This window comes from Dendropsophus ebraccatus, chromosome 9, assembly GCF_027789765.1.
Source record: "Dendropsophus ebraccatus isolate aDenEbr1 chromosome 9, aDenEbr1.pat, whole genome shotgun sequence".
Taxonomy (NCBI): domain Eukaryota; kingdom Metazoa; phylum Chordata; class Amphibia; order Anura; family Hylidae; genus Dendropsophus; species Dendropsophus ebraccatus.
In genome coordinates this window covers 88,560,254-88,666,039 of record NC_091462.1, presented here as the reverse complement: position 1 = coordinate 88,666,039, position 105,786 = coordinate 88,560,254, and the positions used below count along the sequence as shown (strand labels likewise).

The 105,786-nt window shown below is 42.7% G+C and overlaps 1 protein-coding gene across 4 annotated transcripts; it reads left to right on the top strand.

Annotated features, from left to right (window-relative positions):
* The first annotated feature begins 23,892 nt into the window (after nt 1–23,892).
* On the top strand, nt 23,893–88,638 carry VWA3A (von Willebrand factor A domain containing 3A). Of its 4 annotated transcripts, none has more exons than XM_069981985.1 (34): nt 23,893–23,953; nt 27,465–27,539; nt 36,923–37,046; nt 38,371–38,495; nt 40,356–40,433; nt 47,120–47,174; nt 48,613–48,711; nt 49,739–49,845; nt 50,166–50,291; nt 52,067–52,166; nt 52,283–52,348; nt 52,460–52,591; nt 53,656–53,794; nt 55,281–55,384; nt 58,658–58,738; nt 59,366–59,460; nt 61,210–61,329; nt 62,782–62,856; nt 64,263–64,398; nt 65,690–65,861; nt 67,491–67,561; nt 67,770–67,925; nt 68,097–68,187; nt 72,914–73,021; nt 73,674–73,771; nt 74,638–74,790; nt 75,984–76,092; nt 77,109–77,253; nt 77,917–78,061; nt 79,522–79,667; nt 80,980–81,106; nt 82,120–82,217; nt 87,332–87,399; nt 88,292–88,638. In XM_069981985.1, exons 2-34 carry the CDS (start codon nt 27,475–27,477, stop codon nt 88,327–88,329), a joined length of 3,552 nt encoding a protein of 1,183 aa, XP_069838086.1. In that variant the 5' UTR covers nt 23,893–23,953; nt 27,465–27,474; the 3' UTR covers nt 88,330–88,638. The 4 variants fall into 4 exon arrangements, with proteins under 4 accessions (XP_069838086.1, XP_069838087.1, XP_069838088.1 ...); XM_069981986.1 differs by having other exon boundaries at nt 23,923–24,011; XM_069981987.1 differs by lacking the exon at nt 23,893–23,953 and adding an exon at nt 25,592–25,624.
* The last annotated feature ends 17,148 nt before the right edge of the window (nt 88,639–105,786 follow it).

Below are 105,786 nucleotides of genomic sequence, written 5' to 3'. Positions count from 1 at the left end.
TACACTGAGAATAGTTTATCCTGCCTTAAAGGAGTTGTCTTAGCAACAACACCAAAAAAAAGTCCTCCACAGCTGGGGATGTATTTTAAAAATAACAAACTATGGTTAGCAATGTCCCAGTGCTTTGCTGCTTTCCATGCTGTCCTGTTTTCACCAGACCTGCCAACTCAGCCAATTAGTCAATGAGGCAGGACACTGCTGTACTAGGTTATTGGCCAAGTTGGCAAAGCCTGTAGGGAGAGGGTGGCATAGAAACAAAGAGAACAGAACTGTAATAATGGCCATGTGGATAAGCCTGTAGGTTGGGACAGGGTGAATTTGCTGGCGATCCATGCACACATTAAAGTGTCAGTGTCGTATTATTTATTTATTTTGCAGAAATCAATAGTCCAGGCGATTGTAAGAAACTTTGTAATTGTCTTTATTAGGCAAATATGCAATTTTTCTGCATTTAAAAAGCCTTCCCCCCCCCCCCCCCTTCTCTCATTCACTGCTCATTGTTAGGAAATATCGACTTGTTTACATCAGTTGTGCCCTGTGTGTTCTATGGAGGGGGGAGGAGTTGCCAGCAGAGAACAAAGGATTACACAGCAGGCTGTGTGAAAGCCTATTCAGAGGTCAGAGAGGTCAGTGCTGACTTCAGAGGAGATAGCCCAGTGATGTAGCTGTAAAATAACTCTTTGTTGTCCAGTTTTGGTGCCTCATCTACCTTCACCCCTCTCTATAGAGAACAATGAAGACAGGGGGGAGAGCTTCAAACTTTTTTTTCTCATGATAAAAATGCATTTTTCGTCTAATAAACCCAATTACAAAGTTTCTTTAAATCGCCTGTACTATTGATTTCTGCAAAAAATAAATAAATAAACGACCAGTACTTCTTGGGGAGGGGAAAAAATGTTTTTCAGGATTTTTTTAATGGTTATAAAATTTTCCCAGCCTTTCTGTTCGGAAACATTTATTTTTGCAAATCACTCGTTACTCTAACACCATGGAGACCGGGCCCTAGTGTAAGCAATTCCGTGCCTCAAGGAGTCAACAGCAGGAAGTAAGTTGAATACTTTACAATTCCATACAGCATAAGGCCAGTTTTAGTCAAATGTAATAGAGATGGACCAGACCATTGGTTTTCTAACACAAACTGGCACTTAGTTCGGTTCACCAGCCCACGGTTGGGGTCAGGACTTTCAGTGTTAATGCAGGCACAAAAATGAGTCCTTGTCACGTCTGTGTGAAACAGGTCTAAGAGGTAAAGGCAGGAAGTAGAGATGAGCGAACCTCAAGCATGCTCGAGTCGATCCGAACCCTGCTGAACTTGGATAAAGCCCTAAGGCTATGTTGGAAAACATGGATATAGTCATTGGCTGTATCCATGTTTTCCAGACAACCTTAGAGCTTTATCCAAGTTCTGCAGCCCCAGCTAATCAAATACTGAACGTTCGGGTTCGGATCGACCCGAACCCGGTTCGCTCATCTCTAGCAGGAGGTGATGGCTTTGTGGTCTGCTATATGGTTGAAACGTTCCAGTTGTCACATGGGATGTGAACACACAATACACTAACATTTATGTTTGCAGCAGCAGCAGCTTACCTGTCAGCTTTACTGTGTGAGGGCCATTGCACACTGAGTAGAAGCGGCGGAATTTAGAAGCGGATTCCGCTTGTCATTCTGCCTGTCCTATTGCTTCAATGGGATTTCTCTTGAACATGTTAATTCTTTGAGCGAATAGCAGAGGCGCACAAGAAATCCCATGGAAGCAATAGGACAGGCAGAAAGACAAGCAGAATCAATTTGTAAATTCCGCCTCTTATTCACTATGCAAGGGTCCTAAAGTAGAACAGGACCAGGAAAGAGAAGAGGAAATAGCTCTGAGTGACTTTGAGAAAGGGTAAGGTGTCCTATATATGCAGTAATTAGAACCCACCAGAAGTGTGTCAAGAAAGGACAGCTAGTGAACCACCTACAGCCGGTGGGAATTGTAGCATTGTAACAGCTGGAGGGCCTGAGCTTTACACCTGTCACCTACAGGGTCCTTGGTACCCTTGTTGATGCGTCTAGGCTGTGATTGCTAGCCCATCTGCTCCAATTCTGTAGTTACACGGGGAATCCTTGCAGCACATGATATTGTTAAAGTGTCTGTTATGTAATTTTAAAATCTGAATCAACAGGGGATGTGAAATAAACCATGTTTGCGATTTACATTCAGTTTAGTTTTAGTTATCGGGGATTTATCAAGGATGCGCCCCTGGCATATGCCATCTGTAACCCTTGCTTGCCTGGACTCGGAGAGGAGGCCAGATTTATTATAATTTACACCTGCTCGTAGATGTAAATCATGATACAGGCACAGGGCTGTCTGAAGAAGAAACATATGCTGGGGAAAGGGTGCGGGGCTTTAATACTGGCGTAAAAAGGGATTAAACAAGTCATGGCTGGTACAAAATGTCCCAGCTTGATGTATCCGTCAATCAAATGACTGTCTTCTCTGTGAGAGCAGATGACCAGGAATTCCGGCATTTAGGGGTTTTTTTTGTTTTGTTTTTTTCCCCCGTTGAACCAGCACATAACTAAAAAGCTGCCTTCAGGAGACTGAACCTGGATACAAGTAAGTATAGCTTTGTTTTACAGCATGAGGAGTAATAAAAAAAAAAAAGCACGTTTGCAATTTACATTGTTTTTTTTTGTTTTGTTTTTTATTACTCTCCCTGTTGATTTAGATTTTGTAAGTTATTAGAATAGTGACACTTTAAGTAAAAAAGTTTCCTTTCTTTACCATGTCAAATAAGCCAAGTATTATATGCTTTTTCCCTACTACTTGCTGTCCCTTACATTTGAAGTATAGCCAACAGAGTAATAGAAGTGAACCATGGAACAATGTGCTCTAGTCTGATTAATTCTGTTATATACATTATCCGGATGGCCTGTGCATGTTTGACCCTTACCTGGAAAAAAGATGGCACCAGAATGCATTTTGGGAAAAAGGTTAGCCCATGGAAGCCTGGTATTAACATGGATATTTTGGCTATGTTCACAGTCCTGGGAACACCGTTGTCATAAGTGCTAATTAAGCATCTAAAACACACACACATTTTATCAGCCCCATTCAACTGACAAAAGCCAAAGGTGCCATAATTTTAGTCTAAAAAGGTCTCTGAATCACATGTAAGCCGCTGTCTCCCTCCTGAGACCCCATTGATCAGCTGTAATTTTGGGAGTAAGCTTTCAATTTCCCTGAAGTGAAACCACAGGTGAAAGTAACCATTAAACAGTGCCCATTCAAATCAATGGGTTATTTCCGAAACGGGAAATGCTTTCGAGCTACTCTACTCTCCAGCTTCAAGATAATTTCCTAAATTTTCTGAACCATACAGCCTCTTGAATAAGATTAACCTGCAGTACCAGACAGTGTCATAATGGGATGCCAAGGACTCACCTTGCAGTTACTGTACATGAAAATGCACCCAACATTAAAACTGCAACACCAAGAAGGAAAAGTTGTGGAATTATAGAAATCACAGGGTTAATAGACATGTTAATGGTGATGTTAGTAATGGTTGTCAGGAATGTTGGGACATGCTGAATGCACTTTGGCATGCAAATCATAAAGATACACTAGTAGAAGCTCCCTTTACAATTGCCAACCAATGCAGTCATAGATGTGCTTTATGGGATACAAGTCTGGAGGCACTGCAGGCCATGGTAACATGTTCAGGCCTCGTAGGCAGCTCACAGTAGCATGACCAACATGTGGCCTGGTATTGTCATATTGAAAAATGGCGTCTGGAACACGGAGATAAGGCTGTACCACTGCTTCCACAACTATATCAATGTAAGGGCCCGTTCACACAGAGGAAACCGACGGAAATTCTGAGAGGAACCTACGCCACAGACTCCGCTCGAAATCCCACCTGCCCCACTGTCTTCACATGATGTCTTTGGTGTCTCCGCTCAAAGAATTTACATGTCAATTTTTAAGCAGAGGTGTGCAAGAGATCAAATGGAGACAGTGGGGCAGGCGGAATTTCAAGTAGATAGGCATAGTGGTTAATGACCATGGTGTGCTTACTGTCTTAGTGTGTCGTTATATCAAAGTGGTAAAAAGTTGAATGGGTTGTCCAGGGAGAAGAAAAGATTTTACCTGTTCTGCTCCTCGGGACTCTTCTGGATGTGTTAGAATTATAACTTCCAAGGTGAGAAAGGGACAATGTAATGTCCAATAGCAGCAGCTATTTGATGTTATTTTCCTACATAAAGTACTGTGGTACACTTGGGTGAAGCTTTAGCAATGAGGGGGGGGGGGGGGGAGGGGGGCGAAAAACAGAAGATGGGCTCAGAGCTAACACGGGGCACAATTGGCAATATGGCTTGACAAGTTATCTTGCCACAGATACAATATGTGGCAGTGTCTCAAAACTAGACAAAAGAGGGGGCCGACTCTAGCGCAGAGGCCCACCAGGAGATTCACCTGCTCTCCTATGGGCCAGTCCAAGCCATGTACCAGAAATTACCGTTCTTATGAATTTTTCATGTTGCTCCAGGAAACAATGAAGAACCTCAATGATTAACATTGGGAAATATATTATGAAGCAAAAAAAAAAGTATTGAGGGAATTATTTTTTCTCAGCCAGCTCCTGCATTCATGAATAGTTAATAGTTGTAATAAAGAGAATTCTTTTTATACAATCAGCGTTGTGTTGTTAGTCTATTACAGAACATAATTACTAATGTGTATGAGTCCTGGTGGGCTATATAAATACAGCACAGCGGTCTCCAATGTCATCATCGGGATGGATGATTAGCTAGCAGTAAGGGCGAAATGTAATTCTCCAACTGGGAATCAAGGCAAAGTATCCACATCGAAATTTTCTCATCTCAGAGATTAGAAATGAATCCAGTAAAAGTGCCACTCTTGTCTATCAGCTGTGTCTGATATTGCATGCAAGCCCCATTGAAGTAAATGAAGTTATGCTTTGAAGCTCTATGGAGCCTATAAAACAGACATTTATTCTACTAATTACAGAAAACCCCTCTAATTATCTAATTTATATAAGTACAAGAAAAAGCCGGGAGAACAGCACAGTTCCCCCCCCCGTCTCTTTGTCATGTGAGTGGACGAACTTAAAATAGAAGTCTATGGGGCAAATTTTCTGTACTGACAGAGTAGAGAGATAATAGTGTGGTAGTCTCCCTACTCATTCCTCTAATTGGTCAGGGTCTGAACATTCAGTAATCAGGTACTTTTGTAAACTCTGTTTGTATCTTCTTCCTGGTGTAAAAATGCTTTTAAGTGGAGGTGTCATTGGGGTGACAGTGTCACCGATGTGGGGCTTCTTGCCATTAAGTCTCCTTTACCATGTAACATTGCCGCGTGGTGGAACACGATCCTAATAAAACGAGTGTCAGACAATAATTGGCAGAGGCTACTTAATAGCTGAGAAGCCCTGCATTGGTGACACTGTCATCCAGATGATGCCACCCATTAAAAGCATTTTTACTAGAGATGAGCCAATTTAAAGAAAAAACTAAGCAAATCGCTTTATTAGCTTGGAAGTTGGCTTATCAGCCGGCTGCCTTTGGACTCCATGCCATTCCTCCCCGGGTGCCGGGAAAAGCTGGAGCCAGTCCTGGGAAACTGGGAGAAGTACAGACTTCAGAGGCAGCAAGTTAATAAGCCGACTGCCTAGAAAACAAAGCGATTTGCTTAGTTTTAACAGCAAATTTTCTCATTTCAATTTTTACACCAAAAATATACAGACAGTGTTTACAAAGGTACCTTAAAGGGGTTGGCCACTTTATAGTAAAATAGGTCAGTACAAAATATTAGTAACTGTACTCACTGTATATACTGACAGCAGCTCCCTGTGTACCGCATAAAGCTAATATCAGACTCCCCTCCTCCAGGCTGGGCTGCCCTGCTCTGTTTTGTTTTTGTCCATAAAATGGCCAACATGGAGGAGCATGTGACCAGGCCCTGTCCACTATTTCCTCCATAGACATATACAGGCTCAGTGGTGGACACTGGGGGGAGGGACCTGGTCACATGCTCCTCCATGTCAGCCATCTTATGGACCAAAACACCACAGAGCAGGGCAGCCCAGCCTGGAGGAGGGGAGTCTGATATTAGCTCTATGGGGTACATAGGGAGCCCCTGTCAGTAAGTGCTGTGAGTACATTTACTAATACTGTACACTGAGCAAGTTTACTATAAAGTGGCCAACCCCTTTAAAAAGATGCAGCAGCCGATGTCCATGATGCTGCTGAGATCGTCACATCCGCCAGTGGAGGTGACAATATCACTAAAATACAAAAAAAAAAATCAGGTTTAGGTTAAGGTAGGGTGCAAACTGAATTGGTAATAATAGGAATAGCACTTACTATTTCTCTTGGATTTCCACATGGCCATGATTTCCTGAATAGAGATGAGCGAACCGGGTTCGGGTTCGAGTCCATCCGAACCCGAATGTTCGGTATTTAATTAGCGGATAAAGCGGATAAAGCTCTAAGGTTGTCTGGAAAACATGGATACAGCCAATGTCTATATCCATGATTTCCACATAGCCTTAGGGTTTTATCCAAGGTCAGCAGCCACCGCTAATCAAATGCCGAAAATGTCCGGGTTTGGATCGACTCAAGCATGCTCGAGGTTCGCTCATATCTATTCTTGAACCTTTGGAAACACGGATTTGGAACACAACACGGCTTCATCTCTGTGTGTGGCAGATTGATACACTTTAATGTTCCATCAATACATAAAGCGTTACTGGACGGTAAATAGATTAGCAACACATCTAACACAAATCTCATTAAGTGCTAATAGAAATACTGACCTTGTCTCCCAGAAAGTTGGATGTTTTTCAGATGCTAATTTAACATTAGATGGAATAAGCGTATTTCAATTCTGATAAGCAGAAATGGTCCCATGACAGCTATGTGGATAGGTTTCAAACTAAGTGGTGGAGGAGGGAAAAAAAAGCCCATGTATTACCGGGAGTTTGACGATCCAACATCAATTTATCTTCTCTGGGTAAATTACATTCACACCACTGTGGATTCAGGAACGTAATCACGTTATTCAGCACTCCTGAGGCCGCACACCATTGAGCTCTTTCATTAGTTACATGTGCTGGATATAGCTACAGGACACTTATGGGCAATGAAGCTTGACAAGAAAATGCAATTCTCCACTTCCAAATATTTTCTGCTTTCTGTCTGGTCACATTCTTCTCATGGTTCAGGCTCTTGGCTATAAGAAAGATGTATATATTGCTTTAAAGAGTTATTTTTTTTAATGTAAGCCCTTTTTTCAAAAGACGTATTCCAGGGAGTTGTTTTTTTTTATCATTGTAGTCGGGAAAAAAACAAATCTATACTTACCTTCCTTGCATCCCCATCACCACCATTTTTTAAGAAGCTCAGCGTTTTGGGGGCCAAGGCTTGACTTTGGAATTGCCAGCGCAGCCAATCCATGGCCACAGCACTGTCCAACCTTAATCAGTGATTGGCTGAGCAGACAGATCCAGCAGGGGGTTGTAGATGATGGGTATAACATGTTTATTATTTTTTACACCTTCCTCAACCATAGAGCACAATTTTCTTTTCCTGGACAACCCCTTTAACCTGTTCCTAAACATGAACATAAACATTTTTGTGGTGAGTTACTACAAATGGATGTACATTTACGTCGTGGATGAAACGGGCACAGAAGCTGTGCCTGTGTTATCTCTGGTGGGTCCTGGTGGTCAGTCATTAGCCGGGCACAAGTATTGAGACTGAAATTGTGTTCCACTCCCAATAGTTGATTCAGGGCAGTATTGCTGGTAGAGCTATAAGGGGCCTGGCCCAGGTGTCACACAAAGAGGGTATTGCTTGGTGAAAAGACTCTTAGAGACCCATTCTTTCCAAGCTACAGCTGTAACATACCTGGTTTCTAGACAGAAATGACATCTGGCGCAACTAAGGAACTGGGACGGGTGAGTTCAGCTTGGGACTTTTCCTTTAAGGCCATTTTTGGACCGATCCTGAACAAGGTAAATTCCCTTTTTGTATTATTTTGGTTACAATACACAGAAGTAATTGGCATCCGTACTAAGTATCTACTCATAAAAATGACTTCTGGATCTTGTGTAGGAAATCCATAAGTCCAGAAGTTATAAAATTGTTAAAGGGCTTGGCCCAAGATAGACTTATCAGACCTCCTCTAATGAAAAGAACAGGGGTCCCGTGTCACCTCTTTAAACAGAGCAGTAATTGAGCATTAGTGCTGCTGCTTTATTTAACCTCTATAGGACTAATGGAGATAGGTAAGTGCAGTGCTTAACCTAATTTTTTTTTTTTATAATTCTAAATTTTATTCATTTAAAAAAAAATGTATAAAAACGGGTAATACAACACGCATCCAAAAGATGCATAACAAAAGTCATCCATCACAATGCAACAGTAGTTGGGGAACACAGAAAATACATACTCATTACAGGTCTACTAGATAACAGAATGACAATAATTCATGGCTCCCCTGAATCTGAGGAAAAGAGCGCCAACAAAGGCAGGGAGTGAGCTAACGCTCAAACGAACACAAACCCGAAAGAAAAACAAAAGGTAAAAACCAGAAAGGAGGGAAGAGAAGGTAAAGAAGAAGCAAAGAGAAAAGAGGAGGGGGACTCCTCACTGAGCCATGAGGGTTTTAAATTCATCCGTGTCTGTAAATTTATCCCAATAAAACCAAGTCCGAAAGAAACGGGTGCCACGACCATGTAGTTGTGCAGTGAGGTTTTCCATGCGCTTATTATCTTCAACTTTCCGAATCCACATGGAGGTCGGTTCAGGTTGTCAGAAGGGGATCTAGCTTAAAAATATTGGTCCTTCCTTTCCATGTACTGTTTACCTTTTAATCCACTCCTGGCTTTCAATAGTAAAAACAGTATGTGTGATTCTAGCCTTGAAGCCAAAAACTTGGAGCTTATTTAAAAATAAAAAGAAGTAAAATCTGCAACATGCACAGAGCTGTGAATGCATTTTAACATCTAATAGGATAACCTACAAAAAGAACTATATCAGATTAAAGCGACTCTGTACCCACAATCTGCCCACCCCAAACCACGTGTACCTTCGTACATTATAAGGTTGTGTTTTAATGATGTGTTCTCCATGCCAATGGTTTATACATGGAGGACAGGTATAACAGTTAGACTGAGGTTTAGGCTAGGTTCATATTGAGTTTTTGGTTACACGCCAGGCTATACGTCAGGAATCTAAGAAAAAGCATGCTAAGGTTAGCTCAACGTGAAGCCCGGCGTGGGGCCGAATGCACGTTGTGAACCTAGCCTAAAGTGGATCTTCCAGAGAAAATGAATCCTCATCAGTCCCCTTTCCTAATACTACCCTTTCTCTTACACACTTGTTTCACCTTTCCTGCGCCGTTTCTTTGTATTTGTTGTTGCTCTAAACTTGTAAACTTCTCTTCCTCTCCGTTTTTGAGCAGTTCTCTCCCCCCCCCCCCTCCCCTGAAAGGTGAAGGACACGAGATCTCCGTCTCTGTGGGCCGCGTTAGCTCTACAGTGCACTCACTAACTTGGCCCACAGATGACTTTGCAGACATCACATGACCAGCTAATGTACAGAGGTAGGTACCCATCGTTAGCATAAGAGCCCTATTCCACGGGCCCGATCAATGATGTAAACGAGCGCCGATCTGCTAGATCGCCGCTCGTTTACTGGGCCTATTCCACGGCCCGATGATCGTTGAGCGGGGGCTGCAGGGACATGCAGCCCTTGCAGCATACATTACCTGCAGGGCTTCTCCTCTGCTCTGTCTTCCTCCCCGGGTCCCGCGCGCTCTGGCTTCAGAATGGCCTGTCAGCTGACAGGTCACTCAGCCAATCACAGGCCGCGGCGGTCCCAGCCTGTGATTTGCTGAGCGCTCCGTCAGCTGACAGGTCACTCTGAAGCTAGAGCGCACGGGACCCGGGGAGGAAGACAGAGCAGAGGAGAAGCCCTGCAGGTAATGTATGCTGCGCTTCTCAAATCATCGGTCGCCCGCCACGCACCGCTATTCCACCGTAGCAATGATTTTAGGTCTGGCCCTAAAGGAACGATCAGCCAATGACACTATCATCGGCTGAACGTTCTCTCTATTCCACCGATTATCGTTCCTGTGGAATAGGGCCCTAGGAGGTGCACTGCAGGTCGGGAGATGCAGTTTTCCAGCCAGGAGCCATCTTTACAATCAGACATCAAAAAGTTTGAAAAATGCAATTGGTGGGGCCTAGGAATGTGGGAAAGATGACCATTTGGAATAGGGGAGAGTGATGGGTGAACCCAGATGGGTTTAATGCTGTGTTTACACAGAACGATTATCGTGCAAATTTGCACTATAACGATCGAATTCGAACGATAATCGTACGTGTAAACGCTGCGAACGATCAAACGACGAGCGAGAAATCGTTCATTTTGATCTTTCAACAACTTCTCAAATCGTCGTTGATCGTTCGCAAAAAATTCGCAGATCGTTCCGTGTGAACAGTCGTTTGCCGGTTTAACCAATGTGTGAGATAGGCTTAAAGCGATCGCAAAATGAATTTTCCATACGATATAGCGTACTGTCTAAACGCTGATCGTTATGAAAAAAAATCGTTACTCCGACATCGTTAATCGTACGCAGTTTTATTTCAGAGCAAATCACCAGGATACCACTTAAAATAAATTCCTGGCTTTAACCCCTTAGTGACTGCCAATACGGCTTTTTACAGCGGTCACTAAGGGTCCTTATTCTGCTGCCATCAGCTTTTTACGGCGATGGGACGGCGGGGGGACGGCCCCCACCCCATCCCCCCAGCTACCGGAGGGGTTGGGGCAGTGTGTGGGGTCCGTCCCGGACCCCCCCCCCCCTTACCGACGATCGCCGCTATTAACGTTACAGCGGCGAACGTCGGAAAAGGGGATTACCGGTGCCGCCACCGTCTTTCATCTCCCCCCGCCGTGAATCTACGGCGGGGGGAGATGAAATAAGTGTATATCAGACCCCAGATCAGACCCTCCTAGTGCCCCGATAACTAACCCCCCTCCCCCGGCGGCCATCATTTCCAAGATGGCCGCCGCCATCGCTGTGAACAGACTAATGTCTGTTCACAGCGATGGACAAGTTAAAATGAATGAAAACCCCATGCTCTCCGCCACCGGAGGTAGCGGAGAGCATGGGGCAGTCATCGGGGACTCCCCTGTGGGGTCCCGGTACAAGCGATCAGCGGTATATACTATATACCGCTGATCGCTTGTGCCACGTGCATCCCGGCACTTTTTATCCCCTGTCACAATGAATGATTGGTGACAGGGGATAAAAAGTGATGTCCCCACACCCCCCAAGTCGCCCCCCACCCCCCCTGTCACCCCCGTCCCCCAGTCACCCCCCCTTCCCCATATATGTTACCTGATCCTGGAGCTCCTTCCTCCTTCGACGTCCAGGCTGATTCTGAAGTGCGCATGCGCTCCACAACCAGCCAACTCTGAAAATTTAAAGTGACAGAGACCAATTTGGTCTCTGTCACTGAACTATGATTACTGTCATAGAAAATATCACAGTAATCATAGTAATACAGTGAAAATGAATGTATAAAGTACAAAAAGTGACAAACATACAAAAAAATAAAAACACACTTTTTATTATAGTAATAATTGCAGTTTACTCCCAAATTACCCCTAACCCCCCCAGATTACCCGTAACCACTGCACGTTGCCTATAACAACCACACGTTGCCCGAAACCACCGCACGTTGCCCGTAACCACCACACGTTGCCCGTAACCACCGCACATTGCCCGTAACCACCCCAAATTGCCCGTGACCCCCTCCAGATTGCCCGTAACCACCCCAAATTACATGTACCCACCCCAGATTACCTATAAGCACTTCAGTTTATCAGTAACAATTCCAGATTGTCTGTAACCCTTCCAGGTTGCATATAACCCCCCCAGGTTCCCCGTAATCACGCCAGATTACATGTAACCCCCCCAGATTGCACGTGACCACCGCACGTTGCCTCTGACCACTGCACGTTGCCTCTGACCACCCCAAGTTGCCTCTGACCACGCCACGTCGCCTCTGACCACGCCACGTCGCCTCTGACCACCACACGTCGTCTCTGACCATCACACGTCGCCTCTGACCACGCCACGGTGCCTCTGACCACCCCAAATTGCCAATGACCCCCTCCAGATTGCGGTGCCCATGCCAGATTACAGGTACCCACCCCAGATTGCCTATAAGAACTTCAGTTTATCCGTAACCACCCCACGTTGCCCGTAACCACCCCAGATTGTCTGTAAGCACTGCAGGTTGCCCATAACCACCCCACGTTGCCCGTATCCACCCCAGATTGTCTGTAAGCACAGCAGGTTGCCCGTAACCAGCCCACATTGCCCGTAACCACCTCTTGTTGCCTGTGACCACCCCAGGTTGCCTGTAACCACCCCACGTTGCCTGTAACCACCCCACGTTGCCATAACCACAGCAGGTTGCCCGTGACCACCGAACTTCGCCTCTGACCACACCACGTCGCCTCTGACCACGCCACGTCGCCTCTGACCACCGCAGGTTGCCTCTGACCACCGCAGGTTGTCTCTGACCACCGCACGTTGCCTTTGACCACCCCAAATTGCCAATGACCCCCTCCAGATTGCGGTAACCATGCCAGATTACAGGTACCCACCCGAGATTACCTATAAGCACTTCAGTTTATCCGTAACCACCCCACATTGCCCGTAACCACCCCAGATTGTCTGTAAGCACTGCAGGTTGCCCGTAACCACCACAGGTTGCCCATAACCACCACACGTTGCCCGTAACCACCCCACGTTGCCTGTAACCACCCCAGGTTGCCGTAACCACAGCAGGTTGCCCGTGACCACCCCATGTTGTCTGTAACCACCCCAGATTACCTGTAACTACCTCAGGTTGCCCATAACCACCCCAGACTGTCCGTAACCACCCCACATTACCTGTAATCTCATTTTTTTAATTTTATTTTAGTAACTGCGCTATTCTAATAACCATTACTAGCTGCGGTTTTGCTCCAGTAAATTGGCGCTCCTTCCCTTCTGAGCCCTGCTGTGTGCCCATACAGTGGTTTATGCCCACATATGGGGTACCTTTTTACTCAGGAGAAACTGCGTTACAGATTTTGGGGTACGTTTTCTCTCCTGTTCCTCGTCAAATTGAGAAATTTCAAACTAAACCAACATATTATTGGAAAAATTCGAGTTTTTCATTTTTACTGGCCAATTCTGAATACTTTCCTCTAATACCTGTGGGGTAAAAATGGTCACCACACCCCAAGATGAATTCTTTGAGGGGTGCACTTTCCAAAATGGGGTGACTTATGGCGAGATTTTACTCCGCTGGCACTACAGGGGCTCTGCAAACACACCTGGTGCTCAGAAACTTCTGCAGCAAAATCTGCATTGAAAAAGCTAATTGGCGCTCCTTCCCTTCTGAGCCCTGCTGTGTGCCCATACAGTGGTTTACGCCCACATATGGGGTACCATTGTACTCAGGAGAACCTGCGTTACAAATTTTGGGGTACTTTTTTCCTCTTGTTCCTCGTGAAACGAACATATTATTGGAAGAATTCGGGTTTTTCATTTTTACTGTCTTCTTTTGAATACTTTCCTGTAATACCTGTGGGGTCAAAATGGTCACCACACACCAAGATGAATTCTTTGAGGGGTGCACTTTCCAAAATGGGGTGACTTATGGGGGTTTTCTCTCTGCTGACACTACAGGGGCTCTGCAAACGCACCTGGCGCTCAGAAACTTCTTCAGCAAAATCTGCATTGGAAAAGCTAATTGGCGCTCCCTTCCTTCTGAGCCCGGCTGTTTGCCCATACAGTGGTTTACGCCCACATATGGGGTACCGTTGTACTCAAGAGAACCTGCGTTACAAATTTTGGGGTGCTTTTTCTCTCATGTTGCTTTTGAAAATGAGAAACTTTAATCTAAACGTATATATTATTGGAAAATTTTAATTTTCAATTTTTTTACTGCCTAATTGTGAATACTTTCCTCCAGCCCCTGTAGGGTTAAAATGCTCATTATACCCCTAGATTAATTCTTTAAGGTGTGTAGTTTCCAAAATGGGGTCACTTATGGGGGTTTTCAGGATACCAGACTTCTAAGTCCATTTAAAAAAAGAACTGGTCCCTAAAAAAATCAATTTTGGAAACTTTCACGAAAATGTGATAATTTGCTGATAAATTTCTAAGCCCCATAACACCCTAAAAATGTAAAATATGTTTACCAAATTATGCCAGAATAAAGAAGACATATTGGTAATGTGACTTAGTAACTAATTTATGTGCTACGACATTCTTTTTTTAGAAGCAGAGAATTTCAAAGTTCATAAAATGCAATTTTTTAAAATTTTTCATGATATTTTGATGTTTTTCACAAAAAACACACAAAGTAGTGACCAAATTTTGAAACTAACATAAAGTGCCATATGTGACGAAAAAACAATCTCAGAATCGCTAGCATACGTTAAAGCATCACTGAGCTATGAGCGCATAAAGTGAGACAGGTCAGATTTTGAAAAATTAGCCTGGTCATTAAGGCCCAAACTAGCTGCAGCACAAAGGGGTTAAATTTTTTGTTTGTTTGTTTGTTTTAAAACTCTGGTGTCAGAAAGTCTTACAGTACTTATCAGCTGCTGTATGTTTTGCAGAAAGTGATGTATTCTTTCCAGTCTGACGCAGTGCTCTCACCTCTGCCACCTCTGTCCATGACAGGAACTGTCCAGAGCAGTAGCAAATCCCCATAGAAAACCTCTCCTACTCTGGACAGTTCCCCTAAAGAGTACCCCTTTAATTTAAAAAAATGCTTAAAATTTTGAGGTAAAACCTTATTTTTTTAATCTTTTACTATCCACTTCTGTTTTTGGCTTAATAAACTGCTAAAAGATTCCTGAACAAACCCGATCAAGACCTACATATCTGTGGCCAGCCGTATACGGCCAATAACCTTGTTGCATCCTGCAAAGAACACAAAATCATATCTGGCATGTCCTATTGCTCCATTCTGCAGCATATCATAGAATCCTAATAGCATAGGTTCAGGAAATGGCCAGAGGAGATATGATAAGGCTTGAGAGGAGTTGAATATAGTATTTCTTTCTCCAGGGTGTAATTGTGACTGCGGTAACTGACAGTGAGGGGGATTTCTGACATAAAAAAGATTAAAAACCTTGGATCATCTGAATTTTCATCATAATCCAAAGTACAGAGAAGACAGCTGTTCTTAAGGCTATGTATACTTTTACAGACAACGTTGTATTATTGCTGCAATGCAGAACTTTTATACTGGAAAAAAGAGTAATAATATGTGTAAAAAAAATATAGCTGTTTTTAGTCACTTTGGGGGAGATTTATCAAACATGGTGTAAAGTGAAACTGGCTCAGTTGCCCCTAGCAACCAATCAGATTCCACCTTTCATTCCTCACAGACTCTATGGAAAATGAAAGGTGGAATCTGATTGGTTGCTAGGGGCAACTGAGCCAGTTTCACTTTACACCATATCTGATACATCTCCCCGTTTGTGTCCAAAAATGGAATAAAAGGTGATCAAAAAGTCACAAGTATGCCAAAAGAAAAACTTTAGCTTGTTAAAAAAAAAAAAAAGATTGCGCACAATTCTATATTTATGGGAAAATATATAGGTTATAGCTATCAGTATATGGCAACATGTTTTAATGTGATTTTAGGATAACATAAAAGTAACATAAATACCAATAAAAAAAGTCTAAATTTCATGTTGTTGTTTTTTTCTATTGTCCCCCTCTCAAAAAATTTATAAAAGCTTTCTAATACATTATATGTACCTAAAATAGAATAGAAAAGAAATATGACTTGGCCCTCACAACGCCATCCCCCCCCCAAAAAAAAATTCTAAAGGTAGGGCCGTATACTTGGCCCAATACAGTATGTTAGATAAGCTGCCAGTGGCCGGTAATTTCTTTCCATGTTGAAAGACAGCAATCGATCCGAACCCGAACTTTCGGCATTTGATTAGCGGTGGCTGCTGAAGTTGGATAAAGCCCTAAGGCTATGTAGAAAACATGGATGTAGTCATTGGCTGTATCCATGTTTTCAGACAACCTTAGAGCTTTATCCAAGTTCTGCAGCCTCAGCTAATCAAATGCCGATCGTTCGGGTTCGGATCGCCTCGAACCCGAACCCGGTTCACTCATCTCTATTGGGGCCCTATTACACAGGACGATTATCGTGCAAAAAAATTGTTATATCGGTTAAATTTAAACAATAATCGTTCTGTGTAATTGCAGGCAACGATCAAAAAATCTTTTGTATGTCATTGATTGTTGATTTAGATCTGATCCTAAAATTATCGTTAATCGCTCGCTAATCGTTCACTGTAATTCAACATTCGTTCGCTCAAGTTCACTAATCGTTCAGTGTAATTGCACATTGTCCATTGTTTTGCTGGGATCAGAAGGAATAAACGATCATAGTAACGATCTTAATAACGATCGTAACTAACGATTATCGTTCTGTGTAATATGGTGAATGATTTCAGGTCAACAATAAACAATCTCGTTTGCGATCGTTAGTCGTTAAAAATCGCTCCGTGTAACAGGACCCTTACATTTATAGGGTGCTCAGCTAAACAATTGCTAGGATTTACCAAACCAATAAGCCCTTCCATGTTGGATCACATTCTGTGCAGTGAAGCGTAACCAGGACTGGAATTTTGTATTAATAAATTCTACAGACCAGTGACTCTTAATGATACTTCTCCAGATCATCCCCATCTCCGACCCCTGCAAACACAGCTCCAATACTCCATGGTGCTCAAGTAGGTTGAAGATTTACAGAAACATCTTTAGCAGAAAACTAAATTCCTGTGTCTAGGATCTACTGTATGTACTTTATGTAAGTGCCTATTTATATATTGGTGACTTGTGCTACAGCGTGTAGGTGAATATTATACCTTATTACTGGCAACCTGTAGATTGGAGGTTTAAAGTGTCACTGTCGCTACAACTTTCAAAATCTATATCACCAGTAGATGTGATATAAAACAAGTTTGCAATTTACATTCATTATTTATTTTTTTTTGTTATCATGAAAAACATAGCACTTCCTGTTTTCTGACTGTTTTTTTTCTTAAAAGTCCAGTGTATCCCAGGCCATCTGAGCTCTCACAGAGAGAAGGCAGTCATGTGATTGATGGACACATTGAGCTGTGACTCTGTACTGGCCGGAATTCTTGTGCCTTCACACACACCTGATCTGCAGTGGATCTCATGCTGCGAATTTGGAGCGAAATCCGCTGCGGATCCATTGCCAGTTCTTTCCTATGAGAATACACACTCACAGCAGGATTGACATCCCACATGTTAAACCCCCACGGGCAGAGCATACATCACCTGATCCCTGCTCCGGATTGCTTCTGGGGTTCCCGGCATCTGCTGGTCCCACTCAGCCAATCAGTGCACTGCCCCACCGCAGCCACTGATTGGCTGAGCGGGACGTCCTTCAGAAGACTGGACCTGGATTTCTGGTAAGTTCAGCTTTGTTTTACAGCATGATAACAACAAAAAAATAATGAATGTATATTGCAAACTTGCTTTATATCACATCTACTGTTGATTTTGAATATGGGGTCAATCAATAAATTATTTCTATTTAAAGATTAAGTCTTCTAGTACTTATCAGCTGCTGTATGTCTTGAGGAAAGTGGTGTATTCTTTCCAGTCTGACACAGTGCTCTATGCTGCCACCTCTGTCTATGACAGGAACTGTCCAGAGCAGGATAGGTTCTGTATTTTGTCCTCTGAACAATTCCAGACATATACAGTGGTGGCAGCAGAGAGCACTGTGTCAGACTGGAAAGAATACACCACTTCCTGCAGGACATACAGCAGTTGATAAGTACTGAAAGACTTGTGCCATTTAAAAAAAAAATGTATTATGGTATTTTTAGTTTTAGAAAAGAAAAAACACCACATACTAAAATGCACATGTAGTACGCTATTACATGCACAGAAAGTGAGCGAGGAGAAGCAGGAGGGGCCACCAGAATGATCCTTAGATTGTCTAGGTGGCCCATTGAAGTCAATGGTGGTCTGTTGCAACCGGTCCTATTACACAGAGCAACACACAGTGGACTGATCGTGATCTTTCAACATGCACTATTACACAGAATGACTAGCGGTCGGAGGTAAGGCGATAATCGTTTAGGGCTTTTAGATTGACCCTATTTAAAAGGATTGTCTGTGAGCAGAATGGCAAAGCACATGTAAGTAATGCTTTCTTTTTTTCTTAACTCTAAGTGACCCTTTAAAAGTTGATCCCACTGGACGACACCTTTAATTCTATCATGTAAAAAAGATTTGCTGGAATACCTCAATGTCCTTTTATAGAAGCCGGTAAATAACTGGAGCTTTCCAGGTCCAGATCTGTCACTTCCCCTGGTCTCCTGCCTTCAGTCATGCAGAATGAGTGTGTAAATTGTGCTACACAGCCGCCCGAGTAAATTTAATATAAGATCCTGATCCTGCTTCACCATCCCTTGGGATTTAAGCAAGACATTATAAAACCATTAGAGAATATGTTCCGGTAAAACTTTCTAAGTGATGTGATCTGAGAGCTCGGAGAAAATACATTAACTCTGCTACAGTCATGTCAGGGCACACATTACAATCCATACATCAAGGATACAGGAAAAGTCAGGAGTGGTGTGCATTTCATCATACACAATAAGTGTACCGAACCCCCTGGGATGCTGCACCACTTGTCAGGGACTTCACATTTTAACTACTGGAGTAGAATTTTTCCTTCTATCGGAACCCACAGACATTTCCCAAAATGTAAACATAACAAAGCAGGAGATGGTTGATGACTTGAACAGAATTATGAATGCAGCTGTGGAGGGAAATCGGACTATAAAGGCCGCCCTGAGGTGGCAATCATGGCACTGGAATAGGAATATCTACTCTCTTAGAACCTGGCTGCTCAATCTGCAATTATAGTCACAATTTGCTCTCATTTCCACAAGATTGTATGGATAATTGGCTTAGTATGAATGCGGAGAAGGTGGATGGTAAAACCATCATGGATTCTGATTGACGTCCAGGATTAGGAAAAAAAAAACAGTTGTTTTCTTCCAAAAACAGCGCCATTATGGCCTTCAGTTTGTATGTAGTATTACAGCTCAGTTCAATAAAAGTGAATGGAGCAGAACTGTATTACAAGACATACTCCTAAAATAAGACACCCCAACTAGTCTAACGTGTTTCCCAGAAAATAAGACGCCCTCCTAAAATAAGACACCCCAGCTACTCTACCCTCTAGTCTAGAGTAAGCCCCACTCCAAAATAAGGCACCCCCTACTTTAAACTAGGGCACCCCCCGAAAATAAGGTGTCCCCCCCCCCCCAGAAAAAAAAGGTAAGGCCTCCCCGGACTCACCCAATCCCCTCGTGGACCTCCAAGGCAGCCACAGCAGGCAACCAGATCCATGGCCCCCATGTCCTCCGCATGCCCAGACGCACACCGCACATCTCGCCACTGACCCGCTGCAGGACCCGCCACTGACCCATGTCACACTGCTGACCCCCCACTGACATGCCGCAGGACCCGCCGGGGAGTATTCCGCGGAGGTCGTCCTTTTCCTCTGGGGGCTTGGGGGGGGGGGGGAGAGAATTAAGACATTCCCCGAAAATAAGACGTAGTGCCTTTTTTTGAGAATATAAGGCGTCGGCTTATTTTCGGGGAACCATGGTATCGCCAACAACCTGAGGACAGATGTGATGCTGTTTTTGGAAGAAAGCAGCTATATATTTATGTTTGCAATCCTGGATTACCACTTTAAAAAAGGGTTGCCTCTCTATTCAAAGACTAAAGGTCTGACAAAGAGTTTAGCTCTTAAACAGTTTGCCAGCCCCATAGAGAACAAATAGAGCACAGACGACGGTGACTGCACAGGAATGGTAAGCGCTCCATTCATTCCGGGGACAACTTTGTCTCTGTATTTAAGAATGGTGGGGGTCTATGGATAGGGGATCACAAGCTGAGATGGGAATACACCTTATTCACACGTTCCGTAAATGCGGACAACTTTCTATTGGGCTATTCACACTTTCCGTAGTTTCCCGAATCCACAATCTGTTCCACATAAAAATAGAACAGCTTGGATTCACCCATAGAAGTCTATGGGATCGTCCACAAGTTTTGCGGAACTGTAAGAAACTGTAACATCCATAAAAAAATCACCTTTAATTTATCACTCTCCTATTTTTTTTCAGATTTACAAAAAAAAAAAAAAGAAGACTACAGATGCACTAGAGACAAATTTTTTTGCGGATTGCGGTCTGACGATTGGGGACATAATATAGGAGAAGAACTGCTGAACGTGTGATTGAGGCTTGAGGCTGATGCAGTTCTATAGACACATTAAGGGGCATATGTATAATTCTTTTTGCACCTTGGCGCACAGCGTATATTTTTTTAGCCGCATTTATCAAGCCATTTGCGCTATTTTTTAGCAGTTTACACCAGCTGCAGCTTTTTTCACATTGTTCGTTTGGAGTTGGAGTGGGTGGTTTTTCTTAGCTACTTTTTAAATTTATCATGTGCAATTTTTTATTTGGTGCCAAAAGTATTGCGCTGCGGTACTCCATTCAGACCCTGGCAGAGTTTGTTAGCCTTTTATTAGTTAAAAAGAAAAAGGGCAGAAATTGCTCAGTATTTATCAAGCCCTGTGCAGGTTTGGGTTTTTTTTGCGCTAAAGATACATACCCCCCTAAGGGCCCATTCACACTGAGTAAAACAGGCAAAATTCTGTGGCGGAGCTCCCCACCGTGCAATCTCGCCTGCCTCAGTGTCACACAGTGTCTCTATGGAATGACTTGCGCACCTCCGCTCCCGTCGCTCTTTGCTCAAAGAATTGACAGGTGCGAGAGCCCTCCCATAGAGACACTGAGGCAGGCGGTGGTGGTGGTGGTGGGAGGGTCTCTGTCTGTTTTGCTCAGTGTGAACATACCCTAAGGGTATGTGCACACTATGGAAATCATGCGGATAACTTGCCGCATATTCTGCAGCTCGTCTCAGCGCTCTCCTGCTTCACTCTCTGCCCATTCCATAGACTCCATGGTCAGGTGTATTCTGCTGTCCGCCCGAAGAATTAACCTGTCCATTCGTTGGGCGTACGATGGAATCTGCCTAACAATAGAATGGAGCCTATAGGACTTGCGGAAATTTAAGTGGGAGCATGGCAGGGGGCGACTTATCCGCGCGATTTCCGTAGTGTTTACATAGCCTGAGTGTGTATGTTGGGTGCATTCCCCGTGTACACGCTATCCATACATGAAAAACATAATGTAAACAGGCCTACAGTATATGATAAGTGTCTTTTCTGGGAATATTCCTCCAAGGAGTCCCACAAAACCAGAATATAGCTCACATTTGATTAAGCAATAAAAGTGCTGTATGGCTGTAGCTGTACGGATGTTATTGGCGCGCAGCTGGTAGGAGAGAGGTCAGAGCGGCCAGCTTATTCTAGTTAGCTAAATGGATCATTCTGGTTAATTACAGTGAATCAGGAGATGGATGGATATGCTATTCTCTAGGCATTACCCAGAGATGGAGCTACCCTTTAAATCTTCATACTTTGTGTGGTAAATGCAGCAAAACAAATGTCTATATAATTGATGAGCGCTCAGCCTAAACATGGCAATTTTCAGCTACGCTCGGCAGTCAGGCAGACTTGCTTGTCCCTGCAGTTTTAAGTCTAGAAATGCTACGTATAGCAGCTGAATTCATTAGCGTGCTGGGACAATGGCTTGTTGTTTAATGGATAGTATATTAATTTTCCGTAGGATGACAGCACATTGGGTCCTGTATGGAACAATAGCACAAATAAAAATCAGTAGCCAAGAAGGCAGGCAACATACAAGAAGAGCCTTAAAGTGTACCTGTCATTATAACTTTCAAAATCTAAACTAAAAGTAGATGTGATATAAAGCAGATGTGATGTAATTTACATAATTTTTTTTAGTTATTATGGAGAACACGGCACTTCCTGTTTTCTGACTCTTTTTTTTTCTATAATAGTCAGAAAACTGGAAGTCCTGTGTATCCCAGGCCATCTGAGCGCTCACAGAGAGAAGGCAGTCATGTGATTGATGGACGCATTGAGTCGCGACTCTCTGTACTAGCCGGATCTCCTGTGTTTAGTCTGTTGTTTTCAACCAGCACAAGTCAGAAAATCTGCCTTCAGGAGACTGGACCTGGATTTCTGGTAAGTACAGCTTTGTTTTACAGCATGATAACAACAAAAATAATAATAATGAATGTATATTGCAAACTTGTTTTTTATCTACTGTTGATTTACATTTTGAGCTGGGTTCACACTTCGTATATTTCAGTCAGTATTGTGGTCCTAATATTGCAACCAAAACCAGGAGTGGATTGAAAACACAGAAAGGATCTGTTCACACAATGTTGAAATTGAGTGAATGGCCATCATTTAATGGCAAATATTTACTGTTAAATGGCGGCCATCCACTCAATTTCAACATTGTGTGAACAGAGCCTTTCTGTGTTTTTAATCCACTCCTGGTTTTGGTTGCAATATGAGGACCACAATACTGACTGAAATATACGTAGTGTGAACCCAGCTGAAAGTTACGACAGGTACACTTTAAGGCATGGGTCTCCAAACTGCGGCCCTTCAGCTGTTGCAAAACTAAATTTTCCATCATGCCTGAACAGCTAAATCCAAAGCTTTAGCTTTCCAGGCATGATGGGAGTTGTAGTTTTGCAACAGCTGGAGGGCCGCAGTTTGGAGACCCATGCTTTAAGGGATACATAGTGTCATCAGGCAATGAATAAATACACAGCATCCAGATTATAAAGATTATATTTCGCAATGCCCACCTACCACATCCACCACCTCCTTGTCCCATCATATGAACCACAATGTGTATAATCTATGGAAGTAATTGAGGGTACTGTACTCCTTTGCCTCGATCCTCCTCTGTTTTTTAGAGGACATCCCAGGGGGTCATCCTAGTAGTCAGACGCCCCCCCCCCCCCCCCCCCCCCCCCCCCCCCCCCCCACCCCTAACGTGGTCATTCCATGTAGACACTGCACAGCATGGCCCCCTGATTCGGTTTATGGGGTGATATGGCATTGCTTATGAGGGATGAGGCATTAACTATAGTTTGGCACAGTGTATAGAAGTACTACAGAATTATGGGGGCACTAGAGCATGTTATATATGGGGTGCTATGTGGTGGGGAGGGGGCAGTGCGCCCCTTTAGAATAGAATGGCTGTCAATCATGTGCACGCCAGCTGCAGTCGATCTCTATAGGACTGATAGTAACAGCTTTGATCAGTGCCCATAGCAGGGGCTCATAAGACCCCCATAGAGATGACTGGTTGGGGTCCTCACACTCCATCCTGTGGATTGATGCTTTGTGTCTGCTATGAGAGCTGTCAGTGACAGCTATGTCCTATACTGTACAGAGCAGCATCAGGGATCAGTGTGGCATACAGTAGTAGTGTATGTTATATATCTCCCTTCTCAGTGGAAGCTGCTGGTGCTATGTATAAGCTGCTATAGAGCCGCACTGTGTGAGCTGTCACCAAGCACAGCCCTCCTCACTGCTCCATTCAGCTGTAGTGTATTCTGCCTAGAGACGGACTGTACCATCTCACCTCACAGCCCTGTCACCTTCCCGGGGCTATAACAGCGCTTTCTGAAATGAACTGCACATCACTCTATCACAGAGGTGATATAAATCAGGATCTTCCCTCATTATAACACGTACCTTCCGAATAAGTGTAACAGCCCCACCCCCCTGGGCCGGATGAGTGGGAGGGGCCGTCGCTATGGAGACGCAGTAACATCTCTGCTGCAGGAAGTTGGCTGAAACCGGGACCTTATACTGTAACTACAAATGAGAGGGGTGTATTGTATGAGGACTATGCTGGACTGAACTATACAGGTGTGAGGGGTGTACTGTATGAGGACTGTGCTGGACTGAACTATACAGGTGTGAGGGGTGTATTGTATGAGGACTATGCTGGGGTGAACTATACAGGTGTGTGTGTGTGTGTGGGGGGGGGACTGTATGAGGACTATGCTGGACTGAACTATACAGGTGTGTGGGGGGGGGGACTGTATGAGGACTGTGCTGGACTGAACTATACAGGTGTGTGGGGGGGGGACTGTATGAGGACTATGCTGGACTGAACTATACAGGTGTGAGGGGTGTACTGTATGAGCACTGTGCTGGGGTGGACTATACAGGTGTGAGGGGTGTACTGTATCAGGACTGTGCTGGACTGAACTATACAGGTGTGTGGGGGGGGGGGGACTGTATGAGGACTATGCTGGACTGAACTATACAGGTGTGAGGGGTGTACTGTATGAGCACTGTGCTGGGGTGGACTATACAGGTGTGAGGGGTGTACTGTATCAGGACTGTGCTGGACTGAACTATACAGGTGTGAGGGGGGGACTGTATGAGGACTGTGCTGGACTGAACTATACAGGTGTGGGGGGGGGACTGTATGAGGACTATGCTGGACTGAACTATACAGGTGTGAGGGGTGTATTGTATGAGCACTATGCTGGGGTGGACTATACAGGTGTGAGGGGTGTACTGTATGAGGACTGTGCTGGACTGAACTATACAGGTGTGAGGGGGGGACTGTATGAGGACTGTGCTGGACTGAACTATACAGGTGTGAGGGGGGGACTGTATGAGGACTGTGCTGGACTGAACTATACAGGTGTGTGTGTGGGGGGGGGACTGTATGAGGACTGTGCTGGACTGAACTATACAGGTGTGGGGGGGGGGGACTGTATGAGGACTATGCTGGACTGAACTATACAGGTGTGAGGGGGGGGCTGTATGAGGACTGTGCTGGAGTGACTGTACAGGTGTGAGGGGGGGACTGTATGAGGACTGTGCTGGACTGAACTATACAGGTGTGAGGGGGGGACTGTATGAGGACTGTGCTGGACTGAACTATACAGGTGTGAGGGGGGGACTGTATGAGGACTGTGCTGGAGTGACTGTACAGGTGTGAGGGGGGGACTGTATGAGGACTGTGCTGGACTGAACTATACAGGTGTGTGGGGGGGGACTGTATGAGGACTATGCTGGGGTGGACTATACAGGTGTGAGGGGTGTACTGTATGAGGACTGTGCTGTGGTGGACTATACAGGTGTGAGGGGTGTACTGTATGAGCACTGTGCTGGACTGAACTATACAGGTGTGAGGTGTGTACTCTATGAGGACTATGCTGGACTGAACTATACAGGTGTGAGGGGGGGACTGTATGAGGACTGTGCCGGAGTGAACTATACAGGTGTGAGGGGGGGACTGTATGAGGACTGTGCTGGACTGAACTATACAGGTGTGAGGGGGGGACTGTATGAGGACTGTGCTGGACTGAACTATACAGGTGTGAGGGGGGGACTGTATGAGGACTGTGCTGGACTGAACTATACAGGTGTGAGGGGGGGACTGTATGAGGACTGTGCTGGAGTGAACTATACAGGTGTGAGGGGGGGACTGTATGAGGACTATGCTGGACTGAACTATACAGGTGTGAGGGGGGGACTGTATGAGGACTGTGCTGGAGTGAACTATACAGGTGTGAGGGGTGTATTGTATGAGGACTGTGCTGGACTGAACTATACAGGTGTGACTGGTGTACTGTATGAGGACTATGCTGGAGTGACTGTACAGGTGTGAGGGGTGTACTGTATGAGGACTGTGCTGGGGTGGACTATACAGGTGTGAGGGGTGGACTGTATGAGGACTATGCTGGGGTGGACTATACAGGTGTGAGGGGTGTACTGTATGAGGACTGTGCTGGGGTGGACTATACAGGTGTGAGGGGTGTACTGTATGAGGACTGTGCTGGACTGAACTATACAGGTGTGAGGGGGGGGACTGTATGAGGACTGTGCTGGAGTGACTGTACAGGTGTGAGGGGTGTACTGTATGAGGACTGTGCTGGACTGAACTATACAGGTGTGAGGGGGGGGGGACTGTATGAGGACTGTGCTGGACTGAACTATACAGGTGTGAGGGGTGTACTGTATGAGGACTGTGCTGGACTGAACTATACAGGTGTGAGGGGGGACTGTGCTGGAGTGAACTATACAGGTGTGAGGGGTGTACTGTATGAGCCCTGTGCTGGGGTGGATTATACAGGTGTGAGGGGTGTACTGTATGAGCCCTGTGCTGGGGTGGATTATACAGGTGTGAGGGGTGTATTGTATGAGGACTGTGCTGGGGTGGATTATACAGGTGTGAGGGGTGGACTGTATGAGCACTGTGCTGGGGTGGATTATACAGGTGTGAGGGGTGTATTGTATGAGGACTGTGCTGGACTGAACTATACAGGTGTGAGGGGTGTACTGTATGAGGACTGTGCTGGGGTGGATTATACAGGTGTGAAGGGTGTACTGTATGAGGACTGTGCTGGAGTGAACTATACAGGTGTGAGGTGTGTACTCTATGAGGACTGTGCTGGGGTGACTATTTAGGTGTGAGGGGTGTACTGTATGAGGACTGTGCTGGGGTGAACTATACAGGTGTGAGGTGTGTACTCTATGAGGACTGTGCTGGGGTGACTATTTAGGTGTGAGGGGTGTACTGTATGAGGACTGTGCTGGGGTGAACTATACAGGTGTGAGGTGTGTACTCTATGAGGACTGTGCTGGGGTGACTATTCAGGTGTGAGGGGTGTACTGTATGAGGACTATGCTGGGGTGAACTATACAAGTGTGAGGGGTGTACTGTATGAGGACTGTGCTGGGGTGGATTATACAGGTGTGAGGGGTGTACTGTATGAGGACTGTGCTGGAGTGAACTATACAGGTGTGAGGGGGGGACTGTATGAGGACTGTGCTGGAGTGAACTATACAGGTGTGAGGTGTGTACTCTATGAGGACTGTGCTGGGGTGACTATTCAGGTGTGAGGGGGGGGGGACTGCATGAGGACTGTGCTGGAGGGAGCTGCTGGTATATGTCATTGAGATGGCTTATTCTTATGTGCACCTATAAGGTGTGATCACTCAGACCTCTTCTGTACTTCTATGGAAGTTACCCCTGGACTATTCATAGTGTGTACCGTGTATTCAGTCCAATCTACAATATATGATATTTGCACATCAGATAAGTGACCCATATGAGAGTGGATGTTGTGCAACCAAAGTCGCCATGTAGTAGTAGCCTACAAGAAAATACATTTAAAATTTAAAGGGAATCTGTCAGTGATATTGAGCGCACTAAAGAGAATGGGGAGAGACAATAAAACATAACGTAGAGTTCTGGTCATGCAGGTTTAATGACAGAAATAAACATTTATATTTCATGTGTAAAGTCGCAGTCCTGGAGGAGACGCTGACCTTCTTTCTGCTTTGTGTTTCCTGCAGGTATGACCAGATGGATTCCCATACACACAACATGGCTCTAATCCTGGACAATGAACAATTCTTTAAGACATCTTAGTAAGTTATCACTTGTTCTCTAAGGACCTGCACAATCTGCTCTGTGACTTATGTCATTCAGGTCCTATAGTGAACCTCTGTCTTGCTACATAGGGGTGCACAGCGGCGTCACATTATAATACTGCAGCACCTTAAAGGGGAACAGGTTCATGCAAACTAACCTGCTGCTATCCTCCTGCAGCTCCGTACCCCATCTTTGTGGCGCTGGTCCTCTTTTTTTCTCTAGGTCCCTCTGTTTTACAAAAGTAAAGCATGCACCTGTGCGCCTCACTCTCTGGCTCCCTGTGATCTCCTTATAATGGAGCTCATCTTGTGAAGCGAACACTTAGACCCTGACTGATCAAAACATTGTACATGTCTCTGCAAGATAGCACAAAAAGCAAAAAAAAAGGCCAGCACTCCAATACCACTGTTCACACTGTGCAGGTTGCATGCTGCTGTGGCTGATATTAGACAATGCGGCTTTGCTGTGTATAGAAGCAGCATCCGGGTAGATGCCAGTGAAAAGATAAATGTTACTAAGGGTACCATTACTGATAATAACTGCTAGATTGGCGCTTGTTTACTGGGCCTATTACACGGCCCAATAATTGTTTAACAAGGGCTGCATGAACATCGATACTGATGTCCTTGCAGCCCTTGCTTAAACTGCATACATTACCCATCCATGGTCCAGGGCTCCCCTTGCGGTCAGCTTCTCCCCGTTCCCGCACGCTGCATCTTCATAGCAGCCTTTTTTAGCTGACAGGCCGCTCAGCCAATCACTGGCCGCTCTGAAGCTGCAGTGCGCAGGATTCGGGGAGAAGCAGACTGCAAGAGGAGACCTGGACCATGGATGGGTAACGTATACACTTTTCAGGGCTCCTCTTGTGCTCTGCTTATCACCAGGTCCCGCGCGCTGCAGCTCCAGAGCGGCCTGTGATTGGCTGAGCGGCCTGTCAGCTGAGACAGGCCGCTCTGAAGCTGGAGTGCACGGCACCCGGTGAGAAGCAGAGCACAAGAGGAGCCCTGCAGCCTGGATAGGTATTGTATACAGTTTGGAAATGGTCAGCCGCCGGCCGTGCACCCCTATTACACGTAGCAGTGCGCAGTCGGGCCCTGACAGTTATAGGTCCAAACTTATATCAACGATCAGCTGATGATCATTGTCATCGGCTGATCGTTTTGTTTATTACAGGGAGCGATAATCGTCTGGATAGGGCCAATTTGGCCGATTATCATTTCATGTAATAGGGCCCTAAGGGTCCATTTACACAGAACGATTAACTGACAGATTATCTGCCAAAGATTAGAAGCCAAAGCCAGAAACAGACTATAAACAGAGATCAGGTCATAAACGAAAGCCTGAGATTTCTCCTCTTTTCAAATTCATTCCTGGCTTTGGCTTCAAATCTTTGGCAGATAATCTGACAGATAATCTTTCCGTGTAAATGGACCTGAAGCTGACAGTGACGCCGTTCTTTCTTCACGTATGGCAGAAACTTGCCTATAAGGAATGCACTTTCTTGTGCATATATACAAGTGTGCCTTCCCAGTCTAGAGACAAGGACATCCTGACCCTAGGATATTTTTACAGCATCAAAGTAAAGTGCAGTTGATATATTGATCAGAGATCGATAGGACCAGAGCACGTCCATGCTTGTGGGCTGAGCATTGAAGTCATCACATTTGTAATATTGAGCTGAACATTTCCGGTGTCTGTGATACTAATAGGTGTAATACTTTGTACTGGTCAGAGCTGTTACCATATCAGTTATCCAGTACAGAACCGCACTGCTCCATGGATTGTACAGCACTATAGTATTGACTAATGTTCTAGCAGACAAAAGTGTAAATGCATTGAGAGAAACTGAAATAGATACCTGAGCGGCAGCGGCACTGTTCAGTTTTTGAAACGCGGCTTATGTGTATTAAAGGCATATTTTTGCATTCTCTATACTACAGCACCTTAGGCTCTCCTAGTGCTGCCATATGGCGTCTCTTGTATTATGGAGGTAAATACCATAATATTATAGCTTTATGGATTCTGTATGAATCTGAATAAAAACATAGCTCAGATCATGATCACAGCAATCAAAAGTCCAATGTCTATTTAGAGATTTCTGCAGAATAGGTTCCCAGACATGTCAGGAGTGCCATTGATTTAAAGTTTCCCTGCCACTTAAGAAAAACCAACAACTTTTATATTAGCGAAATATCAAACATTATGATCAGGGTCTTGATGTTTAGCTCCCCACAGATCACTGTTTAGAACTGGGAGAAACGCCTGGCTTAGCACTTCACTTCCTGACTCGCTGTGATCTCTGCCTCACTTCTGGAAACAGTAGACTCAGTAGACTTAGGGCCCTATTCCATAGTAACGATAATCGGCCGAATCTGCCCGATTCGGCCGATTATCGCTCTGTAAAATAGAGAGAACGATCAGCCGATGATCGTGTCATCGGCTGATCGTTCATTTAGGGCCAGACCTAAAATCATCGTTCCCCCACCGTGCATCGCTACGGTGGAATAGGGGTGCACGGCGGGCGACCGACGATTTAAGAAGCAACAGCAGCAGCATACATTACCTGTCAGGTCTTCTGCTCCGCTCTGTCTTCCTCCCCGGGTCCGGCGCACTTTGGCTTCAGAATGGCCTGTCAGCTGACAGAGCTCTCAGCCAATCACAGGCCGGGACCCCCGCGGCCTGTGATTTGCTGAGTGGCCTGTCAGCTGACAGGCCATTCTGAATCTAGAGCGCGCCGGACACGGGAGGAGGACAGAGCGGAGCAGAAGACCTGACAGGTAATGTATGCTGCAAGGGCTGCAACGACATCGGTAACGATGTCCCTGCAGCCCTTGCTCAATGATCATCGGGCCGTGGAATAGGCCCAGTAAACGAGCGGCAATCTAGCAGATCGGCGCTCGTTTACATCGTTGATCGGGCCTTCCTCGACCCGTGAAATAGTACCCTTAGGGTCCATTTACACAGAAAGATTATCTGACAGATTATCTGCCAAAGATTTGAAGCCAAAACTAGGAATGGATTTGAAAAAAAGGAGAAATCTCAGGCTTTCCTTTATGACCTGATCTCTGTTTATAGTCTGTTTCTGGTTTTGGCTTCAAATCTTTGGCAGATAATCTGTCAGATAATCTGTCTGTGTAAATGGACAATAAAATGGGTACTACGGTAAAAATCTTTTTCTTTCAGATAGTGAAGCGGTTAAACTCGATAATATAGTGTATGGTTACTAATGCCAGAAGTCTAGCCAGCAAGATGGGGGAGCTGGAGGCCTTGGTTCTGGAGGAGTCCATTGATGTGGTTGGTGTGACTGAGACATGGCTGGACTCCTCACATGACTGGGCTGTCAATATTCAGGGATTTGCATTGTTCAGAAGGGACCGGGTGGGCAGAAGGGGAGGAGGAGTATGTCTGTATGTCAGAAATTATATTAAAGTGAGTGTAAAAGATGCAATATTGGGCGATGACTGTGATGATGTGGAAGCATTGTGGGTAGAACTACAGAAGGAGGTAAAGAGTGAAAACATTATTCTTGGTGTAATCTATAGACCCCCCAACATTACTGAGGGGGTAGATGGTCACTTGAATAGACAAATAGAGCGGGCTGCCCGGGAGGGGACAGTAGTGGTAATGGGGGACCTCAACTACCCAGAAATAGATTGGGGTCACGGTTCAGCTAAATCCAAAACCTACTGCAGGATAATTTTCTGGGCCAGTTTGTGGAGGAGCCAACTAGAAGTGATGCCTTGTTGGATCTGGTTATTTCTAACAACGCTGAGCTGGTTGGGGATGTCACTGTCCATTAACACCTGGGTAATAGTGACCACAATATAGTGACTTTTAGCTTAAAGTGTAGAAAAGAAAAACATGTTGGGAGGGCAAAAACTCTTAATTTTAAAAGGGCCAATTTTCCTGGGTTAAGGGCAGAACTTCAGGGCATAGACTGGGAGCGGCTGCTGTCACATACTGATACTGATAATAAATGGGAAATCTTCAAATCCACATTAAATAACTGTACTGCCAAATATATTCCTATGGGTAACAAATATAATGGTTAAAATCCAATCCCACATGGCTTACAACCGAGGTTAGAAGGGCTATAAATGAGAAAAAAGGGGCATTCAAAAAATACAAATCAGAGGGGTCAGCTGTAGCATTTAAACATTACAAAGAAGTCAACAAAACCTGTAAAAATGTAATAAAAGCAGCAAAAATTCACAATGAAAGACAGGTAGCTATAGATAGCAAAAGAAACCCCCAAAAAATCTTCAAATATATTAATGCAAAAAAACCAAGGTCAGAGCATGTAGGACCCCTAAATAATGGCGAAGGGGAATTAATAACGGGATCAGGAGAAAGCTGAGTTACTTAATGGGTTCTTCAGTTCTGTATATACAAAAGAAGAGGATGGAGCTGTGGTGGGTGGGGCCAGTACTGAGGTGGGTGGGGCCAGTGCTGCTAACACATGTAATGTACTGAACTGGTTTACTATAGATATGGTCCAAGATAAATTAAATAAACTCAATGTAACCAAAGCTCCAGGGCCTGATGGATTACACCCCAGAGTTCTTAGGGAACTCAGTTCTGTAATTTCTCTACCCTTGTATGAAATATTCAGTGATTCTTTGCTTACTGGTATTGTGCCGAGGGACTGGCGTAAGGCAATTGTAGTGCCGATCTTCAAAAAGGGCTCTCGAACTTCCCCAGGTAACTATAGACCTGTAGGCTTAACGTCCATTGTGGGGAAACTATTTGAGGGGCTTATAAGGGACTACATCCAGGAATATGGAGTGGCAAATAGTATTATAGGTGATAACCAGCATGGTTTTACTAAGGACAGAAGCTGTCAAACCAACCGGATATGTTTCTATGAAGAGGTGAGTAGAAGCCTGGATGGGGGCGCAGCTGTGGATATCGTGTACCTGGATTTTGCTAAAGCGTTTGACACAGTTCCTCATGGACGTCTGATGGGTAAGTTAAAGTCTATCGGTTTGGAAAATTTAATGTGTAACTGGATTGAAAACTGGCTTAATAATCGTACCCAGAGAGTGGTGGTCAATGATTCCTACTCCGAATGGTCCCCGGTAATAAGTGGTGTACCCCAAGGGTCAGTACTGGGCCCTCTTCTGTTTAACTTGTTTATTAATGATATTGAGAATGGGATTAACAGCAATGTTTCTATCTTTGCAGATGACACCAAGCTTTGTAGTACAGTACAGTCTATGGAGGATGTGCAGATGTTACAGGATGACTTAGACACACTGTGTGTTTGGGCGTCCACTTGGCAAATGAGGTTCAATGTGGATAAATGTAAAGTTATGCACCTGGGTACTAATAAACCACATGCATCATATGTCCTGGGGGGAGTTACACTGGGAGAGTCGCTGATGGAGAAGGATCTGGGTATACTTGTAGATAATAGACTACAGAACAGCACACAATGTCAGTCAGCTGCTTCTAAAGCCAGCAGGATATTGTCATGCATTAAAACAGGCATGGACTCACGGGACAGGTATATAATATTACCGCTTTATAAAGCCTTGGTGCGGCCTCATCTGGAGTATGCTGTCCAGTTTTGGAACCCGATTCATAAAAAGGATGTTCTAGAGCTGGAGAGGGTACAAAGACGGGCAACTAAACTAATAAGGGGAATGGAGCATCTTAGTTATGAGGAGAGATTAAAAGAATTACATTTGTTTAGTCTGGAGAAGAGACGTTTAAGGGGAGATATGATTAATTTATTTAAATATCTAAATGGCCCCTACAAGAAATATGGGGAAAAGATGTTCCAGGTAAAACCCCCTCAAAGGACAAGAGGGCACTGCCTCCGCCTGAAGAAAAAAAGGTTCAATCTCCGGAGGCGACAAGCCTTCTTTACCATGAGAACTGTGAATCTGTGGAACAGTCTACCACAGGATCTGGTCACAGCAACAACAGTAGAGGGCTTCAAAACCGGCCTAGACAAGTTCTTAGAGCAAAATAATGTAAATGCATATGTATAGAACCTATCACCCCTCCCCCTTCCCTGTATCCATCCCCTCCTTGGTTGAACTTGATGGATACAGGTTTTTCAACCGTATTAACTATGTTACTATGTAAGATCAACTGGTATCAGAAAATTATATAGATTTGTAATCTACTTCTATTTAAAATATCAAGTCTTCCGATGTACGTCATGCATCCACTCAGGGATTTCAGAGGGGGGCCGCACTGACTGCTATCTACAGCCTGGGACCGGGGCTATTAGCGGGAGCAGCCAATCGCTGTTCCCTCTAAACATGACAGCTGCATCTAACTGTCTTTTCTGCAGCCTTTCCTGGTGTCTAGTGGCACCGGGCCTCAGTGTCGGAATGACGCTGATCCTGGCTCGGTATTCTATTGCATTGGTCTGCAGCAGACCATAGCAATAGAGCACCGATCTCATGGATCTGTATAATACAAGTACACTGATCTCTATGGGATCTCTGGGGGACTTCTAATTACTGTGTAAGTAAAAAAAAAAAAAAAAAAAAAAAAGGTGTTTCTATCAACAGTGGCGGTCTTTGGCACCAAGCACACCAAGCGATCGCTTGGGGCCCCCAACATCCAGGGGGGCCCCCACGCCCCACTCTTATGCTCAAGACCACTGGACAGGGTCGCTGCCCCGCTCGCTGCTGCCATCTGAACTGTAACTATGAGCACTCGTAATGAGCGCTCATAGTTACATGCAGCAGCACTGACAGGGCGGGAGACATTGGCTCCCTTCCTGTCAGTCACTCTTGTGGCCGCAGGAAGGGTTTTCCCTGCGGTCACAAGTGGCAGCTTTGTCCTTGTGGTGCCGGCGCTCCATTGACATCACTGGAGCATCGGCGCCAGGACAAGGGGAGTGCGGCCTCTTGTGGTCCCAGGAAAAACCCTTGCGGCCACAAGAGTGAAGAGAAGAGGAGACGCCCGGACCCAGGTGAATATAAGTGTTTGTTTTATTGTGCTATATACTATATGGGAGGGGGAGCACACAGGGGTCTGTTTAACTGGGGGAGCGCACAGCGGGGGTCTATATAAATGGGGGAGCACACAGGGGGGCTATATAACAGGGGGAGCACACAGGGGAGCTATAGACTACTGGGGCTTTACAGAGGAGTCTATATACTACTGGGGGCAGCACACAGGGGGTCTATATACTACTTGGGGCAGCAGAATGGGGTCTATATACAACTTGGAGAGCACACAGGAGGTCTATATCCAAGTGGGAGAGCACACAGGGGGGCTATATACTACTGCGGGAGCATACAGGGGGTCTACATACTACTGGGGGAACATACAGGGGTCTATATACTACTTGTGAGGCACACAGGTGGTCTATATATAACTGGGGGAGCACACAGGGGTCTGTATACAACTGGGGCAGCACACAAGGGGTCTATATAATACTGGTGGGACACACAGGGGGTCTATATACTACTGGGAGAACCACACAGGGGGTTTATATACTACTGGAGGAGCACACAGGGGTCTATATCCAAGTGGGTGAGCACACAGGGGGGCTAAATACCCCTGAGGGAGACACAGGGGGCATATATACTAGTGGGGAGCACACAGGGGGTATACACAACTGGGGGCAGCACACAGGGGGTTTATATACAACTGGGGCAGCACACAGGGAGGTCTATATACTTCTGGTGGAGCACAAAGGGGGCTATATATAACTGGGGAACACACAGGGGTCTATATACTACTGGGGGGAAGCAAACAAGGGGTATATACTACTGGGGGCAGGACACAAGGAGTATATATTACTGGCGGTAGCGCACAAGGGGTATATACTACTGGGGGCAACACACAGCGGTCTATTGTTTTGGAACGCATGTCGAGGGGGGGCCCCAGACATAACTTCGCTTGGGGCCCCAGAAATGCCAAGACCGCCCCTGTCTATAAATACAAATACCCCCTCCCCTAATAAAAGTCTGAATCACCCCCCTTTTCCCATTTTATTAATAAAAAAAAAAAAAAACATGTTTGGTATCGCCACGTGTGTAACCGCGTGAGCTATCAATTTATCACATTCCTGATCTCGCACAGTAAACAGCGTAAGCGCAAAAACCCACCAAAGTGCAAAAATTGTGCATTTTTGGTTGCATCAAATCCAGAAAAAATGTAATAAAAAGTGATCAAAAAGTCGCATATACGCAATCAAGGTACCGATAGAAAGTACATATCATGGCGCAAATAATGACACCTTAATCAGCCCCATAGACCAAAGGATAAAAGCGCTATAAGCCTGGGAATAGAGCAATTTTAAGGAACATTTAATTTTTTGTAAAAGGTTTTATTTTTTTAAAAGCCATCAAATAATATAAAAGTTATGCAAGTTGCAAATCGTTTTAATCCGACTTGAGGATCTTATAAAACGTGTCAGTTTCTCCATAGGACGAACAGCGTAAAAACAATCCCCCCCGCAAAGAAAAAGAATTGCGTTATTCTTTTTCAATTTCACCGCGCAGATAATTTCTTCCTGGTTTCGCAGCATATTTTATGCAAAAATTAAGTCTGCCATTGCAATGTACAATTAGTTACGCAAAAAATAAGGGCTCATGTGGGTTTCTAGGTGAAAAAATGCAAGTGTTGTGGATTTATAAACACAAGGAGGAAAAAACGAAACCGCAAAAGCGAAAATTGGCTCTGTCCTTAAGAGGTTAAGGTCCCCATACACTTTCAGCCGACATAAGTCTAAGGTGTATCGGGACCTTTACAGTGTAGACCCTCTCCCACCATGAGATAGGTAGAACTGTTCAGGTTTGGAAACATTCTCTGAACCCCAACGCTCGGCATTTGACTCCTGGTGGCTGGAAAAGCCGGATGCCGCCCTAGGGAGTCCTGGAAATCCATGTTTTCCTGGCAGCCCTAGGGCGGCAATCAACTTCTCAGGCTGCCGGAAGTCACATGCCGAGTGATCGGGTTCAGTAAAAATGGCTGAACCCGAACAGTTCAGCAAGTCCTCACAACACTATACACCAGTGTTTCTCAACTCCAGTCCCCAAGACCCCCCAACGGGTCATGTTTTGAGGATTTCTTATACCAAGAATACCTGTGATAATACCTGGTGCACTGAGTATAATTATATCACCTGTGACATACTAAGGAAATCCTCAAAACATGACTTGTTGGTGGCCATGAGGACTGGAATTGAGAAACACTGCTATACACTACTGTATATTGCATTGCAGTCATTTCCAACCTGTTACATGGAATGCTGGGAATTGTAGTTTTGCTAGAACTGAAGTCACCAAAAATCACTGTTGCCATTACATGTTATACCAAGTGTTTGCAGTGTTACTTCTAGCATCCATTTTATATGTGTAGTTGTGTGGTTATAACAATAAACCTACAATGTGGTTTTCTTTTAAAGCCAAGAACCAGAAGATGGTTTCCTGCCTGTTCCTATTAGAGCGAGACCCTCCTGGCAAGATGAGAATGTCATAGAAGTGAAGAATGACGGCAGCTCACTGATGACTCAGGGACAAGATCTGCTGGTAACAATGATATTGTGGCAGCCGGGGCTTGGAGTCATTGGGAGATCCCAGAGACTTGATTGATAGAATGCTCCTTATTTGTGTAGGGAGCGATTTATCAATCAGAGCTTGTGGACCTCAGTTATATCTCTGAAACAGCAGTCAATCATATAGGTTTATGATTTATGGTCAGTGTTGTCTCATTCATGCAAATAGATGTAGCTTAGTTTGTTCTTGCCTGCAGATTTTATTCTCTCCCACTTGACACTTGCTTCTATTTATGCCCTGAAAACTAAGGCAATTACTTTTACATGTACCACAATGCAATCTGTTACCAAGAAGGTATCTAAATGTTTGCTTTCTATAAAAATTTTGGATGAAATTATCTCAAAGGCTTGGCTCGCTCCACCAACCACTATATAAAAAAACCCATACGAGCACTGACACAAATAATGAGTGTGGCGCCACCTAGTGATATAATTGTAGTATAGCTCAAATGTAGTTTAATAAGGGTATATATATTTATATATATTATTTTTTTATGAAAGTGATAGGTTATCTATAACAGCTTTTTGACGTCTGCCAGTATGTCCTCAGTGTTCTCATTACATTTTTATTGTTCCATCCTATATAAATCCTTTTTTTTTGTAGAATAACTTTTACTTTAGTACTCTTTAGTACATAAAATGTTTTGTTTACTTTTTATTCTTTCAATCAGTAGACGAGATTAGCAGAAAAAAAACCTAGAAAAAACCCTGTAGTTTTCGAAATTTTATTTATATTTTGTAAGTGGGTTTGTTTAGTCTCTTTTCACATCATGTTTTTGGGGTGTATGGTGGGGATATACATAGGGCGACTCCTCAAAACATACCGCCGTTGAATAGCTATGAGGGATGCAACTTTATAGCATCCATCATACATGAACATGTTAAACAAAATAAAGCATGAAGTGTGATGATGTATGAATTTGTCCGCAACCTGCAAGTGATGGTGTAGGCGCAGCTCCTGTGCCCCCTGCTTCACTACAATATAGCAATACAGCGGTTCATACTGTGCATAGCTGTAACAACATAATAGTGGGAAGTAATATGTAACATAAAAGAAATGTCATGAATACTCATTCCATACAGGGTAAAATATTACACAGACCAGTATCCACAAGTACATTGATTTATACGTGCGTGTGTGTGTGTGTGTGTGTGTGTGTGTGCTTCTCTCAGATTTACACAGACCAGTATCCACAAGTACATTGATTTATACATGTGTGTGTGTGTGCTTCTCTCAGATTTATGTAATGTTGGACATAACTTTCCTTTTTTTTTTGCTCATTAACTCGTATCTTCAGAGATTGGCAGCGACAGAGAATGGTCTGAATGATACACAGTGCTCTGAAGAATGGCTTCTTCACCATGGTATAGTCTCCCGACATCTCACCATACAGGATCTACTGAAACTGGGAAACATTGTCATGTGAGTCATTAATGTAGATCTCACGCTTGGCTTCTATGTATAGCTTTCCTTATCCCTGTAAGGTAGACATCTAAATAACCAGTTATTGAGAACAAACTAATTATTTCAGTCTTAGTAATATAATTATATATCTGTATATAACAATATGAGACCCTCATTACTTTTCATACTATATATATATATATATATATATATATATATATATATATATATATGTCAGATAATACCATTACATATATAACCATATACATACAGTGATTACTGATGCCATCCGCCTTCGAATAGTTGTATATAAACCTAGTACTAGGGCTTGTGCACATGGTCATATTACACAGGTCCTGAGTATGGAGCTAATACTTTTCATTGGGGAACATGGATACTGGACTATCTGAGGACTCCCTTTCAGAAATGATGGAGGTCTATGCCTGGAAGCAGTTTGTAAAGATTATGTAAACCCTGCAATAGTGTTTGGACTTCTGTGTAGTTTCTAAAAGCAATGGCCGACAATTCCATGTGTAGTACTGTAGGTGAACATGGAAAGCAATTTTGTAAAGGCAGAAATCATGACCAGCAGATTTCTGTCATTATGAGTAACAGGCTTAGGTGATCGGTGACAGGCAGAGGATTGGAATAGGTAGCAACAAGAGAAAGTCAGGAAAAGCCATGGCTGAGCATTGCAAAGTCTAATACAGGCTACAGTGCACACAGTGCATTGAGTAGAAATGAGCGAACCGGGTTCGAGTCCATCCGAACCCGAACGTTCGGCATTTGATTAGCGGGGGCTGCTGAACTTGGATAAAGCTCTAAGGTTGTCTGGAAAACATGGATACAGCCAATGACTATATCCATGTTTTTCACATAGCCTTAGGGCTTTATCCAAGTTAAGCAGCCACTGCTAATCAAATGCCTAAAGTTCAGGTTCGGATTGACTTGAGCATGCTCGAGGTTCGCTCATCTCTAGTCATGAGACATTTACTCTTGGACGGTAAAATCCTGACATCATAAAGTGTTTGGGTTTAAGTAAAAAAAAGTGTGAAGACTGTATGAAGATTGATCTCCATACTGTTGTCGTGTGGGCATTCACAGAGAGTAGTACCAACAAAGAAGTATAGATGCTGCCTATAACAACCACTGTTATGTTTCTTTTTACTCTCCATACTGCAGCATAGACTGTAAGATTCGATAGCACCTTAAGGGTCTGTTCACACGTACAGACTCGCTGCGTATTTATCGCTATGAGTTTCTCGCACATAAATCCACAGCGATACTGATTGCTGTCAATGTATGTGTATTTTCACTGCGTGTTTGGTGCGATTTTTACATGCAAATTTTGATTTTCACATGATTTTCACAGGCAAGTTCAACACCACAAAAAACGCAGCTACTTTCATGCGAGTTCTGTGCGAGTTTTACGCAGCGAGTCTGTACGTGTGAACAGACCCTTAATATGACTTTGAAACAATGCCTGTAATGTTAATACTGAATATCTTTAATGAAATATCTTCAGCAACACAACAACACATTTCACTGCATTTCATTAACATTGTCTTTTGTGTTATAGAGTGTTTGTTTTCCTAGAACTTAAATTTATAACCGATCCAGAGGATAGATGTGTGTGACCTCTGGGCGCTCCACCACTAAAATCCCCATTGATCACAAGAATGGGGGTCCCGTGTCCCCCTGTTCCCTCTGACTGCATGACTGCATGTGCTGTGCCATTTAATGGGACTGATAGTGATATTGCTTTGCCATCTATCTACCTCATAGCTAATTATGAGAATTTTTTTTTTATGACTAGATCAATGTTTTCAGTAATGTATACAATTACACTAATATGTCATTAATCTTTTTTATATAAAGGAAACCATCAAAGAATGCTGCCAAACAAATTGAACTAACTGCAGAGACTGTCCATGAATTTGAGCTGAAAATTCAGGAGTAAGTTGAAGATTTGGAACTTATAGAGGAGGAAGTATATATATATCCTGTCTATATATATCCTGTCTATCCTGTCTATGTTTCCCTGTCTATGTTCCAATACTCGCAACCGAGTGGGACTTAAGGGGTTATTTATCAGGGTGGTGTGGTGCTCTCCCCATCATGGAGGCACCCCGTTGGCAACAGGCTAGAGATATCTGTCTATCCCATGTTTTGAGACTCGTAACTGAGGCTCCACGGACTCTTGTTTTGCATATTTAAATTTTTGGGGGCATCAGTGGAGACTCTTGATTGAGTACTTCATTGGAATTTTTTTCGCTGTTCTCCTTGAGTTCAGTGATTACTGTGTTTTGTTGGTTGATTTTTCATTGCCCCAACTAGCCAGAATCCTACCCCACACTGACGAGGGGCAAAAACCCCGAAACAGCTGTCTGTGGGTGGAAGCCTGCCTTTGCAAGCCCTTGTCATGATCGCAATACTCGCACCTTGAGTTAGACATTGACAAAAGGGGCCACCCTGTTATTTCCCTGTCTATGTTCCAATACTCGCAACCGAGTGGGACTTAAGGGGTTATTTTTCAGGGTGGTGTGGTGCTCTCCCCATCATGGAGGCACCCCGTTGGCAACAGGCTAGAGATATCTGGCTATCCCGTGTTTTGAGACTCGTAACTGAGGCTCCACGGACTCTTGTTTTGTAATTTTTAAATTTTGGGGGGCTTCAGTGGAGACTCTTGATTGAGTACTTCATTGGAATTTTTTTCGCTGTTCTCCTTGAGTTCAGTGATTACTGTGTTTTGTTGGTGTATATATATATATATATAAACGACAGAACGGAGTGCACTCTCAGGAATAAGTGCTCGGAGTGCCAGCAACGGAGACTGGATCCACGTCTCCTCTTCAAATAATCGTAAGAAATTGCAGCACTTCCAAAATAGTGAAAACAACTGGTGGTTTATTTGGTGTAGCAAATAACAAAAATCAGCAACGTTTCTGTCTCATCACGAGACCTTTCTCAAGCATAAAAAATCAGTGACTCATATCCTTTTATATACTTAGTGAAATACAAAACAGGTGAGTAATCACAGTGTGATCATGTGACTCAAATACACAAGTGTAGTGAAAAAATTATTACATCGGGTTCCAATCAGGAACAATGTGTAGTTACAAAGTATGTATACAGTACAATTCATCCAGTGTTGTGTATACAAGGTGATACAAATGTTAAAATATGTTACATATAATAAATCGGCGGGGTTAGCTTCCACTCACCACTGCTCAGAGAAGAAAAAGGTAGGCTGTACTTGTCTCCATGCTTGTTCGCCCTCGTTGTGAATGGTTTGTAAACAACATCAACCCGCATGCGCGGGTCAGTGGGTGTCAACTGGCTTACGTCATTGTAAGAAAAACATAACAACGAGCCCCGTGTCACTACTGTCAGGTACGTACTAGATGTCCAGCCGCAGAAACTTCTGCAGCCTCTGGTGTAACTTCACACTGGTCATGGAGTCAATAAATGTTCAGTACGCTGTGGTCCTGCGAACCAAGGAAAACGCCAATGTTGACAAAATCACATGTGAACACTGGCTACATTGGAACACATAGGAAAGGAGCTGGAAAATGGGTCTAATAGACTTAAAGGGATAGGAACTCATTCCAATGAAGCAGGGTTATCCGGTGGAGTGGAGAGCATTCCCGCAAAGCGGAATCGCTCTCCAGTCAAAAAACCTGGGGGTCAAACCGGGACCCACAATGTGGACCACGGGACGCCCAGATAGTCACCCAAACCCCTGTGCAAACTTTTCCCACATCTAACCCAAAGCCCCAGGTAAATACTGCTATAACGCATTGCACATCACAGTGTGAACATGATCTTAGATAACTAGACAGTCATAAATCCGGGCAACATGTGGAGAACAGAAAAACAGCACTCATTCAGAGCAGTGGTGGGCAGCCTTCCTCGCCGTTCCCAAAAAGAAATCTACAAAAAGAAGAAAAGAGAAAGGATATAAGTAACAACAAATACAGAGCAAAACAAGAAAAAAACATCTAAATGAGTTTTCGGACAAACCACTTCCCTGCAAAATTCATTTGTACATTTTAGTTGTAATTACAAATTCCGCATTTAACCCTTTAGGTTGCAATGTGTCAAGCCTGTGGATCCACAGAAGTGGTTTGTCCGAAAACTCATCTAGATGTTTTTTTCTTGTTTTGCTCTGTATTTGTTGTTACTTATATCCTTTCTCTTTTCTTCTTTTTGTAGATTTCTTTTTGGGAACGGCGAGGAAGGCTGCCCACCACTGCTCTGAATGAGTGCTGTTTTTTTGTTCTCCACATGTTGCCCGGATTTATGACTGTCTAGTTATCTAAGATCATGTTCACACTGTGATGTGCAATGCGTTATAGCAGTATTTACCTGGGGCTTTGGGTTAGATGTGGGAAAAGTTTGCACAGGGGTTTGGGTGACTATCTGGGCGTCCCGTGGTCCACATTGTGGGTCCCGGTTTGACCCCCAGGTTTTTTGACTGGAGAGCGATTCCGCTTTGCGGGAATGCTCTCCACTCCACCGGATAACCCTGCTTCATTGGAATGAGTTCCTATCCCTTTAAGTCTATTAGACCCATTTTCCAGCTCCTTTCCTATGTGTTCCAACGTAGCCAGTGTGAACATGTGATTTTGTCAACATTGGCGTTTTCCTTGGTTCGCAGGACCACAGCGTACTGAACATTTATTGACTCCATGACCAGTGTGAAGTTACACCAGAGGCTGCAGAAGTTTCTGCGGCTGGACATCTAGTACGTACCTGACAGTAGTGACACGGGGCTTGTTGTTATGTTTTTCTTACAATGACGTAAGCCAGTTGACACCCACTGACCCGCGCATGCGGGTTGATGTTGTTTACAAACCATTCACAACGAGGGCGAACAAGCATGGAGACAAGTACAGCCTACCTTTTTCTTCTCTGAGCAGTGGTGAGTGGAAGCTAACCCCGCCGATTTATTATATGTAACATATTTTAACATTTGTATCACCTTGTATACACAACACTGGATGAATTGTACTGTATACATACTTTGTAACTACACATTGTTCCTGATTGGAACCCGATGTAATAATTTTTTCACTACACTTGTGTATTTGAGTCACATGATCACACTGTGATTACTCACCTGTTTTGTATTTCACTAAGTATATAAAAGGATATGAGTCACTGATTTTTTATGCTTGAGAAAGGTCTCGTGATGAGACAGAAACGTTGCTGATTTTTGTTATTTGCTACACCAAATAAACCACCAGTTGTTTTCACTATTTTGGAAGTGCTGCAATTTCTTACGATTATATATATATATATATATATACACACACTCACCGGCCACTTTATTAGGTACACCTGTCCAAGTGCACGTTACCACTTAATTTCTAATCAGCCAATCACATGGCGGCAACTTCTGTGGTTCTGTGGGCGGAAATGCCTTGTTGATGCCAGAGGTCAGAGGAGAATGGGCAGACTGGTTCGAGCTGATAGAAAGGCAACAGTGACTCAAATAGCCAACCGTTACAACCAAGGTAGGCAGAAGAGCATCTCTGAACGCACAGTACGTCGAACTTTGAGGCAGATGGGCTACAGCAGCAGAAGACCACACCGGGTGCCACTCCTTTCAGCTAAGAACAGGAAACTGAGGCTACAATTTGCACAAGCTCATCGAAATTGGACCTTAGAACATTGGAAAAACGTTGCCTGATCTGATGAGTCTCGATTTCTGCTGCGACATTCGGATGGTAGGGTCAGAATTTGGCGTCAACAACATGAAAGCATGGATCCATCCTGCCTTGTATCAACGGTTCAGGCTGGTGGTGGTGGTGTCATGGTGTGGGGAATATTTTCTTGGCACTCTTTGGGCCCCTTGGTACCAATTGAGCATCATTGCAACGCCACAACCTACCTGAGTATTGTTGCTGACCATGTCCATCCCTTTATGACCACAATGTACCCAACATCTGATGGCTACTTTCAGCAGGATAATGCGCCATGTCATAAAGCTAGAATCATCTCAGACTGGTTTCTTGAACATGACAATGAGTTCACTGTACTCAAATGGCCTCCACAGTCACCACCAGTGGCGGATTATAATGTGGGCGGTTTGGGCGGCCGCCCGGGGCCCGAGGCTCCGGGGGGGCCCATGCCGCGCCGCCCACATTATAATTCGCCCACGCCGCTGCGGCCCGGCCCGCCACTGCACTCTTGTGACCGCAAGCATTATTTCGCTTGCGGTCACAGGAGTCCCCGGCTGATGTGCGGCTGCCGGGGGTGTCCCGTCCTCTCCCCGGCAGCGTGCGCATCACACAGCTCACTTGACCACCTAAGCCCTGACTTCCGGTATTAAGAGCGCACGTTAGAGACGCTCTGTACCGGAAGTCAGGGCCCAGGCGGCACAGTGAGCTGTGTGATGCGCGCGCTGCCGGGGAGAGGACGAGACACCCCCGGCAGCCGCATCATCAGCCGGGGACAGACCAGGAGCCGAGAGGATCGACGGGGGAACGGATAGCAGGTGAGTTGTGTTTTTTTTTTATTTACTGACTGCTGTGCAAGGGGGGGGGGGCCATCTATAAAGAGGGGGACCATCTATAAAGGGGAAAAAAGAGGGGGACCATCTATAAAGGGGAAAAAAGAGGGGGACCATCTATAAAGGGGAAAAAAGGGGGACCATCTATAAAGGGGAAAAGAGGGGGACCATCTATAAAGGGGAAAAAAGGGGGACCATCTATAAAGGGGAAAAAAGGGGGACCATCTATAAAGGGAAAAAGAGGGGGACCATCTATAAAGGGGAAAAAAAGGGGGACCATCTATAAAGGGGAAAAGAGGGGGACCATCTATAAAGGGGAAAAGAGGGGGACCATCTATAAAGGGGAAAAGAGGGGGACCATCTATAGAGGGGTAAAGAGGGGGACCATCTATAAAGGGGGAAAGAGGGGGACCATCTATAAAGGGGGAAAGAGGGGGACCATCTATAAAGGGGGAAAGAGGGGGACCATCTATAAAGAGGGAAAGAGGGGGACCATCTATAAGGGGGGAAAAGGGGGACCATCTCCTATAGGATTAGCACCCTCCTCTCCTGACATCCTCTGTGCTGCTGTGACCTCCCCTATAGACCAGCCCCCTCCTCTCCTGACATCCTCTGTGCTGCTGTGACCTCCCCTATAGACCAGCACCCTCTTCTCCTGACATCCTCTGTGCTGCTTTGACCTCCCCTATAAGATCAGCACCCTCCTCTCCTGACATCCTCTGTGCTGCTGTGACCTCCCCTATAGATCAGCACCCTCCTCTCCTGACATCCTCTGTGCTGCTGTGACCTCCCCTATAAGATCAGCACCCTCCTCTCCTGACATTCTCTGTGCTGCTGTGACCTTGGGGGGGGCGGCAACATCAGGGTGAGTTGGCAATATGTTTATTGGGGGCAGTGGAAGTGGGATGGACAATGCTTACTGGGGGTAGCAGCAAGGGACCAAACATTATGTTTATTGGGGTCAGCAGGGAGGGGAGGCAGGCAGTGTTTTTTGGGGACAGCGTGTGGAGGGGGGGCAGTAGCGGATCATAATGTGGGCGGATTGACTGGGGGGGGCCCAGGTTGGGTGGACAGCCCGGGGCCCAGGGTACATTTAATCCGCCACTGGTCACCAGATCTCAATCCAATAGAGCATCTTTGGGATGTGGTGGATCGGGAGATTCGCATCATGGATGTGCAGCCGACAAATCTGCGGCAACTGTGTGATGCCATCATGTCAATATGGACCAAAATCTCTGAGGAATGCTTCCAGCACCTTGTTGTATCTATGCCACGAAGAATTGAGGCAGTTCTGAAGGCAAAACAGGGTACAACCCGTTACTAGCATGGTGTACCTAAAAGTGGACGGTGAGTGTATATATACATATATATATATATATATATATATATATACATATATATATATATATATATATATATATATATATATATATATATATATATTATTCCATTGACCATATTCCTTTCATTTACTTATTATCAATTATACAATTTTATAAAATGTATAAAATATTGACCAGCACTCATGCCTGTATTCCTGTACTATTAGTAGCTGCACTGCAAGTATTAGCAGTGCTTTTCTATTCAAGTAAATGGGACAATGCTGCATTTTCTTTTATCACCACTACTAGTATCATAGCACTGCAGGCACGAGTACAGGCAGTGTGGTTTCCTGCTTCACCAAATCCAAACCCACAGATTACAGTTGTGTATATATACCATTGTAAGCTAAGGTTTTATGTAACTTAATCCTCATGTCTGATATGATGGCTTCAAATGTTGTATAATCTCTTGTATTAAGTTACCTCACCTCATCCTTTAGCAGAGTAAAAGAGCTATGCTAACATTCAAATCCACTTTTGTTTGGTTGTTGTAAGCAATAAGATTTATTTACAGTCCTGTGCAATATATTGCTATATAGAGGAAATGTGTCTAATGCTTATTGTATTAGTTTCCAATGTGACATCTGCGCCATCTGAGCTTATGGGGCCAGACATGATCATCTTTTCTGCTGCATTTTCTGGAACAAACACCTTGTGTTAATCACCACTTTCGATATTTTTTAGTTTGGTTCTGCCATACCAATAGCATTTAATGATAATATTTTCTTGTCTGTCTGTTTTAGGGCAATTGATTACTTCCATAAAAGAATTCGCTGGTTAATGGAAGGAAGCAGGAAGGTGATCACTGTGCTGTGAGAGTGAAATCATTGTCAACCAACGTCCAATGGCAACTATGTACAATGGTTCTGTCATCAGACTATGATGTACGGGTAGCATGGTATGGGGACATGTCTGCTTACCCATGAGCATAGTCTGATGACAGACACACTTTAATACTTTGTACTCAGCAAAGCAATGCATTCTATGAACAAAATAAAGTGTGTCTTTAATTTCTTCTCATGAACACCCTCCACATTTTCATTCCCATAATTCACAGATCATTCTCTTGCCCACCATAGTTCTGTGAACCCCAGGCCTTTCCAGTCCTCTGCTACCATGGTCCCTTATCTTCTAGACTAGAGGGTTGTTGTTAGACATCTATCAGGTGTTTAGTTTGTAAATGGAATGAACCACCTAGGCTGAGTGTCATGTTGTTTTTTAGGGATTGGGGAAGTAAAATTTATTTTTGAGGACAGCACCTATATACATGTAGAGACATGTAGGCAATGCAGAGCTCCCGCTTAGTCCCACAAAGAACTTTCTGCTAGCCAGCCAGCATGCTAGTCTGTACTGATAAGGGACAAGGACCCTAACTCAGCTGTCTACATATGGGTAACTTCCTTTTTTGTGGAGAATCTGGCTTGGCTAATAATCCCCGGCCATAGGTGAAGCATTGACTTGCACTGATGCTACCTTCAGTACGTGGCACCAGAAAGTAATTTCTTTTTTATCTGGAGGAGAGCTATTTTGCATAAATAATTTTTTATTATGCATTAAAAAGTATCTGTCATTAAAAATAACTTTTGACATGTAGTCGGGTATGTAAAAAGGTATTGATTGCAGCGGTCAGGAGTAGAGATGAGCGAACCGGGTTCGGGTTCGAGTCCATCCAAACCCGAACAATCGACATTTGATTAGCAGGGGCTGCTGAGGTTGGATAAAGCTCTAAGGTTGTCTGGAAAACATGGATACAGCCAATGACTATATCCATGATTTCCACATAGCCTTAGGGCTTTATCCAACTTCAGCAGCCACCGCTAATCAAATGCCGAAAGTTCGGGTTCGGATGGACTTGAGCATGCTCCAGGTTTGCTCATCTCTAGTCAGGAGATATAGCCAGGGTGAGATCACAGCAGCAACACTTTAGCCACTTTATATAAAAGTGCAGCAGCAGTAGTTATGACATTTATATTCAGTGGTTCTGCTTGCTGGTTTTGCAGATTCCTTTGTCATCTCAAAAATGGGGGAACCGTGATGAGTTGGAGAGGAGATTGGTAGACAGACATTTTTGACTAGAGGTTGTTTTTATCATTTTGTTTGATTTTGATGATTAGTTAAAACTGAAGGATCAGTATTTTCATATTATTTTCTTCATACTGTGCTCCAGAGAACCATATCAGCCCAACTGGGCTGATTGTTTCATTTAATATTACTAAATCTTTGATGTATCTTGTAGATGTTCGGCCTTGTTCAAGGGAAAAATATAGGTCTGCTGATCGATTCATCTCATCTGAACTGCGGTCCAAGGAGAATGGATTTCTTAAGAGGCCTCTTGGTAATCAATTTTATTGAAATATTGGTTTCAATCATTCAGGGTTCACCAATCACTAGAACAAGCAGAGAGAAGTGCTCAGCTTAACTATTCTTTTTTCATTTTAATGCAGGAGATGGATTCTATAGAAGTCTATGGAGCTCATCTCCTGCAACATGAAGAGAGAAGTGCTTAGCCCTACTCATTCTAGCTATCAGTCTCAGCACCCAGACCCCAAACTATCAGAAATGTGCACGTTTATATGACATGCTAAATGTTTTTTTTAAATAATAGTTACAATTTCAGTTAATTTTAATATTGTCATGAATATTTATACATTACGTTAAATGGTATAGAAGACATAAAAATAGTAATGAAAATAATAGGAATTCCAAAACTATACAATGTAAAATGTATTATTTTGATAAGCGAATTACTTCCTTAGCTCGGCAGTCTGCTTTTCAGCCTGCTGCTTTTGAAGTCTATGCCGCTCTGTGCCACTCCACCCTGGGTGCCTGGAAAAGCTGGATCCATTCCTGGGAAACTTCTTTCAGGACTGGATTCAGCTTTTCCAGGCATCTGAAGCAAATCAGCATGGACTTCAAAGGCAGCAGGCTGATAAGCATATTGGCAAGCTAACAAAGCCATTTGCTTCATTTTTACTATAAATTTGCTCATCTCTAATTAATATTATGTGTTATTAATGTTTTATTTTGATACATTATTATATATTTTGTTGCATTTCCATACCAGTTGCAGGTATATATATATATATATATATATATATATATATATATATATATATATATATAGGGCACTGATTATTCTGCAGCGCTTTGCAGAGATTGTTTTCACTCACATTAGTAATATTAATATAATTGGATAGTTACGTTTCTTTCAGTGTTCTTTCAGATTTTAAAATGTCTGCATATAGAAATATATTCAGATTGTCTCATACTTTTAAGAACATTACATTTACCTGAGTTATCGCCCAGAATAATGAACTCTGATTTATGTTATTTTGGCGAGTAATATATTGTATATTATTTAGTGCCTTGTAGATGAGCAGCTGTGCTACAAAAAGAAGATTTTTCTGATGTCATTTGGAAGTGAGGTCTCATGTCCTTGGGAATATCCCCAAGATGTTAATGTTAGTGTGTAAGTATACTCCCACTCTGGATCTTTTTCTTGCCTGTCTGATAGGATCAATTTACTCAGGGAGTGTGTGCAGAATTAAACATTAATGTCATTTCAAGTAATTTTTGACATGTCAGAAGTTACTGGTTGCATCGAGTCTCACTCCTGAGACCTGCTGTGGGTTAGTGTGCGGCAGTGCACCACGCTTAACAGGACTTGAATGGAGTGAATAAGGCGCATTTAAATAGATTCCCCTTTCTGCACTCTCCATGGCCCCATCCTGGGATGAATTCTTCTTCAGAACATTTCATTAAACCAATTGTTTCCTCTTTTCTCTATAGATTACATGAAGCAAGACAGTGGATTCAAGAGATGCAGCCTCGAGGTGGTTGTAATGTACTTCTAGCATTGCGGAAAGCTTTGCAAATCCAGGACCTTGATACACTTATGGTTATTGTTAGCAACAGGTATGGGTTTAGCCTGTCCTCTGTTATATGTGTAGACACAGCAGGGAAGTTACCAAAATGTGTGTGTGTATATATATATATATATATATATATATATATATATATATATATATATATAATGTGTGAATAAGTAAAATATGGTTAATATTAATGGTTGATATAAACCACTTTGCTGTTTTGTTCTGTACAAACAGAAACCGCTTGCTCCGTGTTATTACTTTCTTTAATTACTTTATTAAAAGGATTTTCTGGGCTACATTTATTTTGGACCTATCCTCAGGATAAGTCATCAGTATTAGATTGGTGGGGTGCCAGGTGTCTGCAGCTGGTTGCCAGAGCTGCAGCACTGGCATACACAGAGAATAATGGTGGAAGCAGAAAGCTCCATTTCCTGTGTAGTGGCTTTGCTGGGTTACCGCACTTCAATGGGTGCTGAGCTATAGCAACCCTTCTCTGTGTATGCCAGTGCAGCACTGATCATTAAAAAACCCTTTCAGTACAGACAGCCTTGGTTTATGGCACCTGTTAGATTGAATAGCCCAGAGGAAATCTTGTACTGAATAGTGAAATTAGGGTTTTTTACATTAAACTAAATATCCAGAAACTAACAATAACATATACTGAAAGGGGTTAGGCCACTTTGTAGTAAAATAGTTCAGTGTACAGTATTAGTAAGTGTACTCGCAGTAAGTGTACAGCAGCTCCCTGTATACAACATAAAGCTAACATCAGACTCCGCTCCTCCAGGCTGTGCTGTCCTGTTCTGTGGTGAGCCTGTCCATAAGATGGCCGACATGGAGGAGCATGTGACCCCCCGTGTCCACCATAGGATTATATAGGCTCAGTGGTGGACACTTGGGCGCCGGCATGGTCACATGCTCCTCCATGTCTGCCATCTTATGGACAGACTTACCACAGAGCAGGGCAGCACAGTCTGGATGAGGGGAGTCTGATGTTACTAAGGCCATGTTCACACAGCGTATTGGACCGGCCGGGTCACGTAATGGACGGTCTCTAAAAAGATCATCCTTAGTTCTGATGCGGGCGTGCACGGATGCGCCCGCATCAGAACTTTGTGGCGTGAAAGATCATCCGGCTGGTACTGCAGTACCGTCCGGATGATCTTTCATGCTGCAAAGTTTTGATGCGGGCGCATCCGTGCACGCCCGCATCAGAACTCCCCACTGCACACAATGAAGCTTGCGGCCAGAGCCGCTTGCTTTATAGTGTGCACTGACAGGGCTTTCTGTGGCTGCTATTCACTGAATAGCGGCCACAGAAAACTGACATGTCAGTTGTTTGCGGCGTCGCGAGGGATCCCGGCCGGAGCGTATACTATGTGTATACGCTTCGGCCGGGATCCCATAGAAGATAAGGCAACGTATATTTCTGTAAAAAGTACGGCCGTTGTTGCCGATTTCAACAAGGGCTGTAATTTTATGAAAATATACGTTGTATGAACATAGCCTAATACTGTACACTAAACTATTTTACTATAAAGTGGCCACTCCTTTAAGAATTATCTGCTGAAAATTTTCTGATTTGTTCTACATTACATTTACATAGTCCCTATATCTTGTTCATAGATATGGGCTATAATTATCAAGATGTGTATTTTTGTACTTCCAGAACACAACATAAAATATATAAAATATTTGTATGTTCTTTTCTTTACTGTACATGCAATATTAAATGTATATCTTGCACGTTAAAGCATTTTGTTACAGTTTATGTTTACAATTACCAGCAAAATCTTGTTTTTTTTTTGTTTCTAGCCCTGACCAGACTTCAGATGTCCTTTCTGACTACCTTCTGCAGTGCACTCTGGGAAAAAATCTCAAGATGCACATAGTTGCAGTTGATAGCATCGGGCAGGTAATCTAGCTTCTAATTAGTCACATAATATTCACATATGAACTACATTGTAAATGTGTATTCATCTGGAAACTCTATTAAGACACTAAATTATTAATGTATTTATTCCCCTATAGGCTGATTTACAAGCACTAGCTGAAGCAGTAGCTGCACGTTTTCATTGCTTTTCTTCGTGGAAAGAGGTAATTCATATTTCTCATTGTAGTACCTTTCTATCCCAATGATCAAACACCAGCAAAATGTCATATTAAATAAAATTACAATTAAAATATTTGGTTTATATTGCTTAACAGGATGAGATTTATGCAAGCACTGATATTAAGTTAGTATTCAAAGAGGTGCAGAAAGCAATTGACATCTTGAACAAGATTAAGGAGCTGCGGCTAGGAAAACTGGATGACACATGTATCAGTATAATACAAGAGGTGAGTCGTCTCGCTAACACATTAATATTACATCCTGGAAATAAGAGGGACTTATTGTAGGATGTTAACGCTATGGAGGGAATTTATCAAGACCAGTGTTCAAGTACGCAGGTCTGACATAAAGCCTCACCCCCATGCCCTAAGCCCTAAGAGTCGCACACCCTTAAGTAAATCCAGCAAATCTGAGGCAGTCGCAAATATATACACCAGCTCTGACCTGGTATAGATTTGTGCCATGTTTTCCGCTTGGTGTAAATCATGATAATTCAGACGCCACCCCCTTCCCCTTGCCACACCACCCGTCCGCTAGATGAGGAAAAGTCCCAGATTTTTAAACAAACTGCTTGGTTTGTACAGAAATGTTTTTATTTTTTTTCCTTTTGTACGCCAGGCACACTTTTGTTAACATCCCCTTGTAAAGTGGTATTTGAAAAGTGGTCTTCTGAGGTGGTCTTCTCAGAGGAGTTGGCCATGCAACTAAAAATCGGTCACAGCAAATGATTGTTTGAAAAGCAGCCCAAACCTATTCACAAGTAGACTACATGTGGTTAAGCAAGTCAATGGGCCTGCAGCAAGTATGCTGTGGAATCAGAATACCTTTTTTGCCGGTTTCCTGACATATACCAGCTTTGTAGTGCACTTACTGTAATATGTGTGAATAAAGAAATTCAGAAAGCAACTGTGGTGGGGCGTCTAATCTGTGCGGGACCTGTGTGAGTCTTCTCCTGCACTCCTGCATCAGTGGTGCTTGGCCATAAAGATAAGGCAATAAAGAAACATAGAAAAGAGCAAAGGCAACTTACCGTTTAAGTGTTATATTTATTCAAATAGACACCGACACCGATTTACAGGCATACTGTATATAGCAAGTGCGCACATGATATATCTGCCTGTATACCGTTGTTAATGTCTATCTGAATGAATATCGCACTTAAACGGTGAGTTGCCACTGCTCTTCTCTACGTTTCTTTATTGCCTTTATATGTGTGAACTTAACCTTAGTAGAGGAATTGGTTGTCCAATTTAATTAGGAAAAATGTTAAATTCTAAATATATTTTTACAGATATCAACCGAGGTTGCCAAAATACCTACCTCTGCATTTCTTCCGAAACCTCCCAACCATAATGAACCACTGAATATTGACATCCCTAGTTTTTCACCCAGAACATCGGCTGAATGGCTTAAGAAAAATGGACTGAAAGGTAAAAGGTTATTTGACTTGATTTTTTGGGGAAAAAGACAGGTACCACCATCTTGTATCTATTTTTTTTTTAAATTACTTTCTTGGCGCCTGCACGGAGATCCTGGTGACATGGTCCATTTTTCAAAATGCCTAGTTCCTGCGATTATAACTGGGCGGCATTTTGAAAAATGGACCGTGGCAATGGACATTCGCTTTAAAGGAGAAGTCCAGTGAAAATTTTTATTTAAGTATTGTATTGCCCCCCCAAAGTTATACAAATCACCAATATACACTTATTACTGGAAATGCATATAAAGTGCTTTTTTCCCCTTCACTTGGTACTGCATCAAGGCTTCACTTCCTGGATAAAATGGTGATGTCACGACCCAACTCCCAGAGCTGTGCGGGCTGTGGCTGCTGGAGAGGGTGATAGCAGGTGGACACTGAGGGACACAGGGCACTGGAGGGACATCATCATGTTATCTAGGAAGTGAAGCCTTGATGCAGTAGTAAGTGCAGGGAAAAAAGCACTTTATAAGCATTTCTCGTAATTAGTGTATATTGGGGATTTGTATAACTTTTAGGGGGCAATACAATTCTTTAATAAAAAATTTTCACCTGACTTCTCTTTTAAAGCGACTCTGTACCCACAATCTGACCCCCCCAAACCACTTGTACCTTTTTGATAGCTGCTTTTAATCCAAGATCTGTCCTGTGGTCCGTTCAGCAGGTGATGCAGTTATTGTCCTAAAAAAATACTTTTAAATCAAGTTTAAAAGTATTTTTTAAGGACAATAACTGCATCACCTGCTGAACGCACAGCAGGACTGATCTTGGGTTTAAAGCAGCTATCCGAAGGTACAAGTGGTTTGGGGGGGGTCAGATTGTGGGTACAGAGTCACTTTAAGGGGGTCACTATCCTAAGTTTTCTGATTCGCACGCCAGTGATCCCAATAAATATATTACTTCCACTTTTCCTACAAAGATTAAAAGGAATTGCTTGAAAACACTGAGTAGTATTTGTTTCATAGCTTTCTTTTCTTTTTTTACATGAACCCAGAGCATAACGCCTTGTGACAGGTCACCGCACTTTGACTTCTCTTGTCATTTACACTACTCATCCCAAGCTCCTTTTTACTGCCATGTGGGTAAAAGGAAGTGACAGCCATCCTAAGCACATTTTTAGCTCTAAGCTGTAGTTTCACTCTTCTAATTCCCAAGGCTGACAAGTCTTGCACTTAAGTAATAACTGCTAGCTTTTATTTTTCGCAGTCTCAATCACCTTATGGTTGGTATCGTGCAGCATCAATTTTATAGCTGGGCACAGGGAGTTCTCAGTTTCCATTTCAATGAATTGTTAAATAGTGCAGTGACAAGAGATGTAGGTCAGGGAGCTGTCACCTTCTGTAACCCCCTCGATCAATATGTCTTTTTATATTAAGTGATCTCTGGATTCTTCACGTGTGCTATGTCAAACAGAAAGATAAGTATTATTTTGTTTGTAGCCAAGAAGATGACGCTCTATCAAATACTAGCTCCTAATGCCTATTCCACAGTGGAGGACTTTGTGCCCATACTTCAGAAAAATGTCTCCTCTACGCTCCTTGAGGTAAGCTACCTTTTTTTTTTGCACTAGTACTCTATCAAGCTTGAACGTAAATGATACGACACAGTAAAATCTATAGAAAGCATCTAAATATATTCATGCGGAAAGAAAGTGACCCTCTTTCCTTCCTGTATTTAACATCTACCTTTCTCTAATGTAATAGGATAAAGTCTTCTGAGCAAACAATAATAATAATAAGCTTATATATCTGTTATTGCCTCTACAAAGAGGTGCAGTTTAAAGGAAATGTATCATCAGAAAATTGTTTAATGAGTTTTTTTATTTTTTTTATTTCTTATATGATGTACCACTAAAAGAAAGTTAAAAAGTGACACTAGCCAGTTGAACAGGCACAATAAGCAGAATGCTCTTGTTCAGTGTAGCTCAGTACTGATATGCCCGGGACAAATATAGTCCCAGGGGCAGTGGGGAAAATAGCAAACCTCACCAACTAAACTCTCCCGTGCCTCTGCTGTGATGGATCGCCGCTCGGGGATCCCCACCGGGCTCCAGGATATCCACCTGAGCCGATGTTATGACCCTGTTCATGGGGTGCTACTCCAGTTATTGATTGGCTGAGGGGGCTGTCCATCAGCCAGGACAGGCATTTTCCCCCGAGTCATGACATCACACCTCGTGGGGTGCTACTCCAGTCAATGATTGGCTGAGGGGGGCTGTCCATCAGCCAGGACAGGCATTTTCCCCCGAGTCATGACATCACACCTCGTGGGGTGCTACTCCAGTCAATGATTGGCTGAGGGGGCTGTCCATCAGCCAGTACAGGCATTTTCCCCCGAGTCATGACATCATCACACCTCGTGGGGGGGGGGGCCTTCCAGTGGGGGTCCCGGGGCTGGTCACACTGCACAACACGGCACAGGGAGAGGTAAGTATAGACTGCTTGTTTTCCTCTCCCCTGCCACTGCTGTCTGTGGGATCTTTCATACAGCCAGACTTCTCCTTTAAAGGCCATCAATCATGTTAACTTGTCTAAACCTTTTAGGAGACTCTCCAGCAAATACATGTAGGCTGAGTTCATGGGGTGCTACACAAAAACGTAGTCGACCTAATTTTTGTCTCCGTTAAAAAAGACGGATCCGTTTTGATCCCTTTTTTTTAATAATGTAATTCAATGGAAAAACAGGTCAAAACGGTTAACGGATGCACACACATGCATCCGTTTTTTTTGCAAAAACCGGATGGAAAAAAAAACCTAATTGCAAAAACGTAGTGTGAACCCGGCTTTAGGGACCTATTCCACGGGCCAAGGAACGATGTAAACGAGCGCCAATCTGCTAAATCTGCGCTCGTTTACTGGGCCTATTCCACGGCCCCGATGATCGTTAAGCAAGGGCTGCAGGGACATCGTTACCTGACATGATCATTGGCTGATCATTTTCTCTATTCCACAGAGTGATAATCGTCCGAATTCGGCCAATTATCGATCCCGTGGAATATGGCCCTTAGACATTCTTGGGTGATAATTAGAGATGATGGTTACCTGAGCATGCTCGGGACCAATCGTTCCCCATTTGAATACCGGCCACTGCATATTGGATGGATGCATTTTGGGGCGATACTGTCTGAGATAGGTTTCTAGGATTTATTATGCTTACTGTATGTGATTATACATACTGTATGTGATAATGCAATTATTGTACAAATAAAGTTACATAATAGTACTGCCATAACGTACTGTATATGATAAAGCCATCACTGATGGCTTTTTGCTTGATGTATTTCAACAATGTATCCTCTTAAAAGATTACATTAGTTAGTCACTTTCTCAATGACAGTGTAGGTATTCACACCATGGCACGTGTGCCGGGGCATGTAAGATGAGTGAATGAGTGATTACCTGCTTAGAGATAAGGAGACTGTCATCAGAGCCTTTCGGATATTACAGCTGAATCAGGTTCTTTCAAATTGTTTCACATAGAGCAGCCACATGGCCAAAACCTGCATAGCAAAACTGTGGCAATATGTGGTAATAACATGCATGGTAATTCACAGTGTAGTAAAAAGATTTTATTAATTTTAGTAGTTGTATTAAAGGGGTTATCCAGGATTAGAAAAAGCATAGCTGCTTTCTTTTAGAAACAGCACCACTCCTGTCCTCAGATTGTGTGTGTGGTATTACAATTCAGCTCCATTCACTTATGTGGAACTGAGTTGTAAAACCCACACCCAAACTGAGGACAGGGGTGATGCTGTTGCTGGAAGAAAGTGGCCATGTTTTTCTAAGCCTGGATAACCCCTTTAAAGGTGAACTATCAGCAGGTTAGATGAATCTAACCTGCTGATAGCTCCCTAGTGGGCATGGGGCAATAAGGATAAAGGTATGTCTGTTACCTTCATCCTCAGCGACGTTCCCATGATGTTTATTCTGAAATCCTCCGATAGGTCAGCTATTAGGAGCACTGGGCCGTAGCCTCACCCCACAGTGCTCCTAACAGCTTACCGGGCAGAGGATTTTAGAATAAACATCATGGGAACAGCTCCGAAGATGAAGGATACCCTCATCCTCAGCGCCTCCATCGGTTAGATTCGTCTAACCTACTGATAGTTCCCCTTTATTTTACAGCAATTACAAGACAAAACAGTCAAGAACTCCATCTGCAATCCACTCTTTCTTCCACTCACATAGGGAACATTACAAAGAAAAAAGTGGGATCTCTTACACCTGACACTACCGGTTTCACCACTAACGCTTGCAACTTACTGATAATTGTGGGTTTCACCTGGATTTACCACTATTGAAAGTGACAAGTTGCTGTCCTGTCTGTAATTCAGGATCACAAGCAGTAGCCTGAGCCAGTAGCCCTGCATGTAAGAGCAGTCAATGGGGGAGATTTATGAAAGGGTGTAAATATACACTGGTGTAAACTGCCCACAGCATCCAATCACAGCTCAGCTTTCAGCTCTGGTAAAATATAAGAGGCGCTTTGATTGGTTGCTGGGGGCAGTTTACACCAGGTGTATATTTACACCCTTTCATAAATCTCCCCCAATATGTATAACTTGACATTAACAGAAAAAACCTGGTCACTATATTAACTTAATGGCTTACTTTTTAGTGTATTTCTATATATACTATGTAATAGAGCGTACAGTAGTGTACAGCTGGTCTTTTATGAAGAAACATGTTTACATTTCTCAGCTCAACTTTTTCATGTTAGCAATAAAGGGTGTGTCCTAACACCTCAAAATGTGCCCTATTTTACATCTATCTACCTTTCTATCTTTACTTAATTTTTTTTTTTTTTTTTTTTTTAGCGGGCAATGATGCAGTTTGAATGGCATGATGGGACTGTAAAAAACATTCATGTTGATCCCCCAGTGCTTTATGAATACCAGGTAATGTTTTCCACATAGCTTTAGGGCTTTATCCAAGTTCAGCAGCCACCGCTAATCAAATGCCGAAAGTTCGGGTTCGTATCGACTCCAGCATGCTCCAGGTTCGCTTATCTCTATTCATGAACAAATAACAAACATACAGTAAAAGCGTACATTTTGGTCTACACACTTGCGAACAGATTATCAGGTGCAACGCGTAAATTACGCAGTTGCATATGCATTGTGTACATATTGCATACGTTTCGGTCTAGAGTTACGCACATGTGTACAGATTGTCAGCTGAAAAGTGTAAATTAAGCGGTTGCGTACGTTCCCAAGTTCGAATATGTTCGAATGATCGTTCTAACCATACGGACACGCATAATATAATTGATCAGATTTGTAGATGTCAGGTCTCTGGCTGACTGTAGTCAGCTGCAGTTACCATCGTCCAACACTTACATCAGGGATATCATATCATAACCCATATTTATCCCTATAGTCAGAGTTATATCAATGGCATTGTCATTTCAAAGAGGTAGCGATGAGTAAAAGTAGTAGTCATGAGCAAAAATGTACCGATCATTATCATAATATACGCAGAATATATGTATATGTTTTGCTTTTCTCTTTCTGTCTGATATAAAGAAACAGTTAGCCAAGGTGACGCGGACCTATGAGAAAAGAATAGACTGGCTCACAAAGGGAAGCAGAAAACTGTGGGGAACCGTGTGTGAAAAAAGGTGAAAATTTTGCAGAACGTTATATTTTGTTAAAGCCAGACTCTTTTAGTGTAGAGGTTTAGGCTGGTATTACACGGAACGATTATCGTTCGAAAAATCGTTAAATCATTCGGATTTGAACGATAATCGTTTCATGTAATAGCAGGCAACGATTAAACGACCAACGAGAAATCGTTGATCGTTTAATAGGATCCGGACCTATTTTTATCGTTAGATTGTTCACACATCGTCCGAACATCATTCGCACATTGTTCGGTGGAATAAGAATTTGCAGCTGAAATGTACGCAATACCGACGACTAAACGACCGCAAGAACGATCATAAATAACAATCATCGTTCCATGTAATTGGGCGAACGATTTCGGGTCGTTTGCCTTAGCGGTCGTTTAAGATCGTTTATCGTTAATCGTTGAAAAATTGCTTGGTGTAATAGTACCCTCAGTGTAGAGCTTTCACTGCCTTTTATTATGTCCACATTGCCATTGGCCGCTCCCTCAGCAGTTGTGTTAGATTGGACAGCAAGAATAGCCCTATGAGCCCTATGCAGTGCTGCCTTTTTCATCATTTGACAAGAATTATTGTAAGGGTATGTTGACACATCCAAGCAAATTTTACTTAAAGTGTCACTGTTGTTTAAATTTTTTTTGCAGAAATCAATAGTACAGGCGATTTTAAGAAACTTTGTAGTGGGTTTGTTAGCTGAAAAATGCATTTTTATCATGAAAAAGCTGTTTGAAGGTCTCCCCCCTGTCTTCATGGTTCTCTTATGGAGAGGGGAGGGGTGGAGGGAGATAAGGCACCAAAACAGGACATCACCAGGCTCTCTCCTCTGAAGTCAGCACTCACCTCTCTGACCTCTGAATAAAGGCTTTCACACAGGTCCCGCTGTGTAATCCTTTGCTCTCTGCTGGCGACTAATCTCCTTCCTCCCCCTTCCCCTCTCCGTAGGTTACACAGGGCACGACTGATGTAAAAGAGTCGAGATTTCCTGATAATGAGCAGTGAATAAGAGAGAGGAGGGGGGGGGGGGCTGGGGAAAGTCTTTTTGAATGCAGATAATGGCATATTTGCCTAATAAACCCAAATACAAAGTTTCTTAAAGGGGTACTCCAGCGTGGGGGCAGTTTTTCGCTGGGAACGGGGAGAAGGTGGCCGAGGGAAAAGACGTCCACTCACCTCCCCGGTTCCAGCGGTGGGTCCCGCATCCCGGCGCTCCGGTGCCCGGTTCCCGGCCGCTTCTGGGTGTCTGACGCGGGCCTGAGACGTGACGTCTCAGGTCCGCTCAGCCACTCAGTGAAGGAGGCGGGATCTGATCGGACTTGAAACGGATCCCGTCTCCTTCACTGAGTGGCTGAGCGGACCTGAGACGTCTTGGGGGAGGTGGAGTGGACGCCTTTTTTTCCTTCGGCCACCTCCTCCCCGGTCCCAGGAAAAACTGCCCCCACGGTGGAGTACCCCTTTAAAATCGCCTGGACTATTGATTTCTGCAAAAAAAAAGGAAAAAAACAACAGTGACACCTCAAAAAAAGATTTAGAGGAGAGGTTCCTTATGTACTTTTGCCTAAGAAAGGGAAACATCTGTCATAAAGACACTGTGAGTTTTGTGTTGCTAAAACCTAAGATGTGAGCAACACATAGAGCTCAGTATATTTTATACTGTTGTTTATTAAAGAAATAATATGTTGTGTAAACTTATCCTATGTGTACTGTCATTGTACATTGGTTTCTATAATCCTTTTTCCTTTAAAGGGTGGTGCTGCTTGTGGATTTATCCCTTGAGAACGCCTTGCACATTATACATATTCAGCATTCCCTGCGACTTTTACTGGAAGAACAGATAGCAAATAAGGATTTATTTAACATTATAGTGTAAGTTATGATGTCTTTTTATCTTCAGTTTCATCCTAACTTCACCTGCAAAATCACTTTTCTATAAATTAGAACAATAAAATACATTGCTACAAGCAGTTATGAATTTTCCATCCACATTCCCCTTCCCCGGGTCTGTTCAGAACAGTGGATCACCTATAATACAGATAGGTCATAGCAGCATGTTCCTGGAGCAATTAATAAGAATAGGACTACATGGCTGAAAATCAGATGTGAATTGTGTAAATGTTGTAGTGCAATCAAAGAACTGATGGTTGACCTCATAGAGATTAACCAAAACACAGCGGAGACACCATCACGTTTTTCTCAACGTCAGTGAATCTAGGAACATCGCCCCCTAGGAAGACAAATATGCAAAAATACTGCGGAGACACCATCACATGTTTCTCAACATCAGTGAGCTTGCCAGACCTTCTACTGGGAAGGAACAACTAAGCCAAGGGGCGTCTCCAGTCAAGCAAACCACCTTCCAACAAGCCACAGCCCCATGACTTGGGAAATACCCAAGCAAGGTATCCATCCACAAACATCTGTTTTAGGGTATTGCCCCTCATTAGTGGGGAGCAGGATTCTCGCTAGTGCATATTTGTCTTCTCAGGGGGCAATGTTCCTAGATTCCCTTGGGTAGAGATACATGTGATGGTGTCTCCGCTGTGTACTGGTTTATCTCTATTAAGTTAACCATCATTGTTTTGAATGCCCTTACTTGGCTTTGCTCCCACGAGCGAGGATCCTGCTCCACACTGCTGAGGGGCAAATACCCTGAAACAGCTGTCTGTGGATGAATACCTTGCTTGGGCATTTTCAAGTCATGTCATACTTGACTGTGGCTTGTTGGAAAGTGACTTGAGACCCCCTTCCCCCCCCCCCCCCTTAGCTTGGTTATTACTTCCCAGTAGAAGGTCTGTCTAACTTACTGACACGTGATGGTGTATCTGCAGTATTTTTCTATAGTAGTCTTGTGCAATGTCTCCATTGCATTCCATTCCATTTGGGGGGGAAAGTGCCAAGCAACCTTGCATTTGTGATTTTCACATGGTTGGGGGAAAAAAGCATTCACAGCTCTGAAATGTAAAGTTTCCTTATAGGTATGTTCATGTGAATAAGCTGTGTAGCTGTCGTTGTACAGGAGAAGACAAGAGGGAGAATATGAAGGAATATTGGCAATACTAACTTCTATTAGTATAGAATATTGGCAAAGTCCAACTTCAATACAAGCTTCATTTATTACCACTTAGGTCACATTACCACATAACAGAGAACACATGCGGCCGAAACCATCCCCCATGCACTCGGCAATAGCCACACAACATTGCACAACTATTGGTATATGATGGGGGCATGGTTTCAGCCATATGCCTTCTCTGCAATGTGGGAAGCAATAAATGAGTCTTTTATTGAACTTCTTGATTACTGTTTTATATCTTGCAGATTTGGCAGTGCCATACGCTTTTGGAAGGAAGGAATGGTTCCTACAACGTCTGAAAATCTGCAGAGGGCATGGAAGTAGGTTCCTTAAAGTGAATCAGTCACAGGCTGTAAGCCCTTTGACCCGCTGACAGTGTGCTGTGTTTTTTAAAATCGGATAATTTTTATTGATTTTACAATAAACGAAAAAAGAGATATTAAAAAATAGCGCCACGTGGGGCTCCAACATTTATTATACAGTTACACCTGCACACAATAATCCAATTAGGCATCATTATGTAAGTTGGCACATTTTTGTTTCTTTTTTTATATTCTTAAAGGCGCTTATCCCATGGGACGACTGACAGCGTTCGTTTGCTCCTTGTTCCCCGCTTTTACACGCGGCAGCAAGTGGGTGACAGCCTGGGGGAGGGCGCAGGAGGTGTGGGAGGGCTGCCCGGGTGATCGCTGATCGTCCGGGAAGCCCATGGCATGTAGCAGCGGTTTACTGCCACCGCTCCTATTCCACAGAGCGACATCAGCAAATCGTTGCTGTATGAGTAGTTTGAAAGACAAACAACTGCAACAATCAGCCGACATCGTTCATGTCGGCTGATCGTTGCCTTCTATTACACAAAATGATTATCGTCCGAACAGTCACAAAACTTAGAAAATAATAAAAATTAAAGGTTGGCAACCGGAAAGTCCAGCCATGTGTGGGAATTTAGGATAAAACAATGAGATAAAGGGTATCATCCCCTGCATAGTCCATTCACCATAAGCATGTAGGTTACTAGTATATGTGTCTAGCTTCTCGCTTTGATATCACCCTTTACGACACATGCTCAAGATATTCAGAAAAATTTCCAGTGGGTTTCTAAAGATTTGCAGTAGGATGACACTGGGTATCAAGCCACCAACCCTATATTCATAAAAAAAAAAAATTCAAATATACTCCCATGCAAACCGCACAGTGTGCTATCCATTGTTGCACTGATGCATTAAATTCCTTGGTCTATGTTCTTCATGGCTTTATTTCCCCCCCAGAAAAAAACAACACTTTTTAATGTGGTCCAAGAGCATCAGAGAGAGGCGTGTGTCATGTTACACCCACTCTACCTTTGATGGACACACAATGCTTGTCTGCTAGCGGAGACGCAGATCGTTCCGTGTAAACAGTCGTTTACCGATTTAACCTATGTGCGAGATAGGCTTAAGCAATCGCAAAACGATTTTTCCGTACGATATATCGTTCCGTCTAAACGCTGATCGTTAAAAAAATAAATTGTTATTATGAAATCGTTCATCCTACAATCGGGCGAATTATCGCTGCGTGTAAACCCAGCATAAGCAAGCAACATCTGTATAAAATATAATCACTGACTCTATCCAAAAAACTTGTTAATCTGGTTATATTGTTTATATGTAATGTATTCTATAGGTCACTTAAGGGTTATGTTATAGTGAATGAATTATTATTAGTAAGCTATTGTCTTCTTTTCCAGGTGGGTGCTCAGCTTGGAGTGTGAGGGCAGCAGGAACATTCTTGGTGCCATTAAACAAGCAATAGAGTGCAACTTTATTGATAAGGAATCTCAGGGGATGTACTTATTTACTAGTGGTATTCCAGATCAGGAAATGGTAAGTCACAGTCCTGACAGATACAGATGAATTTCACCTAAGAATTGGGGGTCCTGAGCATGTGTCAGCTAGCTATTACTGTGGCACAAATCAAATTAATATAGCAATAATTGTGGCACAAATCATTAGACTTGGGGTGGGCATAGTATTTGTATTTCTCTATTTCTGTCTCTTTAGGAGAACAAACCATGTGTAGGTGTATAAAACTGATAGGACCTCTCGCCATATAGGTAAGTCAAAAGTTATTGATCGCAGTGGGTCTTATTGCTGAGACCATCTGGGATCAGGAGATATAGCAGCTGCTCGCTAATTCAGACAATGTAGCCTCATAGACTTATCTTGTCGGAATTAGCTGATAAGGAGATACAGTTGGGGACCGAATCGCGCTGCTGTGCTCTCCCCCCAACTATATCTCCTGATCACAGTGGGTCTCAGTTGTGAGATCCCTTGCAGTCAATAACTTTTGACATGCCTGATGACAGGCTCATCTCCCTGTCCAGCCGCTATACAGATGCCTCCCCCCTGTGCCAGTCATTACATTGGCTCCCTATTTAACACAGGATTCAATATAAACTCCTCCTGCTCACCCACAAGGCTCTCCACAGTGTTGCACCTCCCTATATCTCCTCCCTCATCTCTGTATACCGCTCTACCCGTGCCTTACGCTCCTCTAACAACTTAAGACTAACAACCACGTTAATGCGCACCTCACACTCCCGTCTCCAGGACTTCACCCGAGCTGCACCAGTTCTACGCAATGCGTTACCCAAGACTGTCAGACTCACCTCCAATACACAAAGCTTCAAACGTGCCCTCAAAACACATCTGTTCAAACAGGCATACCAGGTTCCCTAAATTGACCCCCCCCTCCCTCCCCCAATACATATGCTAGGCATTCAAGCACTTAAACCTGTAGCAGGCAGGCATTGGTTGGTGACTCCCCCAAATATATACGCCAGGCATTCAAGCACTTAGACCTGTAGCAGGCAGGCATTGGTTGGTGACTGGTTTACCCACCTTAAACTGCACTGCCTTATTTATAAAGATGGCTGGACCATGCTAAAAAGGAAGGACTTTGCCCCTCTGCCATTTTGTCTCGCACCCCCTCCTAATAGGCTGTAAGCTCATGCATGCGAGCAGGGACCTCACTCCTCATGTATGGATAATTATATGTAGATCTCTGTATATCTGTTATATAAATAAAAATTATTATTATTATTATTATTATTATTATTTCAAAAGCTTTTAATGACAGGTGCGCTTTAACTGCACGCAAAACTTCTCTTTACAGAATACAGTTCATGCCTACTTGTCTGAGGCAGTGTCCGGATGTTGCCTACAGCTCCATGTCTGCTTTTTTACAACCTCTGAAGACAGTGACAATGACAAAAGCGACACAGCTCATGTATTACAGGAACTAGCCCATGTCACTGGTGGAAGGTTTCACTGGTTTAATGACACAGGTAAGCAGGTACTGTATTATTAAACGACTATATCACTATGCAATAAAAAGGAATAGCATGGTACAATAACTATTACTCAGTTTCTCTTGTCTAATCTTTATATTAACACATCAGAATGATGGTAATATTAAGTAATAATTGCGGTGAGAATATCAAAAGAGAATGAATATTTATATCAGATTTTAATGAAGAAACAGCCTTTTTTTGGCGCGGGGGGGGGGGGGGTTATGAGCAATTTACTTCTTTTAAAAAATGTCAAGTCTTCCAGTACTTATCAGCTGCTGTATGCACAGGCAAAAAGACAGGAATGGCTGCACATCGCACCCATGGTTGACATGAAAGCTTGTTCAGCTACGATCAAAATAAACATCTGAAGTTATTATATAATTCGATCAAATCATATTGCCTCATGTACCAACGTGCAGGTCCCTAACCAAAAAACATCACTGTGTCCGTGTCAGGAACTGTCTAGAGAAGTAGCAAATCCCCATAGTAAACTTTTCCTGTTCTCCAGACTGGAAAGAATACAGCACTTCCTACAGGACACACAGAAGCTGATAAGGTCAGAGATTTTTCAATATAAGTAAATAACAGATATCTGGCACTTTCTGGCACCAGTTGATTTAAAAGAAAAAAAACACCCCAAATTATGTTTGGAATATAGATATACTGTGACCAGTTCCTTCCAATGCTTCAGTACAGATCTTCTGTTTTTAATTTCTTAAGAACTTAAAGGGGTACTCCGGCAGGGGGGGGCACTTTTTTGCTTGGACCGGGGAGGAGGTGGCCGAGGGAAAAGAAGTCCACTCACCTCCCCGGTTGCAGCGGCGGGTCCCGCATCACGGCGCTCCGGTGCCCAGTTCCCAGACGCTTCCGGGTGTCTGACGCGGGCCCAAGACGTGACGTCTCAGGTCCGCTCAGCCACCCAGTGAAGGAGGCGGGATCTAAGCGGACTTGAAACGGATCCCGCCTCCTTCACTGAGTGGCTGAGCGGACCTGAGACGTCGCTGGAATCGGGGAGGTGAGTGGACATCTTTTCCCTCGGCCCCCTCCTCCCCGGTCCCAGCAAAAAAGTGCCCCCCTGCTGGAGTACCCCTTTAAGAATTATTGAGATATACTGTATATACGTTACATTTGGCCATAGACACTAAATAATGGCTGATCAAAAATGTATTTTTTTACATACCTTATCGCTCACTTGTATTCTACCAATAGGAAACTTATATCGTCTTTGACGTTGCAAGGTTTTGCATTTTCTCAACTTTAAAAAAAACTTCTGTCATGGGAAACAGAGAACAGTGGATGGGAAAGCATAGAGTGTCAGTACTTTCCACCTGCAGGAGTTACACTTATTGTAACCAGTTTAACTAATGTTTGCATAGTGCCCCATTCACCTAATGGAACATGTATGTTTTTAGCCTCTGTCAGGGTGTTATGCATTTCTACTGTATCCGGGAAAAAAAAAAAATTACTGTTAAAGTCTATGGGCAACAAATGCCACTTTAGGTCTATATGGTGGCAGACGTCAGAGACTTCCATATACATAGGTCGAATGTCTAGTATCAGGAAACTCTCCAGAAAAAAAGTTTTCACTGAACTTTTTTTCAACATTTTTGTACCATCTTACAGGTGTGATTGAAAGTGATGACATAAGCGCCCTTGTTTCTGAGATGGAGAAAGCTGTTAATTACTCTAAAAAGGTATGTACAGGCATGTGTAACAACATTTTTAAACATCAGTGAGATCTTGGGGGGGGAGAAACTTTGGAGGGCAACTCACATAGGCTGGAAAGAGAGAGATGTTGCACTGTGTTATAGTTTCTGTTTGGAAAAAATGGTGCAGATGTGATTTATACATTACTGTCACACTAAAAAATATTGTTTCAGTTATTTGTATTTTCTTTTGCAGTGCGCCTACCTGGTAGAATCATTAAAATACCGTGCAGGGAATAAAAATGAAGACCAGACCCCAGATAACGCACCGGTGGTCTCATATCAAAAAGAGAAACAGAAGCCAAAAAAACTTCCACCTCCAAAACCAACAGCTCTGACACTTGCTAGAATGGTTGGTAGCATGTTATCGCTGTATATATGTTATACATGTGCCTACAAAGACTACGTAATATAGCAATGCTGATTCACTGCCAGCCTGAAAACAAATGGAAACTTCCTCACACTGCATATTTCTGTATATTTCTTGTGGTGCATAAGCCAGCATATTAACTCTAATTTTCAGGGTATTAAAGAGGAAGAAAAAGAAAAGAAGAACGCTAACATGAAAGCATTGATGTGGCGACCAAATAGTGCCAATGCTGATATTCCTCCAGGTATTTATTGCTTTGGGTCCTTATAATATGTATTTATTTGTATTACTTCAATACTAGACATTTAGCTGGACAGTTCACTTTCCAGAATGATATGGCTAGTTCCACATTAGCATAATGTATTCCTGCATCTGTCTTAGGGCCCTATTCCACCGGACGATTATCGTTCAGATTATCGTTAAATCGTTCAAATCTAAACGATAATCGTTCGTTTGAATAGCCGTTAACGATAAACTACCGAACGAGAAATCGTTGATCGCTTTATAAGACCTGGACCTATTTTTATCGTTGCTTGTTCGCAAAACGTTTGCAAATCGTTCGCATTGAATAAGACATTGTTCGGTCGTTCACAGTAGATACGAACGCAATAGCGAACAAATAGCGAAGAAAAAACGATCGTAAATACGATCATAAGTAATGATTATCGTTCCATTGAAAAGAGTGAACGTTTTCAGGTCTTTCGCAATAGTGGGCGTTTGAGATCGTAAATCGTTAACGATTATGCGAACGATAATCGTCTGGTGGAATAGGGCCCTTAGAGCTGAATGTCCCAGTCTGACCATGAGTCTTATGATCCAAACTAACAGCATCATAGTCATCTATACAGGTCCTTATATCTATAGTCAGGCTGGAACATTCAACCATAATACTGTGCGGGAATGCCTTCATATTACACTTGGGTGAAACTATCCTCATATAAAAAACTGTCCTAACTAGAGATGAGCGAACCGGGTTCAGGTTTGAGTCCATCCGAACCCGAACGTTCGGTATTTGATTAGCTGGGGCTGCTGAACTTGGATAAAGCTCTAAGGTTGTCTGGAAAACATGGATACAGCCAATGACTATACCCATGTTTTCCACATAGCCTTAGGGCTTTATCAAACTTCAGCAGCCACCGCTAATCAAATGCCGAACGTTTGGGTTCGGATGGACTCGAACCCGAACCCGGTTCGCTCATCTCTAGTCCTAACATATTAAAATGCTGAAATTTTGGAGGGAATATGGATAATTTTTTCTGTATTCCATTGGGTATGTATGTCAGTATTTTGCACCTAAATTATCTCTTTTGCTCTATGTTATTCCTGTGTTTTTCATACATATGATTATCCATATTTTCTTGCATGTTGTAGATGCAAATGCAGTCCTAATGTAAGTGTAAACTACAGATCTGTATTGTGGCTGTGCCTGCTATCCCGTACTTGCTGCAGGTCACGCTGCAGTCCGGGCATTTAGCGGTATCTGTCCTTCTCCTTCTCAGCGTTCTTAGCATTCTGTCCTGTGCTGAGCCGGCTTTCTGTGTGATTGGGGTTCTTCTAATGGCAGACGCATGCTTGTTTTCATGTATTTAAAGTGTCAGTCAGTGTCAGTCTCTGAGTGACGTGTTCATAGTAACATAGAAGTTTGGCAGTAACAGTAGTATGTCTGGTCCGGGGCTCCAGTATTCCTTCATTCCCTTCAGTTAGCGGTCACCATGGGACCTTTGTTGAGAGTAGTGACCTAGGAGTTTCCCGCAGCTAGGCCCCTCCTACCTTGCAGTGGGCTTTGGTAAAAACTGAGGACTCCTTAGACTTCGCTGGTTGAAGAGTATCCCCCAATCTATCCCCCTTCTGAACAAAGTTGCATTATCTGTGGGACAGGTGACTGATGTTATGTAGTGTTTGGAAACATATTGTTTTGTTCATGGTCTCTAATCATAATGGTTACATGTATGACATAAGCCTCAGCCAGCTGTTAGTTTATCATCCATACACCAGGCTTATGATGTAGACATGTGCTGCATGTTTGCATACAACTCATAGGTTGGATTCACTGTATAATTCTATGTCTTGCTCATATCTGATAACATAAAACCGGTTTCCTGGCATCTTCAGGTCACGAGACCATTGTATTTGCTGTTTTATTACTATTTTCAGGATGTCTTATCTCAGTAGTAGTAGCAGGTTGAGAATGCCATCCAAACGTTTTCTCCTGAGAACGGCCCCACAGACATCCTACAAGCAGGGGCGGTCTTGGCATTTCTGGGGCCCCAAGCAAAGTTATGTCTGGGCCCCCCCCCCCTCGACATGCGTTCCAAAACAATAGACCGCTGTGTGTTGCCCCCAGTAGTATATACCCTTTGTGTGCTACCGCCAGTAATATATACTCCTTGTGTGCTGCCCCCAATAGTATATACCCCTTGTGTCCTGCCCCCAGTAGTATATACCCCTTGTTTGCTTCCCCCAGTAGTATATAGACCCCTGTGTGTTCCCCCAGTTATATATAGCCCCCCGTGTGCTCCCCCAGAAGTATATAGACCTCCTGTGTGCTGCAACAGTTGTATATAGACCCCCTGTGTGCTGCCCCCAGTTGTATATACCCCCTGTGCGCTCCCCCACTAGTATATAGGCCCCCTGTGTGCTCCCTCAGGGGTATTTAGCCCCCCTGTGTGCTCCCCCACTTGGATATAGACCTCCTGTGTGCTCCCCCACTTGGATATAGACCCCTGTGTGCTCCTCCAGTTGTATATAAACCCCCTGTGTGGTTCCCCCAGTAGTATATAGAGCCCCTGTATGCCCTACCAGTATTATATAGACCCCTTGTGTGCTGCCCCAGTAGTATACAGACCTCTGTGTGCTCCCCCAGTTATATATAGACCACCTGTGTGCCTCACAAGTAGTATATAGACCCCCTGTATATTCCCCCAGTAGTATATAGACCCCTGTGTGCTCCCCCAGTAGTACATAGCCCCCCTGTGTGCTCCCCCACTTGGATATAGACCTCCTGTGTGCTCTCCAAGTTGTATATAGACCCCATTCTGCTGCCCCAAGTAGTATATAGACCCCCTGTGTGCTGCCCCCAGTAGTATATAGACCCCTCTGTGAAGCCCCAGTAGTCTATAGCCCCCCTGTGTGCTCCCCCTGTTATATAGCCCCCCTGTGTGCTCCCCCCATTTATATAGACCCCCGATGTGCGCTCCCCCAGTTAAACAGACCCCTGTGTGCTCCCCCTCCCATATAGTATATAACACAATAAAACAAACACTTATACTCACCTGGGTCCGGGCGTCTCCTCTTCTCTTCACTCTTGTGGCCGCAGGAAGGGATTTCCCTGCGATCACAAGAGTGCGGCACCACAAGGACAAAGCTGCCACTTGTGACCGAAGGGAAAACCCTTCCTGGGGCCACAAGAGTGACTGACAGGAAGGGGGCCAATGTCTCCCGCCCTGTCAGTGCTGCTGCATGTAACTATGAGCGCTCATTATGAGTGCTCATAGTTACAGTTCAGATGGCAGCAGCGAGCGGGGCAGCGGCCCTGTCCAGCGGTCTTGAGCATAAGAGCCGGGCGTGGGGGCCCCCCTGGATGTTGGGGGCCCCAAGCGATCGCTTGGGGTGCTTGGTGCCAAAGACCACCACTGCCTACAAGTATATGCATGTCCCATTCACATCTTGTTTTCTCTATGTGACACATTGGGATACTGCCAAGAAGGCATGGCAACATATACCATGACATACCTATTGGGCACTGCAATTCAAACACTGGTCTTGATTGATACCCCACAAGTGCACAGACACCCTGGATTCATGTAGGGGCATATGGCCTTACATATATCTGAGCTGCCTGTGTGCCATTGCTGTCCCATTTAAGTTTCACTGTCTTTATAACTTTCAAGATCTACATGACCAGTAGATGTGATATAAAGCAAGTTTGCAATATACATTCTTTTTTTTTTTTTTTTAGTTATCATGGAAAACACGGTACTTCCTGTTTTCTGACAGTTTTTTTTTCTTCAGAAAACAGGAAGTCCAGTGTATCCCAGGCCATCTGAGCGCTCACAGAGAGAAGGCAGTCATGTGATTGATGGACACATTGAGCCGTGATTCTCTGTGCTGGCCAGGACTTCCTGTGTTTAGTTTGTTTTTTTCAACCAGCTCATGTCAGAAAATCTGCCATCAGGAGACTGGGTCTGGAGCTCTGGTAAGTTCAGCTTTGTTTTAGAGCATGATAACAAAAAAAAAATAATAAATGTAAATTGCAAACTTCCTTTGTATCACATCTACTGTTGATTTAGATTTTAAAAGTTATAACGACAGGTACACTTTAAGGCTGCGTTCACACTACGTATATTTCAGTCAGTATATGTGTATTTCAGTCAGTATATTTCAGTCAGTATTGTGGTCCTCATATTGCAACCAAAACCAGGAGTGGATTAAAAACACAGAAAGGATCTGTTCACACAATGTTGTAATTGAGTAGATGGCCGCCATGTAATGGCAAATATTTGCTGTTATTTTAAAACAACGGCTGTTATATTGAAATAATGGCCGTTATTTACTGTTATATGGCGCTGGGCCTGTATATATATATCGGCATGCCTTTTTCTACATCTACCAGTGTTATAAAGCAAAAACAATCAGGACAATAGACTGGTTACTGGGGCTTTTCCTATAAAGCCATTTAAGCTAATTTAGGCTAAATGAGCTTTATAGTCACCAGGGAGTTTGGAGGTACAGTAAGCGTTTATAGGGGTACTCCGGAAACATATTTTTTGCTAATACGTTGCGTTAATAAAGTTTTATATTACTTTGTAACATAAGTAAGGAGGATTGGATATGTTAGCTTTTAAAATGCCTGATGCTTTTCTCCTATGAGGAAAACAATGAATTAAGGGGACTTTGAGCCGACTGTTCATTATTGTGAATGACGACTTCTACATACATCATTTATATCAATGTTTCTGAATATTTTACAGCTCAGCCTTTTAGAGATTGGAGCTTCACCAATGACAAGAAGGTGAAACAGAAGAAACAGCAGACTCCGTCCATCAGTTCCTTTTATACTGAAAATGGAAAGGATATTGGTATGTGACGATCATTGCCTGTTATATGTGTAAAGTAATAATTCATTGTCATGCTAGTGTGAGGACAGATTTTTTTTTGCCTCTTTTATCTTCACCATTGTCCCGCTAGGCTCTGTTTACATCCGTAGTGAAGGCTACATTTGGTGCTTACGTCACAATAATAAAAATAGAACCTAATAGGTGCGCTGTATACCAATAACTGACGGCCAAACAATCATTCAGCCAACAGTTATCCCCCCTGTCCGGCCCTGCTCTCCCCATACACGGAAACAGAATTTTGGCTGCGGCTTACCTCTCCCAGACCAAAGGAGTCAGGCAGTGATTTTCCATCACACCCCACCTCTATGGCAGCTGACATTATCTGTCAGTGGTCGTTTGGGAGAGCCCCTTACACCTTTTACCAACAGCCAAAACTGCCGAGCAGTGTGTACGGATGACTCAAGTGTATTTAGGACAGAAACACAGAAATGAGTCCAAACAGCTGTGAACTCAGCTGTAGATTGTCTTTCTATATTGCATATGGCATATACATATATGGCGTATTTTGCTGTTGTTTTAACTGATAACCTTTTTTTACATACTGGAAACAAATGTATCTTTGTTAGCTAAATGAACATTACAGCATATCATGGTAATTATTTCTTTATGGCAGGGGTGGTGTACAGAGATTATCCAAAGACCAAGACTGTGAGGAAGTCTATCCCTTTTATTGTGTTACCTAAAGAAGAAGAAGCCTGTTCTACAAAAGCAGTAAGTTAAGCAATGTCGATGGAAGATGCAACTAGAAAATGAAGATTGCTCCGCACCTTGACTGTATTGCATTGTCATATACTTTTCATGGCTTTATAGGCCCACTTTGTTTGCATCCTTTTACACTGTCTCATATGGGGCTGAGCAAAGACACAACTGAGCACCGATAAGCGGGATTAATCACATGGCTGCGCAGCACGAACGATCAGCGCAGCCATTTGAATACACAGGGAGCTGTAGCAAAGCTCCTTGCCAATAATTGGCCCTTGTAAAAGGGACTTTACTGAGTTGCCCTACCTTGCCACAATACACCATGTTACAGTGTTACATTAGGACATGTTAACCTGTCCCTGTACTGGTGAAGCATCTAGAAAGTTTCAGAAATGGCTAAAGGCTTGAGCTTGGTTTTTCTGTGGTGGAACTTAATTCTCCATGTACAACTATATCATGTCAATTCTTTGAGCAGAGAGGCGCAGAGAGTGGAGGCGTGCAAGGCCTCCTATTGAAAGAGATAGCAGTTGGGAATCAGCGTGGTGAGTGGGAGTTCTGAGTGGAATTTCGTTGCCAATTCTATAGTGTGAACGGGCCCTTAGTGAGGTTACACTATGTTATGGCCATTCCAGAAGCCTCCTCAAACAACTAGTAATAGTCAAGCACTATCCCGGCAGCAAAATAATGTTCTCAGTTCATATAATGAATATGTGGAAGCATAAAGTAAATGTCAAAAACAAGGTGCTTTAGTTTTATTCAATGTATTTTCTTGATCTGTGCAATCTCGTCTTATATTTCTATTTGGTTCTCAAGATTCCATATTTTTGTAGCATTATTATAATTATTATTGCTAATGTTATTTTCTTCCCTAAAAGTGGTTGAAGAAGTTTGGTTTAAAGAAGCTGAAGTTGGAGCTGACCAAGCTGGTGTTCGGCCCAGACTGCAATCACCAGAAAAAACTAGTCCCAGCATTACACAAGAAGGTTTCAGCTAAATACTGCACCATTTTTCCAAGTGTGGAGATCAATGTAAGTCACTTACCTTCTCTACTAGACTTTATTACATGTACAACATTATTTAAGATTTGGCCAGACACCAAGGTTTTAGTGAGATGTAGAAGCCAATGAATCCTCCCTGTTACTAAGACCCCTATTACACGAAGCGACGGAGAGGAGCAAACAAGCGCTGTAAGCGCTTGCTCGCTCCTTGTTTCCCGATCGCTGTTGGCGCTATTACGCGCGTCAGCAGCAAGCAAGTTGAGTACAGGGGGGCTACAGGGAGTTGTGGGGGGCTGCCCGGGTGATCGCTTGATCATCCTGGCAGCCCATAGCAGATACCATGGAGCGACTGCAGCAGATTGCTGCTATATTAGTCGTTTGTCTTTCAACATGTTGAAAGACAAACGACTGCAACAATGAGCCAACATCGTTCATGTCGGATGTTTGTCGTCTTATTTTACACAAGACGATTATTGACCGTTATGGCCGATATCAGCCGAATATGGACGATAATCCTTTCATGTAATAGGGCCTTAAGCCTTTGCAGGTATAGATTATTGTATTGGTTTTATCCATCAGCAGGTCCAAGTTTACAATAAACAAAGGGTCAATTACAGCTCACCCCCCAATAAAAGTTTAATATACCTCCTTGCCCATTATAAAAATAAAAATATAAAAAAATAAATATACATATTACATATCGTAGCATGCAGAATTTTCCGATCTATTAAAATATAACATTATTGTTACCGCACCGTGAACAGCATAAATTAAAAAAAAATAAACGCCAGGATTGCTAATTTTTTAAATTATATATAAAAAAAAATTAATAAAAAGCGATCACATTTTTATTTTACACCAATATGATATTAATAAAAACTAGAGATCGTGGCGAAAAAATAACACCCCAATCAGCCCTGTAGGTGGAAAAATAAAAGCGCTATGGCTCTTAGAAGGTGGGGAGGAACATTGCATTGATTTGACCCAGATATCCGTGCATCAATGGGCTAGGTCATGAAGAGGTTAAAGTGTCACTGTCGTTATAACTTTCAAACAAAAAATTATTATGAATGTAAATTGCAAACTTGCTTTATTCCGCATCTACTGTTGATTTAGATTTTGAAAGTTATAACAACAGTGACACTTTAACATTGGTTATATATAGACTGTATAAAGGCTAATATAATATAAAGGTTATATGAAATAATTATTTTCTTTTACAGGGAGTTGTTAAGCATCTTCAGTTTCAGCCTAAGGAGCTGGAGGAATATATTGAACAGCTAGAAAAAACATTAAAGCGCTACATTCATCGGCTTCAGTGGCTTCTTTCAGGTAACTATTTTTTTTTCTGCCTCAAAAAAAAACAAAAAAACAAAAACAGGAATAGCTGTGTGCATATTTAGTTTATTTTTACTACAGTGGCAGAACCCACCTCTATTTGCTATTCTAAAGCTACTATACCTGTTACATTTAGTGTTGAAGACTCTGGGGAAGATTTATTAAACATGGTGTAAAGTGAAATTGGCTCAGTTGCCCCTAGCAACCAATCAGATTCCACCTTTCATTCCTCACAGATTTTTTGGAAAGATCGAATGAAAGGTGGGATCTGATTGGTTGCTAGGGGCAACTAAGACAATTCTACTTAAAGCGTAACTGTCATTTCAGGGTCATTTTTCTGAAAACAATAAATATCAACAGTACAAGCGATTTTAAGAAACTCTGGAATAGGTTTTATGTACTAAAAGAGTTTCCTTCTGGACTGAAAAAGCAATCTCCCAGCCTCCCCCCTCACATCAAATGAAGCAGGATTTCTGTCTCCATTATGTGGCTATGGAGAGGGGAGGGGCTGAGAGGAGTGACTGAGCACGGAGCAGTCCTGCACAGCACAACACCCTGCAATCTTCTCTCAGTAAGTTCATAGATAAGCACTGACCTTTCTGACCCCTGAATCCTGCGGTTTAGGTGCACAGAGAGTCTACAAACAGCTGACCTTCATGTCACCTCTTCCTGCTCCCTCATCTCCCTCGGCCCCTCCCCCCTCCATAAGGATAGAATGGAGAGAGCAGAACCCGTCTTCACTGGCTTCTCTGTAATGAAGACGTGTTTGCCTGATAATGCACAGATAAGAAGTCAGGGGGGGAGGCTGGGACATTGCTTCTTGAGTACAGAAGGAGGCTTTTTTGGCTGATGAAACCTATTACAGAGTTTCTTAAAATCGCTTATACTACTGATTTCTGCAATAAAAAAAAACATGACGGTTATGCTTTAACACCAGTTTGATAAATCGCCCCCTCTGTCTTCTCTAACCAACCATTTTAGTCCTATTTTCGTTGTGCTCCACCTTACAGGGAGTCGTCGGCTGTTTGGCACCATACTGGAAAACAGGGTGTGTATACTTATTGGTGCATCCAGCTCCATGGCTCCATTCTTTGCAGAACTACAGAAAGGCTTAATATCATTACTATGGGAGCAACTGAGACCAAGAAATATTTGGTAGGTGGATATTACATTTAAAGTGAATGATGTTACATCCAATTTGTGCTACTGTACAGACCCTTCTGATTTATTTCAGAATTGTTGCAGCAGCTCACTGGTTAAGCAGTACATTAACAACATAAGCTATGTTCACACAATGTAAGAGACGGCCGTTCCCTGGGTCGCGGAACGTCTGGTCTCTGAAACGACCAACCCTGCCGGTACTGCAGTACCGGCCGGGATGATCTATTTAGAGACCGGCCGCAGAGTTCTGATGCGGGCGCATCCGTGGGTGCCCGCATCAGAACTCTCCACTGCACACTATGGAGCGAGTGGCCGGAGCCGCTCGCTCCATAGTGTGGACTGACATGGTTTTCAATTCAATGGACCAATTCTATTCAAGAAAACTGACATGTCAGTTGTTTGTTGCGCCGCTAAGGATCCCGGCCGGAGCGTATACCATGTGTATACGCTCCGGCCAGGATCCCATAGACAGCAATGCAACGTATATTCTGGTTATAATCACGGCCATTGTACAACGGCCGTGATTTTACTAAAATATACGTTTTGTGAACATAGCCATATACTGTATGCACAGAGACGTATGCAACTGTGCTGTATATTTTATGGTGGCTTATGACTAAATGTTTTTGTAATTTTTTTAATCCACATATGAAACAGGTTCAATTTGATAAGCATTGCGGAAAACATAGAGCCGTGGCAGGAGTGTTTGGTGGAAGCCTCTGATGACGCTTGCCAGGATGCTCTGCAGTGGCTTTCCAGGCTACAGCCCCGCGGAAACACTTGCATCCTTCATGCTTTGGAGGTTAGTGAAATGTAATCCAAAACAAGAATTTCACATGAATTTACCCTTTTTGCTTATAAAGAATGTTGTTAGGTTTTTTGTAACACAGATTTAATCTTATCGACGTATATCACCCCAATATTCTGGATAAAGGGGGGAATGAATGGATTAATGGTAATAACCCTTGTGTCTGGTATTTGAAGGGTTTATTGCCAGCACACCTGGTATTGTAAGGTAATGAAGAGATTAAAGGGGGTTGTACAGGCTTATAAAAATGTCTACTTTCATCCATGAATGGTGCCACTCCTGCCTATAGGTTACACCTGATATTGCAGCTTAGCTCCTTTAAAGTTAGAGGGACTGAGCTCTGTTACTGTACATGGACTCTGGAGTGTATTGCTGTTTTTAGAACAAACTGCTAAGGTATTGAAAGGATTCATTAATACCTGGTGGCAGGCTCCAGGATTGTTCTCTGCACACACTGATCATGTTTATTTTCCTCTTTCTGTCCTGACTTATTATAAAGATCACTGCATGGAATAGAGAATATTGTGAAATATTTGGTCTTTGAGTACTCCTGGAGGACCTCCTTGACCCCTCATGTGTGAGTCTTAAATCAATACTGTAACCACCAACCTAACCCAAACCACTGGTACCGTCTATTTGATGAGAGTAAGTCTTTCCTGGTCTTGACTTTTAAAATACTCCAGGTGGCTTGGTTAGGGTAAAAAAATTATCATTTCATCTGCAGCAGCCAAGTCAATGAGGCATGGCCTAGGCTTGTGCCCCCTCTCCTTCCTTCCTCCCAGTCCTCCTCATCATTAGGTACAGCCCAAGGCAGGATTTTGCATGTTTATCGCATGTCTAAATAGTGCAGAAGCCACGCCTCATCGACTTTGCTGCTGCAGATTAAAGGATTATTTTTTACCCTAACCAAGGCACGGGGCACATTTTAAAAGACACCACTGGGAGGGGCTTACTGTCACCAGATGGACGGTACCAGTGGGGTAGGGCGGTGGACACAGTATCACTTTAAAGGGGTTATCCAGTGCTACAAAAACATGGCCACTTTCTTTCAGAGACAACACGACTCTTGTCTCCAGTTCAAGTGCCGTTTGCAATTAGGCTCCATTCACTTCAATGGAACTGAGCAGCAAAATCCCGCCCAAGCTGGAGACAAGAGTGGGGCTGTCACTGTTTTTGTAGCGCTGGATAACCCCTTTAAAGTCTGATGATGTATTTGTTATGGATAAACAATTTGTTTCCTATCTATGCTAGAAATAAATAGTATGAATAATAAAACCCTTTATTTAGCTGTATGTATGTATCCTGCTTCATTTTGGGTAATCAAAACTACTTTGCAGGTAGGAGACATAATTTTATTGTACATTGCAAACATATCTATAACCTGGAGAGTTTTTATGTAACAAAAGGAAATTTATATAAATTTCTAAAACTTTTTGCATTTCTTCTTCTTTCAGAAGGGTTTTACTTATCCGGGTGTACAAGGAGTTTACCTCCTGACAGATGGGAAAGCGGACATTAGCTACAACCTTCTGCTTGCAGAACATCTTGTAAAATCTCATAATGTCAAAGTACACACTGTTTCCTTCAACACTTCAGAAAGGTACGTCAGAAAGGTGCCTGTTCACGTCCAGTATTGCAATATATATTGTAAGGGTCCATTTACACAGAAAGATTATTTGACAGATTATCTGCCAAAGATTTGAAGCCAAAGCCAGGAATGGATTTAAAAAGAGGAGAAATCTCAGGCTTTACTTTCTGACCTGATCTCTGTTTACGTGAACAGGCACCCAATGACTGTTGACCCCAGGCTGCTTTGTGGAAGCCACTTTGTGACAATAACATCATCTGCATAGACACAGCTTCCTCTTTTGGAGTTTCCCATGATGCCCTTTGTCTCCTGTGATGTCTAACTGACTGTAAAACTGTTATATGGCCTACAGCTTGTTTAGCCAATCAGAGCTGAGCAACCTGAGTTATCTGACAAAGGGAGGCTGGCTTAACAGGGCTTAGACCCGCCTCCCTCTTTATGATGTCATTGTCACAAAATGGCTGCCACACAGCAGCCTGGTGTCAACAGTCATTAGGTAAGAATGAGTTTACTTCTCTTCCTGGTGGGGGATTGAGGGGGGGGAATTAGGGAAGGGGCACAGATAGGTGATTAAAGCATATTACAAAGTTATATAACTTTCTAATGTGTTTTAATTACAGGGAAAAAGCTTTTCGCTGGAGTACCCCTTTAAATCTTGACAAAAACTATTGCTATTCCCCTAATGTGTATTTCTGTTTTTGCGCAATAGTAAGACAGTCCTTCCCTATAAATAACCTATTTCTCGACCTTAACTGTTCTTTAATTCATCCTGCAGTTAGGATTGCATTAAGGCCTTTTAAATCTCCATCAATTCAAAAAATTATTCCAAGTACCCCATGGTCATATACATTGTAAATATCTATATGATCACCATTTGAATTTAAAAATACAGACTAATTTTACACTGATTTTAAAATCATTCAAACAATTGCGTCTGTATAATAACCATACTGGTCCAATAGGTGCCACATGGACCGAGTGTCAGAGGAATGGGCCCTATGGTTATGTTTTACTTTCCTGGCGTATATGACATACAGACACTCCAATTGCAGAATGAAAGCCGCATAGCTTATATCAGTGAGATCAATAATCTATATCAATAGGATGTATAGGATAATCAATATCCTATACATTTCTTAGGTGTTACTTGTATGATGCAAAGACAGAAGTCAGCATTGTACTCGCCGACTGCACTAGAAGACATGAGACTTTAGTGTATTGATGAACTAGAACTAGTACAATTCATAGTGGTAACCTGCAGACAGTCATCGTTTTATTCTAAAACATTTGTTTGTTTCCTTCGTTATCTTTTATCTCCATTTAGATCAGGGAATGAATTCCTGAAAAAACTGGCGGCTCTATCGGGAGGGAGATACCATTCTCGACATGGGGATATGGATGGACACTTTGCTGCACACAGGATGTTGAGCGAGGGCTTCACAGATGAAGATGTATGTATTATTATGGCCTTTTCTGCTTGGCTTTTGCCAGAAAGTAAAGCTTGGCCATACAAGATAGCTGTCAGACAATGCTTGGCAGATCTATGGTCAGAGGAGCAAGCAAAAGAAGGCAAATTAACTTTTACTTTACAGCTATATCCTCCTACCTCCACAGTAATCCACCATATACATTAACAAATGTATATGGTTGGCAAAGACTTCCAAAAACACCTAAATAGCAAGGTTAGCCTTTCAGAAGACTGGGAAAGCCAGGTTGCAACCCCTGTCGGAACTGTGAGGGTGGTCAAATAGTTTTGGACCAAACTTTTCCAATGTAGTGGTCCTTCAAGTTACCACTGTTAATGAGGTTGTCCAGGCAAAATAAACTTTCCCCCTATCCACAGGATAGGGGACGAGTAAGAGATTGCGGGTCCGACCTCTGTATTAGGCCCCCGTCTTCATTGTTATGAATACAGCCGCACGTATGGCAGTTCTATTATTGTTATGGAGCCCCTGGAAAGAGCTGAGTAAGCTGGAAAGTGCTTACTCCACTCATCCGGCAGCTCTATAGAAATGAATAGAGCCATGGGTCACGTGCCGTACCCGCAGGGATGGGCGGGCAGGGAGGGCGCAGCAAGGTGAGAGGAGACGTGGCCTCCTGTGCCAGATTTACCATGATTTACTCCTGCTCACAGGCTCATAAGACAGTATTGTAACCTCAGAGAGATGCTGCTAGATAAATTTTACTAACACAGTGCACACCAATGAGCTCCTTTTGTGCCCCAGTTTGATGCTCATATCAATATATTTGATATATCTAATATCAGTTGATTTGAAAGAAATAGATTTTCGCTGGACAACCCTTTAATCATGCTGATCGACTGGCTATTGTGGCCATTTGCATGCATTGCAGAATAGCATTGTTTGTTGTCTGTTGTAAAATACCCTTAACACCTCTTATTTACTACACATACACTATCATTATTAACATAACCTGTGGTAACTATTTTTTCCTTTTATGATAGGATCCAGTCCTCCCACTGTTTGAAGGAGATGATTTAAAAATACTTGCAAAAGAAATAGACAGAGCTCGCCAGTTTGTCACCCAGGCAAGATCCTTCCAGTATGTAATTCACATTAATGTATATTCAGTTATGACATTTGTGATTATACAGTTGAGATTGGGTTGCGCCTTATAGAGAAAGCTATGCTATATACTGTAGATAGAACTATTCTAAACACATATACATTTTATCTTTTCCCCTGTCTGAATCAAAGACTAAAATCTAGTAGAACAAGGCTTGATGCCAATATTTAGTTGACAAACATACAGTATAAATAATTTGGGAAAACACATTGTGGGACATTTATCATGACGGCGTCAAGTACGCCAGTCTAAGGGCCCTATTACATGGGCTGATTATCGTGCAGAAAATCTTGATATTGTTCGAATTTAAACAATAATCTTCCTGTGTAATTGCAGGCAACAATCGAAAAATCTTTTGTGTGTCGTTGATTGTTGATTTAGATCTGACACTAAAATTATTGTTAATTGTTCGGTGCAATTCCACATTTCTTCACCGTAATTCCGCATTCGTTCACTAATGTTTCAGTGTAATTCTGCGTTCGTTCACTAATCTTTCAGTGTAATTCCGCATTCGTTCACTAATCTTTCACTGTAATTCCGCATTTGTTCACTAATCTTTCACTGTAATTCCCCATTCGTTCACTAATCTTTCAGTGTAATTCCGCATTCGTTCACTAATCTTTCAGTGTAATTCCGCATTTGTTCACTAATCTTTAAGTGTAATTCCACGTTCGTTCACTAATCTTTCACTGTAATTCCGCATTTGTTCACTAATCTTTCAGTGTAATTCTGCATTCGTTCACTAATCTTTCACTGTAATTCCGCATTTGTTCACTAATCTTTCAGTGTAATTCCGCATTCGTTCACTAATCTTTCACTGTAATTCCAAATCGTTCGTAACGATCGCAACTAACGACTATCATTATGTGTAATATGGTAAATGATCTCAGGTTAAATATAAACGATCTCATTTGCGATCGTTAATTGCTAATCATTAAAAATTGCATAGATTCCAGTAAGATGTACAGTACAGCCACAGATGCACCTGCACTTAGTGGCATTGTACACCAGTGGGGTTTTACATAAGACTAGTATGTAAAACACTGGTCTTAGGAGGGCCCTATTACCTAGAGCAATTTTAGGCGGAGTAGGATAATATTACCTGTGTTATGCTACGTTTACACGGAGCGATAATTCGCCCAATTGATCATTTAATGATTTTGAAGCAACAATTTGGTTTCTATAACGATCATCGTTTAGACGAATAAATTGTTAGAAAAATCATTATTGCGATCGTTTTCAAGATCGCTTAACCCATAGCTGCACCAGGACTGAACGTCCTCGTGCCGCTATGGGAGTTCAGAGGGGGGGTCGCGCGGCGATCCAGGGTGCCACATGTAGCCCGGGATCGCGGCTATTAGCGGGCACGGTCCGATCGCCGTGCCCGCTGATTAAGTACTTAGAAGCAGCTGTTAAAGTTGACAGCTGCTTCTAAATACTTGCTCATCTCCATCCCTGGTGGTCTAGTGGGGGGATCGCCCCCCCGCAGCGCGATTGCGGGGGGGCGATCCCCGCATCCATTCAGCAGCCAAAAGCAATAGAACACCGATCTCACAGATTCATGCAGTATAACTATACTGCATGGATCTCTATGAGAGATCAGAGTGCATATACTAGAAGTCCCCCAGGGGGGCTTCTAGTATATGTGTAAAGTAAAAGAAAAATGTATTTTTAATAACACAAAATCCCCTCCCCTAATAAAAGTCTGAATCACCCCCCTTTCCCCATTTTATAAATAAAAATAAATAAATAAACAAACATGTTTGCTATCGCCGCGTGCGTAATCGCCCGAACTATTAATTAATCACATTCCTGATCTCACACGCTAAACGGCGTCGGCGCAAAAAAATCCCAATTGCGCATTTTTGGTCGCATCAAATCCAGAATAATTGTAATAAAAAGTGATCAAAAAGTGATCAAAAAGTGATCAAAAAGTCGCATATGCGCAATCAAGGTACCGATAGAAAGATCACATCATGGCGCAAAAAATGACACCTCACACAGCCCCATAGATCAAAGGATAAAAGCGCTATAAGCCTGGGAATGGAGCGATTTTAAGGAACATATATTTTCTTTAAAGGTTTTAATTTTTTACAAGCCACTAAATCAAATAAAAGTTATACATCTTACATATCGTTGTAATCGTAACAACTTAAGGAACATATATAACAAGTCAGTTTTACCCTAGGGCGAACGGAGTAAAAACAAACCCCCCCCCCCCCAAATCAAAAAAAAAATTTCAATTTCACCACACACAATTTTTTTCTGGTTTCCCGGCACATTTTAGGCAAAAATTACATCTGCCATAGCAAAGTACAATTAGTTGCGCAAAAAATAAGGGCTTATTTGGGTCTCTAGGTGGAAAAATGCAGGCGCTATGGCCTTATATACACGAGGAGGGAAAAACGAAAACTGGCTGTGTCCCCTAAGGGTTAAAGGGAACCTGTCACCCCCCGTGCCGGGGTGACAGGCTCCCGACCCCCGTTAGAACCCCCTATACTTACCTCATCCCGCCGGGTCCCGCTTCTGGATTCGGTCGGGTCCCGGAGATCTCAGCCGCTGCAGCCCGGTGCGCGCGCTGACAGATGAGTCCAACGCTCATAGAGAATGACGGAGCGCTGGACTCTCCTGTCATTCTCTATGGGTGTTGGACTCATCTCTCAGCGCGCGCGCCGGGCTGCAGCGGCTGAGATCTCCGGGACCCGACCGAATCCAGAAGCGGGACCCGGCGGGATGAGGTAAGTATAGGGGTCTCTAACGGGGGGTCGGGAGCCTGTCACCCCGGTACGGGGGGTGACAGGTTCCCTTTAAGCCCATCTCACACATAGGGTGAATCTTTGAAAGACTGTTTACACAAAGCTATTTTTAGCGAACGATCAACGATGATTTGAGAACATGTTAAAAGATCACAATGAACAATATTTTGCTCTTCGCTTGATCGTTCGCTGTGTTTACATGAGCCAATTATCACTCAAATGCCATCATTATTGGGAAAATTTTAACAATAATCGTTCTGTATAAACGCACCATTAGGGCCTGTGATCAGTTGACAAACAAGCCGTTTGTTGGCTGATCACTTTCTTTTGCCTCAGTTATCGTTTGTGTGGCTTTCCCAGCACAGTAGTCGAACCTAGTAATAGGCAGTACATGAGTTTTGATCTACAGAATTAGCACTAGCGTACAGCACATGTTGGGCTATGTAATATGGTGCTTAGTAACACCGCCCTCTCTCCTCCCCCCAATGTCTATAGCATGTAAGGGATTTAAGAAAACCTGTAAGGTTAGCAAGTTATTGTGCAACACCTCTTATCTCTGTTATGTGCCTGTCACACCTGTAATGCATTAGCCAGGCATTTCTGTATGCATACATTATTCTTCATAGCTAACAACAAGTAACAATGGTTTAATATATTATTAAGTAATATTACAGGCCTTAAAAAAATACTGGATACATGTATCTTTCCATAAGAGGTTATTTGGGACCTCTGGGACCTGCACCTATGTCCACGACCCCTAACCCTTGTTCCTCCAGCACTGTGATGTTGTATGTGCCTGTAATATAGATTCCTTATTTATGATTAGGTCATAGAAGCATGTCAGTGTTTGCTTACATTACATATACTGTATATAGCTTAATGGTATATAAATATGTGACACATATGGCAAGTATCATCAATACCTTATGCACAACATGTAATTACAATCAGTATTAGTTATATCAGCCTCTCCCACATTCTTTAGCACTTTACACTATTCTAGCATATTCCATATGTTAGTATAAGTGTCAGTCACTTTAGGTCTGTTTGCACGACTATTTTTAAACATGTCTCGTAAAAACGTATTAAAAACTGACAAATTGGTTGAGGAGTGAAAGCGATAACACTTTAGATGTCATGGTCAAAAGCAACTGTGCCATCTACAGTGTTTAACAGTGGATGAGGGTGATCCCCCCTGTCTGTGGCCCGTTTGCCAGGTGCTGATGGTTATCATGGCAGACGGTCACCGGATAAAGGTCCTCAAGACTACTAGCTATGTTTGCCTAGAGGCGCAGTCTAGTGGGATGCTTGTCATTGTAACATATATGTATTCTAAAGCTTCTAGTCCTCTAGAAGGGCCAAAAAAATAAAAAGTTACATAAAGATTAATAAAAAATAAGATTTACAGTCTTAAATCTAAATATATTTTGCTGATTCCTATAGTTTTCTTTTTATAGGATTTTTACTTCCACAAAAATCAATAAATAGATGATAAATGTAATAATGCCAGGGTCTGATGACTGTAACCGCTGCAGTTCTTACAACAGGGTCCTGTCCTCCATATGAAGTGAGTGGCAGTCATTAGCGTATTCAACTATACATGCTGCATTCCACTATCATTGTCCCATACAGGGTGAATGTAGTAGCAGTCTGCACTCATGACCACCGCTCACTTTAAACAGGGGACCAGGACCAGTTGCATGAATCATGGCAGTACCAGTGGTCAGACCCCCCAGAAACATTGTATTTCTCACTTATACTGTAAATAAGTGATAAAAGTTGCCTGTGGCATTACTCTTACAGAATACGGCTGGGTTCACGCTACGTACTGTATATTTCAGTCAGTATTGTCCTCATATTGCAACCAGAACCAGGAGTGGATTACAAACACAGAAAGGATCTGTTCACACAATGTTGAAATTGAGTGGATGACGCCATATAACAGTAAATAACGGCCATTATTTTAATATAACAGCCGTTGTTTTAAAATAACAGCAAATATTTGCCATTAAATGGCGGCCATCCACTCAATTTCAACATTGTGTGAACAGATCCTTTCTGTGTTTTTAATCCACTCCTGGTTTTGGTTGCAATATGAGGACCACAATACTGACTGAAATATACGTAGTGTGAACCCAGTCTACTGGTTTATCAGAATTGTCCCTTATAATTCTGATGATGATTTTAACAATAAATTAATGAACAGCTATCCCAGAAAATGAAAATTTAAATCGAAAATCACCCCTAAGTTAAAAAAAATTAGATTTTAAATTTAGTCCATAATCCCCCGGCCCTAAAGGGAATTTATAAGTAACTACACATTGTTTCTAACAGGTCTCTGATATTAGAAAAACAGATGTCTGCCTCCAGAGATGCATCCTTGATAGAAAGTGATGTCTCAGGTAAGAACCACAATAGAGCTGAACTACCCTGGCTAGTATTATCAAAAAAAATATGCAACAAGATTTTGAGATTGCCAGTATACCCATTGAAACTGTGTCATAGAGTCTGCCTGAGGCAGACTCAATGCGAAGATCACCAATCTGACAGAACGGAGATAAGTATTATTCCTCTGCCTGTCAGGTAAAGTGATCGGGACCCCCGCAGTCACACTGCAGGCGTTCCAATCAGTTAGTGACACTGACAACCTTAAATGCCGCAATTGCTATAAATATAGCATTTAAGGAGTTAAAGGGGTATTCCACTCAAACTCACCTTTTCATATGTTGTTGCCCATGGTGAGACTAACAATTCCTTCCACACTTGTTCTATTCAGTCTCCTTCACCCAATTCTGAGCTGCTGCTTTCTGTTGAAAAAACAAAACTCTGTGTGTAAGCTTTTCTTTCCATCTCCCCTTCCTTCTGAAACGGCTAATGTAAACCATTCCCTGACAGGCTGTATCTGCAACTTCTTAGCTTCTTTGTAAAGCTGGGAGGTTTAATCTGAGGTCAAGTTGCTGATGAACTCACTGTGATTAATAACCCCAATACATAGTTGTTATAAAGTTGCATATAGGGACTTTTACATTAGCCTTCTTGAAGGGGGGAAGGCCGAGAGAAAAGCTCATACACTGTTTTTTATGACTTCAGCAGAAAGCAGCAACTCAGAACTGGGGGAAGGAGACCGAATAGAAAATAACAAGTATGGAATGAATTGTTAGTCTCAACATGGGCGGCAACATATGAAAAGTTATGTTTGAGTGGAATACCCCTTTAATAGCACTATACAAGTGTCCAGTGACTGTATTATATGTGGCAGGAGGATTTCATACATTCATTTCTTTTATATAACAGATGAAAGGGACAGGATCACATCAGGAAAAGGCTTTTAACCAATCAGGCAACCGACACAGAAAAGAAGAAACAGGAATTTTAAAGTATAAATTTGCTATTGTATATATGTGTGTTCATCAGTCAAAGCTATTCCCCAAAGGTCCGTGCATTATATAATCTGTGACTTTTATCTCTGAAAATGATTGTCAGATAAAATGTATCATAGATCTATTGTACTGGAATAGTTAGTCAAAAAATACTCCATAAACCATAATACTTTAGGTGTAAGTGATGGAAATGATCTGTGTTCTCTGACTCCGGAATGTTTTTATGTATTTGTATATTAATAAAGTATATTTTATGGTCTTTGTACATTGTTGTCACTTTCGAAAATTATATTTATTTTTTTAAAATTACATTAAACAAGGCACTGGCGTATATAGAGAGCAAGAACACCAGTGTATTGTATATGGTAGTAGAGGCGCCCACTGTAATTCTCAGGAGGAGCGTCTTACAATCTGTATTGCCTGACAATAGGTACAGCAGTCAGTGGTGATGATACAGGAGTCCTCTGCTCTTTAAAAAGTTATCTTAAAGTGGTCTTATCACCATATACCTAAAACTTTTTTTTTTAAATCTGGAAGCAGTATTACCCCAAAATAGAGGACTTTTTGTTTTAGGCAACCTGTGGGGGTCCTATGGGCATGAAAGACACTTATAGCATATGTAAGGCATAAGCCATCAGTGCTTATTGCATGAAATGCCCACTCACAGCGCATTCAGCTGTCCGTATAAAGTGTATGGGGGGTCTCTCAAGTCTCCACCAACGGATGATGTTGGAGATAGGGTCAGACGTGCTGGAATTTCACTGTCTGACCCCTTTTTTCTCAAATAGACAAGCAGCTAGAGCTGTCTGGCTGTGGCTTACGCCTCCCCTCTCCATAGAGAACACTAAATGGTTTGACTGTTATGAACATTTATTTGTAATGGAGACCAGTTAGCCGACACTTTTTGAATTGCATTGACTTCTATGAGACTGTTATCTGCTTTGTGGATGGCACAGTGGTTAGCCTTGTTGTCTTGAGGTATTGGACTCCAACAAGGTACCTGTCAGCCCTGCTCTCCTCCGTTCCTTATTCTTTTCAATAAATTAATCAAATGTTTAATTTTTTAACATTTTTTTATTTTTGTACAAGGCTGCAACACAAAATGTGAGTAAGGTGTAATGCTGGTTTCATCAGTTTTTCTGCCAAAGCTAGAAGTGGATTCAAATGGGATGTGAAATCTTAAGAGAGGACTACTTCTCTTTCCTGTTGAATCTTCTTCTTGCTCTGGCAGTGGCAGTTTTCCACCAAAAAAATGCTATATGTGAAACCAGCATAAGGGCCGAAGACTTTCCGACAGCATTGTAATATGGGTACGAGTACACCTCATGTTGACATAATATATATATATATATATATACCATCAAACAATGGTCTGTGCAAGGACAAATCACAAGCTCTTTTGCACCCAGAAATTGTCGTTATCTGCCTAATGAAGGTTTTGTATCTTAAAAGAAAAGCACCTGGACAAGACAAGACAGTTCTGAATGTTTCCTTGTATTGAGCGAACTCTTGAAAGTCTGGGTTCGGCAGCATTTTTCTGAACCTAAACACTCAGCATTTGACCCGGCATCTAGAGAAGTTGGATGCTGCCCTAGGGCTGCCAGTGTATGGCTGTATCCATGTCTGCAGAAATTTTAGATAGGCTTGATCGAACAGCAGAAAAAGCTAGGTTTGATCGAACTCGAACCAAGCTGGGATTTCCGCATTTGACTGCTGAAGCCTTCATGCTCCGCACGGAAGGAGGAGACATCCCGGGGACCACCTAGAATTCCGGGATACAGCATATTACCTAGGGTCTTAGGGATGTCTCGAGGTGTATTATGGAGTCTCTCTCAGAATAGTTCCAGAAAGCTCAGTTTATTTATAAGAAAATTTTCCTAGGGCTGCATGGGCAACCCAGGGGACCCTTACAGATTAGCGTCCAATCACACTTTATTAGTATAATTAACTTAGAAAAATATTATGTACTGCAAATTATTTCATACATCACATGTCTAGACAGGTGTCTAGACAGATGAAAGAACAAAATTATCAAACACTTGACAATTTCTCCATAAAGTTCCTGGAATGTTTTTGCTTTATTTGCATCCTGTATTTTATCCTAAAACCGCATGGTTTAACACTTTAATGAATATCCATTACAAATACATGTATTCCCATTACAGTAACATGGTACATGTTGTATCTTAACCAACTGTATGTGACTTACCACCTGTGCGCCCTAAAGCACTCACAGAAATATCCATTGCACCTTAACATAGCTAACTACAGTAGGAGTGGACCTTTCTTCTGCTTTGTGGCCTGTTATTTCACCTAAAAACTCTCGGTTGGGCTCTTCCTTTACAAGTCAAGTTCAAACTGCACTTACCTCTCAAGAGGGTCTATAATAATAAAGACAATTGTATACAGTTATCTCCATCGCGTACTTGTAAACAATCACTTCACATAACTTCTCCTTTTTTGCAGATGTATAGAAGCATGTTAAGCATGTTAACTTGTAGCAAAACTTATGTACACCTAAGAAATGTCTGATATCTCAACTCTGCTACCACACAAGTTTTCCAGGACTCCCTAGGGCAATGTCCAACTTCTCCAGCCACCAGGAGTCAAATGCCAAGTGTTTGAGTTTGGACCAATGTTGTTTGTTTTTTGTCTTTTTTTTTTTTTTAAAAAATAATCCTTATTACAAATTCCATCATTTTACAAACAATTATATTATACTGGTTTATCATTTACAAACCCCACAACTTAATTCTTTACATTTTCATACCCCTCATTTTCCCTCCCCTATTGCCCTACTCCCCTATTCCCTATTATCGCTCCTACCCCCCCTACCCCCTTTCCCAGGCGGCCATAGAGAGAGAAAAAAAAAACACACAAAATTTAACTCATTTAACTTTATACTCTAATCATTCCCATCTAACCACATTCTGTCATATTTTGTGTATTGTTTAACCAATCTGTCTTGCCACAAACAATCTCTTGTTTTTTTCTTTTTACTGTTTATTCCCACTAACTGGGAGTCATCCTCCAAAATTATCAGCGATGGATAAGGTACTATTACTAGCTCAAGTTCTTTCTCTATTGCCGTTATTACTTCCCTCCAAAAATTCCGCTAAGATGGACATATCCAAAAGATGTGCAACCTGTCACTTACTCTCTCCCCACACCTTACACAGTCTGCTGTGTTCCTTTTCTCTATTTTTTTCCAAAAAGAATGGGGTATAATGTAGCCAGTATAATATGTGTAATTGTATTATTTGATGGTTTTGATTTACCGAGACAGTTTTTACATTGTTTAATATTCTCTCCCATTGCATATCTGAGATTTTTCCAAGTTCTTTCTCCCACTTCCCCCTACATCCCATTTAATTTCCTACTTGAGCCCCCTCTATCAACTTCCCATAAATTCGGGACACCCCCTTTTTAATTCCTAACCCCCTATTTAATTGGGATATTATCTCAGGGGTAGAATCTACTATAAAGAGATCCTTATCCTTGGAGCTCATAAAAGCGTTTTTTAATTGGGCATATTCATACCATTCTCCCCCCCCCCCTCCCCCAATCTAAATTCCTCTTTTAAGTGCTGCCAGGTTTTCATGAAGGCATCCCTCAGTCTCACAATACCCGCTCTGTTAAGATTCATTGATGTTCCTATTTTGTAAATCTCTACTAACCTGATATTATTCCATAAGGGGGTGTTGTCTATGGCATTTTTTTTTTTACCTTAAACAGCTTTTTAAGATTATCCCATAATCTCACTAGCATATGTACTGCCGAATATTTTCCCCATTCTGCCTTTTCCAGGCAACCTGACTCTAAGATCTCAACCATACCACTATAGGTACTGCCCAAATCTCTCTCCAGATATTTATACAATTCTACCTTACCCCTCTGATGAACCCCTATCGGATGGACGTTGTTGAACCTGAACTTTCAGCAAGTTCACTCAACACTAGGGTTCACCAATGCTCCTGACATACAGAAGGTTCTATTACCTTTTCCACGAATTTCCAAAGAGGACCACAAGTCCAGCTCATAGAGATCAAAGAGGTTTGGAGAAAGTCAGTGGCCAAAGCCGTAGAAATTGACTATTTACTATTTATTATATTGTATACTCAATGTATGTAGAATAATGTATTGTTTGATGAATATGTAGATGATGAAAATCCTGATGTTACTATTTCACCACAGTAAATTTGTTATTACTAATAATTATACACAAGTCATTTATAAAGTGGTCAGAGTATGACGTATGGATAGTATGCAGTGTGGGAAAACCCGAAGTGTTTTTTACCAGCTCACAGCCCTGCTCGATGCCCCAGTCCAAAGCATAAGTATTGTCTTTTGACTTGGCACCTACGCTGCCCCCTATCATCTCAGAAGTTAGGGTCCTATTACACTGAGTGATAAACAGCTGAATTAGGTCAATTTAGCCAATTATCACTCTGTGTAATAGAGACAACAATCAGCCTATGATCGTTTCATTATTAGGTCCAGATCTAAAACTATTGGGCATGCAACGATGCACAGCTGACGGTTAACAATTGAATAAACTTCATACATTACCTCTCCACGCTCCCGGACTTCTCCAGCCTACTGTTTGCTTACCGACAATCCGCAGTGCAGCTTCTCTGAGCTGACAGGCCACTCAGCCATTCACTGGTCAGGACTGCCTTGGCCAATGATTAAGTGTGCGGCCTGTCAGCTCAGAGAAGCTGGAGTGTGCGATGCCGGTATGCAAATGGACAGGAGAAGACCGGGAGCATGGAGAGGTAATGTATGAACAGTTTAGGGCAAGGGCTCTATGGACATCACTAACGATATCTGTGCAGCCCTTGCTAAACAATAATCAAGCCATCTAATAGGCCCAGTAAAGAAGCACCGATCTAGCAGATAGGCACTCGTAATATTATTATATATATATATTAATATATATATATATATTATATTTACAAGATGAACAGAGGGAGGAAGTCAGTACCGAACATACAGGACCTTTTCAACTCCCTAAACAACCCCTTTAAGACAGTACCACTAATATTCTTCCAGAGCCATTACTCTTGACTAGGCTTGATCGAACTGCGGAAAAAGCTTGGTTCGATCGAACTCGAACCTAGCCGGACCTTCCGCATTTGAATCCTGATGCTTACCCGGTCCATGGGGAAGGAGGAGACGTCCCGGGGACCGCCTGGAATTCCGGTATTCAGCCTAGCTAATGGGCTGTATCCCGGAATTCCAGGCGGTCCCCGGGCATTGGGAATCAAATGCGGAAGGTCCGACTAGTTCAATCGAACCTAGCTTTTTCCGCTGTTCGATCAAGCCTACTCTTGACCTGTCCTCTGCCTTCTATCACAAACTCTCTAATCCAGGGGTGTCAAACTCATGGTCATTCAGCTGTTGTGAAACTTCAATTCCCATCATGCCTGAACAGCCAAAGCGTTATTTGTCCAGGCATGATGGGAATTGTAGCTGGAGGGCTGCAGTTTGACACCAGTGTATCACAGACTTGGTGCTCTCCTGGATTTCCTCATACATCACTGAATATTGAGTTCCTTTTACTCACACACCGCCTTGTTGTCTTGCCTATTTTGTTGGTGACCTGGTACCCGTAATTTTTTTTTTATCTATACTTTTCAGCTGGAAGATAGTATCCCATGGCTGTGAATACTACTACTATGCTCATGACACTTAGACTTCCGTTGCTCATTTAGGTGTTATATCTATATGCAATGAAGGCCCTCAATGTCTATCACCTATATAATTACTTTTCTCCTCCCAGTTTCTAAAACTCAACATTGGGAAAACAGAATTCATCTGCTTTCTTCCATCCCATTTAGCAGCCCCCTACCAGAACTATCAGTCATTGTCTTCATGCTTTCTCCATTGCCGCTGCCTTGGGATAGGTATTATTCTGTTCTGCTCTGCTCCCCCCACCTAAAAAAAACATTTCTTTAATCCACTTATTTCTCACACTTGACAAAAATGGCGGGGTACCCTCATCGCCTACTGCAACTTCTTTCTCGATGGCCTTTTATCAAATACTCCTCTGGTCAGTCTACCCTTAACTTTGTTGCCCAGTTAATCCTTCTTTCCGCCAGTCCCTTCCCTGTGTTCAATAAATTTAGTTCAGTATATTAACAGTGACATTCATAACTTTCCAGTACCTTTGGTAAGGTGCCCCCCCTTCCCCAATCCTCACAAGACCTTTGTGTGTACTCTCCTCTTTTCCCTTCCTCACATCATAGTCTCATGTGCATCCCCTTCTCTTGTAGATTATAAGCCCAGCGGGCAGGGTCCTCTCTGTCTCTATACCGGTCTGTCACTCATTTACTTCTTGTTTATTGTACACCTTTTTGTAAGTATACCACTTTATCATATGCATAGGGGCCTAGAAGTACTGATGCAATGAAGGAATAGAAGATATTTCCAAGTCAGGCCGAGATTTTCAAATGCACTTGTAGTCATTCCTATTGAAGCACTACAATCCCACCACAGCCGGGCAGAGACCATAAGACAGAGCACATCTTGCCGACCTTTCTTTACACACCTGTGTATTGTGTGAAGCCTCTAGGGGGTGCCGGCAGCTATGTTATCTCTACTTTTTTATTCATGCAGGATGTCAGGCTGTGCTTGCTGTCCGCTGCCTGTAAATACTGTTGGTTTACCTGAAGTTGATAAATACAGAAGGCAGCCGAGTTGTCCTGGACCTGGTACTTCTGTTGGGTTGGATGGCATCTACTACCATGAACCTATACATGATACAGAATTAAACTTGGCTGATTGGACAAGATAAACATTGAGTTATCTGTCAGCTGGATGGTGCCGTGAAAGGTAGGTGTCACCTAATCTACAAACATATTGTTCAGCTAATAAAATCTAGGACATTCATCAGTATGTGTGTCATGGTTGTCACATGCCTTCCAAAGCTTTCCCTAAGAGCTGATGATTCATCCTAAGCTTAATAGTGTGTAGGTGACAACATAACTAGTGACAGATTGTTATTTTGCAGCCTCCGTTGTCAGATTGTCCACATCTTGTAGACATATATCTATGACAGCCATGTTACATCACAAACCATAGGATGGTTTCTGAACAAATTTCATCTAGCTTATGATAATGGATTACCTTAAGACGTATACATGAATTACGTCATCCTCTGTGTTTTCTATCTCATAACATACAGTATAGGTTATTCTGTGGTCACTACCGAGATCAATAGTAACACGCGTCATTTGTATAGTGTCCTAGTAATGGGATAGTAAAATGACCTTGAGCTGCATCATTGTTAAAAGTGAAATCAGAGTTTTGCAAGACAAATTGCCTTTGGCACCTACGGATAGAAGTATCATATGGAGCAGGAGTTCAATGCGGTCAGTTACGTTCAACAATATTTTTGAAGACATGTTACCTATTCTGCAGCTCACAAGACTACATAGTTGCTGATGTCAATCAGACATATGTAGGTGCATGTTTTTGGAGGTTCTGGCCATATGCATAAGGGGGGGGGGGGCACCAAAGTGCGATGTTTTGTGCAAACAGCAAAACAGCTGCATTATGGTGCCAAAATGACGGCTAGCGCCACGAAACGCCAAAAGAGACATTGTGGAAACATAGCCAAAAGACACTCGTCTCCTCTGCAGGATAAGTGATAAGTGCCTGTTCTGTGGAGGTCCAACCTCTGGGACCCCACCATTCTCAAGAAACAGGAGTCCAGTGTCCCCACTGGTAGAATATAGTAGTTGTCAGATATGGGTTCTGTCCTTCCAATCAATCTTATTAGGGGAGATTTATCAAACTGGTGTAAAGTAAAGTTGGCCCAGTTGCCCCTAGCAACCAATCAGATTCCACTTTTCATTTTTCAAAGAATCTGTGAGGAATGAAAAGTGGAATCTGATTGGTTGCTAGGGGTAACTAAGACAATTCTACTTTACACCAGTTTGATAAATCTCCCCCGTAGTGTCCTTTTGCGTAGGCTTGATCGAACATTGGAAAAAGCTAGGTTTAATCAAACTCAAACCTAGCTAGATCTTCCGTATTTGATTGCTGATGTCTTTACAGTCTGTGCAGAAGGAGGAGACATCCTGGGGAATAGGTAATAGGTAATATCCCAGGGGTCCCCGGGATGTCTCCTCCTTCCGCATGGACCGTGAAGGCATCAGCAATCAAATGCGATCGAACCTTTTTCCTATGTTCGATCAAGCCTACTTTTGAATAGCTTTTGATTAAACATTTTAAGTTTTTCTCTTCTGCAGCTTGATAGGATCCCAATACACCGCATGCTGCTCAGTGCTGTTAAGTGTCATTTCCATCGGACAGGCTCTTTGACAGCCCGGTCTTCTCCTGAACATACATCTAAGCTGAACCCTAATAAAATGATTGTTGATTCACTTTGATTTGATCAGAATTTAGCTTAAAGGGGTTATCTACCTAAGAGCTAAAAAACAAAATGCTCCCAAACCTAGATGGTCTTACTCACCAAGTCCCCCTGAGTATTTAGAGCCGTCGCGTTTTTCTAAAAGTCAATCTATATCCAAGATGACATTTCCCATCATGCATCTCCCTAACTGATCCCTTTGTGTACTCGCCCCCTTAGCTTTCTTTCCTACCCGCTGTTGTCATTGCTATTGCACAGTAAACACAGGAATGTTTTTGTCACTGATTTTGCATCACATCATCCATGCTAGCTGATAATGTAGCAGAGCTGACGCGCACATGGTGTAGCTATGTGCTGCATAATGGGCACCTGTTTAACGGGGTGGGGGTGTAGTGTAGGTTTGATGTAGTGCGGGCATCATAGAGGGGAACATTTAAAACTTTCTTTTCTTTTTCTTAAAGGGTTCACAAAAAAGTACCCTATCTGTCCTTTCTGTTATATGCTGAATGTGTTTTCTGTTAAATAATCCTTGTCTGTAGCTGCAGCTCTGTGCAAAGCTCAAATGATCAATTGGTTTCTATTTTCTGGTGTGAGTGTCACATTTGTTCTGCAGAGAATAGACTACGAGACTCCTTCTCATGTACTGATAGCAAAATAATCTGATCAGGTCTGGAGCTGAGCTGACAGCCATGCCATCTGTACAGTGGCCAACGCTTTTCCAAAGCAACTATTTCCTAAATCTATATGATAAGTAACAAGGATTTGTGTTCTATTCAGGATATCATTGTGTATGGCCATGACATGATGCATAGAATCATAAGAGGAGGGTGTCTTATTCTTCAGAGTGGGAACAAGGAGGACCTGCCTCACTGGCCCAGATCTTGAGGTTGCTCCCCCTAATGTCCCCCCTGGTCACTGGGATGGATGTGACTGTTTGGCACCCACACAGGTAGGTCCATGTGAGCTCTGCACAGGAAACAATTTCGGTGATGAAGATGTTGCCCCCCACAATTAGACACATTCAAGCACTCAATCGTCTAACAAGAGAGCATCTCATACCCCTCATAGTTTACCAGGCCGCCATCACCATATGTTTGGTTGTGGCTATGCCTGGTACTGCAGCACTATCACATTCACTTGAGTGCATATGAGTTGTATTACCAAGCACATCCACAACCTAATGCCTGGTATACAATGAAGGAAACAAGGCACTGCCTCAACTCATGCTGCCTCAACATTATACTCCCGAACAAAATACTTTGAAGCCATACTGTCATCCCCAGTAACATCTGACATGTGTAACGTGTAACGTCCAACTGTGATCCCAAGAAACAGCTGGAGGACTGTAAAGCAGTGTGCTTCACTCCCCAGCTGTCATTAGAGTCTATGGAGCCAACAAGATGGATGACCCTGCCTGCCGGGGAGTGGAGCATACTGCTGAACACTAGAGATGAGCGAACCGGGTTTGGGTTTGAGTCCATCCGAACCCGAACGATCGGCATTTGATTAGCTGGGGCTGCTGAAGTTGGATAAACCTCTAAGGTTGTCTGGAAAACATGGAACAGCCAATGACTATATCCATGATTTCCACATAGCCTTAGGGTTTTATCCAACTTCAGCAGCCACCGCTAATCAAATGCCGAACATTCGGGTTCGGATGGACTCGAGCATGCTCCAGGTTTGCTCATCTCTACTGAACACCCTTTCCCAGCTGTATCTCACTCCCGAGACCTGTTGCAATCAGCAAATTTTGACATATCCAAGGAGATGTTAAAAGTTGGCCTTCAGTAAGGCTTAAAAGAAGGTCTCCTTTAAATGAGAAGCCGTGTTCACAACCATGTAGGAGACTCTATTAGGAGGAGCTGCCCATATCGCGCATTTACCCTGCAAAATAGCACAGCATGCAGCTGTATTTTTTATGGTAAAATAACAAACATCATGGCAGATACCCTTCAGACCCCATTATAAGCAATGATATGTGTTGGGTGCTGTTGATGCCAGCACCACCAGGACTTTTAACGGACAGTCATCCCTGCTCAATCGTCAGTGGGACTTGAACCTAATCACTCCCACCATAGAGAACTGTGCAGTGAAGACCGCCCAGTTGACAGTCTAGGCCCTAATTGGTATAATGGACAACACAACTAACAGCACTGATTGGTGAGGAACAGAGTGGCAGCAAAATGCTAACACAGTTATAGATGGCACAGGTGTGGTACTGTTAGATGATATCTACTTGTGGAAAACCACAAATCTAAGCACAATCACATTAAAAGAGAACTCCGGGCAAATGTAAAAATGACAGAGGGGTGGTGGGAAGATAACAAGCGAAAAAAACTTGTCCCCATGCCTCGCAGGCACAGCGCCACCGTTCACCGCCAGCCTCCATTCTAATGTTTCTTCAGGCTTCCTGTGTCGTCAAGACCACCCCCTCTAGGTCAGCCCATACTAATGGCCTCTGAGGGAGTGGCCTATGCACAATGAAGTCACGGAGGGGCGGGACCTACGGTACCATTGTGGGCAGGGCTAAGTGGCGCTGTGGCCATGAAGCTCCGCCCAGGAAACACAATCCACAGATGATAAAAGATCACTTTTTACTGGAACAAGCACCAAGATGTATGATATAAAATAACGCATGAAAACTGCAAAAAGTACCCTTTACACCTGTGTAGAGAAGTCATAATACAAAAAGGGGGTGACAGTGTCACTTTAAGTTCCAGTTAATCACCTACGGTAGCTCATAAAAAGAGACATTAGCATTATCTCAAGGTTTAGAGAACTATGCTACCAAAGGCATGTTCCTAAAATGTTGATCACTGACTTTTTGTTATAGTCTGTTCTATAATGTTTTATAATCTACAGAGCATTATTACTATAAACCACTGGTTACCAATCACTATATTAATTTTGCTTTGTTATGAATCTGTCCATTTGTGATCAGGTGATTTATTGACTTTAATTTCTTGGTTTTCCTCTGATGATACATTTAACAGTAATATTAGGTTAGCTAAATCGTTTGAAGATCAGTTAGTCAGAGGATCAAAGCCTAAAGGACTTGGGTAAAATACCACTAAATGCTAGGGGGTTGGAACAACACACCATTGGATATGAGGGATCTCAGACATAACAAAGATGGTCACTGTCCTTCCTTAAAGGGGTTGTCCAGCGAAAAACTTTTTCTTTCAAATCAACTGGCGTAAGAAAGTTATATAGATTTGTAATTTACTTCTATTAAAAAATCTTAAGTCTTCCCATACTTATTAGCTGCTGTATGTCATGCAGGAAATGTTTTATTTTCAGTCTGACACAGTGCTCTCTGCTGACATCTTTGACTGAGACAGGAACTGTCCAGTGCAGAAGAGGTTTTCTATGGGGATTCATAGAAAACCGAGACAGAGTTCCTGTCTGGGCCAGAGATGTCAGCAGAGAGCACTGTGTCAGACTGAAAATAAAACACTTCCTGCAGGACATATAGCAGCTAATAAGTATGGGAAGACTTGAGATTTTTTAATAGAAGTAATTTACAAATCTATATAACTTTCTTACGCCAGTTGATTTAAAAGAAAAAGTTTTTCGCTGGACAACCCCTTTAACGCTTTCCCTCCGTGTGACTATTAGGATATTTGTAAATCACCTAATTCACCAAACATGACTCCTTACCCCAGAAAAAAAGCACTTAACATCTTGGAAGCTAGATGTCTTCCTTCCCTGTGAACTGCTGTTCATTGTCTGTTGTTACCTGGCATGAAAGGTAAATCAAGACTTGCCTCATATTGCTTACCACCCATAATGTTCTGTACAGCTGACTTGTGTTCTTACTATGTACTTACTGCTGCCTCCTGAATGTAACCCCTGCCCTCCCTTCACCCCCAGTCATTACCATTATCAGTGAACTGCTGCTTAGACCAGGGCTGCTTTTGTGATGTAACCCATTCCTTGCTGTAATTCTGCTGCAATTCAGTGCTGTGTATATACAAGTCCCCCAGGGGGACTTCTAGTTGATGTAAAAAAAAAAAAGTAAAAAAGTGTTTTTTATTAATAAAAAGCCCCCTCCCCTAATAAAAGTCCAAATCACCCCCCTTTTCCCATTTTATAAATATAAATTAATAAATAAACATATTTGGTATCGCCGCGCGCGTAATCGCCCAAACTATTAAATTATCACATTCCTGATCTCGCAAGGTAAACGGCGTCAGCGCAAAGAAAATTGTGCAGTTTTGGTCGCATCAAATTTAGAAAAAAATTTAATAAAAAGTTATCAAAAAGTCGTATATGCGCAATCAAGGTACCGATAGAAAGAAAACATCATGGCGCAAAAAATGACACCTAACACAGCCCCATAGACCAAAGGATAAAAGCGCTATAAGCCTGGGAATGGAGCGATTTTAAGGAGCATATATTTGTTAACAATGGTTTGAATTTTTTAAAAGCCATCAAATAAAATAAAAGTTATACATGTTACATATCGTTGCATATCATGCATAATAAGTCAGTTTTACCATAGGGCGAACGGTGTAAATGCAAAACTCCCCGAAATCAAAACAAACTCCTTTTTTTTTTTCAATTTGACAGCGCAAATGATTTTTTTTTCGCGCAAATGATTTTTGTTTCGCAGCATATTTTATGGAAAAATAATTGCAAAGTACAATTGGTTTTGCAAAAAATAAGCTCTCATATAAGTCTCTAGGTGAAAAAATGAAAGCGGTATGGACTTTTAACCATAAAGTGGAAAAAGCAAAAGCGCAAAAACGAAAATTGGCTTTGACCTTAAGGGGTTAATATACTCATTATACCAAAGCATTACCATTATTGCCTATCAGTGTTACACTGCAGACAATCCTTTAAGTTGTTCCACTGACACAGCCTCATAGGCATATATCTATGACAGGCCCAGGAGCCTTTATCAGGCCCCAGCTGCCATGTCTACCATCACTATGTGTGATCACGTTCATGGAGTGCTGATGAGTAACAGAGGTCGCCCCTCCTTCTGTCAAATCTAGAGCTCTATGGGGGAAATGTATTTGGTTGCACAATGTTAGGCAGGTGGATTTATGTTATGACTGGTCGGTCTTACACACGCGGCTTTTTCTGTAGAGCAAAATAACTGAAATACATGATAGCTTATGTGAAGTGAGGCTCAGTCAGGGGTTTAGTTATTACATACAGGACTTTATCTCCTTATCTTAAATAATTAGGGTGGTGCAGTGATGTCACAGCAATGAATCTACATACTATGAAGAGGAACTGGTTTTGTCTTCCAAACGTGAAGCTATAATATCCTATAATAGCACGTGGGAGCTTGGGAATGACTTCAGGGAAGAATAAAGGATATTGTCCATAAGGAGCAATGACTAAGTGTCATAGTGATGGTACTGGATATCATGGACTTTATGAGGATAAGGCCCTTTGTGACATCTGTCCCACAGTGTCTCTAACTCACCTAGCGGCCGAATGTAAAGCATTGTATTTCATATCGAAACAGGCAAAAAAAGTAAGAAGTGGTAGAATATGTACCTGGCGCTGCCTGGGTATAAGGTGTCAGTGGGCTAATTAGATTTGTTCCAAGGTCACCCAAGAGGCCTATCTATATTATGGGAAAATCGCCAGGAGCCCTATATACCCCATAAATCTGCAATGTTTCTGTTAATTGTAGGTTATGCACATTAGAAATAAACTAAAAAATTTTAACATCCTAAATACCTAATAGCCAAACTGAGATGGGATCAGACTGTATACAGAGCCTGGTTATATACAACATTGGCAGTGTTATACAGAGCCTGGTTATATACAACATTGGCAGTGTTATATACAGCCTGTTTATGTACAACATTAGCAGTAGATGCATAGACAAAAAGATTTTTACCTGATCCAACTCTGGAGCAGGAAACATACGATTGTCCATGCAAAAAATGTGCAAAATCCAGTGTTTATTGTCATTGCAAATGATGCTTAACCAGAAACTGGAATAATTTAAAAGGTGTTGTTTTAACAGTGTAAATCAGTGAGTTAAGTGTCTAGCTGGGGGGGGGGCTGTATATCTGTAGTTTTTAGTCGCAAGGGCCTGTGTACCTGTAGTGTATAGTTGAGGGGTCCAGTGTAGAAAATGAAATTGGTATAGTATCCTGAGAAAAATAGAAAAGAAAGGTAACTCAAAGGTAAATTGCTTCTATTAAAATATCTCAAGTCTTCCAGTACTTATCAGCTGCTGTATGTCCTGCAGGTAGTGGTGTATTCTTTCCAGTCTGACACAGTGCTCTCTGCTGCCACCTCTGTCCATGTCAGGAACTGTCCAGAGCAGTAGAGGTTTTCTATGGGGATTTGCTACTGCTCTGAAATTGGTTGCCATCATCCCTCCTGACTGTACCTGCCTAAAAGGAAATGGTAATTTTTCATAAAAAAATATTATGTCAAGTAAAGTAAAAAGTTATTGTTTATTATTATTATTTTTTTAAATCCCACAGTGATTCAAAAAAGGGTGGGGGGGCAACAGGGCAAAAAAGGAGAGGAAGTTATGATGTGTGTCTATTTTTTATAGTTACCTAATATTTGGAAAAATATAGATAATTCTCTAAAATAATGGTAATTTTTCAGCTTAGGGGGCATCTGAAGTCCTTGGAACTGGCCTCGGTTTTATCTTAAGTCTAACCACCTTTGAGCAAGTCTGTGTTGCGTCAGAGGCTCCTACCCATATGATATCACTAATCTACAGCATTCTTCTTTCTGAGGGGGCAGAGGACTCGCCCACGGGGTTCCAGACTGCATGGCACGGGGGACTGGGTTGTGATCTGACAAAGTCCTTTATCATAACACATAAGTTATCATTGTCCAGCAGGCTCCAGGAGCTGAACTATAAAATCTTAATGCAATGCTACAGGACGCCCGAAAGGTGGCATAACACTGACAACCGAAATGGCCCTGTTGTCAGGACTGTACGGCCCCTTATCTAAAATAAAACGCAACCAACTGGGATATTTTCTGCTGGCCACTCGGCAGATAATACCTCGGTTATGGAAGTCACAGACTGCCCCCTCTATGGGTCAATGGTTCAAGGCCTTTAACCAGGTGGGGGGGGGGCAGGGGGAACTCAGGGCGGACGAGCATAATACTAGGACCAAATGTACTGCTAAATGGAGTCCATTTCTGCACTTTTAGTCTTCCTCAAGTCTTGCCTCGTGGTTGGCGGGTTCTGATCTCTCTAGGGGGTAGGCTGCGACACCTGCATATGGTCAAGGCTGATTGTGGACTCAGGTGGGCATCCCGACTCTTATTCCTTCCCTCCCCCTCCCTCCCTGTTCTTTTCCCTTCCCCTGTCTATCATTGTCTTTGGATATTTGTTGTTGTGTGTGTTGTGATGGATTGTTAACGTGCTATTCTGCGGGTGCAAAGTGGTACCTGGGTGCGAGTATTCTTTAACGTTCCTTGTATGGCTGTAGGTTGGACTGTTACACCTCACTTTACGGTGATCCGTTCAAGTGACCATGTTGGTCAGGGTCTGTAAGCTTTCATTTGCTTGTGGACACTTGGACTGACATTTACCTCAACTGGATTCTGGCTGTACCATTTATCTGCCTGTCGCCGCATGTAATTATACTTATTGTTGTGATTATACTTTTTGTTTTATAAAACCTTTAATAAAAACATATTGAACCATAAAAAATGGTAATAAATAATCTTTACTAAAGGGGCATCTTAGCCTTAAAATAAAAACTTAATTACCCCTCCACTGCCATTCCAGTCAATCTCTGGCCATAGTGGTGATCCACCTCAGGCATTCCCAATGTATCATAACAGGACTAGAAAGTACAGACCAACAGTGACTCACTGGAACAGCAGCAGCATGAGATTGCAGAAGTGAGTAATATTTGGGGTTTTTTTTGCTCCTAAAAATATTTTTCCTGTTGGACAATCCTTTTAAATCTATTGCTTGCCCCTAGCGACCAATTAAATTCCACTTTTCATTCCTAACAGATTCTTTGAGAAATGAAAGGTGGAATCTGATTGGTTGCTAGGGGCAACTAAGACAATTCTACTTTACACCAGTTTGATAAATCTACCGATATTTCCCCCTAAGGAGATTTGAAGGACTGCAACAATAACAATAAATTTTAGGCTATGTTTACACACTGTCGTTTTTAGGATGTTGTATGGCCATCTTTTAGGACAGCCACCTTTTTGAGGCCAAATAATGGCCTCAAAAAACAGCTGTCAAGCTACCAAAAAAAGAGGTTTTGTGAACATAGCAAAACGTATTACTGTCACTTAGAAAAAAACTTTTGACTAATTACACAGACACATTAAAAGTTTTGATTGGTCAGTTTCTGGGTGCAGAGACCCCCATTGATTACTAGATGGAGCTGAGGTAATTGCACAGCTCAGTCCTTTTCTCCCTGTCTCTTTGCTCTATCCAGTCGGGTTCTATTGGTATTTTGAATAAGCATTTTAATTGGAATTAAATTTGGACCTATAAGGTTAACCTATTACAATTAAACAAATCTATTAGAACACTGTAATTGTAAGGCAGAACACTGTTTGGCTAGGTTAACATGTTTTTTTTGGCAATTCGACTGCGTCTTTGTTGACGTCCATCATTTTGAGGTCAAATAACATCCGTTATTTTGAAGTCATTATTTCAAAATACCGGATGTTATTTGACCTCAAAATGACCGACGTCCAAAAAGATATCCATCGAATGGCCACAGAAAAAAAAACGTTGTGTGAACCTAGCCTTTTAGTAACATTTGGCTTATGTTCACACACTGTCATTTTGCGGTCGTCTTCTTGGACGTCCGTCCTTTAGTAATTATGGCTACATATATTGTTCATGATGATTATTTGCGGCTGTCATTATAAAAAGATAGCAGTCTTTCGGCGTCCAAAAAAGGAGCTGCAAAATGACAGTTTGTGAACCTGTAACATCTGAGCAAATCCATTGTATAAGATGTATAAACATGTCACCTCTGTGTATAATAAGATTCCTATTAATTTCACGTGAAAAGATGAAGTGATAACTTGGGTTTGTGATTTCACATCCT

Bases quoted from the DNA above. Each gene is read 5' to 3' on its own strand.
- VWA3A (XM_069981985.1), top strand. From the start codon at position 27,475: ATGGATTCCCATACACACAACATGGCTCTAATCCTGGACAATGAACAA. The intron at 38,496-40,355 runs GTGAGTCATTAA...TTTTATATAAAG, and splicing joins AAACTGGGAAACATTGTCAT to GAAACCATCAAAGAATGCTG. The intron at 52,349-52,459 runs GTAATTCATATT...ATTGCTTAACAG, and splicing joins GCTTTTCTTCGTGGAAAGAG to GATGAGATTTATGCAAGCAC.